Raw genomic sequence first — 111,251 nt, 5'->3', positions numbered from 1 at the left:
GCGGAGCTAGGATTCGAAGTATGTGGATTATAAATTTTAAAATAAAACACTGCTTTCAGTGAGAATCGAACCCCCATCTTTTATCAGGGAACCCACATCCCTTACCGTTGAACCAAGTCCCCTTTTATTTCTGGGTTCGGCAGTAGATATTTATATAGATTTAATAAATATTTCAATACAAATACAGGGTTTCGGAAAAAACCACTGAGTTCGCCCGAACTCGCACCCATTACTGTAGCTCCGCCCCTGACAGTATGCCTGCAATTGATCTTGTCTCTAGCGAATCACTCAGAAGATGAAACGCGCAGTAGCAGCGGGATCTCCATTCTTATATTAAGTTCTTTCTCCGAGAGTTCTTTCGTTCCTTAAGAAAAAGGAAGGAGATTTTAATTCAAAAGTGATAGAAGGTATTCTTGTCATTTGCTAATTAAATCCATAAATTATTTAATACATGTATTCTTATTCCATGTACAATTCTGCATGAAATAATACTACATAGATTTTATCATCAATTCATAAAGATATTATGTATGAAGAAAAAAAAAACTAACCAAAACTAACCATATTTATATATACTAACTATATTGGATTTTATATCAAGATTAACTCTTCTTAAGAGACCAACCAATTAAACAATGTATTATATCGTAGGAAATTACACCTAATGACTTTGAAAATGGATAATCTTGATTATTTGACCTTCATTTGTCCCATAAACAAACGGTTTAAGTTCAAAAGTTAAAAGTGTTACGCATGAGGCAAGCGAGGGGAACACTTATTAAACTTGATTGCCCATGGGACAAATGGGGTCAATAAATCAAGATCACCCACTTCTAAGACCATTCTTGCAAATCATCCTATTGCAGGAAATTGTTATGCAGAGATTAACACTCTCTTCAAATACCAACCAAACGAGCCTTTACATGATATGATGTCAAAGTCAATCATGCAATTTACCTCATGCATAACTTAGGTAAAAATAAAATATGCATAACTTAAGTTACCATCATCTAGTAGACTTCGAGATTCCAACAATGAAGGATTCTATTTTGAGTCTAGCTTATTTTAATGTCTAAAATATTTCTAAAAAAAGGCGTGAAGCTACATAGAGTATTTTTCATAAATAAGTAAATGAATAAATAAATAAAAACTACAGAGAGTCTCATCTATTTTAAGAAAGAAAGATAGGCTCTGTTCCAGAATCCAGGTCTTTCAATAATTATACTACAAATATCCAAAAGGAGTCCTGACATTCTGACTCGAGAGCTTGTCTTGTTATTTTTCATTATATAAGTATAATAATAGATCCCCAATGATTAGTCTTTGAAATAAAGATGTGAGAATGAGCAGAGGAATGGGGCGTAGAGAAGCAGGATACATCAACTTGGATGGGCTCATAAAACTGTTGTCGGAACTCAAGGATGGACCCAATAGGCTCACTCTGCAATATCTCCTGTTGTGACGCCCATTAATGGACGGTGAACTGATGAGGACGGGTAGAGAAGGAGCTACCGAGCTAGGATTTCAATTTTATGTGTTCTGAATTTTAGAACATGATTTTAAGAGGTACCATGAGTTCTAAATTAAATACTATCTTTTTTAACACAAACATATTGTTTGAGTAAAAGCTGGTGGGTTCGACCGAACCCATCCTTAGATTTCTAACTTCGCCCCATAGGGCGGGTAATAGAGAAAAAATGGCAGGCTTCTAAGTTTTTACAAAAGTAAAGTGTCAAAGTATAAAATAGAGCAGAAGTTTAGATGATATACGCATTTTTAGGCTGATAAAGGTGAAATGCAATGGACAAAACCGTGAGACCAAATAGATTAAGCGAATAATATGTGTCATGGCTTGGGTTGTGACACTTTCTCCAACTTTCTTTTCTTCTTCATCGCTCTTTCTTGTATGAGTTCTCTAAGATTTAATTTTTCTAGGAAATTTATTATTAGGTAGCAAAATGTTATATATATATATATATATATATATATATATATATATATATATATATATATATATCACTAATTTTACCTTCAAATATTAAATCAACCTCTGGAATCAACTTAAAGATCAGTGGCGAATTCAGGAAATTCAATAAGGGTTTCAAATTTTGAACACTCTTTGCCAGTGGGCTATGCAAGAATGTTCAAAGTCTATTTTTTAATCAATAATAACTAATATTTTACCTTATACGTAGTATAATTTTTCGGCGAAGGGTATTTAGTTGACCACCTTTGACCAACATAACTTCGCCCTTGTTAAAGATTGTATATAGTTTATCTTGCAGTCAGATCCATGCTGCATAAAAGCAACCAGGGGAGTCAGTTGACCACCCTTAGCCAACATAGCTTCACACTTGTTAAAGATCGTATATAGTTTATCTTGCAGTCAGATCCATGCTGCATAAAAGCAACCAGGGGAGTACTTCCTTTACATAGGAATATTAATTTTTATAGCCCCTCAAGATTTTAAAAATTATCTGTCACTTGACTCCATTGAATTTCGGTTCTGTAGTTTATTTTATAGTAATACCTTATTGAATTATCAAATAATTTTTAATTAATTTTTGTTTGAGGCGATATTAATCTAGAAGCTAAGATACAAAATGAGAAAATATCAAGAAGACGAGGGTAAGAACTCGCAACAACTTCCATATACATAGGTGAATAAATGCAAAGTAGCTAAACGTGGACAACCCGTCCAATTTCAGATTTTCTTTTGATAATTACAATACACAAAAACCATAGCTATTACAGATTATAATCTTGACATATGAAAATCAGACGAAATAGACTATACAGGCACGTCAGAAGGATAATCTTTTGGGTATCTTTTAATAGTATCTCTAATAAACTTCTCTTGCTCGTGCAGATTTGATGCCATTTTGTCATAAACGTCACCAAATGAGGTTTCTGTTAGGTGTTGTCCTGCTTTTTTTATCATATTTGATTTTTCTATCTGTTGTACGAAAGGGTAACATATTTATCATAATTGGGTTTTCCTTCTTGTAGAAGGAAATTATAAATTTTTCATATTTGGCTAGTCCCTTTTCTTGTAAGAAAATGTTTGGACTTCTATAAATTGAGGGTCCTTCCTTCTCATTCAGTAGCATCCACAATGTAGCCATATGTGGTTTGAGAATCTTGTTTACGGAGAGAACTTTACGGGACAAGTGTTAGTGTGTCACTTGTGTTTGCCTTTTCGTGAAGTTATTCTCTCGATATTTTGTATTCTTTTTTATTAAAGTGGATTGCTCATCTCCACCGTGAAAGTAGGTCAGTTGATCGAACCACGTTAAATGTTTGTGTCTCTTTTGATATATTTCTCTTTTATTGTTTGATTTATCGTTGTTCGAGGTTTGCTTGGCTAGCTTTCATATGACACCTGATTTTTCTGTCCTAACAGTTTCTCCACTTTCTCTGCAACTTGAATTGCTTCCAATACCTAATCAAAGCCAAAGATATCAGAAATTAGAAGAAAAAAGTCATACTAAACATTTGGCAGATTATATGAGGAAAAAAAAAAAGAAGAATTTTCATAAATCACTATAGCCTAATTACTATTTGTAGCTATAGTTTGCCTAATTACCATTCGTAACTACTGTAACCAAGGCGAAATACAGAAAAATAAAATACTCTCATTAAGAGTCGAACTCAAGACCTCCGCTTACTAAGCGAGTGGTCTAACCAACTGGGCTACTTGTTTCAATTCAAAACAATTGATCTCTTGTTTCAGTAGTACAAGTGGATTTGCTATAAAATTCAAATATAGCTATGAATGATAATTTTCTGAAAATATAGCTACGTATTGAAGTATGGAATGATTAGTTATTAGTTAGTATTAGGGGTCAATTTGTAATTAACACAAAGTTAGAATATCTTATTATTAAAATAGGAAGTTAGGTTGTTTAGTTGAGTATATACAGTTTGTACATCATCATTTTTTGTTAATACAATGCAACAGTGAAAATTCCCAAACTGCTTCTCTGCTTAGCTCTTCTTATGTGTTTCCATGGCTGATTCTAACATGATAACAGAGTCATGAGAGAGCAAAATTGCAGGAGCTTCGTTTGATTACTGTCACGACCCAAATCGATGGGCCGCGACGGGCACCCGGTACCTTACTCAACCGAGTACCAACATAACATATCTTTCTTATTACATCATCATGGGTAAATGGGCCAGAAGGGGTGTCATGAGATAACCAGAGTAAACATGAGGGAATACCCGACATAGAACGATTCAACCTGATATAGAAACTCATACATGTGACATACGGGCCTATAAGGCCAACGTGATCTTTTATATACTTAAAATATAGGCCGACAAGGCCATACAAGTATCTGTATACATGACATTTATCTACAAGCCTTTAAGAGCACATAAATATCATAAAGGTCGGGACAAAGCCCTGCCATACTAATCAATACATGTCCAAATCATACTGACCAAATAACCAACTACGGAGCAAATGGAGCGCAACAACACTTTCCGCTGAGCTGATAGCCTACTTGGAGGACTCTCAACCTGTCTATTAGGACCTGCGGGCATGAAACGCAGCGTCCCCGGATAGAAAGGGACGTCAGTACAAATAATGTACCGAGTATGTAAGGAGTAAAAATCAGTAAATAAAAGACATAGAGAAACATGGATTAAAATACTCAACATGTAAGTCTGAATAGCTCTGTGAATCATTTCATATTTATAATGTCATGCATATGCGTATAAATGTCATACCATGCATAGGTATATGCGTTCAAAAATCATCAAGCCTCTGAGGGCATCCCATCATATCATCTCGGCCACTGTGGGCACATCATCAACGTATACCAGTTGATTAGGTGGTGGTGCGTATATAATGTCGTAACCTTTTCCCATAACATATATATATATATATATATATATATATATATATATATATACGCGTATATAACACCATCTGGTCATGGGTCAATGTACATGTATAAATGAACGCAATGCATGAGAAGTACGTTAATAAAATCTCTCGGAACGTCATAAGACAATTATACCTCTGATTAATATCATGAAATAAATTTTATCAACTCATGTATTTTCTGAGACCCATGAACAGATGATAGAATAATATGACACATGGAGAATCAAGAACGTAGGCACTTCTAGTATTTCTATGAATAAAGTCATTTATGAAAGTGGTGCATTTGCTCGTTTTGTTTGTATCGTATGAATCATGCCAAAAGAAAAGAAGCGATAGCCTTAATATACCTGAGTCGATTCTCTTGACAATCCCTCTAACACACGTCTTTTGCGAAAACACGTAACGGCGGATCAAAGTAGGAAAAAATCCGTATGATGTCCTTGAGAAAGATTATACCGAGCTCCCTTAGAATTGCAAATCCCGTTGCTATTGCGTAGTAATAATTCGTATGAATTCCTTTGCTGAAGATTGTTACTTGTGAATTTGATATTAGGTGAATTCTTCCTTTGCAAATCCAAGAACTCCCGTTGCTCTCTTTGTGAATTAATTGTAATATTATATGACTTTTATTGAATTTGAGAAGTCTTTTATGAATTTTGCTAAAGCACTCACGTTGCTAAGATACAATCTATTATGAATTGTTGAAGATCTCATCATTTACCCATTTTGAAGCCTTTCTCCATTTGAAACTCAAGGCAATTTTCATGTAGAAATCAAGTTAATGTTGAAAGCAATTTATGTTTGCCATGGCAGATCCGTATAATCTCATTCCTAAAATGAATGAAGAAATTTGAAAGGTTCCTTATTATAGTGGTGTGGGCTCCACTTGATAAGGGATACTTGGCCAAAGACTTTTCCAAATTTTGCCACCTTTTATGTGAACTTAAGAGTTACCATTTCTGTAAGGCAAGGCTGCCAATGTTCCTTAAACTTTATCCAAAGTCTTAGAGTTTCAAATGAATTCTTTAAAATTGTTGGTTGGTAGGCCCCACTTATAACTTTAATGCTTAGCAAGCCTTCTTATCCCAAAGTGTGACACCAACGTAGCATACATATTAGTCATTTCATCACTTTAATTGTTATGGTCCCACGTGGACAAGACAATTCTTACAAGTATCTATTTAAATTAATAATTAAACCAATTATCTCAAATTACTTAAAATACTATTTACTTTTAACACACTTTATACACCCTACTATCATGGTCATGTGGTACCTTATATGATACTAGTCCATAAATATGAGGTATTGTAGCTTGGACCGTATTTTATCTCAAAATGTCAAACTTCGACGAAATTCATTTTCTTCGATTTTCTTACTCTCTCACCTTCATGAATTTGCGTATCACTTGTTTGAAATAGCATAATGCTTATAATCTCAAAATAATCTCATTTCTGAACTTACGTCGATTAACTTACGACGAAACTTTAACATACGAAAATGCGGGATATAACATCTCATTTCTAAGCTTATCTCAATTTACTTATGGCGTACTTTCACGTACGAAAATATGGGATGTAACATCATTCTCCCCTTTGGAACAATCATCCTTGAATGTTGACTAATGCACTTATCATTTCCATAACCTATGTCTTCCGAATGCTTTAGTACTCTTCTTTCTATCTAGGAAACTGTTCTGTGAATAAATCCAAAGGCTAGGATATTCCCTTATTTAGGCCTTTTTCTCACACCACGACTTGTGGTCGGAATCCTTCCAATCTCGTAACTGTTGCTACCTTCTATCATGTAGCCTGTACGACTTTGACCTTGTAAGTGCGCCTATGCGACTTTTCTCTCCTTTTTCCCTCCAGCTTTTAGCCAATCTTTAGGCCTTACTTTGTAAACATATACAAAGCTTGATAAGATGTCCCTCTGGCATCTATAGGTATACTGAAGTTCTTTGCTCGGTACTTTGTCGAACTTACGAATATTGCTATATCTTATTTCATAGACCCGGTTATCCATTCTTATGACTTTACTGCATCTAGGTAGGTCATATTATACCATAACTCTTACTTCGATTTATCGTTACTGAGGTCTGCTACCAAACTCCAGGTTACTCTTCTGCTTCTTATCATATATGTATAAGTCTAAGTCCTTTAATGCTTCCTCATTATTGTTCATCTTAGGAATGATGGCCTAATCTCATCTCATACTTTATAACTTTTATCCATCCATTGCTGATTCACCTCAATATTGATCTATAATCTACCATTAATAACTTAACTTTTTATGTAACACTGTCGCTAGGGTTCACGACGCATCAAGGAACATTAGAAGTGATTTTCATGATCCACCCGAGGGCGATACTGTACTTCCATAACCGTATTTCATAGAATCCCAATGTGATTCATATTATGTGGGTATTTTAATCTTGTACCATTCATGAAATCCCCTATTTATTTTCAAATCATTACTCAATCGAAGGCCCAAACGTCATCCTTTATCTATCACAATTACACCCTTTATTCTACTACCAGGGCATCATTCCATTTCTTCTAAATGCTATTAGTCTTAGACTCCTTTGAGTTCATTCAGGCTATACTGAGCTTTCTATAACTTAGAGAAACCATTAGATCTCTTGTTTTCATGGGCTTAATCCTGAGGACTTATCTATTCTCGTCACCTTCTCACTCGCCCTTTCTTATCGTTACTCAAGTCTTCCTAAAACTTTTTCGCTTTCCCATACTTTAACTTGCGACCTATACATATCTATTTATATTACTCGCAACATTCTTTTAACTTGCTTGCACCATAGATTTTCTTGTGTTATTCTGAAACATCAAGCGAGACATCACATCTTCTATCTCTTTCATGACCTCCCTTCCACATAGGTATAATTCACATCCATAACTTGAAGCTCTATTATAACCATTACCGAATATGGAAGCTTCATACTAACTTCTTATGAGGCTGGTATCATAGAACCATTACCGAATATGGTTGTTGTACTATGTCTCTTGTACCTTTGATATTAAGAGTGATTCTGTAATGTTCTCAATCACGATTTCTATAATTTTCTGGGTCCAATAACCAGACTCCTGATTTACTTAGTTGATATAACTCTTTAGTTTCCTCTTCCTTCTGATTAGCCTTTATGTAGACTTAATCTATCTTTCAATCTGTGGCTCATGGTATTAGTTATTACTTTAGCCTTTCATGGGCACTATGGAATATCCATGATACAATCTCCTAACAATTCAATCATTTGTCTATGACGTGGACTCAATTATTTCTTTTAACTTATACTAGAGTCTTCTACGATTGTATGATTGTCAATATATATGATGCATGGATAATACTCCGAAACCTTAAGTGCGTTCATAACGTAACTAACTCTGGATCATTAATCGAATAATTCCTTACGTTCCTTCTCAACTTTCTTTAAATGTAAGCAATTACTTTTTCTGGTCGTCCTGCCACTTGTTGCATGAATACTTAGCTTATCTTAGTGCCCACATATATTGGGATTCCATACAACCCATATGATCTTGAATATCACCTTTTGATTTTTTTTTCTTCCCGTTCATTAGCCACGATAGCTGCCACTTTCTTATGGAGTGCATACATTATTGTTGTGAGACTATTGTTACAAGACCATTTCCTCTTTAGGTCACTATGCTTACGTTGAAGCCTTCTTCCTTATTTCCTCAACTAGTCTTTCGTTGTAGTACTTACGGAGGACCTTCTGACTCTTGTAAAGTGGTGATCTTATTACATCGTATACTCGACAGAAGTTTTTGATGTCTTTCCTTGCCTATAATTATCTGTAGTTACTTATTTCCACGCCCTTTGTGCTTGTAGGGCTGCTTCTGAACTAAGATTTTGATTGTCTTCCCAGTGGCATTCTCTTTTATTTCTGTAATACTCATACGGTAACTTTAACTTCCTCAAATCCTATCTAAATATATCTCAAGTATTACAATGTCATATCTGCGAGACTGAATTCCCTATGTTAGGGTTTAATATGTTTATCTTGCACGATCTGTTGATTTGTCTGTATCCTTTTGTCTAGCCATAACTAGGCTCTTCCTGAATCAACTTCTAACTATTCGTTGGCCCATTCTCATATCAATACTCTGCGTAATCTTTCTTGGGTTATTTCCTTTGTCTTAACTTACGTCTCACACTAGCTCCTTATTTATCAACAACATCTCGGACAGGAGCCCTTACTTCCTCTCCTTGACATCGTGTTTGCATAATGTTCTGGAATCGTAGCATATATGTAGGATTTGAATAAGTGCAATCTCACCCCTTACTCATTTTTATCGCATTCTTCCTTTACCATTCCATAGTTACTAAAATCACTTCATTCTGACTTAATGCCACATCACTTCATATTCCCCCATTTAGGGGAGTACTAAGATTTAGTGCTACGACGATCTACCTATAGATGTTTTACCTCTTCATCTTTGGTGTCTTTTCACATCATCGATGATCCCTACTCGCCTTGTAGTAATCCTTCTGTAACAAGGATAACAAAATTCTTTACTCACAAGGGTGACACTTAGTGTAACTGGCACACATAGTCCTTTAAGCTTAACTTTGCTCACATTGCTTGCTTTTTAGGGAAGCGTCTTCCTGAGTGCCTTTTAAAGGTTAGTCTTCTATCGTCCATTGTATTATTGCCGGAATGCAATCTCTGAAATTCTCATGATGCCGACTATTATCAAATCACTCAATCCCTAATTCATGTTTAGTTTATCTTGTTCATCAATCCATACTGATTTCTATTACTCTGGGTTTAACTTTTCCTTTTGGTAATCACGTTAGAGTCATGAACTTATTTCTTGAAATGAGGGTATGACTTTATGGCCTATACTCTTTTGTAGCCTCAAGTCCTGTCACCTCTCGTCTTTTCCTTCACTTGACTATAGACTCTGTAATACTGTCATTTGTTTTTATCTACCATTGTCATCTGTGTATCACATCTTACTCATAATGTTTCATTAACTCTCTTCTTATTTTCTTGCTAACATTTCTGTTTATTACTTTATTCTAAAACTTCAACAAGATCTTCTTTTGCTTTTAGCTCTCCTTTCTCCATCCCCTGGCTCTTTGGGTTGCCTAACATCCTCGTTCTACTAAGGACGGGACCATACTAAGGTAATATTTACCCCTTCCAGGATTCCAGTGTCTATATTTTTACCACTCATATCTAGCTGTACCATTTTAGAGTGCACCATTTGAGTGTCTCATAAGGAGATCTATTAGCACATTTGCAATATCCTTCGGAAATGTCAACTGACGCAAACAATCCATCCATCTTTTTGGGTTACTCTAACCCCAGCCAGATCCTGATATCCTGTCCTTCTCTTAAACCATATCTGTTAGTTTCCATAGGGCATAACTGAGATGGGTGCGACCGATTGTACATAGCTCTGTTACTGTTGAAGGTAACTCAAAATGTTTATATCTCTCTTCCTGAATGGTAAATAATGATAATCTTCACTAGCTGGGTACCTCGTACCCTTTTTCATCTTGCTTCTTTTACATTGTTGAAACTTGTATCTACCTTCTGATTCTCTCATTGCTTTTCACCAAATAGGTAGATATTCTTACCTTAATTTCCTTATCAAGAATCTTACACATATGTTCTACTGAAAACTTCACATTTACTCATCATAAGCATGATGCAAAAATTGAATTCCTCTGACTTAACCATTCCATAGCTATATCTCATACCAACCGTCTTTCTGGATGTAGGTATCGTTGTATTACGAATAAGATAGAGTTTACGAAATTGAGTTCTTACAATTGCGCTCTACCACACGATCTAGAGTAAGAAGAAAGAGTGACAGTCCTAAATGCCCTGTAGCCTCCTGCTTATAAGTGTGGTGCACAACACACCCATAAACAAGACTCTACTAGACATGGCTTATAAACTCCCTAGGACAGAACTGCTCTGATTCCACTTTTGTCACGACCCAAACCGATGGGCCGCGATGGGCACCCGGTACCTTACTCAACCGAGTACCAACGTAACGTATCTTTCTTATTACATCATCATGGGTAAGTGGGCTAGAAGGCGCGTCATGAGATAACCAGAGTAAACATGAGGGAATACCCGACATAGAACGATTGAACCTGATATAGAAATGCATACCTGTGACATACGGGCCTATAAGGCCAACGTGATTCTTTATATACTTAAAACATAGGCCGACAAGGCCATACAAGTATCTGTATACATGACAGATGTCTACAATCCTCTAAGAGTACATAAATATCATAAAGGTCGGGACAGGGCCCTGCCATACTAATCAATACATATCCAAATCATACTGACCAAATAACCAACTTCGGAGCAAATGGACCGCAACGACACCTTCCGCTGAGCTGATAGCCTACTTGGAGGACTCTCAACATGTCTATCGGGACCTGCGGGTATGAAATGCAGTATCCCCGGGCAAAAAGAGACGTCAGTACAAATAATATATTGAGTATGTAAGAAGTGAAAATTAGTAAATAAAAGACATAGAGAAACATGGAGTAAAAGACTCAACACGTAAGTCTGAATAGCTCTGTGAATCATTTCATATTTATAATGTCATGTATATGCGTAAAAATGCCAGACCATACATAGGTATATGCGTTCATAAAATCATCAAGCTTCTGAGGGCATCCCATCATATCATATCCGTTACTATGGGCAAAATCATCAACGTATACTAGCTGATCAGGTGGTGGTGCATATATAACGCCATAACCTTTCCCATATCCCATATACATATATATATATATACATACATATATACGCGTATATAATGCCATCTAGTTATGGGTCAATGTACATAAATGAAATGCATGAAAAGTACGTTAATAAAATCTTTCAGAATGCATGAGAAGTACGTAAATAAAATCTCTCGGAACGTCATAAGACAATTATGCCTCTGATTAATATCATGAAATAAACTTTATCAACTCACGTATTTTCTGAGACCCATGAACAGATGATAGAATAATAGGACACATGGGGAATCAAGACCGTAGGCACTTCTAGTACTTCTATGAATAGAATCATTTATGAAAGTGGTGCATTTGCTTATTTTATTTGTATCATACGGATCATGCCAAAAGGAAAGAAGGGATAGCCTTAATATACCTGAGTCGATTCTCTTGACAATCCCTCTAACACACGTCTTTTGTGAAAATACGTAGCGGCAGATCAAAGTAGGAAAATATCCGTATGATGTCCTTGAGAAAGATTATATCGGGCTCTCTTAGAATTGCAAATCCTGTTGATATTGCATAGTAATACTTCGTATGAATTCCTTTGCCTAAGATCGTTACTTGTGAATTTGATATAAGGTGAATTCTTTCTTTGCAAATCCAAGAACTCCTGTTGCTCTCTTTGTGAATTAATCTTAATCTTATATGACTTTTATTGAATTTAAGAAGTATTTTATGGATTTTGCTAAAGCACTCACGTTGCTAAGATACAATCTCGTATGAATTGTTGAATATCTCATCATTTACCCCTTTTGAAGCCTTTCTCCATTTGAGACTCAAGGCAATTTTCATGTAGAAATCAAGTTAATATTGAAAGCAATTTATGTTTGACATGGCAGATCCATATGATATCATTCCTAACATGAATGAAGGAATTTGAAAGGTTCCTTATTATAGTGGTGTGGGGCCCACTTGATAAGGGATACTTGGCCAAAGATTTTTCCAAATTTTGCCACCTTTTATGCGAACTTAAGAGTCACCATTTCCCTAAGGCAAGGTTGCCAATGTTCCTTAAACTTTATCTAAAGACTTAGAGTTTCAGATGAATTCTTTAAAAGTGTTGGTTAGTAGGCCCCACTTATAACTTTAATGCTTAGCAAGCCTTCGTATCCCAAAGTGTGACACCAACATAGCATACATATTAGTCATACATCACTTTAGTTGTCATGGTCCCACGTGGACAAGACAATTCTTACACTTATCCACTTAAATTAATAATTAACCAATTATCTCAAATTACTTGAAATATTACTCAGTTTTAACACACTTTATATACCATACTATCATGGTCATGTGGTACCTTATATGGCACTAGTCCATAAATATGTGGTATTGTAGCTTGGACCGTATTTTATCTCAAAATGTCAGACTTCGACGAAATTCATTTTCTTCGATTTGCCTACTCTCTCACCTTCACGAATTTATTTATCACTTGTTTGAAGTAATATAATGCTTATAATCTCAAAATAATCTCATTTATGAACTTACGTCGATTAACTTATGACGAAACTTTAACATACGAAAATGCGGGATATAACATCTCATTTTCGAGCTTATCTCAATTTACTTATGGCGTACTTTCATGTACGAAAATATGGGGTGTAACAATTTTACTCGCACAGATAGGCAATTTGTAAGTATCTCTTGATCAATCACAGTATTTCCCTATTTCTTTCTTGAGCTTCTTCCATCGATCTTCAATGGCGGAAGAGAAGATCGATCACACTCATCCCTTGTATTTGTAACCTTCTGACACACCTAGTTTGGTGTTGATTCCTATTTAACTCACCGGTTCTGAAAACTATGGCATGTGGAGTAGATCGATGCGACTCGTACTGAAAGGTAAACAAACGCTAGGGTTTGTAACAAGAACTTGTACTAAGGCATCGTTTAAAGAGGCACTCCATAAGGAGTGGGAAACATGCAATGCGATTGTTCATTCCTGGATTATGAACTTAGTTTCGAAAGAATTAATCAGTGGAATTATTTAGGCATCTGATGCTCGTGCTGTGTGGGAATATCTTAAGGAGCACTTTGATAAAGTAAATCAGGTGGAATCTTTCAATTATATAGTGAAATCTCAAAATTATCACAAGGAGGTGATACTGTGGCTGTATATTTTACCAAATTGAAAGAACTATGGGCAGAGTATGATGTTTTGGTACCATTTCTAAATTGTGGTTGTCCTAAGTCAAAAGAACATGTTGTGCATCTTCAGCAACAGAGGATGATGCAATTTTTGAATGGGCTTAATGACACTTATAATCAGGCATAGAGGCAGATCCTCATGAAGACAACTGAGCCAACACTTAATCAAGCTTATGTTATGATATCACAGGATGAAAGTCAACAGACCATCAATAACAACACTGAAATGAACAAGGTAGATCCTTTGGCACTATAGGCTGGAATAGGTCAACCATATTGTTGGAAGAAACAACCTTTGCAATGTGAGCATTGTCACATGAGAGGACACACTAAGGAAAATTATTACAAGCTAATTGGTTATCCAGATGACTATAAGAACAAAAGAGGTGGATATCAGCCAAGAGATGGTCAGGCAAGAGGCACTCTCACAACAGCTAACAATGTTGTAGGACCTACTAATATGAACACACCAGGAACCTCACACACCAAGAGTGGAGACTATTTCTTTACAGAAGCACAGTACCAGCAAATTCTGAACTTTCTCAGTAAAGATGAATCTAATGAGACACAGACTCAGGCACATATGTACAACTGTCTCTCTTTCATCAACTGTGCATACATCAAATTGGATAGTAGACTTAGGGGCTACACATCATATAACTTCCATATTTGATCTGTTGAGTGATGTGAAAAGTGTTGATAATTTTGGTAACAATAAAGTTAAGCTTATGGAGATAGCACTGATATCACTCACATTGGCAGTGCTTGGTTGACAAGAGATAATAAGCTGGAAAATGTTCTCTATGTCCCTAACTTTAAGTTTAACCTAATGTTAGTTTAAAAACTAACTAGGGATTTGTGATGTGCTTCCATTTTTTCTACCTGCATTGTGTATATTTTAGGATCTTTACAATTGCAGGGTGAAAGGGATAGGTAGACAGCATGATGGCTTGTATTCGCTGAAAGGAAAAGGTGTCAAACAGCTGGTGACTCAGGCTAAAGCAGCGGGAAAAACAAGTGCATAATCTAGTAGTTTGTGTCATAAAAGACTAGGTCATCCTTCTATTCCAGTGATGCAACATATTTCCTTCTTGTACCATAGAGTAGACAATGCAGTTCATAATCAATGTATTGTTTGCCTTCTGGCAAAACAACCTAGACTAAGCTTTCCTAATAGTGAGAGTAGAAGTACTAAGCCTTTTCAGTTAGTGCATATGGATGTTTGGGGACCATACAGGACTACTACTCATGATAACAAACATTATTTTCTCACTATTGTGGATGATTTCTCTAGAGCAACTTGGATTTTTTTATACAATTAAAAAGTGAGACTATTGTTTTCTTAAAGTAATTCCTTTGCATGGTTCAAACTCAGTTTGATACCACAGTTAAAGTGATTTGAATAGACAATGGGACTGAAATTTTCACCTGTTAGTGGAATGACTATTTGCAGGCACATGATGTCATTCACCAGAGCAGTTATGTGTATACACCACAACAAAATAGCATAGTAGAGAGAAAATACAGGCATATCTTAGATATTGCAATGGCCTTGAAGTTTCAGGCTTCTATTCCTAGTAGATTTTGGGGTGAGTGATTACAAGCTGCAGTTTACATACTGAACATATTACCTTCCAGAATTCTTAATGGTCAAAGTTCTTTTGAATTGTTATATGGTAGGAAATCATCACTCACTCACTTGAGAGTGTTTGGTTGCATATGCTATGCCACAAATATGTTGAAAAAGGATAAATTTGCAACAAGATCAAGACAGGCAGTGCTTATGGCTACTCTACAACTCAGAAAGGATACAAGTTATATGATTTGGCCACTAATACCTTTTTTGTTAGCAGGGATGTTGTGTTTAGGGAAAATGAATTTCCCTTTGCCAAGTCAGATGAGATTCATGTTCCATCAGTAGTGGATCATTCTATAGAGTTTTTGTCTCCTCAACATGAGCATGAGCATCCAGCAGCAGAAAGGATGGAAGAACCAAGCACTCAAATTAGTGATGAAGCTATATGTCTCGTGAAAGACCAAGTAGTACATGGTGATCCAGTAGAAGACTCCTCTGTTGATCAAGTAGCTGATCCAACTGAGGTGGAGTCTCCATGTCCTAATACACCTAACAATCAATCCAATATACTAAAAAAGTCCAGCTCAAATACAGTAACTAGGCAGTCTACTAGAACCAAACATCCTCTTATATGGTTACAAGATTATGTGACCACTAGTTCAACATCATCAAATTGTGTCCACCCTATCTCTCACTTCCTGTCATATGACCAGGTGTCACAGAAGTACAAAGACTATGTCTTAGCTTTTTCAGCCTTAAGGGAGCCACACAACTTCGGAAAAGCTGTGAAAGATCCTAAGTGGATATAGGCCATGAAGCAAGAAATCCTGACTTTGGAAGAAAACAAAACATGGAAAGTGGTTGACTTGCCTCCTAGAAAGAATTGTATAGGCTCCAAGTGGGTCTACAAAATCAAATATAAATTCATTGGTGAGATAGAGATGTTTAAGGCTCGATTAGTAGCTAAAAGATACAACCAACAAGAAGGATTACATTATAATGAAACTTTTTCACTAGTTGCCAAAATGGTGGCAGTCAGGTCAGTCATTGCACTTGCAGCCTCTAAGGACTGAGAATTGCACCAGATGGATGTCTTTAATACCTTCTTATAAGGAGATCTCTCAAAAGAGGTATACATGGATTTGCCACAGGGGTTTCAGAGGCAGGGGAAGCAGAGGAAAGTCTACAGACTTTTGAAATCTGTGTTTGGGCTCAAGCAAGACAGTGTAACTTGAAGCTTACTCAAGCCTTGCTAAATGCAAGCTTCAAACATAGTAGATTTGACTATTCCATGTTCACTAAAAAAGTTAGTCAGCACATTGTTGTGATACTGGTTTATGTTGATGATTTGTTGATAACTGGGAGTAGCATTGAGTTAATCTGTGAAGCCAAACATTCCTTACATCAGCAATTTAAAGTCAAGGATTTAGGTCAGTTGAGATACTTCATTGGTATTGAGGTATTGAGATCTAAACATGGGATCCTACTCAATAAAAAAAAATACACTCTAGAGTTGATATCAGAACTATGGCTGAGTGGAGCTAAACCAGCAGTCACCCCTCTTGAAATCAATCAAAAACTGACCACAGTTGAATTTGATAAGGTAGCATGCTATTCTCCCACTGCAGATCCTTTAGTAGACATAACAGAAGCTCATTGGCAAGCTTCTGTATCTTACAGTTATCAGGCCAGCCATATGTTATGTTGTTCAGAGTCTCAGTCAATTCATGCACGCACCTAAGAGATCTCATATGGATGCAACCCTTCGAGCGGTGAGATATCTCAAGAATGCACCTGGACTTGGGGTTCACCTGAAGAGGTCACCTGTGCATTTTCTAGTTGCCTTTTGTGACTCTGAAAGGGGAGCTTGTCCTGTTACTAGAAGGTCTGCCAGTGGTTATTTGGTGAAGCTTGGTGATTCATTAATCTCATGGAAGTCTAAGAAGCAACACATAGTCTCCAGAAGCAGTGTAGAAGCTGAGAACAGGAGTATGGCCACTGCTGTTGCTGAAATCACTTGGTTGTTGGGCTTATTTGCATAACTAGGTGTTTTTGTCCTCCAACCTGTTACTCTATACTGTGATAACAAAGCAGCCATGCAGATTGCTGTCAATCATCACTTCATAAGCTAGCTTTTGGGATTGAGTTAAGCCCAAGGTCCATGCTCTTCTTCTGTGTTTCCATGGCTGATTCTAACACTACGAATAGTAAATAAAATGTATATGTTTTCTGTGTCGCGTAATTTTTCCACAAAAATAAAACTAATGGTATGAAATTATGCCATGGTTGTTGAATGTTGAACCTGTTTTCTGATGTTTCTGCGAATTTAAGTTTCATTTTGATCAAACCACCAGCCATTTCTCTGAATCCACTTTCTGAATCTGGTTACAGGGTTTCTTGATGTTCTCCACTGCTCTATTTCCTTTAACGCACCGATACTTTGTTGAATCATCAGATGTTGAATGGTGGCTTACTCTATTTGCCATAGCCTGAGAGTTAAACTTTTACCAGATTAAGGTTTGTGCAGTTTATGTAGACATTTTTAACTTCAATGTATTTTGTAACTTGAACTGGTTTTGGCACTTACACTGTTTAGGGCTAGTAGATATATAAGGAGTTAAATTTCACCTCAACTAATATTGATTTTTGCTCCTTTATTGCCATTTGACGAGCTGCGCGAATAGCACTGTGAATTGCTAGAGCATCATTGCCATCTACTCGAATACTTCTAATTCCATAAGCATGTCCCTTAATAGCAATTCCATCACCTATAAAAAGAAAACACTGAAAACAATAACCAACTAAAGCAATCTTGTTTATTTTAGAGGCATTCAATCATTTGTATTGTTGTAAACTACAGACACTAAAATGACAAAATTAATTTAATGTTGTGCATATTAAACTGAATGAGCTTGGAATTACTTCGAAATTGTTCAGTTACAGGAGTACTAATGGCCCATCCGTTGTTGCGGCAAATAAAAACGACAGGAGCTTCCATTACTGCTGCAAAATTCAAACCAGCATGGAAATGACCCTGCATAAAGATTTAAGAAGAAAATAAATGGCCTTGATCTTCTAAGCGAAAATTGCGCTAATATGCTCAATTATATTACCTCACTGGTGCAACCGTCCCCAAAATAAACCACTACACAAGCTTCCTTTTTATCCATTTTCAGGGAATACGCCACGCCAGCAGCCTGTGGAAGCTGCGTGCTGAAAAAATGGATTTTATTTGAAGCGGAGCATTGCTTAGATACAAAATTCTGAATCTTGTACTAGGAAAATGGCAAAAAGAAAATGGTATATGTATGAGGATTTGAAATATTACGTGAGAGGACAGGAAACAGTGAAGTAATTGAGCTTATTAGAACCATAATGTATTGGCATTTGTCTTCCTTTCCCATAATTGTCCTTATTTCCGAACAATTGATCTGCAAATTCTTGCAGAGTGAAGCCGCGCCATAACAGAACCCCTGGTCGGCCCCCCCAAGTTTGGACCATTTCTCGATTTGGACATGTCATCCTTGCAGAGGGGCCACAGTAATATTCTATATATCGTCTCAATTTTATCAAATGTCCCGAAGGGTAAATTAATTTGGTTTAAACATTAATTACACGGGCAGCAGTAGATTAGGAGGATAAAATCAATTCCCTGAGGCAACACAATATCATTAGAGGTGTTATATGGACAATATTTTGGCTAATGGAGTTCATCTCACATAAATATAAGCATATTTGCAAAGTGTAGACTTTGTTGGCAATATTTTTTGGGACCCAAAAATATTGCATTGTGTGGTAGATATTATTTGTACAAGTTGTATCTTTTCTTTTACAACTAAGATGCCAAAACGTTTTTGCAAGGAAAGGACATTAGTTCATTTTAATCACACCAACAAGACTTGAGTATTCATTTCTTATTTCTTCCTTTCCTCCTTTATTAAGAGTGTTTTGTATGAGAGTTGAGCGTTGGGAAGCACTTGTGTGAACCCTTTTTTGGAGCGATCTTGTGAGATTACTCTCTTAGGGTATTTGGGATTAATTAGAGTATTTATTTTAATTTTGTACTCTTGTTGGTATAATGAAATTGCTCCTCTCCGCTTGTGTACGTAGGTCACTTTGACCGAACCACGTTAAATTTGTGTCTTCTTTATATGCTTTAATTGCCGTTATTATCAACTTGCATTGTCTTTGTTATTGTTATTATAACGTTGTTTGGCTAAATTACGCACTACCCAGGCTTCCGATCCTAACAAGAGGTGAGAGAAGCAGCAGAAGCAATGTTACTAGCTTCTTCTCCAGTACTTGTGAGGTAGAAGGATAACCTCCCCTGCCTTGGTGCTTCATAAAATATGGTGTCCATAGTTTGAACTGCTACCATTGTAGAATGCATATTTAGTGCCAATCCTTTGCTAACTAACCATTTGATGTCCAATAAATTCTATCAAAATCTATGTCTTTTTGGAAATGAATTTCTACTTCTACTTAAAGAATTGCTCATACTATACCTGCTCAAATATACTGCCTCGAATTAGACAACCATTATCGTCAAGGACTCGATAACAAGATAATCTCTTTTCAGATGACTATGAGATAAACTTCATTTGAGTTGTAATTGGAACCTTTCCTCTTGGTAAATCCATGGTCTACTAATTCAATAATAAAAGGTAAAGAGCTGAAATCATTTTCTAATTCAAGTAGAAAGATGATGCTTTTCCACGTATAGCAACACATTTCTCTTAAACGGAAATTATAAATTTGTCCATGTCAAATCTTGCTTATATGACACCAAAGTATAAATTCCTGAAAAGTTATTGGCATTAAAAACAGAATATATACAGAGAAAGGGATTGTTTTTGGTATGGAGGAAAATATTTTTCAGTTTCTTAATTTTTCAATTTTTAGTTGGCTTAAATATTTTAGAAAATATTTATCTTATTAACTCATTTTCCTCAAATTTTAGAAAAATGACTTTCCTGTCAAAAGAAGAAAAAATATTTTCTGAAACAGTTTCAATCCTCCCCACTCAACCACCCTCCCCTCACTCTGGCCGCTAGACCAGGGGTTAATCTACTATATTATTGACGGGTTCAATTGAACCCATAACTTTTGACGCGGAGTAAAATATAATAAAAATTCATTATATGTAAAAATTCATTAAAATTACAAAAATAGTAGATATGGACCCATAACTTTAAAAATATAATGAGTTCAATGCTAAAAACTTTAAAAGTCGAACTCATAGTGTTTAAATCCTGGATCTCCTTCTGCGCTAGACCCACCACCCCCGGCACCTACTCACCAGCCCCCGCACCGGCCCTGAATTTACTTCTTAATTAATGGAATTATGGATGTGCACCTAAATTCTTCTTGTTTGTTATTTCTAATGGAGTTAATGTAATGAGAAATAAAAATTTATATTACTATTATTTAATTTGTGCAATATGGTAATATGCATTTATTCTAATCTAAGTATATAATGCAAAATCTAAGCGTTCAAAAGTTATTCTAACACGTGGCATACATCCATAACTCCATGCAATAATAAATGGAGCTAAAATCACAGATGGGATCCTTTCATGTTATTGATGCCATCTGCTTGCAAGTTGTTAAGATGGTTAATTATGTAAAGTGGCTAGACATTTATAAAGTGATTAGTTAGTTAATTTGTAAAGAGGCTATTTTAGCTATTCACTTTAGTTAGACAAGTTTTGTATATATTGTCAATACAAATATCAGAATAAGGTCGGTGGATTCATTTCAAATATTTCTTTCTCTCTCTTCGTTATGCACTCTCTCTATCTCTCTGACCTCTATTATTGCTCGTCTCGAGCTTGAGCGAGGTGAGGGCATGTGTAATCGACATGGTATCAGAGCACGGCCACTCTATTACGATCATCTCCTCTGTTCATTATCTTTCTTCTGTTTAGTATCTCCTTGATTTTGCCCTAATTCGAGTGTCTAAATAGGGGCTTCTTCTTCTAACAGCGTAATACTAGCATAACTAGTTTTGCTTACTCATGGTTGTGGACGATTTGAATGATGTAGCTAGTACATCAGTGAATGTTAGAGTTCAAGGAAATTCCGGAATCGATCCAAGCGATCCTTTGAATTTGCACCCGTCGGATAATCCTCGTGCTACGCTCGTGTTAACTCCTTTCAGTGGAGCTGGTTATTGATCATGGAGGCGGAGTATATTGCAAGGTTTATCGATTAAAAATAAACTAGGCTTTTGTCACGACTCGAAATTTCCACCGTCGGGACCGTGATGGCGCTTAACATTTCACTTGCTAGACAAACCAACGTTAGAGAATCATTAAACCAATTTTTATTCCATTCAGTAAATAACAATAATTAGCTAAGATGAAATATAGTAAGTGCGGAATAATATAAGAACTGCATTAAATTACTACCACCCGGATCTGGAGTCACAATTCATGAGCATTCTATAATTTACTACAAATAATAGTCTGAGAGAAATACAATTGTTTGAATGAGAGAAACAGTAAAACAGAAAAGATAGACGGGGACTTCAAGGTTTGTGAACGCCGACAGATCTACCTTGAATCTCCGGATGGCGGGTCCAACAACTAAAATCTCGATCAACCTTAGACAATACTAAAATCTGCACGAAAAGTACAGAGTGCAGTATTAGTACAACCGACTCGATGTACTGGTAAGTATCGAGCCTAACCTCGATGAAGTAGTGACGAGGCTAAGGCAAGGCACCTACAAATTAACCTGTATAATTTAACAGTGTATATACGAATAACAATAATGAAGAGCTAGACGGAAAATATCGGGAAGGGGAAACATGCTGGGGGAAATACGAGATAAGGAACTACAGCAGAATGATAACTGGCACGACCAATATACTATGAATCAACAGAAACAACGAATACAGTAAAGGAAAAATGCACGGCATCACCCTTCGTGCTTTTACTCTCAATCTCATCATAAAATCAATAGAAACGGTACGACATCACCTTTCGTGCATTAACTCTCATATCATGGTACGGCATCACCCTTCGTGCATTAACACTCACAGTATGGCACGGCATCACCCTTCGTGCTTTAACACTCACAATATGGCATGGCATCACCCTTCGTGCATTAACACTCACAATATGGCACGGCAACACCTTTCGTGCATTAACACTCTCCCTTATCATAATGTAATGCATAAATAACAACATGGAGGTGGAATAACAAGTACAAGCCTTACTTTAACATTTGGTTCCACAATATCAATCTCAACTTTGAAATAAATACTCAATTATCACCAGAGAATCCGTAAACATGATAAGAACGATCAATTTAACAGCACTAGCATAAACAAGTAGCACTTAGGCATAGGAAAGAGACAATATAAGAAAAAAGGAGGAACGGTGAAAAGCAGGTAAATTGGCGGCGCATAAGTACTCGTCACCACACATATACGCCGCTCACATGAATTTCACATAACAAATAGTCTGAGATTCCTAATTCCCTCAAGTCAAAGTTAGACATAACACTTACTTTGCTCCGAAGGCCACTCAATACTCAATCATAGCTTTTCCTCTAGAATCCATCTCCAAACCACTCGTATCTATTCAAAAATGACTCAATTATATCAAATATTTCTAAAGGAAGCAATTACATTGTATAAATTTAGATTTTCCAAATTTTCCTCCAAAAGTCAAAAATCGACCCCTGGCCCGCTTGGTCAAAACCCGAGGTTCAGACCAAAATCCATTTACCCATTCACCCCCAAGCCCAGATATATAATTGATTTTGGAATCCGACCTCAATTTGAGGTCTAAATCCCCAAATTTCTGAAATCCCTAGTTTCTATCCAAATCCCCAACTCTACCATGAAAACTCTAGATTTTAGGTTGAAAATTTATGAAATGAAATGGGTAATTGAAAGAAAATAGTTTAGAATCACTTACCAACACTTTGGGAAAGCAAATATCTCTTGAAAATCGTCTCTAGCCCGTTTGGTTCTTGAAAATGTGAAATAATGGCTAAATCCCATTTTTGATTTTGTTTTAAGTGCTGGGCGACAGTGTTCATCGCGATCGCGTGAACACTGTCGCGTTCGCGAAGAGCAGCCTCCTAAGGACTTACGCGATCGCGGGAGTCTTTATGCGTTCGCGAAGGTTTAGCCTGCCTTACCTTCATGTTCGCAAGACAGGGCTCGCGTTCGCATAGAGTTTCCCAGGTCCCCTGCCCAGCCTAGCTAAAGCTATGCGTTCGCGTTCGACGGGTCGTGTTCGCGTACAGCAACTCCCCCCAATGCTCCGCGTTCACGACCATGGTCTCGCGTTCACGTAGAATAAAATCCTCCCCAGCCCAGGTTCCCATTCGCGATTGCGAGAGTGACTACGCGATCGCGAAGTATAATATATCAGATACCAGATACAGCATAGACGCACCAGATTTTCTAAGTCTAAAACATCTTGTAGCCTATCCGAAACTCACCCGAGCCCTCGGGACTCCAAACCAAACATGCACACAAGTTTATAAATATCATACAAGCTTGGTCGCGCAATCAAATTGCCAAAATAACACCTAGAACTATGAATTGAACACCAAATCGAATGAAATTTTCAAGAAAGCTTTAAAATTTCTATTTTCTCAACTGGACGTCCGAATCACGTCAAACCAACTTCGTTTCTCACCAAATTTCACAAACAAGTCTTAAATATTATAATGAACCTGTGCTAGGCTCCAGAACTAAAATATGAACCCGGTACTAGCAATGCCAAACATCAATCAATTCTTAAAAATAATTAAATTTTCAGACTTTTAATTTTTATCAAAAATTCATAACTCGAGCTAGAGACCTCCAAATTCGATTCCGGGCATACGCCCAGGACCCATATTTTGATACGGACCCACCGGGGCCGTCAAAATATGAATTCGGGCCCGTTTACCAAAAATGTTGACCGAAGTCAACTCAATTGAAGTTTTTAGGCAAAAATTCTTATTTTCTTCAATTTTCAACATAAAAATCTTTCAGGAAACACGCCCGGACTGCGTATGCAAATTGAGGAGGGTGAAAATGAGATTTTTAAGGCTTAAGAGTGCAAAATCGAGTTCTAAAACATAAGATGATCTTTTGGGTCATCACATTTTCCATCTCTAAAATAACCGTTCGTCCTCGAACGGACATAGAAAAGTACCTGAGCTGGTGAAAAGGTGGGGATATCTACTCCGCATATCGGACTCGGACTCCTAAGTAGCTGCCTCAATAGGCTGACCTCTCCACTGCGCGCAAACTGAAGGGTAACTCTTTGATCTCAACTGGCGAACTTGCTAGGCTAGGATAGCCACCGGCTCCTCCTCGTAAGTCAAATCCTTGTCCAATTGGATAGAGCTGAAATCTAACACATGGGACGGATCGCCATGATACTTTCGAAGCATGGACACATAGAACACCGGATGAACTGCTGATAAACTAGGTGGCAACGCAAGCCTGTAAGCCACCCCTCCCACTCTCTCCAGAATATTAAAAGGTCCGATATACTTAGGGCTCAACTTTCCCTTCTTTCCGAACCTCATCACACCCTTCATGGGTGATACCCGAAGCAATACTCTCTCCCCGACCATGAATGCAACATCACGAACCTTGCGGTCGGCATAACTCTTCTGCCTGGACTGAGCTGTGCAAAGTCTATCCTGAATAATTTTGACCTTGTCCAAGGCATCCTGTACCAAATCTGTACCCAATAACCGAGCCTCCCTCGGCTCAAATCATCCAACTGGCGACCGGCACCCCTACCATATAGTGCCTCATAGGGAGCCATCTGAATGCTCGACTGGTAGCTGTTGTTGTAGGAGAACTCCGCAAGGGGCAAGAACTGATCCCACGATCCTTCGAAGTCTATAACACATGCGCAGAGCATATCCTCCAAGATCTGAATAGTACGCTCGGACTGTCCGTCTGTCTGTGGATGAAATATTGTACTCAACTCAACCCGCGTGCCTAACTCACATTGTACAACCCTCCAGAAGTGTGAGGTAAACTGCGTACCTCGATCAGAAATGATAGACACGGGCACACCATGAAGACGGATGATCTCGCGGATGTAAATCTCTGTCAACCGCTCTGAGGAATAGGTAACTGCCATAAGAATGATGTTTGCTGACTTGGTCAGCCTGTCCACAATGACCCAAACTGCATCGAACTTCCTCTGAGTCCGTGGGAGTCTAACAACAAAATCCATAGTGATACGCTCCCACTTCCACTCAGGAATCTCTAACCTCTGAAGTAAACCACCAGGTCTCTGATGCTCACACTTTACCTGCTGGCAATTTAGACACCGAGTTACATATGCAACTATGTCTTTCTTCGTTCGCCTCCACCAATAATGTTGCCGCAAGTCCTGATACATCTTGGCGGTGCCCGGATGAACAGAATATCGGGAATTGTGGGCCTCCTCAAGAATCAACTCACGAAGTCTATCCACATTAGGCACACAAATACGACCATGCATCCTCAAAACTCCATCATCTCCAATTGTAACCTGCTTGGCATCACCGTGCCACACCATGTCCCTAAGGACAAGCAAATGAGGGTCGTCGTACTACCGATCTCTGATGCACTCAAACAAAGAAGACCGAGCAATTGTACAAGCTAGAACATGGCTGGGCTCAGAAACATCCAACCTCACGAACTGATTGGCCAAAGTCTGAACATCTAGTACAAGCGGTCTCTCCCCAATTGGAATATATGCAAGGCTACCCATACTAACTGACTTTCTACTCAAAGCATCGGCCACCACATTGTCCTTCCCGGGATGATACAAGATGGTGATGTCATAATCTTTCAATAGCTCAACCACCTCCTCTGCCTCAAATTGAGCTCCTTCTGCTTGAACAAATACTGCAAGCTCCAATGATCCGTGAACACCTCACATGGCACACCGTAAAGATAGTGCCTCCAAACATTCAGCGCATGCACAATGACTACCAGCTTTAGATCATGAATAGGGTAATTCTTCTCGTGAACCTTCAGCTGCCGCAAAGCATATGCAATAACCTTGCCACCCTGGATCAATACCGCACCCAGACCAATACGAGATGCGTCACAATATACTATATAAGATCTTAAACCTGAGGGTAACACCAATACCGGTGTCGTAGTCAAAGTTGTCTTGAACTTCTGGAAGCTCCCCTCACACTCGTCTGACCACCTGAACGGGGCACCCTTCTGGGTCAACCTGGTCAATGAGGCTGCTATAGATGAAAACCACTCCACGAATCGACGGTAATAACCTGCCAATCTTAAGAAACTACGGATCTCTGTAGCTGATGTGGGTCTAGGCCAGTTCTGGACTGCCTCAATCTTCTTAGAATCCACCTGAATACCCCCTGCTAATACAACGTAACCCAAGAAAGCAATTGAACACAACCAAAACTCACATTTTGAGAACTTAGCATATAGTTGACTGTCTCTCAGAGTCTGAAGAACGATCTGAAGGTGCTGCTCATGCTCCTCTCGACTGTGGGAGTAGATCAAGATATCATCAATAAATACAATCACAAAGGAATCCAAGTAGGGCTTGAACACCCAGTTCATCAAATCCATGAATGTTGCTGGGGAATTTGTCAGCCCAAATGACATCACTAAAAACTCATAATGCACATACCGAGTCTGAAAAGCTGTCTTAGGAACATCGGATGCCCTAATCCTCAACTGATGGTAGCCAGATCTCAAATCAATCTTCGAAAATACCTTGGCACCCTGAAGCTGATCAAATAAATCATCAATCCTCGGCAATGGATACTTGTTCTTGATGGTAACTTTGTTCAATTGCCGATAATCTATACACATCCTCATCAATCCATCTTTCTTCTTCACAAACAACACAGGTACACCCCAGGGCGAGACACTAGGCCTAATGAAGCCCTTATCAAGCAAATCTTGTAATTATTCTTTCAATTCTTTCAACTCTGGCGGGGCCATGCGGTATGGCGGAATGGAAATGGGCTGAGTGCCCGGAGCCAAATCAATGCAGAAATCAATATCCCTGTCGAGTGGCATCCCTGGCAGATCTGCATGAAACACCTCTGGAAACTCACGAACAACCGGCACTGAATCCATGGAAGGAACCTCCACAATAGAATCATGGACATAAGCCAAATAAGCTAGACACCTCTTCTCGACCATATGTCGAGCCTTCACATAAGAGATAACCCTTCTAGTAGAATGGCCAAGAGTCCCTCTCCACTCTAATTGAGGCAATCCCGGCAAGGATAAGGTCACCGTCTTGGTGTGACAATCTAATATAGCATGATAAGGTGACAGCCAATCCATACCCAGTATGACATCAAAATTAACCATATTGAGAAGTAGAAGATCTACACGAGTCTCAAGACTCCCAATGGTGACCACACATGAACGATAAACACGATCTACAATAATAGCATCCCCCACTGGCGTGGATACATACACATGAGCACTCAAAGAATCATGGGGCACAACCAAATATGAAGCAAAATAGGATTACACATAGGAGTAAGTAGATCCCGAATCAAATAGAACTGAAACGTCTCTACTGCAAACTGAAACTGTACCTGTTATAACAACATCAGATGACTCAGCCTCAGGCCTATGCTTCCGGGGCTGGGCTCCACCACTCTGAACTACGTCCCTACGACGGCCTCTAACTGGCTGGTCTTCACCTCTAACGGCCTGACCTCCACCTTTAACAGTCTGGCCTCTACCTCTAGCTATCTGACCCCTGCATCTAGCTGGTTGAGCAGGTGGTGCAGCAACTGGTGCTGGAACCATGGCACGAGAACTCTGATACTGTGAGTTCCCCATTGCCCGAGGGTAAAATCTAGCAATGTGCCTCGGATCACCACAAGTATAACATAACCTTGGCTGATGTGACTGCTGACCCTGAAACTGACCCATTCGACCTGAGTAACCACCCTGATAACTCTAGAGTGGAGGTGCACTAATAGGAGCTAGTGGTGCATTGTAAGCTAGCTAGTCGGAATAAGGCATATGAGGACCGCGACCACTTGAGGCACCGTGGGATGCCTGGAGTGCTGAATGAAACGGCCTGGGAGGATGGCCTCTACCAAAGGTGCCTCTGCCTCTAGATGAGGCACCGCTGAACTCACCGGAATAACGAGGTCTCTTGTCAGACCCCTGACCTCCCTAAGCAAGAACCATCTTGACTCGTCTGGCGACATTAGCAGCCGCCTGAAAAGAAATCTCACTCACAGTCTCCTTAGCCATCTGCAATCTGATAGGCTGAGCAAGTCCGTCAATAAACCTCCTTACCCTCTCTCTCTCTCTCGGTGGGAAGCAGAAGAATGGCATGATAGGCCAAATCCACAAAATGGGTCTCATATTGAGTAACAGTCATACTGCCCTGCTGGAGACTCCCGAACTGACGGCGACACTTCTCTCTCAATGTGATAGGCAGAAACTTCTCTAGGAAGAGCTGAGAGAATTGGTCCCAAGTAAGAGCAGGCGACCCAGCTGGTCTGGTCAGCAAATAATCTCTCCACCATTTCTTGGCTGAACCAGTCATCTGAAATGTAGCAAAATCGACCCCATTGGTCTCCACTATACCCATGTTCCGTAGAATCCCGTGACAGCTGTCAAGATACCCCTAGAAATCCTCTGAAAAAGCACCATTTAAGTGAACTGGAAAGAGCTTGGTGAACTTGTCAAATCTCCATAAAGCCGTAGAAGACATAGCTGGCCCATCTCCGACCTGTGATGCAATAACCGGCTGAACTACTCTGACTGGCTGAGCTGCTGGAGCCTGATACCGGGGAGCCATCTACTCTGGAGCAGGGATAGTGGGAGTCTGGGCTCCTCCTCTAGCCTGAGAGACGGCTAGTGCCATGGGAAATGCGCAAGTCTAGGCCACACTCTCCATAAGTCCCACCAAACGGACCAAAGCATCCTGAAGTACTTCGGTGGCAATGAACCCCTCTGGAACCTGAGCTGGTCCGGCAGGAATAGTCTAGGCTGGAACCTTCTCATCAAGATCAATCTGAGGCTCCACTGCTGGGGCTGCTGCTAGGGCTCTGGGCTGAGCCCTGCCCCTACCTCGGCCTCTGGCATGGCCTCGGCCTCAGCCCCGCGTAGGAGCTGCCACTGGAGGCTCTGGCTGCTATTTAGCTGAGGAAGCGGTACGTGTTCTCGCCATCTGTGAGAGAATAAGAGTAGAAGAGTTCAATCAGTATTGAAAAAACAACATTGCACGATAGAGGAGAATGTCACGACCCAAACCGACGGGCCGCGACGGGCACCCGGCACCTTACTCAACCGAGTACCAACATAACATATCTTTTTGTATCATGCTATCATAGGTAACTGAGCCGTAAAGTCTGCCGTAGGATAAGTAGAATAAAACATGTAATACCAACTTATACATAACACATACGGGCCTATAAGACCAAAATGATCACTCGTATACTAAATATAGACCGACAAGGTCGTACAATCTTTCATGTATACGATATATGTCTACAAGTCTCTAAGGATACAGAAATGTTATAAAGGTTGGGACAGAGCCCCGCCATACCAATCAACACATTTCCTAATCATACTGACCAATAGCAACTTCGGAGCAAATAGAGCACACCAAAATCTTCCGCTGAGCTGATAGCCTGCTTGGAGGACTCTCGACATGTCTATCGGGACCTGCGGGTATGAAATGCAATGTCCCCATGCAAAAGAAATATCAGTACAAATAATGTACCGAGTATGTAAGGAATGAAAATCAGTAAATAACATATATGAGAGAAATATGGAGTAAAAGACTTGACATGTAAGTCTGAATAGCTCTGTGAATCATTTAATAATATAATGACATGCATATGCGTATAAATGTCATACCATGCATAGGTATATGCGTTCATAACATCATCAAGCCTTTGAGGGCATCCCATCATATCATCTCGGCCACTGTGGGCAAATCATCAACGTATACCAGCTGATCAGATGGTGGTGCGTATATAACGTCGTAACCTTTTTCCATATCCCATATATATATAATATACGCGTATATAACGCCATCTGGTCATGGGTCAATATACATGTATAAATGCATGAAATACATAAGAATTACGTTAATAAGATTTCTTGGATTGTCATAAAAATCAATATGCCTTTCGAATAAACTTTATCAAATACGTATTTTTCTGAGACCCATGAACAGAAATATATAATAATAATTCACACGGAGAATCGATAACATAGACACCCCTAATACTTCTATGAATAGAGTTTTTATGAAAATTGTGCGTTTACTCGATTTATTTGTATCGTATGAATTATGCCAAAAAGAAAGAAGGGATAGCCTTAACATACGTTAATTTCTCATAAGAACTCGATAAGGTCATAGATGAACATTCAAACTTGGATCATATTCAAAAGCATTATCTTCAAGGCATGAATTCCCAAATAATTATCCTTAACAAAGGGTGTTGAATGTTTGTTAACTCCTTCTCTATACCAAATGAAGGGTGAACGTTTATAATAGGCTTTCCAAGAATGAGATCACACCAAATTCACTCACAACAGTAACATAAACCAAATGCCTACCAAGTGCTCCATCATGTTTATTTTAATCCATGAAAGAGATGCCTAATCCTTATAACCATTTCCACGTTCTTATATTGGCACGCTAAAGAGCTAGGTGAATCAGCAAAAACATAACAACTAGGAATATAATATATGGAGTATTAGCAATGGCAAACATGTTTAGTGCACCTAAATTAAAAATGATTACCACTTGACCTATCACCAATTCACTAATAAAATTAGTGGCCATCCAAGAATTTTTGAATTTTAATCTTTCGGTGCATGCGAACACGTGTACAGATTCGTTGCCACCTTTTAATTTGGTTTATGAGTCACTTAGTTTGAAGGGTGGGCTGCGACGTTGAGAAATTTAATCTTTATCCAATAATTTCCTAATTAATTAGGTAATATTCCATTACCAAATAATTAAGAATTATCTCAATTTACTTAAAATACTACTCACTTTTAACATACCTTGTACACCTTACTATCATGGCCATGTGGCACCTTGTATGGTACTAGTCCATAAATATCGGGTATTTTAGCTTGGACCGTATTGTATCCCAAAATGTCAAACTTCGACGAAATTCATTTTCTTCGATTTGCTTACCCTCTCATCATTATGAATTTACTCATCACTTATTTGAAATAGCATATTGCTTATAATCTCAAAATAATCTCATTCCCGAACTTACAACGATTAACTTACGACGAAACTTTAACGTACGAAAATACAAGATGTAATATCTCATTTCCGAGATTTCATCAATTTACTCATGGCGTACTTTTACGTACGAAAACATGGGGTGTAACATCATTCCCCCCTTTGGAACATTCTTCCTCGAATGTTTATTGATGCACTTATCATTCTCATCACCCATAGCTCTTGCGAATACTTTAATACTCCTCTTGCTATTTAGGCAACTGTTCTTTGAATAAATCCAAAGGCCAGAGCATTCCCTCCTTTAGGCCTCTTTCTCATACCATGATATATGGTCGGAATTCTTTCAATCTCGTAACTCTTGCTACCTTCTGTCATGCAGCCTGTACGACCTTTTCTTTGTATGTGCGCCTATGCGACTCTTTTCTCCTTTTTCATCCAGTTTTCAGCCAATCTCTATGCCTCACTTTGTAACCACATACAGAGCTTGATAAGATGTCCCTCTGGGCATCTATAAATACACTGAAGTTCTGTGCTCAGTACTTTGTTAAACTTACGAATATTACTATATCTTATTTCATAGACCTGGTTATCCATTCATATGACTTTACTACATCTAGGTAGTTCACACTATACCATAATTCTTACTTCGATTTATCATTACTGAGGTCTGCTACCGAATTCTAAGTTACTTTCGTTGCTTATCCCATATGTATAAATCTAAGTCCTTTAATGCTTCCTCATTACTATTCATCTTAAGAATGATGGTTTAATCTCATCTCATACTTTGTGACTTTTGTCCATCTATTGTTGATTCACCTCAATATTGATCTACAAATATGCCACTGATAACTTGAAACTTCTTACGTAATACCTTGCCACTAGGGCTTGCGTTGCATCGAGGAATATTTGAAATGATTTTTCTGATCCACCTGGGGGCGATACCATACTTCCATAACTGTATTTCATGGCATCATTACGTGGTTCATCTTATGGGTGCATTTTAATCCTGTACAATTCATGAAATCCCTTTTTTTCAAATCATTACTCAATCGAAGGCGCAAACATCATCCTTTATTTATCACAATTACACCCTCATTCTACTACCAGGGCAGCATTCCATCTCTTCTAAATGTTGTTAGTCTTTGACTCCTTTGAGTTCATTCAGGCTATACTGAGCTTTCCATAACTTAGAGAAATCATCAGCTCTTTTTGTGTTCATGGGCTTAATCCTGAGGACTTATCCATTTTCGTCACCTCCTCACTCGTCTTTTCTTATCCTTACTCCTGTCTTCCTAAAACTTTGTCGTTTTACCATACTTTAGCTTGCGACGTACACATATCTATTAATACTACTCGTAACCTTCCTTCAACTTGCTTGCATCATAGATTTCCTTATATCATCCTGGAATATCAAGTGAGACATCACATCGTCTGTAACTCTTCTTTACTCTCTTAATTATACTTCTCGATACCTAGAAACCATAGGTCGGAAGACATGCCACTGACAACGACGCTATCATTCCTGGATACTGAATCCTAACGCTTCTAGCCCTTTATCTGAAGTATAGATTATTCATAACCTTTTATACCTGAGTATCTCGTACGTTGTTTACCTTTACCTTACTTACCTTAAAATCTCGCATCACATCTTCTATTTCTTTCATGACCTCCCTTCCACATAGGTATGATTCACATCCACAACTTAAAGCTCTATTATAATACTTGCACCTCTGGCACATACACAATCCGGTGGGAGCTTCATACTGACTTTTTATGTGGCTATTACTTTTCTAACTGGCTTTCTCGTAGAGTCGTTATAGAATATGGTTATTGTACTATCTCTCTTGTACCTTTGATGTTAAGGGTGATTCTCCAATGATCTCAATCATGATTTCTATAATTTTCTGGGTCCAATAATGAGACTCCTGATTTACTTAGTTGATGTAACTCTTTTAGTTTCCTCTTCCCTATGATCAGCCTATATGTAGGCTTAAGCTATCCTCCGATCTTCGGCTCATGGTATTAGTTATTACTCTAGCTTTTCATGGGCATATGGAATATGTATGATACAATCTTCTAACAATTCAATCCTTTGTCTATGACCTGGACTCAATTTTTATTTTAACTTGTATCGGAGTCTTCTACGGCTGTATGATTGTCAACATACATACTGCATGGATAATACTCTGAAATCTTAAGTGCATTCATAAGGCACCTCACTCTTGATCATCGATCGAATAATTCCTTTCGTTCCTTCTCAGCTTTCTTTAAACGTAAGTAATTACTTTTCCTGGTCTTTCTGCCCCTTGTTGCGTGCATACTTGGCTTATCTTGGCACTCAAGAATACTATAATCCTATGTAACCCATATGATCTCGAATACCACTTACTTCATGTTCATTAGTCACGATAGGTGCCACTTTCTTATGGAGTGCATACAATGTTGTAGTGAGACTGTTATTACAAGATCATTTCTTCTTCAAGTTACTATGCTTAGGTTGAAGCCTTCTTCCTTATTTCCTCAACTAATCTTTTGTTGTAGTAATTAGGAAAGACCTTCTGACTCTTGTAAAGTTGCGAGCTTATTACATCGTATACTCGACGGAATTTTTGATGTCCTTCCTCGCCTATAATTATTTGTAATTACTTACCTCCATGCCCTTGTGCTTGTAGGGTTGCTCTTGAACTGATATTTTGACTGTCTTCCCAGTGGCACTCTCTTTTATTTCCGTAACACTCATACGGTACCTTTAACTACACCAACTCCTATCTGAATATTTCTCAAGGGTCACGATGTCATATCTGCGATACTGAATTCCCCATGTTAGGGTTTACTATGTTTATCTTGCACGATCTGTTGATTTGTCTGTATCCTCTTGTCTAGCCATAACTAGGCTCTTCCTGAATCAACTGCTAACTATTCGTTGGCCCATTCTCATATCAATATTACGCGTAATCTTTCTTGGGTTATTTCCTTTGTCTTAACTTACCTCTCGCACTAGCTCCTTATTTATCAATAACATCTCGAGCAGGAACCCTTACCTCCTCTCCTTGATGTTGTATTTCATAATGTTCTGGAATCGTAGCATATCTGTAAGATTTGAATAAGTGCAATCTTATCCCTTTCTCATTCTTATCGCATTCTTCCTTCACTATTCTATAGTTACTAGAACCACTTAATTCTGACTTAATGCCACATCACTCTATATTCCCCCTTTAGGGAAGTACTAAGATTTAGAGCTACGACGATCTACCTATAGATGTTTTACCTCTTCATCCATGGCGTCTTTCACATCATCGATGACCCTTACCCGCCTTGCGGTAATCCTTCTGTACTAAGGATAACAAAATTCCTTACCCACGAGGGTGACACTTAATGTAACTGGCACACATAGCCCCTTAAGCTTAACTTTGCTCACATTGCTTGCTTTACGGAAACGTCTTCTTGAATGACCTTTAAAGGTTATTCTCCTGTCGTCCATTTTATTATCGCTGGAACGCAATATGAAATTCTCATGATACCTTATTCATGTTTAGTTTACCTTGTTCACTAGCCCATACTGATTTGTATTACTCTAGGGATATAACTTTTCCTTCTGATAATCACGTTAGAGTCACGAAATTATTTCTCGAAATGAGGATATGACTTTATGGCCTATACTCTTTTGTCGTCTTAAGGCCTGTCACCTCTCATCTTTTCCTTCACTTGACTATAGACTCTGTAATACTGTCATTAACCATGTGTCACATCTTACTCATAATGCTTCATTAACCCTCTGCTTATTTTCCTGCCAACATTTCTGTCTATCACTTTATTCTGAAAACTTCAACAAGACATTCTTTTACTTTTAGCTCCCCTTGCTCCATCCACTGGCTCTTCAGGTTGCCTAACATTCTCTCTTTACTAGGGACGGGAGCCACATTAATGTAATATTTATCCCTTCAAGGCTTCCAGTGCCTATCTTTGTAGTACCCATATCTAGTTGTACTATTTTAGAGTGCACCATCTGGGTGTCTCACAAGGAGATCTATTAGCACATTTGCAATATCCTTTATAAATGTCAGCTAACGCTAACAATCTATCCACCATTTTGGGTTACCCTAACCCTAACTAGATCCTGATATCATGCCTTCTCTTATACTACTTTTATTAGCCCTCATAGTGTATAACTAAGATGGGTGTGGCCAATTATACATACCTTTATTACTATTGAAGGTAACTCAAAATTCTTATATCTCCCTTCCTAAATGGTAAATAATGATAATCTTCACTAGCTGGGTACATCGTACCCTTTTTCATCTTGCTTCTTTTACTTGTTGTAGCTTGTACCTCCTGATTCTCTCGTCGCTTTTCACTATATAGGCAGATAGATATTCATGCCTTAGGGCTCCGTAACAAGAAGCTCACACGTCTTAGTACACACATGATCTGCTGGAGACCTTATATTTACTCATCATAAGCATGATGTAAAATCGAGTTCTTCTGACTCAACCCTTTTACAGTCGTATTCAATCCCTTACCAACTGTCTTTCTAGAGGTAGTCATCGTCCTATTATGAATAAGATAGAGTTGAGGAGAGTGAGTTCTTACAACTGAACTCTACCACACGATATAGAGTACGAAGAAAGAGTGACAGACCTAAATGCCTTGTAGCCTCATGCTTATAAGTATGGTGCACAACATACCCATAAACAAGACTTTACTAGACACGGCTTGTAGACTCCCTAGGACAGAACTGCTCTAATACCACTTTTGTCACGAGCGAAACCGATAGGCCACGATGGAAACCCGGTACCTTACTCAACCGAGTACCAACATAACATATCTTTTCGTATCATGCTATCATAGGTAACTGAGCCGGAAAGGCTGCCTTAGGATAAGTTGAATAAAACATGTAATACCAACTTATACACAACACATACGGGCCTATAAGACCAAAATGATCACTCATATAGTAAACATAGGCCGGCAAGTTCGTATAATCTTTCACGTACATGATATATGTCTACAAGCCTCTAAGGATACATAAATGTTATAAAGGTCGGGATAGAGCCCCGCCATACCAATCAACACATTTCCTAATCATACTGACCAATAGCAACTCCGAAGCAAATGGAGTGCACCAACATCTTCCGCTGAGCTGATACCGTACTTGGAGGACTCTCGATCTGTCTATCGGGACCTGCGGGCATGAAACGACAGCGTCCCCAGGCAAAAGGGATGTCCGTACAAATAATGTACCGAGTATGTAAGGAATGAAAATCAGTAAATAATAGACATGAGAGAAACATGGAGTAAAAGACTCGACATGTAAGTCTGAATAGCTCCGGGAATCATTTAATATTATAATGACATGCATATGCGTATAAATGTCATACCATGCATAGGTATATGCGTTCATAACATCATCAAGCCTTTGAGGGCATCCCATCATATCATCTCGGCCACTGTGGGCAAATCATCAACGTATACCAGCTGATCAGATGGTGGTGCATATATAACGTCGTAACCTTTTTCCATATCCCATATACATATAATATACGCATATATAACGACATCTGGTCATGGGTCAATGTACATGTATAAATGTATGAAATACATAAGAATTACGTTAATAAGATTTCTTGGATTGTCATAAAAATCAATATGCCTTTAGAATAAACTTTATCAAATACGTATTTTTCTGAGACCCATGAACAGAAGATATAATAATAATTCACACGGAGAATCAATAACATAGACACCCCTAATACTTCTATGAATAGAGTCATTTATGAAAATTATGCATTTACTCATTTCGTTTGTATCGTATGGATCATGCCAAAAAGAAAGAAGGGATAACCTTAACATATCTTAATTGCTCATAAGAACTCGAGAAGGTCATAAATGAACATTTAAACTTGGATCATATTCAAAAGAATTATCCTCAAGGCATGAATTCCCAAAGAATAATCCTTAACTAAAGGTGCTAAACGTTTGTTAACTCCTTCTCTATACCAAATGAAGGGTGAACGTTTATAATAGGCTTTCCAAGAATGAGAGCACACCAAATTCACTCACAACAGTAACATAAACCAAATGCCTTCCAAGTGCTCCATCATGTTCATTTTAATCCATGAAAGAGATGTCTAAACCTTCTAACCATTTCCACGTTCTTGTATTGGCACGCTAAAGAGCTAGGTGAATCAGCAAAAACATAACAACTAGGAATATAATATATGGAGTATCAGCAATGGCAAACATGTTTAGTGCACCTAAATTAAAAATGATTACCACTTGACCTATTACCAATTCACTAATAAAATTAGTGGCCAGCCAAGAATTTCTGAATTTTAATATTTCGGTGCATGCGAACATGTGTACAGATTCGTTGCCACTTTTCAATTTGGTTTATGAGTCACTTAGTTTGAAGGGTGGGCTGCCACGTTGAGAAATTTAATCTTTATTCAATAATTCCCTAATTAATTAGGTAATATCTCATTACCCAGTAATTAAGAATTATCTCAACTTACTTAAAATACTACTCACTTTTAACATACCTTGTACACCTAACTATCATGGTCATGTGGTACCTTGTATGGTACTAGTCTATAAATATCGGGTATTTTAGCTCGGGCCGTATTTTATCACAAAATATCAAACTTCAACGAAATTCATTTTCTTCGATTTGCTTACCCTCTCATCTTCACGAATTTACTCATCACTTGTTTGAAATAACATATTGCTTATAATCTCAAAATAATCTCATTCCCGAACTTACAACGATTAACTTACGACAAAACTTTAACGTATAAAAATACAGGATGTAATATCTCATTTCCAAGCTTTCATCAATTTACTCATGGCATAATTTTACGTACGAAAATATGGGGTGTAATATCATTCCCCCCTTTGGAACATTCGTCCTCGAATATTGACTGATGCATTTATCATTCTCATAACCCATAGCTCTTGTGAATACTTTAATACTCCTCTTGCCATTTAGGCAACTTTTCTTTGAATAAATCCAAAGGCCAGGGCATTCCCCCCTTTATGCCTCTTTCTCATACCACTGTATGTGGTCGGAATTCTTCCAATCTCGTAACTCTTGCTACCTTCTGTCATGCAGCCTATACGACTTTTTACTTGTATGTGCGCTTATGCGACTTTTTTCTCATTTTTCATCCAGTTTTTAGCCAATCTCTAGGCCTCACTTTGTAAGCACATACAGAGCTTGATAAGATGTCCCTCTGGGCATCTATAAATACACTGAAGTTCTGTGCTCGGTACTTTGTTAAACTTACGAATATTGCTATATCTTATTTCATAGACCCGGTTACCTATTCATATGACTTTACTGCATCTAGGTAGTTCACACTATACCATAATTCTTACTTTGATTTATCATTACTGAGGTCTGCTACCGAATTCTATATTACTTTCGTTGCTTATCCCATATGTATAAATCTAAGTCCTTTAATGCTTCTTCATTACTGTTCATCTTAAGAATGACGGCTTAATCTCATCTTATACTTTGTGACTTTTGTCCATTCATTGTTGATTCACCTAAATATTGATCTACAATATACCACTGATAACTTAAAACTTCTTACGTAATACCTTGCCATTAGGGCTTGCGTTGCATCGAGGAATATTTGAAGTGATTTTTCTGATCCACCTGGGAGTGATACCATACTTCCATAACCGTATTTCATGGCATCCTTACGTGGTTCATGTTATGGGTGCATTTTAATCCTGTACAATTTATGAAATTCCTTTTTTTCAAATTATTACTCAATCGAAGGCCCAAACGTCATCCTTTATCTATCATAATTACACCCCCATTCTACTACCAGGGCAGCATTCCATCTATTCTAAATGTTGTTAGTCTTAGACTCCTTTGAGTTCATTCAGGCTATACTAAGCTTTCTATAACTTAGAGAAATCATCAGCTCCTCTTGTATTCATGGGCTTAATCCTGAGGACTTATCCATTTTCGTCACCTCCTCACTCGCCTTTTCTTATCCTTACTCTTGTCTTTCTAAAACTTCATCGTTTTACCATACTTTAGCTTGCGACCTAAACATATCTATTAATACTACTCGCAACCTTCCTTCAACTTTCTTGCATCATAGATTTTCTTATATCACCAGCTACTACACTAAATTGAAAAAGCTTTAGGAAGAATTGAACACTTTGAGTAAAAGGTCCCAGTACAGCTGTAATTGTACTTGTGGTTCCAAGGAAAACTTCTACAAAACTGAATAGGATAGGCGGTTAATACAATTCCTCATGGGTTTGAACGAGACATACACTGTAATTTGAGGAAGTATTCTCATGATGAACCCATTACCAACATTGGCTCAAGCCTTTTCTTTGCTGATACAAGACGAGAAACAGAGGGAAATCAAACCAAACACTCAACTGTTTATTGAGTCCACATCATTGAATGCCACTATCTCGAGGTCCAACACCTACAGGACCAATTATTCACCGAACAATGGCAACCACAGTGGTTATGGAAGGGGAAGGCCCATGTGTGACTACTGTAAGAAACCAGGGCACACTAAGGACAGGTGCTATAAACTACACAGCTACCCTGATAATCCTGGATATTCACGCAATCAAAATCAAAATCCCAATCAAAGCTTCAATCAAAAATCAAGGTTTCAACTGAAATCAAAGTTTTAACAAAGGAAAAAAGGTGGTGGCTAATGCTCATCCTGACACATCCTGCAACAAGGTAGAGGACGCTAACGACCTGAATGAAGATCAAAATATCAGTTTATCAAAGGAGCAATATGGATAGATCATGAATTTGCTGGAACATTTTCAAGCTGGGAATGGAAGAGAACATGCAAATGCTGCCAATTCTATCAATTGAGCTGTGAACTTTGCAGGTATAGTAGTATGCACTTGCTAAATAGATTTTGGTAAATTGTCATGTAAGTGTTTCAAAAATAAGACTAATTCCTGGATACTAGACTCAAGGGCTTCAAATCACATGACCTTTAATAAATCCCTACTCACTAACATTATGACATTACCTTATCCACTCCTTGTTGTCCTCCCAAATGGCTATAAAGTAAAAGTAACAGAAATTGGTAGTGAAACACTTGTGCCTGACATCACCCTACATAAAGTAATGTTTATACCCGCTTTCAAATACAATCTAATTTCCATTCACTGTCTAGCTAGTTCCAACTCCAAGAGCATAGTAGCTTTCACTGATCATCTTTGCATTCTGCAGGCCCCTTCAATGAAGAGGCCTCTGGAGATTGGTAAGGCTTGTGATGGTCTGTACTTTCTTTGTCCAAAGTGTTTAAGGAACAGGTACTCAAGTTTTGTAGTCAACAATTCAGTTTCTTGTCTTGATAATGGAACTCACTGCACACACACAACTCACCCTGTCATGGTCATTCATCCGTATATAGTTTAATTTCCACAAATAAGTGTGTATCTTTCCCCTTTGTAAATAGTTCAATCTCAAGCAATAAAAATCAGAGTCCTAATCTGAATTCTTGTGCATCCACTGGTTATGATATGAATATTGTGTGCCATAATAGGCTAGGGCATGCACCCTTTGTCAAGATGAGAGGGATCTCCTCTATCCCTATCCTTTTTCCATCCAAACAACATTTTTCTGTTCCATCTGTCTAATGGCTAGACAAGGGAGACTATCATTTCCCCAGAAAACCAATTTCACCACTGAAACTTTCCAATTACTCCATATAGACATATGGGGACCTTATCATGTGGCAACACATGATAATTACAAATACTTTCTTATAATGGTAGATGATTATAGTAGGTGCACTTGGACCAATCTTCTAACCTATAAAAGCAATGCACTACAGGTTATAAAAACCTTTGTTTCCATGGTTGAAACCCAATTCAACACCAAAATCAAGACTATTAGATCTGACAATGGCTCAGAATTTACCAGTACAGAAGCAAACATGTATTTCCAATCCAAAGGCATTATTCATCAAAGGAGCTGCCCTATACATCACAACAAAATGGCATAGTAGAAAGAAAACATAAATATCTCCTAGAAACTGCCAAGGCACTCTTGTTTCAATCTAAATTACCTGTGAAGTACTGGGATGAATGTATTTTGTGTGCAACTTACATCATAAATAGACTACTTTCTTCCCACAGTCACCCTAAATCCCCATTTGAATTACTTTACAAAAGACCAACATATTCTCATATGAAGAGCTTTGGATGCCTATGTTACCCTTCTGTGCCAAAGATGCATAGGGACAAATTTGAACCTAGAACATTACCACACATATTCATTGGTTATCCCTATGGAGTCAAGGGGTACAAGGTCCTTAGTCTTGCCACTAAGAACATACATGTCTCCAGGGATGTTGTCTTCATTGAAAGTGTGTTTCCCTTCACTATATCATCTGAAAATACATCTTTTCCTTTTATTTTTAACTCTGTCCCTTTCATTGATCACACTTCTAAGGATGATAAATATCTTTATGATAGTAATGATGGTACAAGTGTTACACATAGTCAGCCTTTAGAGCATGATACTCCTTCATTACCTATGAGATCCTCCAGGTTAACTGAATCTTCCACCACCTCACCACAATCTAATACACCACAGTCTTTAAGTCACAGCATATCACCAATTGGTTATCAACTAGACCCTACATCCATTACCTTAAGGAAATCATAAAGACCTCACAGAACACCACTATACTTATAAGACTATCTACACTTACTTCAAAAATTAAAATCATCATCACTTGTTGCTCACAGCTACTCAACTATACCATTTTCTCTCAATGCTTTATTTTTAAAAAATCATCATGTCTCCCCTGATGCTCTAAATCATGAGAGCCAAAGTCTTGTAAGAGACATTTGTAGTGACAGTGAGCCCTTATCATATGAGGAGGCAGCTATGAATCATGCCTGGCAAACAGCTATGAACCAAGAGTTTGAAGCATTACATGTTAACCACACCTGGGACTTAGTGCCCTTACCTGTTGGAAATAAAACCATAGGGTGCAAATAGGTGTATAAGATCAAACATAAAGCAAATAGGAGTGTAGAAAGACTCAAAGCTAGGTTGCTTGTGAAGGGATATACCCAACAAGCAGGCATTGACTATACAGAGACATTCTCTCCTGTAGTCAAGATGACAACAGTGAGGTCTCTGATAGTTGTTGTTGTAAAGAAGGGGTGGCATATATCCCAATTGGATGTAAAAAATGCATTCCTACATGGGGACCTGAATGAGGAAGTCTACATGGAGATTCCACATGGCCTGGCTGTAGATAGTTCAGAGTTGGTTTGCAAGCTTAACAAATCCCTTTATGAGCTGAAACAAGCCAGTAGGCAGTGGTATGCTATGCTCACTGAAGGCTTATGTTCAGGGGTTATGCACACTCTATGTATGACTAATCTTTGTTTTACAAGAAAACTGAAAATTCAACTGTCTATATACCAGTGTATGTAGATGACATTGTGCTGACAGGAACTGACACAATGGAAATTGAAGACTTGAAGATGTTTCTAAATGACAGCTTCAAGATAAAAGATCTGGGCAGGCTACACTACTTCCTGGGTTTAGAGATTCTTTATAAGGATGATGGTGTGATAATATCTCAGAGGAAGTTCACCCTTAACTTGCTCAAAGAGTATCAGTGCATGGACTATAGCAGCTTTACTTAACCACTAGACCTAACATTCAAGCTCAAGGCAAAAGAGGGAGAGGCTTTGACAGACCCTACTTATTATAGGAAACTAGTAGAGAAGCTCAATTTCCTCACCAATACTAGACTAGACATAGCCTACAGTATACAAAATCTGAGTCAATTCATGGATGACCCCAGACAACCTTACTTGAAAGCAGCTTTTCATCTACTCGGATATTTGAAAGGAGATCCAACCCTGGGGATATTCATGTCCAGAGATACAGATTAAACTATCAAGGCTTATTATGATTCTAACTGGGTAGCATGCCCAGATTCCTAAAAATCTGTAAGTGGCTATCTTGTATTATTGGGCAGCAGTCCTGTTAGTTGGAAGTCCAAGAAGCAGGACACCATTTCATTATCTTCTGCAGAAGCAGAGTATAGAGCTCTGAGAAAGGTAGTGGGAAAATTGGTGTGGCTTAGCAGACTGTTTGAAGAACTTACAGTTCCTTTCCCCAAGCCCATTGCAGTGTTCTGTGATAGCCAGTCTGCCATGCACATAGCAAGGAACCCAATGTTCCATGAAAGAACCAAACATATAGAGGTGGATTGTCACTTTGTGAGAAGTAAGCTATAAGAGGGGTTGATTTCACTGCATCATGTAGGAACTGCAGACCAACTTGCCTATGTTCTAACTAAACCAAGCACTAATAGGAGTCAAACATTTAGCAGTTCTGCACAAGTTGGCAGTGTTTTCCACACCACCAACTTGAGGGGAGTGTTGAGATGGTTAATTATGTAAAGTGACTAGACATGATTTGTAAAGTGGTTAGTTAGTTAATTTGTAAAGAGGCTATTTTAACTATTTATTTAGTTAGACAAGTTTTGTATATATTGTCAATACAGATATCAGAATAAGGTCGGTGGATTCATTTCATATATTTCTTTCTCTCTCTTCATTATGTATTCTCTATATCTCTCTTACCTCCATTGTTGCTCGTCTCGAGCTTGAGCGAGGTGAGGGCGTGTGTAATCGACACAAGTGTCCTCTAAAGATTTGGTTAATCGCCTGCAATAGTACTCATTAATAATGTTAGTAAAAGAAAATGATCAAACCAATAAAAGAAACAAACTGCAACACGATGTAAATCAAGAAATAATTCATGAAACAACAAAAATAGACCTACGATATTAAGTGATATGCGAATTATATATTTAGACATCAAAATGACAAAACAATTCGCTTTATAATTGAAAGAAAAAACAATATTTCCCTTGTGGAATTAAATAAACAAGTAAATTTGTGTCATGTAGCACCACATCACTGAATAAAAGATTGCTTTTGATATTGATATTCTATTAATTATATTCAGACAGATGCTGCTTCCAGACGTCAATAATTGATTTATTGTTACCTTATAATTTTTTAGTAATATAATAACAACATTATTTTAAATATTAGCATGGAGTATTATTTAGTGTTAGCGTACACATTAAAAAAAGTAGCGTACACTCTTGAATAATAATAAAATTCTAGTTTATCATCAATTATTTAATATTTTAATTTGTCTTAAGAATTGTGTGAAGTGAAATTTATGTTCTTTAAGTTTATTAACATTTTATGGAGCCATTTCTATAATCAAGTGATCAATGATCGCTCTGCTTTCTTTTATATGATGTTGTTTAAATGGACGGGAAGATATAGAAGGAAGAAAAAAAACTTTTCACATGTTAGTTAAATATATAGGAGATACCAAAAGTACCTTTATTATCTAGTATTGCCATATCAATATAATATCTTATAAGAACATGTCGCTAAGCATAATCTTTAAGAGTATCCAAATATAAAAATGTCCAATTTTCTTGGAATTGAGGGGGGGGGGGGGAATGGTCATATAAAATGAAATAGAAATAGTAATTAATAAAAGAAAAAGGAGAGTTCAAATATTACCTGATCTTTGTCATTAAGGCCATCATTATAATCCTCCCTGCAGTTGTAGAGATTCAGTTTCTCTCCAGCTTTCATGGATTCAAAACGTCTCGATATGAAAATGGCGGCGGCAGACTCGCCGTAAATAGTCACCGGCAGCTTCTTAACACCACCGCAACCGCCCCTACAACCAGCTATAGTGGCAAGTGATGATGCCCTGATCAATTGGTGCCGTGCCATCTCTTGTCAAGAAGAGACAAGAGAGCAATTCTTGAACTCAGTAAAAGCTGGTTTAAGCTTCTTGATCTCGAAAACCAAATCGCCATTGGAATTCTCTTGAAGGAAAATGAAGAAGTTTGAAGATGGTGTCAGACAAGATGATGATGATGCTAAGGGGCCAAGCCTCAAGTGTATATATATATCTATACAAGTTTATGCTGTATTTGAATATTATAAACCATCTCCATCATAATTGATTCTATGTCGATCTATTAATTAATTTTATTATAATGATAAAATTGAATGTTTTGGTAAAGATTAGGTGGAGTAAAGTAGTTTAACCTTTACATTTATAAATAATAAATAAATATGTATATATGTACGTGCATGTGTACATATAAACATATGATATAGGAGTATAATGATTTGTTCATTATTGGTTAACGTCATTAATTTGTTTTTCATTAGACATTGATGTGATAAAAACATCACTTTCTTTAAATTTAAAGCAGCAAAGACGTGTAGATCTCTGAAAATATTTGGATTAGTAAGGTCTATTTTGAAGGGAGGGCCATCATGTATAATATTTGGACTATTCTCGTACTGTATAGCTCACTGGAAACGTGTTTTGGTTGGGTTTTGATTGAATTCTGGTTGGGCTTGAAACTTGGTTTGTAGTTAGGCTTTATCTGATTTATAACTTCATGGTTAGTTCCCTTGTCCTTGTTTGACCCAAAATTTAGATCTAGATTTAAACAATTAAATTTTCTTAACAAGATGGGTTAATCTTAGCCAACAATAATATCCACTAGATTATTTAACTAGTGTCGTGATAAAATATTACATGATATGTGGTAATATTGATAAATATACAATAATAAACAACACTTAATGGCGCAAATATGAAGTGAATGGCATTCAATAGCAATAAATGATGTAAAATGGTATTTACGTAAATATATGTAACAGAGATGACCAAAAGAGAAGATGAAACCGTGTAATATTCCTTCTGACAATGATAAATGATTGATAAGCCTTGAATATTCGGATTCTCCTTGAATCGTGGGAGAAAAGTTAGACAGTCATCTCAAGCAAAAGGTGTCTTTTATATGTATATAATAAACCAAGAATGTCAAAGTGTTGTTCTTTTACAAATGAGTGTTCAATGTCCCCTGTAACTATGTCTCTTTCTATTTATAAGGGGACATGTGCCACAAAACTCTAATAGCACAGATCCGGAGATATTCCCTTTAAAGTCTTATCCTAAAACTAGTCGTTATTACTCTGTTTAAGGAGAGTGCTCGTCCTCGACCTTGATCTCTGTTGACTCCTTGACCTAGCCCTTTTATATTTTATCAGATCAATTCGACCTTGAATCTGTCTTTTATTGGAGTCATACTGATGACACGTGGCAGCCCTCGAAAGCCTTCTTAATGCTGACGTGGTCTACTAAGATCATTTTTGGCTCATACAGTTAGTCCCTCCGCTTGTTGAGGTTGTCTTCGCGAGCGAGTTCAATGAGCGGATAATGTCGTTTATGGTCGAGCTTGTCGAACATATATGTTGGGTCGTTGTCGTTGTAGCGAGCAGATAACGTGGCTCTCCGTGGGCCGTGTATTTCAAATTCCTTAAATTTTTCGGGTGATTTGTTGGAGCGTTCTTGTCCAAGAGAGGGAGTGACGTCATGACATCATGCATCATGATGATTCTTGTTCCCAGCGCATCTCGTCGAATTGCGCGTGACCTTTGATTGGATCTGTCGTTCCGATTCTGGTGCCAATTATGATGAGCCGTTTCGGGTTTGGTGCCCATTATGACAAACAGTTTCGGATTTGGTGCCTCAATCTCTATAAATAGGGATGGCCAAACCCAAATTTAAAACTTTATTCTCCCAAACTTTTGAGACTTCAAACTTCCTCTCCGAACCTCACTTCTCTGCATCGTTGCTCTCTTCTGTATTCTAAACTCTCTTTCATGTATCCTTCTTCACTTCCTCATAATCATGTCGAATGTATCATCTAATGTAGGTGAAGGGAGTTAAGTCGTTCTGTTAGTGGTTGTGTTCCCCGATCAATGGGAGAATGCAGTTGCCACCGTAGAGGATGAATCTTTTCCCTCAGTGGAGGAGATCGTCCCCCACAACCCCGAAGCCAGGTCCGATTTCCAATGATCACCGGACACAACACTTGGAAAATTCTTGTCGACAATGGCGCCCAATCAGTTGGCTGAATTTAAAGCCAAGTTCGGCCTCCCTGGCCATATCCAACTGATCCCCCTGAGGGGGTCAAAGTACATGTTCACCGCCTCGGGTACTGTGCTCTATACGCTTACCCGTTTGTTATCGGTTTCTCATTTCCCTTCTCCCGCTGGTGGAGGAATTTTACCGCCACTATGGCATTTTTCTTGCTCAGCTCACCCCTACGTTTATAAAGTCATCAAGACATTGACCAAGTTTGTTGAGCTCGCCGGTGTCGAAGTGACAGTACGGCATTTAGTGCACATGTTCTCCCCTAGATTCTATAGGGAACGATGTTGAACCTCTGTCACCGTAGAGGCAAGTGCCTGGTGGTAAAAATGGATGACAAGGTCATCTGTCAATTCTGGCTCGATTTCTTTTATGTTAGAACCGAGGACATCGGGTCAATGCCGAAGGCTTCCTCGAGGCTTGGAATCATACATGTAAGTGTCTATGTTTCTTTCGTTTTTACCTTTTGCATCTCTTCGCCTATTTTGGGCAAGTCATGTAATTATTCCTTTCTTGTAACCAACAATTGTCCTCCCCCTCTAAACGTATGCATCACCGACTGGGTCGGGAAGATTCTCCCTCATGCCGTACGGATTCGTGATTGGGTGAGTTTTTTAAGAAGTTCAAACCGGCTCTCCCTTCTACAAGTAACTTCCCTTTTAGCCGTGATCATTGCCTCTTTTTGTTTGTTGGACGGCTTTGTTAACTTTTATACTTCTCCCTTTCTCAGGTCCAGTTAATGGGGTCTTCTCGAAGGAGCAGGGCGTGCGTGCCCTCGTTTAGGAGAAGGGCTACTACGCCTTTGATTTCTTCCCCCGGTGGGGCTACTCTGCCTTCTGCACCTGCACCCGTCCTTGTTGTTGCGGCCTAAGATTTTGTCCCCATCCTAACTGTTGCCTCTTCTCCTTAGCTAATTTCGCTGATTGACAAAGATGGCAAAGTCTCCCCCGGCGATAGGGATCTAAGGCCTCACAAGAGGAGAGTCATGGACACCGGAGGGGAAATCCCAGTTATCGTTAATTCGAGGGAGGATGACTTAATTTATAGAGAGACGGCGACGATTCATATAGGAGAAGATGTTGGGGCAAGCAATGAGACCCCATAACTGGAAGAGGTGGTCGTGGATGTGCTGGTGCATCCCGAGGGGGAGACGGTCGTGGTGGGGGCACTTGACGGAGGCCCCGTACTTCTATGGCAAGAGGAGGATTCGTCCTCTAGTGTAGTGGTGGATGTTTCTTCGCCCGTCGGTGATAGAGGGAAAACTATCGCCGAGGAGGGCGACGAGTCGGGTTCTCATATTGACCTGGTCGATATGAGGATGATCGATGAGGGGCTCACCTAACTCGAGGTGAGAGTAGAGGGAGGTTCTAAGACCATCACGATCCCAATGGATCATGATTTTATTATTAATATCGAGGAGGTTGTCCCTGCCCTCGGTCCTCTCTGTTCTGATGTCGAAGGTGAGACCCTCAATAAGATAACAGACAGTACTTTGTTGAAGAGTATCGCCGGCCTCGCTCTCAAGGTAAGTACGATTGTGATCTGCCCTTTTCCTAATGCCATAGATTATTTTTGAGTTCTAACCTCTTTTCTTTGATTTGTAAACGGTCATTCTGGAAATTGAGAGTGCTCGGAGGGAGAAAAGGCGTAAAGAGATTTTCGTGAAGATGAAAGGAAAGTATAATGAGTACCGTGTGAAGTACCGGGATCTCCGAAGTCGGCTTCATGAGGGAGGCAATGTGCTGGCTTTGAGACAAGATTTGAAGAAATGGTATGAGGAGCTGATGGCAGCCGTAGAAAAGTGCAATGTCCTCGAGGGAACGTTGAGGAGCATGGAAGAGGAGCTTGAGCATAGTAAGGACATGGAGGCCCAATGTAGCGACCTTCAAGCTCAAGTGGTCCAACTGCAAGGCCAGATAGAAGAGTGCTAGTTCCAGGTGGAGGCTCTCAGGGGTGAGATTGTCGAGAAGCAGGAGGAGCTTGAACAGGCAGAATCTTCTCGGTTGGATGCTCGGAGGAAGGTGGACATCCTTGAGCTGGCGAACAAAACTCTTCGTTCTACGTGGGAGAATGATCGGTCAACAGCGAGGGCAAAGAAAGATCGACTCGAGGAAAGGATAGGGGAGTTGGACAAGGAACACCCTGGGCTATATGATTGAGTTTTTGCTCTGGAGGCCGAGAAAACTGCTTGCGCAGCCTTCTTCATCTAATGATTCTGATTTCCCCAACATCCCCCGGGAGCTGTATGAAGAGTGGACTCATGCTGAAGCCCGACTGGATGTGTTCCGTGACCTGCATGTAACGTGCTTCATTTTTGAGGTGGCCCGCGAGGATGCTCTGGTCAAGGCTCGTGAGTCTCAGCTTGCTTGTTGCTATGATCCTGCTATGCCCCGACCTGGTTCCCGAGGAGGATAAGGATGAGGATTTGGATCGACTCGCGGACGGTGTTTGGTATGACTCTACATATGGTCAAGATAGGGATGGCAAGGGCGTTGAAGGTCGAGACGATGATGGTGCTGAAGGTTGAGGTGGTGATGATGTTGAAGGCCGAGACGGCAAGGGTGTTGAGGCCCTTGATGGCGATGGACAATAGTTTTGTTTTAACTTTTTGTGTATTTTTTTTGGCGTCTTTGAGCGCCTTTGTAAAAACTCTTTTAAGTATGAATATCTAAGTAGAACTTTGTTTTACATGTACCTTTTTCATTTGCTGCGATTTGTTTCTATACTTGTATGTTTTGCTTCTGTGTTTTCATGTTTTGCTTATTTATCCTTTTTATTGTTATCGTCTTCTAGCTGACCGTAGCCTTTGAGTCGAATATCCATGGGCTATATCGGCCCTTTGTTTATATAGGTCGAGTATGTCTCTTAGTTGAGATTTGGCTGAGAGCCAATAGGTGTTGTTCGACCTTTAGTTAAGTCGTGGCCGAGGGTCGGTAGGTGTTGTTCGAACTTTGTCGAACTTAACGTTTCATTAAGTTGTGACCGAGGGTGATAGGCTTTGTTCGATCTTGATCAAACTTAACCTTTCGTTAAGTTATGGCCGAGGGATGGTAGGTATTGTCCTAACTTGGTCGAACTTAACCTTTCGTTAAGTCGTGGCCGATAGGTGTTGTTCGAGCTTGGTCGAACTTAACCTTTCGTTAAGTTGTGGCCGAGGGCCGATAAGTGTTGTTCAAGCTTGGTCAAACTTAACCTTTTGTTAAGTTATGGTTAAGGGCTGATAGATGTTGTTCGAGCTTGGTCGAACTTAACCTTCTGTTAAGTCATGGCCGAGGGCCGGTAAGTATTGTTCGAGCTTGGTCGAACTTAACATTTCGTTAGAGTAGTTTCGATAAACGTGAATTTCTATTACTTTGACGTCATTGCTCTAATTACATTATTTTGCCCTTGGACAATTGTTTTGAGAAAGTTACAAATTTTGGGTGTTGGTTGGCGTTCCAGTCCCAGTATATCTAATCCCGTCATTGGTCGACTTGGAAAATCATGAGGAATCCGACAATGAAAAAATTAGTCTATTATCGTATACTCCAACTCGAAGTGTCCTTCTTATCGCCTCGTTAAAAACCTCCTTGAGAAAACCCCAATGGGACAAAACTCAAATGAGGGAAAAAAGAGTACGACTTGGGGGCACTTCTTATTTTCTAGAAGTTGAAGTATTTGAGGTGGCTGATATTCCAATTATTTGGTAATTGTTTTCCTTCCATTGTCTCTAGTTGGAATGAACCCTTGTTCGCTTTGCCTACAATTTTGTATGGTCCGTCCCAATTGGTTCCCAATTTGCCTTCTCGTGGATCTCTGTTTGCTTGGGTTTTGGCTTTGAGTACGTAGTCTCCGATCTTGAGCGGTCGGACCTTTGCCTTTTTGTTGTAGTAACGTTCTGCCTGTTGTTTTTGGGCGACCATCCTTATGTATGCCATATCTCTTCGTTCGTCGACCTCATCGAGCTCTTGTCTCCTACTCTCGTCGTTGTTGGTGCCGCTTTCATGGGAGTAGGCTGGGTTCTCCGACCTTGAATGTTATAACTGCTTCTATTCCGTAGACCAGGGAATAGGGCATCTCTCACATGCTCGTCTTTGGGGTGGTTCTGTGCGCCCATAATACTTCGGGGATTATTTCCGGCCACAGTCACTTGGCTTCTTCAAGTTTCTTCTTCATGATATTTAATATGGACTTGTTGAAGGATTCTGTCTGCCCGTTGCCCGCTGGGTGATAAGGAGTTGAAAGCATCCTCTTAATGTGCCATTTCTCGAAGAATTCGGTGATTTTCTTTCCCGTGAACTGGGGCTCGTTGTCGCAGCTTATCTCCTTGGGTAGGCCGAATCGGCAGATGATGTTTTTTCATATGAATGTGATTACCTCTTGTTCGAGCACTTGGGCGAATGCTCCTGCTTCCACCCATTTAGAGAAATAGTCAGTTAAAACTAAAAAAAATCGTACATTACCTCATCCTGGTGGGAGTGGACCCACGATGTCCATTCCCCACTTGATAAATGGACATGGAGAGGTGACCAAATGAAGGTGTTCGCCCGCTTGGTGAATTATTGGGGCCTATTTCTAACATTGTTTGCATTTCTTCACAAATTTTGAGGCGTATTTCTTCATGGTGGGGCAGTAGTAACAGCCCCGTAAGAGACACCTGACGAGTGCTCGATCACCAGAATGAGCGTCGCAGTGACCTTCATGGACTTCCTCGAGAACACGCTGGGTTTGATTCGGACCTAAACACTTCGTCATAGGGCCACTATATGTTCTCTTGTACAATTCGTTAAGAAGGAGGTTGTATCTGGCCGCATGCATTCTTAGTTTTTAGCTTCTTTTTTATCGTTTAGGAGGGTGCCATCCTGCTCTAGATTTACAGATCAAACTTACAGATTTTACCTCGATTTGGTCTAGTGACGAGTTGAGGAGATGGACTACGTTTTCATCCTCGGTCGTGATGTTTCTGGTGGTAGCGGCCAATTTGGCGAGGCCATCATCTTCGTTGTTCTGAGCTCATGGGATGTGGTCGAGCTGGCATTCGTCGAAATTGGGCAGCAACTTACATATCCCGGCTTGATATTTTTGCAAACTTTGTTATTTCATTTGGAAAGTCCATGTAACTTGGTTGACCAAGAGCTGAGAATCACAGCGGAATTTCAGCCGCTTCACCCTATATTTGAGTGCTAGTCTCATCCCTGCAATTATGCCTCATACTCGGCCTCGTTGTTAGTCATATCTACAGATTTTACCTCAATTTGGTCTAGTTAGGAGTTGAGGAGATGGAATACGCTTTCATCCTCGATCGTAATGTTTATTGTGGCGGCGGCCAATTTGGCGAGGCCATCTGCTTCGATGTTCTGAGCTCGTGGGATGTGGTCGAGCTGGCATTCATCGAAATTGGGCAGCAACTTATAGATCCCGACTTGATATTTTTGCAACCTTTATTATTTGATTTGGAAAGTCCATGTAACTTGGTTGACCATGAGCTGAGAATCACACCAGAGTTTCAGCTGCTTCGCCCCCTATTTGAGTGTTAGTCTCAGCCCTGCGATTACGGCCTCATACTCAGCCTCGTTGTTAGTCATATATAGGCATCTTATGACTGGTGAATTACTTCGCTGGTAGGGACCTCGAGTACGAGACCTAATCCAGATCCACAAGCATTGGATGTGTCATCGTTGTACAGGACCCAGAGGTCTTATGTTTGAAGCAAAGCTTTAGCGGCTTCCTTCTCAGCCTCGGGCATTACTTTTGCGCTAAAGTCTGCGACAAAGTCGGCGAGCACTTGCGACTTTATCGTTGTTCGAGGCTAGTATATGATGTCATGCTCACTTAGCTCGATGGCCCATTTGTCCAGCCTCCCCGATAGCTCGGGTTTATGCAAAATGCTTCTTAAAGGGAAAGTAGTAACGACCGAGATAGGGTGGCACTGGAAATACGGTCTAAGCTTTTGTGAATCTACGACCAATGTCAGGGCTAATTTCTCGAGGTATGGGTACCTCTCCTCGGCATTGACAAGTGTTTTACTCATGTAATAATTAGGAGATTGTGTACTTTTACTTTCTCGAACCAGGACCGCACTCACTGCTACTTTGAAGACGGCGAGGTAGACGAGGAGGTGTTCCCGGGGTTCAGACTTGGAGAGTAAATATGGTGATGACAAATATGACTTCAGTTCTCACAGTGCCTTCACACACTCAGGCATCCACTCGAGGCCATTATCCTTTTTCAGTACGCCAAAAATCTAAGACATCAATCGGACGACCGCGAGATAAATCTCAATAGGGCGGCAATTCGACCAGCCAATCTTTGGACTTGCTTCTTAGTTTCCAGTTGTTCAGGTATCCCATTGATAGCCTTATTTGATCTGGGTTGACTTCAATTCCTCGTTGGGATACTAAGAAACCTAAAACATTTCTCGAGGCTACGCCAAATGCGTATTTCTCGGGGTTTAGTTTCATCTCGTATTGTCTTAGTATGTCGAAAGCTTCCTTTAAGGTCGATACGGTCTTCTTCCCTCACGGATTTGACCAGCAAGTCGTTGATATATACCTCCATGGTCTTGCTGAGTTGATCTTTGAACATTTTTGTGACCAACCTCAGATAGGTGGCCCATGCGTTCTTCAACCCAAACGGCATGACTCTATAACAATATGTTCCCTTGTGGGTGATGAACGTGGTTTTTTCTTGGTCATCTTCTTCCATGAGTATTTGGTTATAACCCGAGTATTCATCTAGGAAACTTAGCAGCTCATGCCCAGTCGTTGCGTCAATGAGTTGGTCGATATGTGGCAATGGGAATAAATTTTTCGGGCATGCTTTGTTAAGGTCTATGAAGTCCACATCCTCAATTTCCTATTTTTATTTTTGACCATCACCACATTGGCTATCCATTTAAGGTACTTCGACTACCTGATGGAGCCATTTGCTAATAGTTTCTCTACCTCCTCGTGGACATCATCGTTGATGGTGGGGTTGAAATTTCGTCGGACCTGCCTTACCGGGGGATAGAAAGGGTTGATGTTTAATTTGTGTGTAGCGACCTCTTTTGGGATGCCTGACATATCTTCATAGCTGAAAGCAGTCAAATCTGCGTTAGTTATTAAGAATTGACTAAATGTACCTGGTTCTCGGAGTTTGCAGCCGATGTAGGCCTTTTTACTAGGGTCACAGTGGTCTAATTGAAAGGGGTCGAGGTCCTCTATAGTTGGTTTTGCTACTTCGACCATTTTGGGTTCCATAATAATGTCCCTAGCTCATTCTTGCAGCGACCTCGACCGTTTCGGTAGCATTCCCGGGACGTGCGTTATTCCCCTCGTATGCTGAATATTCCCCAAGATGCTGGGAACTTGATCACTTGGTATAAGCTGGAGGAGACGGCTCTCATAGGATGTATCCATGGTCATCCTACTATGGCATTGTATGTGGTGGCCTGGTCTATGATGTGGAAAGTTATCTCTAGAGTTATGCCACCGGCAAGGAAGGGTAGTGCAATTCTTCCCAAGGTCTGTTCAACTGCATTGTTAAAGCTGGTTAGTGTGATGCAACGTGGCACTATTTTGTCCTCGAGTCTCATCTGGGCGAGGACTCGGGGATGGATGATGCACGCTCCACTCCCATCATCTACCATGATACGTTTAACATCATTATCTAGAATTCGTACAGTAATGACTAGAGCATCATTATGAGGGAAAGTCAAATTGTTGGCATCTGACTCGTCGAAGATGGTACTTTCTTCGAGTCCGTCATTCCGTTCATAGGTGATCGAGTTTTTGAGCTTATGGGTGGAAATGAACTTGACGCCATTAATGGAGGAGTCATCCCTGCCACCAATAATCATATTGATGGTACGCGCTAGTGAGTACGACTTCGGCGGGCCTTGACGTTCTCTACCCCTGGCAAAAGTACTTCTTCCTTTGCCACTCAGCATCTCTTTGAGTTGCCCTTGCTGCAACATGTTTGCTACCTCCTGTCTTAGGGCGATACAATCTTCTGTTTTGTGTCTGCGTTCCTGGTGGGAACTTGTAGAGGGCATTGGATATCCTGGTGCTCGAATCAGACCTCATCTTTGGCGGCCACTTTACCTTTGTTCCGAGCTTCTCAAGGGCATAGACTACCTCTGTAAGCGAAACACAAAAATTATGAGAAGATAACAAACGGGGAATACCCCTCTCGTTCCTGTGAGCCACCGTCCTCGGAGTAGACGGGCCATCATCATAGCGAAAGGAAGGAGGGGCGGGTGCCCTGACATAAGGCTGATGTCGTTCCCTGTTTGGCCTTGGTAATGGGTGATCCCTTCTCATGTTATCTCTTCATTCTTTCCTAGGCTTGGTTTGTACCAAACTGAGTCGTCGAGTTGGTCCGTTGAGGTCTTCATCATCTGCTCAGACCTCGGCACAATAGGCATTATGGATTTCATCCCAAGTGGTTGGAGGATACTTCATCAACTTGCTCAGCAGCTTTCTGGTTACTGTTGAACCCTCTCTACTCAACCCGTTCTGAAAGGCTAAGGCTGTCATTCCTTCGGATACATTTGGTAAGGTCATACTTACCCTATTGAATCGGGCGAGGAAGCCTCTCAGTCCCTCTCCTAGGGATTGCTTGATGGCGAAGATGTCATTTACTCTCATTTTGGATTTCTTGGCCCCAATATGCGCCGTCACAAACTTGTCGGCCATTTCATCGAAAGCTTCTATGGAGCGAGCCGGTAGCTATGAATACCATGTTAATGCCTTTCCGAATTTCTTCAGCAAAATGGATGACCCATATTCCTTGGTGAGGTCGTGGCCCTTCACGACGGTGACATAATGAGTCACATGGTTTTCGGGGTCTGTTGTTCCATCGCATATTCTGAGATACGGTGGCATTTTGAAGGTCTTTGGTATGGCATGTGGGTACACCTCCTCGCTATACGGCTGTTCTACGAACCTGTCGCGTCCCTTTTCGGCAGTAGCTTAGGGGCACCCAGTATCTTGTCTACTCATTCCTGGTGTTCTTTCATTTCGTTTCTGAGCGCCTTGTTCTCATTCCCTATTTCTTCCATTCTTTTCAAACCAGTGGCGAGGATGTTGTCACCTATACTGTGAGTAACATTGTGAGTTATACCTGTAGTTGGAGGGTCCGGTTGATCGCCATGTTCGTCCCCTCGCTGCACCGTGTGGGATCTTGTGGTTTCTATGGTCGTGCATGGAGCTTGTTTGTTGAGCATGCTTACTAGGGTATTGGTTAGCCATGCTTCGAGGAGCTTCTTCATGGCAGGTGTCGTCCCTTCTCCTGTAGACATGGAAGCTCCTTTTCTCGTTTGGCTTCGTTGTACTGCAATAAGGGGGAGGCGATCTCTCACGCCTGGGGGAGGCAGTGGGCGTCACATCCTCACCCAGTATTTCATAGCTCTCGTTGATGGCGTTCATGAGGTTACTGGAGACATCACATATCGCCCTTGTCATGTTTTCTTGGTTAGCTGCCATCGAAACTTCTGTACGTGCAGAGAGGAGAACAATATTGTGACCCGTTAGGTTAGCAAGTCACATGAGTTGTAGATCTAATGGAAACTAAGAGATTAGCTAAGAAATCCCCACAGACGGCGCCAAACTGTTTGACCCAAAATTTAGATCTAGGTTTAAAAAATTATATTTTCTTTAAAAAATAATTGGGTTAATCTTAGCCAACAATAATATCTACTAGATTATTTAACTAGTGTCGTGACAAAATGTTACAAGATCTATGGTAATAGTAAAAAAATATATAATAAAGAACAACACTTAATGGCGCAAATATGAAGTAAATGGCATTCAATAGCAATAAATAATGTATAATGGTATTTATGTAAATATATGTAACAGAGATGACCGAAAGAGAAGATGAAGTCGTGTAATATTCCTTCTGACAATGATAAATGATTGATAAACCTTGAATATTCAGATTCTCCTTGTATCATGGGAGAAAAGTTAGACATGGATCTCAAGAAAAAGGTGTCTTTTGTATGTATGTAATAAAGCAAGAATTTCAAAGAATGTCAAAGTTTTATTCTTTTACAAATGAGTGTTCAATGTCCCCTATAACTATGTCTCTTTCTATTTATAAGGGGACATGTGCTACAAAACCCTAATAGTATATATCTAGAGAATATTCACTCGAATATTTCCTTTAAAGTCTTATCCTAAAACTAGTCGTTATTACTTTGTTTAAGGAGAGTGCTCCTCCTCGACTTTGATCTCTGTTGACTCCTCGACCTAGCCCTTCATCTCTTACCAGATCACTTCGACCTTGAATCTGTCTTTTGTTGGAGTCATACTAATGACATGTGGCAGCCCTCGAAGGCCTTCTTAATGTTGACATGGTCTACTAAGATAATTTTTTGCCCATACAATCCTAAATAGAGTTTTTTCTGTTTTTGTAGATGACAATGGTCTATTTATTGTCTTAGATATATCCCTTGTTATGAACAATGTGGGGTTTGGGGTTATTGTATTTTAGTTTGATTGTAAGGACGGAATATGGTTTTGTGATTTAATCTACCACAGGATAAATAAACGTTATTGAAGCCATCATATGCTATATGTTGTTTTCCTATATATATTTCAGCTAATAGAGGATTTATTTTGATTACCAGGACAGAAAGTCTTGCATATTTTCCTCGACTAGCTGATATTGTACAATTGACGATCCTAAGTAATTTTCCAATTTGATTTCCTATTCCGGTGAGAATTTCATAGTCATATTGGGAATTAGGTAATTTAACCCATAATGCAGTGTGTGCAAGTGAAGTTTGATATAGGGAAATAGTGGTTCCCATTTCCTAGTGGTGAGAAATTAGTTACCTATGAACCAAGGTCCGCTAATGAAGCAGTATTTTATATTCAGGCTTTTGAAAATGTATGAGAAAGGTGTTAAAGTTTAAGTCGATTAGGGTTAATGCTTCACTATGTTTCCACAGTCGTGTGACTCTTTCTCCCAGGTTGTTATAGCATACTTTCCTCCCAAATGCTTTGATGATTAATGCATTTACCCATGGTATATGTATATCCTTTGTTTGTCTAGGGTGGTAAGAGGAACGAGGGTACGAATATTAATTGTGTTCTTGGTTTCATCCTCAAGGTAAAAGGTTACTAAAGTTCTTGCCTATTTGTGTTAAGTAATCTTCCTGCTAAATGTTTCCGGCTAGCAGAGTTCGTAGAAAGCTAACTTTTTCTTTCGTTTCTCAATCTGCATCCCATTTTTGGCGCTTGCTTCTTGTTGCACTGTTTGATGATCAAACTTTCATCTTAAACAGTTTTGACACAAATAGTTTTGTCAGAGTTGAAGTCATTTCGTCTGGACAGCTTCCCTCCGTTGATATAGTTTTTACACCGTCACTTGCTTCTGGAAAGATGGAGGGATTTCCGTGGTGTAATTGTTGTTTTTTCATCAAGGGGATTTTGATAGTAGAAGTTGAGAATGAGATTTTCTAATTGGCAGATAGTCAGTTGAGAAGTGGCTAGGTTTCCTCTAGCAAACTATTCTCCGGAAAATGGGTCCACATACTATTATATCACACCATAAGAGGTACACAGAGAGCATATCTCTAGCAAGGCAACATGAAAGAAAAAGAAGTGTTAACGTAGTGTCAAAACATGTTGATCTTCGACGACTCCAGCCAATTAACCATAGTTTGTCAAAACATGTAACGACCTCAATGAGACAAATCAATAAAAGAGCACCTTCCTTTGTACCTAAAAATTTCAAACTTTAACGGATCAATCTAGATAAACTTTTTGCCTAACGCAAAGTACTCATATGGTAGCATATCAAAGAGTTTGTGGCAAGTTCATTGGGTGGATCACCAACAAAATCAACCAGGCAGAATATATTGAGGCAAAGATTAAAATTATCCGAGGACAAATGTACCAAAAACACCCTTTCAAATGTAAACCAAAATTGGAAACAACAACATTGTTTAATCAAATCCTAAAAAGAACAACTTTAGAACAAAACAAACTCATACTCAAGCCTGAACCGTCTCAGGTGCTGCCTCCTCAGTTGAGTGGACAATAACCTTACTGGCAGGCTTTGACAAGACATCAGCGTATTCTTGGAAAGGAGATTTAGTGAAGCGAGTCTCCTTCCAGAAGTCTGGAGTAAGGAAACCGTATGTCTTCATTAAACAATCAAAGGTTGCCTGCATAGAAGAAAAACATTGAGCACCAAAAGTTCAAACAAAATCAAAACCAAGTGACATGGGAATGTGCTTGACTGAGTATGGAAAGACGGGAAAACTTGTGATTTTAAACATGGCATAACATATGCGTGGCTATAAAATCACATAATTAAGGATAAAATGGAAAACTTTGAGTTAAATTGTTTTAAATATAGAAAGGCGAAGAATGACTAGAAAGGAAAAGGAAAGATTCACATAAAATTGGACAGAAAGAGTATAACTGAAGCTCTCCCTAGAGCAGAGTAGTTCACAACCTCGCATAAGTTTCATTGTGTACAGACAATTACAAGTACCAAAAGTAGGACAGAAACTACAGATGGGAAACTCACTAGTTCCAAAGTTAAAGCATTCTTTTACTGTCCCACATCCTACCCCAAAGACAATTCTCAATTTCAACCAAGACATAAAGTGACATGTTAGGCATGTTTTGATTTTTATCAAACATGTTTCTTAAGCAATGCCATGTACTCCAACTCTCATAACAAAAAAAACTAACTACTATCACACTCAACATTAGCTACAGAAATCCTAGTGAATAATGACTTCAACTTGGGCTAACGATCGAATGCAAAAAATATTGAACCAGTTTCTTGTATGTGACAGCATGCTCAACATTAGCTTCAGAAATGGCATTTCCATTGGTTTATAACATAATTAATCGCATTTCCATTGGTTTATAACATAATTAATTGCATTTCCATTGGTTTTATAACATGCATTTCTACCTATGATAACCTCACATTAGAATTAAACAGGAATAGGAGAGGTGAATCAAGGATCCAGATTCAGAGTCGACAGGAAGAATTATATAGATATTCTAATTTATTCGCAAACATACTCCGAGCCAAAATCAATTGGTTGAATTGAACACACAACAAAAAGCCATATCACAATTAAAGTAAGACTAAAATTAAAAACGAACCTTGACAAAGTTGCCGAGGGTTTTGGTGGATCCACGAGAGGAGGTGAAGACATCCTCAATACCAGCAAACTGCAGCACCTTTTTAGGAACCCTAGCAGCCACAATACCAGCACCACGTGGAGCAGGCACCATACGGACAGTCACAGACCCACATTTCCCTGTAACCTTACACGGCACGGTATGCGGCTTTCCAATCTTGTTACCCCAATAACCTCTCCTCACAGGAATCACAGAAAGCTTAGCCAATATAATCGCGCCACGAATGGCAGTCGCCACTTCTTTCGAACACTTGACGCCTAATCCCACGTGTCCATTTCCGTCACCTACAACAACGAAGGCCTTGAACCGGGTTCTCTGTCCGGCCCGGGTTTGTTTCTGAACCGGCATGATTTTCATCACTTCGTCCTTTAGAGATGGACCGATGAGTGTGTCTATGATTTGGTACTCCTTGATTGGTAGTGAATGAAGGTAGATTTGTTCCAATGAACGGATTTTGCTGTCTTTTACGAGTCTCCCAAGTTTGGTGACTGGGACCCATTTTTCCTCTTCGGTTTCACGGCGGGGACGGCGGCCCCCACGGCCACGACCACCACGGTCTCCGCCTCTTCCACCACGACCACCGAATCCACGGCCGAATCCTCCTCTCTCAGCCATGCTGCTTGCTGTTTAGTTCAGGGTTTTCTAAATGCTGGAGTGTAAAAGTGGGCGTGAGGTGAAAAGAGAGAGGTTTATAGGCACTAGGGTTTCGGAATTGGGCTTTGAGATATTGGATTTTCATTGGTGATGACAAGGCAAGCGGAACTTTCAGCCCGACTTCAATTAAGTGTGCAATATAGAGTTTTATGTAGGTTGGCCCAATACATTATCATAATTAGTAAAGCCCAATTTCATTTGGATCTTTTCTATCAAAGGATCCAAATTTCACGGACTAGCCAGTTTTTGAACTAATAACTGAAAAATAGCCAGCATTTGCAAAATTATTGAAAAATAATCACTATTTTGCTTAAACACGAAAAGTTCCAACATAATATGCGGGATTATGGAGTTCATGCGTATAAACTTCCAGCATATGATGTTGGAACTCCAGCACACGGAAAGTTCCAGCATAATATGCTGGATTATGGAACTCCTACATATAAACTTCTCACATATTATCTTGCAACTCCAACATATTATGATGGAAGCTCATATGTAAAAAATTCAAATTCCGGCATAATATTTTCAGATTTTTAAGGGTGTTTTTGTTCAGATTTTATTTTTATATAAAAAAAATGGATAAATTTCAATTACTTTTGAAACTATGGCTATTTTTCAATTACCAAATGTAAATCCAGTCAGACAATGTAGTGCAAGCGACGGGTAGCACTTGCCATATGAAGAAGGCGACTACAATGGGAGACTGCCTTGCAGGGTCGCTTGCCTAGTTCACCGAGGAAGCTTGACTGAGAAAAGAAGTCAAGGTTTCCCCAAATTTCATTCTCCTTTGATGCGTCTTTTTAACATCTTGATATATTGTTGATCTATACCTAAAATAAAAGTTTAAGTACAAAAAAGGAATTTATATTTTTCAATTACATCTGTTTGTTTTTTTTGTGGGATGGACTTTGATTAAATAGTTTATTTTCTTCGTTTTATGTTGTATGATAATATTTTATAGAAGAGTATAAAGGTCAAAGATTAGAATAGAGTCGAGTGATTCCTCTATTTTATGTGGGAGGACGTGGTTCTAGTTTAGACTTTAGATTACCTTATAGTTCTCTCTTCTCCTTATTTAATTTTCCCTATATATTTTTAATATGCAAAATACCTTCAAAATAGAATATATATATATATATATATATATATATATATATATATATATATATATATATATATATAAATTATAAATTTAAATGTACCAAAAGCTAGCATTCTCGTATAATCTTAAGATCTTTTATAAATAAATTAAAGTCAAACAAACATACTCTTCGACCAACTCTATTTTTGTTCTTCTAGCTATTTTTGATAATTTCATATCCTTCATCCATACTAATATCAATTGGCTTGGCATAATTATCTTCTCTATGTTGATTTCTCTTCTTTTTTTGCAATATTTTAAGCCTCACTATTCATGTTTTAATGTATATATCATGCAAAAAATTTCAATTTCACCATATACACCTATAAGTAATACTTATTTATATCAATAATTGTTAGAATCCAAATAATATCATTGGCGGATATGAAAAATGAATTGCACAATGAGTCATCTTTTATCTACCTATTACAAATTAGGTAATCAAGTAAGATAAAATTAAGGGTAAAGTTCTACATATTCTATGTATTATTCAAAAGTATTCAATTTCTTCTTCTTCAATAAACTCTTAGAGCTTTATATCTTCCTCTGCTTACCATGGTCCTTTCTTCGCGTTAGTTTAACAGAGTAAGGTGATTTCCTTTTTCATTCCATTTAACTAAATGAGATTTATTTAAATAAAAAAAACTAAAATTCAAGAGCTTTGAATGACCAATGTGTATCACAAATTTTAAATTGTTCATATTTTTTGTTGCCGAGCATAATACATAAAATATTAATGTGTTATGCTTCTCTCAAGAGACATCAGATTTATGATAACATGTCACTAATTGGTAAATAATATTTATGTAAACTTTAATTTTCTCATGATCTCAAGAATATTTTTAAATATTAGTTTAAGCTTAATTTACATCTTTCAACCTTGAATATAATCATCCATAATATTTTATGCATACTTACAAATTACATATTAATTAATCAATTTTATTTGGCAGAAGAAAAAATAAATTTAATTTATAACCATATGTTATTTCCTGTCATCACATGCTTGCAAATTAATATATTTCAAAATCATAACATAATAAATATCTACCATAACACTTGTACAAAATAAATTTCATAAATGACAAATGGTAAATATTAATACAAAAATAAATTATAAGTTCCGCGAGAAACATGTATTTATTTTCGTTAAACTGTTCCAATCTCTCCGAGGAACGGCTAGAAAGAACATTATTTAAGTCCGAAAAACCATGCCATTTGACACGTTTAAAGACATCTCTGTCACATTATTCATGTCTTTACTCTATCACATCATTCAATAAACATATGAATATATGTAATTTTGCAAAATTAATATTTAAGATAACCACATTAGAGATAAGAGAAACTAAGCGAGGAGATTGACTTGAAGAAAAAGTTGAAATAGATTGTTAACAAACAACGTTAAAATTAGCATGGATACCTTGCAAGAATTCATGAAACTCTATTGGTGGCACTCCTATTATCTTTTTATACTCCTACAGTCACAATTCTTTGTAGGACTTTAGATTCAAGTTTTTACTTTTGTGTTGTCTCTCTCTCCTCTTCTTGCACTTCTTTCTCGTCGTGAGAATTTGGAGAAAATCCAAGAGCATCACAGCCGCTGCTTCTTGATACACATATTAAAATAGAAGGTAATTATTTAGTGCATTAACAAACCGTTGCCTTTTTTTCTTATAGGGCTTCGTAATGGTTTGAAACGTTGCCTTATATGTTAGGCGTTAGTTTCTTTCCTTTTTTAAAAAAAAAAAAAAAATTTAGGATAATTAATTTTTTAAAAGGGCAAATGGGTAATTTAACTTTTAACTTAAGGGCTTCCTACTTTTAATATAGTATAGATTATTATTATTCTATTATCTTATTCTTTCATTTTATTACTAGTGTTGTTTCCTTTGCTTTGGTTATCTTACTATTTTTGCTACCAATACTTTTTTTCTCTTTCATATTTCCATCATAGCGTTTTTACTCTTGTATTTTTCAAACGTGTTTTGAAAATACTTTTCTTGAGTCGAGGGTCTATCACAAACTCTCTCTACCTCACACAAGATAGAGGTAAGATATGTATACACTATACTATCCCCATACTCTATTTGTGGAATCACACTGAGTGTATTGTTGTTGTTGATAATATTTGATTGGATATTAAATTTAATAAGAACGAAGAGCTTTTGGCACATATCTATAAAATTTGTGATCTTCAAATTTTTATGCCTCTAAGGGCATGTCATTAGGGATGAAATAATTAGTTCAAAATTAAAGAATTTTCAATTGTAAAATTGTATTATGCTATTTAAAATAAACTTAATAAACAATGTTCCATATTTAATACGTAGCACATTTTTGGTAATCCATGAATGAAAGTCAAAAATGATTCGAACATAGATTTTTTAGCAAAGTTCATTTGTAGCCACTAGAGGCAAACTTATATCACCCGATAGCCACAAAATAACCTCATACAAGTCATAGCCTAAAAAAAAAAAAATAATAATAATAATAAAGGCTAGCAACTGAAAAACCTGAAACCATACGCTCAACACAAACAAAAAGGAAATCACTCCTAATTGATTTTGTATCCTAAATTCACGCGCTCAGTATGGAATCTTCAACCCGCAAACAGTATAAAAGTCGCCTAATTATTCACATTGTCAAAATAATTCTAGGTTTTCTGATGAGTAAACCTATAGCAGAGCTCCAAAAAATTCACGCTAAAATTCAAAGTTTTTGCACAATTGCGGCCTACAATCAGTTTAATAGAGTTGAGATTTCGTTCTTAAATTGTCAAATCGATACAAAATTGATAAATTCAACTAATGTCTATGGAGATTGTGAATGTTGGAACTACTATTCCAATTTTGATTCCGATTTTACTTCAACACAGTGGTTAATGGGTAAGTGAGAGTAAATTTGTTAATTTCCTTGTTAATGGCATGTTGATCAATTCGGACTGTAGTTATGAGTATTTTGTTGATGAGATATACAAGTAATTGGGTAGAGATTTAATTACAAGTGCGATGGAGATAAAATATACAGTGAAGGATGGCTATATAGCAATTCCAATATACAATGATATGAGTGTGGGCTTGTATATGGAGATGAAAAAGAAAAACATGGACATCACTGAATATCCATTATGCATAATGTTAAAAACTGTGTATTCAAGTGCTGAATGCTCATATTCAAGTTCATACTTGGGTGGTAACATTTGCAACAACTTCATATGGTTTACAATGTCAGAACGTAGAAGAAGTACACGGAACTAATATTGTTGAGATGTTGGATAATCATGGAAAAGAAGACAAAATTTGAGATAATGAAGGGAAATTATATAATAGACAATCCACAACATGAAAAAATTGAAGAAGGTCGGTTGTATTGAGACAAAGATATACTCATTAGTGTAATAAAGCACTACGCAATACGAGAAAAATGTCAATTTATAGTGGATAGATCATCTACAATAAGGTATGATTTTTACGTATGAGATTGCACTTCTCTGTAATTTTGTGTATACTGCTTGTATAAAAAATATATAATTATTGTATAATGAGAATGCATATGTATACTGGTTGTTTATTTGAGACACAAGTGTAAAAATCTGAAAAAGTGCATTATCATAATATTATATTTTAAATAGGTATTGTCTTACATGCGTGGATGAAAGCCGCAAATAGAGTCTTGGATCTTCAAGTCTACACAAATCAAATGTCTTCAAGGTTAGACGGTTCAATGATGTTCACACTTTTCCAGAGACGAGTAGACTATTTTTACAACATCGTGCTACTTCGCCGGCCATTGCAAAAATGATTTGCAATAAATATGCCAATTCATAAATAATATACACTCCGGCAAACATCATGAGCGACATGAAACAACAATATGGGATTAATATGAGTTACGTAAAAGATTATAGAACAAAAGAAAAGACGCTTGAACTGATAAGCGGGATACCACGCGAATCTTATAGTAAACTGTCAGGTTACTTGTATTGTAATGACCCAACCGGTCGTTTTGAGCAATTGCATTTTTGTCACGACCCAAAATCTAACCATGGTCATGATGGCGCCTATCGTGTTACAAGGCAAGTCTATTTCCCAAAATATTACTACTAAATCGATTATAAGAATTTAATGAAATATTTCCAATATTTGAACTTTTCATAAACTAAATCAACCCTAAATATAATTATAGAAAAATACAGAAACGAGCCCCAAACATCGGGGTGTCACTAAGTCATGAGCGTCTAAAACTATAAACTAAGATATATAAACTGTCTAACTGTCCAAAATAAGAAATGACAAAAGGAGTAACAAGGTCCTGCGGACGCTAGCAGCTACCTTCCAATCTGCACAGATAGCCGGCCTGAACTCAACGATCGCCGTGCTCTAACTCACCTGGATCTGCACATAAAGTGCACGGTGTAGTATGAGTACAACCGACTCAATAGTAACAGAAATAATTAAGGAACTGAGCAGTAGTGATGAGCTAAGTAAAACAGTCCAATTATTCATTTTCATAATTTAAAAATAAACAGAAATAAACAAGTAAATTCCATAACTCAGTAAATGCCACAAGGAAGTTTAACAGATAAATGCAGCAACATCACAAATAAATACAATCTCACAGCAGTGTCACACCATCACTCATTACTCGCACTCAACACTCATAACACTCAATACTCTGCGCTCACTGGGGGTGTGTACAGACTCCGGAGGGGCTCCCAAAGCCCAAGCGCTAAGCACGGACAGCTCACGTATCATAATATCAATACCTCGATCCGCATGGTCATCTCACGTGCTACGCCGACAACTCACGCGCTATGGTATCAATACCTGGACCCGCACGGTCAGCTAACATGCTATGCGGACAGCTCATGCCGAAGCCAATCCCAAAGAAGTTTCGCATGCCCGAAATTCCTAAGTACAACTGTCACGACCCGAAATACCCACATTCGGACCGTGATGGCGCCTAACATTTCACTTGCTAGGCAAGCCAACGTTAGAATAATATTAATCAATTTTTAAATAATTTTTAAATTATTAATAATCAAAGAAACAAATGCGGAAGCAAAGTTTGAAATATAGTGAATAATCCATAAAAAAAATAACGGTGTCTAAATACCATCCCATAATTGGTGTCACAAGTGCACGAGCTTCTAGAATAATACAAATAAAGGTCTGAATAAAATGAAGCTATCTGGAAATAAACACACAACTAAAGTAAAATAGACGGGGACTTCAGAACTGCGGACGCCATGCAGTTATACCTCAAGTCTCCTCCGAGTAGCTGAAATCCGAGCAAGTCTATGGCACGCCGCTGGGACCAACTCTGAAATCTGTACAAGAAGTGCAGAGTGTAGTGTCAGTACAACCGATCTCATGTACCGGTAAGTGCTGAGCCTAACCTCGACGAAATAGTAACGAGGCTAAGGCAGTTCACTTACATTAACATGTACGCAATATTAGTAACAACAGCAATAATAGAAATAAATCAAGTAACTCATTTATAATGATTGAAGCCAACTCAGTAGTCATAACCAGTTATCATTTCCATCAATTCTGTTGCAGCGTGCAACCCGCTCTCACAATATATTCACATTCAATTCTGTTGCAGCGTGCAACCCGCTCTCACAATTTATTCACATTCGGTTCTGTTGCAGCGTGCATCCCGCTCTCACAATATATTCACATTCGGTTCTGTTGCGGCGTGCAACCCGATCCACACACACACACACACACACACAATATATATATATATATATATATATATATATATATATATATATATATATATATATATATATATATATATATATATATGCCGACTTTTAAATAAGTTTGTTGCGGCGTGCAACCCGATCCTCCAATATAGACTTTTAATAAGTCTGTTGCGGCGTGCAACCCGATCCTCCAATAAATTCATTGTAATCAATCTTGTTGCGGCATGCAACCCGCTCCTCCAACATATTCATTTACCAGTTCTTATATAAGAATTTCCTCAATAAATGCAACAATTAATATAAAATTTTAAGACAACAAGTATACAATAATTATGATTTAATTACGAAACAAACAAAGGCAAATAGCAAATTATTATAGAAATCAGAGAGAAAATATACAGTTTAATATTTAATATGCTAAATGTCAAATAACAATTAATGGACATAATTCAAATAGCATGTAACAATTAATACAGGAATTCAAGAATTAATATTTGACAAAGAATAGGAGAGAAACAATTATTATAATAATTAATTCATGATTTAAAATAATTTATGATTTTTCAAGTAATTATACAAACAATTAATTTGACGAAGTATAGACACTCGTCACCTCGCCTATACGTCGTTCACATGCATTTCACATAACAAATAATTTAAGGGTTCTATTCCCTCAAGTCAAGGTTAACCACGACACTTACCTCGCTTTGCAAATTCCAATCAATTACTCAACCACAACTTTTTCTTTTAAATTTGTCTCCAAAAGCTTCAAATCTCTTCACAAACAATTCAATATACTCAATACGAATCATAGGAATTAATTCTATATGAATTTACTAATTCTTTTGGATAAAATCTGAAATTCATTAAAATATTCGACAGTAGGACCCACGTCTCAAATCTCGGATAAACACAAAATCCAAATACCCATTCCGAGACGAGTCCGGATATACAATTGGTTTTGGAATCCGACCTCAATTCGAGGTCAAAATCCCCACATTTCGAAATAGCTAAGTTCTACCCAAAAATCCTAATTTCACCATAAAAATTCAAGATTCTAGGTTGAAATCTTGTTATAAGATGTAAAAGATTGAAAGAGACTAGTTTAGAATCACTTACCTATGATTTGGGGAAGAAATGGTCTTTGAAAAATCGCCTCTTGTGTTTTAGGTCTTGAAATTTTGGGAAATGAATGAAAATTCCCGTCCAAAAGTCATTTTTATCAGCTGCAGATGTCGCATTTGCAACCTGAGCTTCGCAAATGCGAAGGAGTCATCGCAAATGCGAAGCCCTTCACACTTATGGTGCCTTCGCAAATGCGAAGATAAGTTCGCAAATGCGACCTTGAATCTTCGCAAATGCGACTAAATGATCGCATTTGCGACCACTGTCCTTCCCCGACTACCTTCGCAAATGCGAAAACTATTGGCCCAGCTTCTCTTCGCATTTGCGATGAGAAGCTTGCAAATGCGAACCTCTCAGAGGTCGCAATTGCGATGCCTGATCTCGCAAATGCGAGATCAGAGGCCTGCAATAATATCAGATGCACCAACAGTGTTTTCCAAGCCAAATCTCACTCCGTAGCCTTTCTGAAACTCACCCGAGCTCTCGGGGCTCCAAACCGAACATGCCCACAAGTCTAAAAATATCATACGGACTTGCTCGCATGATCAAATCGCCAAACTAACACCTAGAACTACGAATTTAGCACCAAATCAAATGAAATTCTCAAGAACACTTTAAAATTCATAGCTTCTCAACTGGGCGTCGGAATCACGTCAAATCAACTCCGTTTCTCACCAAATTTCACAGACAAGTCTTAAATATTATAATGAACCTGTACAGGGCATCGGAACCAGAATGCGGACCCGACACTAACAATGCCAAACATCAATCAATTCTCAAAAATAATTAATTTTCAGACTTTTAATTTTCATCAAAAATTTATAACTTGAGCTAGGGACCTCTGAATTCGATTCCGGGCATATGCCCAGGTCCCATAATTTGATACAGACCCACCGGAATCATCAAATATGGATTCGGGATCGTTTACCAAAAATATTGACCGAAATCAACTAAAATCAACTTTTAAAGCATAAATTCTTATTTTCATCAATTTTCAACATAAAAGCTTTCCGGAAACCTGCCCGGACTGCACACGCAAATCGAGGAGGGTAAATGAGATTTTTAAGGCTTAAGAGCGCAGATTCGAGTTCTAAAACATAAGATGACCTTTTGGATCATCACACATGTACCTCTCTAGCCTCACAATGCACCACAAATAAGGGGACACAACCCACATCAAGTATCACAACATATCAACAAAATAATAGAGACTGAGGTAAACATGTACAATAATTTCTATAACTGAGTACAAATAACGTGAGCATGAATGAAGCCTAAACATGGGCAGACAAGTTCACCAACAAGTAAATGCCTAAACACATATAGTGGTTATTAGGCCTCACGGGACGGACGGAGTCTCAATCTCTCAAGGTATACTCCCACACGCTCGTCACCTAGTGTGGGTATCACCTCCAAACAATCACATGATGTCAAATCTCCGGGTTTATACCCTCAAAGCCAGAGTTAAAATTGTTACTTACCTCAACAGTGTAAAATCCTACTCCGGGATGCGCTCGTCTCTGGACTCGGTCTCCAAAAGCTCTGAATCTAACCAAAATCAGAATACTACTATCAACATGTGCTAAAAAATCGAATTCCACAATAAAAACTACAAAATATGCCAAAAATCTGAAATCGGCCAAAACCCGCCCCCATGGACCACGTCTCCGAACTAGTCAAAAATGGTAGAATTAGAACCCTCGTTCTCTCCCGAGTCTAACCATATAAAATTTATCAAAATCGGACTCCGTTTGGTCCCTCAAATCCCTACCTAAAACTCTCCAAAACCCAAGCCCTAACTCCCTCAATTCCAGTTTGAAATCATCAATTAAATCCCAAAAACGAAGATGGATTCATGAAATATAACCAAAACCGAGTAGAGAACACTTACCCCAATCCCTATGGTGAAAATCGCCCAAATTCGAGCTCCCCAACTCAAAATATGACCGAATGAACAACCCCTTATTATATATATTTTTCTGCCAGTTATTTTGCCTCGTTTCTCTTGCCAAATGATCCTGAAACTCGCTTTTTATGCCTCTAATAGATTCCTTGTGAAATGCTAGTTAAGTTAGGCTTTTGAATCACTCAATTTGACCTTATAATGAAGGAGATACGTAGGTTTTAATATTTGCAAATAGTGCAGATTTTTAAATACACCGTCAATGGCACTTTCGTAATTAATCTGAACAAATCTGGCAATCTAATTCTTAGTAAAATGACTATAAAATCCTCATACGATGTCCAAATTCGACAATTCTTTTTGCTACGGGTCCGTAATTATTATACGGATCTAATGCTTCAATCAAAAAAGAAGTCGGAGCTCAAGTTTTTCAATATGATATCATTTATGCTTGAAGAAACGGCGTCGAAACATAAGAAAAACGAGCGCAACACAACCCAAACATATCTGAAACTCACCCAAAGCCCTCGTGACCTCAACCAATAATTCCAACAAGTCATATATCACTACCTGAACTTAGTCGAACCTCCGGAACATCCAAAACACCAAATCAACCTCGAATTCAAGCCTAAGAACTTCTAAACTTTCAAAATTCGCCAACGACGCCGAAACCTACCAAACCACGTCCAAATAACCTCAAATGTTGCACACACGTCACAAATGACACTACGAATCTACTCCAACTTCCGGAATTCCATTCTGACCCCGATACTTAATTTTCCATCGCCGACCAAAATCGCCAAATTTCTAACTTTCGCCAATTCAAGCCTAATTCTACCACGGACCTCCAAATTACATTCCGGACACACTCCTAAGTCTAAAATCACCCCAATGAGTTCGTTTATTCATAAGTCAACTTCCGGCTGACTTTTCTAACTTAGCTTTCTAACTAAGGGACTAAGTGTCTCATTTCACTCCAAAACTACTCCAGACCCAAACCTACCAACTCAATACAACTCAACACCGCTGAACAACACATAAAGAAGCAGGAATGGGGAAAATAGGGCTATAACTCTTGGAATGACTGGCCGGGTCGTTACAACTTTGCTCGGTAGTTTACGGATATGAGTAGCTCCGTATGATATATTATGACTTATGTGAATCGTCGGTTTTGATTTTTCAGGTTATTCGGAATCGAATTGGAAAAATGGATTTCATTATTGAAGCTTTAAAGTGAGAGAGTTGACCAAGTTTGACCTTTTGTAAATTTGAACCCGGAACAGAGTTTTGATGATTTCGGTAGGTCCGTTCGGTGATTTTGGACTTAGGAGCGCATCCAGATTGTGATTTGGAGGTCCGTGGTTGAATTTGGCTCGAAATGGCGAAAGTTAAAATTTTAGAGAGTTTGACCGGGAGTGGACTTTTTGATATCGGGGTCATATTTCGATTCCAGAAGTTGGAGTAGGGTCCGCAATGTCGAATGTGACTTGTGTGCAAAATTTGACGTCAATCGGACGTGATTTGATAGGTTTCGGCATTGGTTTTGGTTATATTTCATTAATATATTTTTATTTTTGGTAATTGGATTGTGAATTTTAAAGAGGAAATTGAGGGTTTTGGCCTAAAGTTTTATGATGTGAATTTTTGAGTTTTGAACATCGAATTAGAGTCGGATTTGAGTGAAACTAGTATGGTTGGACTCGTAATTGAATGGGTTGTTGGATTTTGTAAATTTTGTCGGGTTCCGAGGTGTGGACCCGAGTTGGGCTTTTGGCTGATTTTGGGATTTTGATTCAAGATTTGATCTTTTTCAATCGGGATTGGTTCCTTTAGCATTGTTTGATGTATTTGAGTTGTTTTTGGTTAGTTTCGAGCCGTTCGGAGGTCGGAATGCACGGGATGGCATTTTGGAGCATCGCTTGGCTGCTCGGTGTTGGAATTGGCTTGTTCGAGGTAAGTAACTCTTCTAAACTTAGTGCTCAGGGTATGAAACCCCAAAATATGTGTTATGTAATTGGTATTGAGGTGACACACATGCTAGGTGACGGGCGTGTGGGTGTGCACCAAGTGAATTGGGACTCTATTTTTTTCATGGCACTGTATAGTAGTCCTATTTTGTTAATATCCGTGTTTTCACCATGCGATAAAGTCAGTGAGCTGTCAATCATGCTAGATATCATGTTTATGCATTATGCCGATACTGTTGGGACCCATAGTGGTAGTTTATTGTTGTCATTTCACTGATTTCATTGATATTTTATAACGACCTGATCGGTTGTTTTGAGTATCACAACCTCGTTCCCCCATTTACTGCTCAATTTATGTCTTACAGTTGATTTATGACTTATCGGGTTAGTTGGTACGGGTCCGAAAAGATTTCAGAGTGAAATGAGACACTTAGTCTCATAATTGAAAACTTGAGTTAGAAAAGTTGATCGGATATTCACTTATGTGTAAACGACCTCGGAATTTAATTCTGATGATTCCAATAGCTCCGTATGAGAGTTTCTGCTTCAGGTGCGCGGCCAATGCGCGGCCATGCACGTAGGAGCTCATTTAATACCCAAAGGTCGGGTAGGGAGAAGGCTTAAGTCATTTTGAGCTAAAATCTGACATTTTAGAGAGAGGTGAGAGCATTTTAGAGAGAGAAAGTGAAGACTTAGTCATTTATCCATCAATTCTTGTTCAAGGTTTGAAGATTTCACAAGGATCTTGCTAGGGCTTCAAAGAGGTAAGAATTTCTTTCCCCAATTCTTCAATTTCGGATTTGGAGTAAAAATGAATAATTAAAAGTATGATTCTTGAGTGTTAATGCATTATTTATACATACATACCAATAAGGTTTATGGAAGGACTATTGAGTTCAAATGGGTAAAGATTGGGTTGAAAATGGTAGAAATCTTCATAGACTTTAATTGAAGATTTGAGGGTCGAGTTGATGTCGGAATTTGGTGAAATATGTATGGTTCGACTCGTGGTTGGATGGGCGTTCATATTTTGTAACTTTTGTCAGGTTTCGAGACATGGGCCCCACTATTGATTTTTGAGTTAATTTCGGATTTTATTGTGAAATTTAGCATTTTCATATGGAATTGATTCCTATACCTCGTGTTGATTGTATCGAATTATTTTGACTAAGATTCGAGGCGTTCGAAGGCCGAATCGCGAGCAAAAGGCTTATTGGAATAAAGAATTGCTCGGATTGAGGTAAGTAACAATTTTAAACTTGGTTTTGAGGGTATGAATCCCTGAAATTTGATATGATATAAATTGTTTTGAGGTGACATATACGATAGGTGACGAGCATGTAGACGTGCACCACATATATTGTGTCTTGAATAAATCCTGTGTAGTTGTAAAATTAATGAATCATGTTATTATCCGAATATTCTCCCTCGTGTTAGGAAATTGAGCTGAGACTCTTATTAAATATCGTGTTTAAGCTATGTGTCAATATTTTGGGACTCATGGGGTCATGTTGCTGTTGAATTAATTGTTTCAAATATATACTTTTCACACTCAGTAATATTTGTCCATTGTGAGGATATTTTTGGGATTGAGTTGCGCAACGCAGCAAGCCATATTGGCTTTATACATTAGTATTTATGGGATCGAGTTGCGTGCCTGCCGCAGGCCATATTGGCTTTATATACTTTATTATTATATGGATCGGGACTGCCCGCCTGCAGTAGGCCATATAGGCTTTATATAGCGCTTGGGCTGAAGGAGACTCTCCGAGAGTCTACACATACCCCTAGTGAGCGCGGCTGATATATAGCGCTTGGATGAAGGAGCCCCCCCAGAGTCTGCACACACCCCCAGTGAGCGCGGATGATTATATATATTGAGGGATGGATCTTCCCTGGGCATGGATCTTGCCCGAAACATTTATATTGAGGGATGGATTTTCCCTGGACATGGATCTTGTCCGAATCATTGATATTTGGGGATGGATCTTCCCCTAGTTGGATTGGCCTTATACAATACTGAGTGACTGACTGTCAGTTGATGAATATACATATATATATTTGGGATGGATCTTCCCTGGGCTGGATTGGCCTTATACAGTACTGAGTGACTGACTGTCAGTTGATGGATATACATATATATTTGGGATGGATATTTCCTGGGCTGGATTGACCTTATACATATGTTTCATACGGTTATCATCAAGGTCAGTCATCTCTTAGTGCACTTTCAGCCCAGAGTACGCCCTGTGTTCTTTCCGTTCAGGGATTACTTGTACCAGGTTCTTATGGTAGTTATTCTGGTTCTCGAGGTCTTCCTTAGAACTTACCAGCCTTTTCAGAGAGGGGTTGCTTTGAGTGTGGAGACTTGGGCCACATAAAAAGATATTATCCCCGCCTTACGCGAGGTCAAGTTCACCAGAGGAGTCATGTTACAACTTTTGCACTAGCTGCTCCACCACCTGCCCAACCAGCTCGGGATGAGGCTCAGTCATCTAGGGGTCGCCTAAGAGGGGGAGGCCGATTAGGTAGCGGTCAGGTCCTATTTTATGCTTTTCCTGCCAGGCCAGATGTTGTTGCTTCAGATTCAGTGATCACATGTATTGTTTCAGTGTGCCACAAAGAGGCTTCTATATTATTTGACCCCGGTTCCACATATTCGTATGTTTCATCATATTTTGTTCATTATCCGGATATGCCCCATGAGTCCTTAGTTTCACATGTTTATGTATCTACGCCGGTAGGCGATACTATAATTGTGGACCGTGTGTATCGGTCATGTGCGGTAATTATTGGGGGACTAGAGACCAAAGTTGATCTTTTATTGCCTAGTATGGTCAATTTATATATTATCTGGGTATGATGAGATATCAGATATTTTATTATATGGCCTTGGCCAATTGAGGGAGTCTGCTATCTACGATTTGATTGGGTGATTAAATTGTTATTTTGAAAGATGTAGTGTGCACGAAGTAGAATTTGATAGGCTTTATATAGCGCTTGGGCTGAAGGAGCCCCTCCGAGAGTCTGCACACCCCACAAGTGAGCGCGGCCGATATATAGCGCTTGGGCTAAAGGAGCCCCTCCGGAGTCTGCACACACCCCCAGTGAGCGCGGATGATTATATATATTGAGGGATGGATCTTCCCTGGGCATGGATCTTGCCCGAAGCATTTATATTGAGGGATAGATTTTCCCTGGACATGGATCTTGTCTAAATCATTGATATTTGGGGATGAATCTTCCTCTGGGCTGGATTGGCCTTATATAGTACTGAGTGACTGATTGTCTGTTAATGGATATACATATATATTTGGGATGGATCTTCCGTGGGCTGGATTGGCCATATACAGTACTGGGTGATTAAGTATTTTAGATTGTGAGTACATGGAGTTTTCACTAAGGTGCATCACATACAGTTATGTACATTGGCATGTAGATACAGAGATGTCATATTCTTCATATCATACAATATTGATCTATTTCACTTGTACTGAGTTTAACTGTTAAATTTGAAAGCATGTCTACGTTTTGTACCATTATTTATACTGGATTGTATCTGTGGAGCTCGTCATTGCTTTCAGCCCAGAGGTTAGTCTTATTACTTATTGAGTTAGTTGTACTCATATTACACCCTGCACCTCGTGTGCAGATCTAGGTGCTCCCAGATACGGCGACTATTAGAATTCAAAGTTCTTTCCGTTGTAGACTATCAAGGTAGCTGCTTGAAGACCGCAGACTTGATTCCCTTCCTGTTTAGTTATTGTATTGTTCTATATTTCAGACAATAATTTTTACCAGTTAGACTTTTATTTTTTAGATGCTCATGTACTCAATGACATCGGGTTTTGTGAGTGTTTATAATTGTATTTGTGAGATTTCTTCTGCTGAATTTAATTATTATGTTTTCAAATTTAAAAGATATGGTGGTTCATTGGGATTGTCGGCTTGCCTAGTATTGAGTTAGGCATCATCACGACAGGTGAGATTTTGGGTCATGACATATTTCGTACTCAGTCATATTCATACATTCATATCATATCGCAGTCTTAGTTGTTATTTATTGATACATCATATCAGTGTTGTCGGGCTAGTTTCATGACATTGTGAGCCCGTGAGTGAGATTGGAGAGATTGATGACTGAGTGAGGACGGGGGCTTATTTGTGAGGATATTGATACTATAGCACGTGAGTTGTCCGTGCAGCATGTGAGTTATCTGTGCGGATCCAGATATTGATATTATAACACGTGAGTTGTCCGTGCAACACGTGAGTTGTCCGTGCAACACGTGAGTTGGATCCAAATATTGATATTATGGCATGTGAGTTGTCCGTGCAGCACGTGAGTTGTCCGTGCAGCACATGAGTTGTCCGTGCGGATTATAGCGCTTGGGCTGTAGGAGCTCCTCCGGAGTCTGCACACCCCCAGTGAGTGCAGTCGTGTACAACGCGGAGTGATTAAGTGTGCTGAGCATTGAGCATAGTGAGAGAGGATGCGATACAGTGAGATTGAGTACTATGAGAGTGTGAGTATACGAGCTCATCATCGAGATGCATTGCATTTGATATGCGTACTTGAGATACATGCATAAAGATGTATTTCCTTCTGCTACCTAGTTTTGGGATATTTATGATTTTACTTGTATCTTGACATGTAGGCATAAAGACGTACTTTCCTCATGCTATCTGAAAATGAAACATCTTACTTATTGTTGAAAGGATTTTGGGAAAAATCACGGTCTTCAAACTTACTCGTATTTTGGCATATTCAGTAAAGATTTGAGTTTTCACTGAGATACCTATTTTATTACCTGTATTATGCTGTTATGAACTGTTGTGGAATATTTGTATTATACCCGACCTTGTGTTAGCTCGTCACTACTTTCAACCTAAGGTTAGGTTTGTTACTTACTGAGTACATGGGGTCGGTTGTACTCATACTACACTTCTGCACTTTGTGTGCAGATGTTGGCTGTTGATATTACTATGTTCGATAGGAGCTGGATTGAAGATGTACCTGCATCCCGATTGTAGCTGTCTCTTGTTCGTGGTAGCCTTAGATCTATAAAACCCTGTTTATGTACTTTTCAAACAGACTATGTATTTATTTTATTTCAGCTTTGTAAACTCTATTTTTAGAAGCTCACGATTTGTACTTCCAGTCCTTAGGAAATGTATAAAATTTAGTAAATTACTATCGTTTCTTTGTCTTATTAATATCATTGAAATTGGATAGTTACTAGTTGGATTATCTAGCGGGTTGGGTTAGGTACCATCATGACTAGTGGATTTAGGGTCGTGACATGCATATGATAAATATGACAAATCCTGGTTATGTCACGATGTTAAATAAATCAGAGGACATGCGCTTCATGTATGTTCTTGTCGCACTAAATGCATCAATCATAGGATGAAAATACTGCCACCCTATTGTAGTGGTTGACGGAACATTCCTTAAATCATCACACGGGGGGGCAATGTTAACAACTAGCGCACAAGATGGGACAGGTGAATATGTCGCAGTCTCGTATAATAATTATATATGGTATATATAGTTCTTATCTGTGTATAACAAAAATAACATGTGGATGCTTTTTTAAAGCAAATATACGGTTATTCACCTAGTAGTTATTATATATAATAAATCCCTAAAAGGGGCCGAATATTACAAATTATCCAACAAGAATGAAAATAAAAAGTAAAGTAATGGGTAGTGCTAGTTCCTACTAAGTACCAATAACCTATCAGGCAAAGGAATGTTACACATCATGTACTCAAGGATTTCCCGGTTGTAATGTAGCTTTTGAATTGACACATCAGTTGCAAACGTCTCTTTGTAGCACCTATAAATCTCTCACTGGGCGCCATCGTTTGCATTTCTGTGTAGAACGCATGCATAAATCCACAAAGGATACACCACAGTCACTCGAAAACCTTGTAATACACCTGTGATAACCCCCAAGGCTGTAGCAATCTGTACAAGCTCAGAAGCTGCCTTAATCGTTGACAGAAAAATAGTATTGTTGTATGTTTACGGGCATATACTTTCTGCTTATGAAATTGGTGTCATTTATTATCTTTTCACCTCCAGGCTGAGTGTGGATTCACACTAATACCACTGGAAAATGATCTGATAATACATGCCACGCAAGTTCTAGCAGCAGGTGTGCTTTGTCGTAGGTAAACACTGTCCAATTGAATACTAATTTTTTTGTTTTGCCAGGGTGGTAAAAGTTTGTATCATAATGATTACATGATGTTGTAAAACTTTGTGTTTCATACTGAGATAACTTACATTCTTTCTTTGTCGAGACAGTTGGACAAAGCATCTATGATGAGCATGCTGTCTTGGTAAAATCTACATGTTGTTGGCTCAATGTAACTCCAATTGATAAGGCATATAGTTTGTCAGGTTGTAACAATATTCAATCTGTTGGCCTTTTTCTTGAAATCCTAACCCTAAGGTTAGGCAATTGGGCCTTGTCTTGGTTGATTAGTGTCTTTCCTGCATTTGGTAAATCACTAAAAGATTGGAAAGATATTGAACCTGCAAAATCGAAAATTGCATTAGCTACAAAATCAGCAACAATGTTGCCCTCTCTAAAGACATGTTGAAAGATCACATTGAAATTAGCCTTTATTTCAACAATCTTCTTCACTTCTGCCATAATAGACCAAGGTATATCCCATTCCCCGTCAATGCACTTCTTTAAAACCATCGAATCAATTTCTAGTATTATTGAATGCAATGCTTGTTCTAGACAATATTGTAACCCTTGTAGTATTACTTTTGCTTCTGCTACAACATTGGTGGTAACTCCTAGCTCAATTGATCTTTCATACACCAGATCTCCTTTGTCATCTCTCACATAAAAGCCTGCTGAACTAGGTCCAGGGTTCCCTCTTGATGCCCCATCAGTGTTACAATTATACCAACCTTTAGTTGGAAGCTGCCAGGTAACTCTTGTTGTGATCATAACTGGTATGTATTTTTCAAAGAGGTGTATCATTTCAGGCCATATATTAGGTATGTTAGATATCCAAGGATACCTCAATCTTTCCAAGTAATGCAATGTTTTATTGACTTCATGGATCACTCTGTTTGTTGACATTGTTCCACCATTCCTTCCATTGTTTCTTTTCTTCCATAGCTCCCAGGTAATAATCGCAGGAGCAGCCTGATACAGTGGTTTCAACTTTGGATAACATTTTGCATTCCACCAAGTTCTTATGACTTGCTTCACTTGAATTAGTGGAACAGTGATCCCTGCAGCTCCCATAAATAATTTCCATACCTTTGAAGCAGTAGGGTTAAGCAGAAAGATGTGTTCATATTGTCACGACGCAAACATCCCTCCGAAATATGTCATGATGGCACCTAGTCTCTACGAGTAGGTAAGCCTAATAGATTGTGGAAATATCAATAATGGAAGCAAAACTTAACAGCTAACTGAAATAGATACTGAATAACCAATAACAATGTCTCTCGGCATGTACAATAACCAAAATGCTAGACGTACACAGCTTTCCCAAAACCCGGAATATCATGAGTCACAGACTACAGAAAAAAATAATATCCCTATACTCCATAGTCTAATAAAAGGAAATACAGGAAGTGTTTGACATGTGGAATAGTAGAAGGGGACCCCGAGGTCTGCGGACGCGGCAGATATACCTTGAAGTCTCCAAAGCTGTCTCGACTCACTGATAATGCGGCTGATAACGAGCACCTGAATCTGCACACAAATTATGTGCAGAAGAGTAGTATGAGTACACCACAATTGGTACCCAGTAAGTGCGAAGCCTAACCTCGGTCGAGTAGTGACGAGGTCAGGTCAGGCCCACCGGTATATAATAAATAAAGCACGGGAATATAATAGTATAATAAGAGACTAGAGTTCAACAAAGGAAAACACAATGAAATAACAGTACAATATGCGGAAATAAACAACAGGGGATCTCTCGAGATACCGTCTCGTAGTCCCAAAGGTAAATATGCATGGAGAACTCCCGAGGTACCACCTTGTAGTCTCAAAAGTAAATGTGCAGGGAGAGCTCCCGAGATACTTCCTCGTAGTCTCAAAAGTAAATGTGCAGGGGGATCTCCCGGAAAACCGTCCCGTAGTCCCAAAAGTAAATATGCAAGAGGATCTCCCGAGATACTGTCCCATATTCCCAAGAGTAAATATGCAGGGGGATCTCCCGAGATACCGTCCCGTAGTCCCAAAGTAAATACATAGCGCAGACAATTACAGATGATAGGTACAACAAGAGAATTTACAGTTTAGACTAAGTACAAGTCGAGAAAAGAAGCAGGAATTCACTAAGCATGCTGCAAAGAGTTCAGTTAAGCAATAAGACACATAGACATGTTATTCTAGGCTAACAGGGTAAATACACATGCTAGAATATTCAATTAAGGGGAAAACATGTAATTACTCAGTAAAAATCAGGTTTTGCAATAAATAGCCCGTGTACGCACTCGTCACCTTGCGTACACGACGCTCAAATATCAATATCAGTACCAAATCCTAAAGGGATTTCCCCCACACAAGGTTAGGCAAGCCTCTTACCTCGAACCAAGCTCAATCAATCGGTTCCAATGCTTTTCCCATGAATATCCGACTCTGAATGGCCTAAATCTAGCCAAAATCAATTACATACCATAAATATATCTATAAGAAACTAATCTAATCAATGAAATCTAAGCTAAAACAAGAAACTAGGAAATCGTCTTAAAAAGTCTCCCCAGGCCCATATCTCGGAATCGGGTAAAAGTCACAAAGTATGAACAACCATTCACTCACGAGTCCAACCATATAAGAATTGCTCGAATTCGACCTCAGATCGCCTTTCAAAACTCAAAATTTTTGTTGAAGAACTACTTCCCATTTTTTCTATTTTTTCAACCCCAATCCGAAATTAAAGAATTAATTAATGATAGATTAGTGGGATATAACCTAAATGGAGTGTAGAATCATTACCCAATCGATGTCTCTGAAAATCCCTCAAAATCTCGTAGAAATCCGAGTCCCAAACTCAAGTTTTGATAAAAATGGCCAAACCCTCGTTTTGAAATGATATATGTCTTCCCAGTGATTCCTTAATCGCGATCGGGGAAATAGCCCTGCGTTCGCGAAGAACAACTTCGCTGCCCCAGGATTTAACCCTACGCGAATGCGTAAAACACCAGTGAACGCGATGTACTGGCTCTCAGACTTACGCAATCGCGAACGTCCTCACGCGTTCGCGATGAGCAAAGCGCGTGGCCGAGCTTTAGCCTCCTTAACTCTATGTGAACACGACACTGGCCACGCGTTTGCGAAGCACCACTTCACACCACTACGCGTTTGCATCCTTCTGCCCGCGAATGCGAAGAACAAAACTTCCTCTGCCCAGCTAAGCCTACGCGATCGCGGCCCCTCTCTCGCGATCGCTTATAAGAAAACCAGATGCACCAGATCACAGAACTTAAGCCATTTCTCTAAGTCCAAAATGTATCCGATAATGATCTGAAACACACTCAAGGCCCCTGGGACCTCAACAAAAGATACCAACAAGTCCTAAAATACCATACAAACTTAGTCGAGCCCTCAAATCACATCAAACAACGCTAAAAATATAAATCACCCTCCGATTCAAACTTAATGAACTTGAAACTTCTAATTTCTACAACCGATCCCGAAACCTATCAAACCACGTCTGATTGACCCAAAATTTTGCACACAAGTCATGTTCAACCTATGAAATTGCTCCAACTTCCGGAATCAGAATCCGACCCCAATATCACAAAGTCCACTACCGGTCAAAATCTCCAAAAATTTGACTTTCATTATTTCAATCCTAAATAAGCTACAGACCTCCAAAATACAATCCGGACACGCCCCTAAGCCCAAAATCACCCAACGGAGATAACGGAACCGACGAAACTCTATTCCGAAGTCGTCTTCATATAAATCTGACTATGATAAAAAATACTAAGACTTAAGCTTAAGTTTAGGGACTAAGTGTCCCAATTCACTTCGAAACTATAATAGCAACCTTCCGGCAAGTCACATAAGCAGAAAGAGATACGGGAAAAGCAGTAAATAGGGGATCAGGGCTATAACTCTCCAAACAACCGACCGGGTCGTTACACATATGTTTCCTCCTTTTGTTGTTAACAACACCATCATCTGAACATAACTATATATCCTTGCCTCCTCCATAAATCATCTGTGGCCAACTTATGCCTCCACATTCTCCATAAGAAAAATGACATCTTGAATGGCAAACCTTTTGTCCACATCTGTTTATGTTCCAACTTATACTCAGCTCTATGTCGCATAATAGACCAAGCACTACCAACAATAAATTTGCTTGAGGTTGTAGGCATCCAGTATGGTCTGTCCCATTGTTCCTCATGTACATTGTAATGGATATTTGTTTTAATGTGGTCTGCAATATTTTCAGGAAAAGTTTCATCCATCAGTTGTTCATTCCATGCCCCTCCTTCTCTTAATTCTGAAACCTCTTGCAACTCTTCATCCACTTGAAAGTCTTCAGGTAGGACATGATATAGTGGACCCAATTCATTCCAATTTTCATGCCATGTGTTGGTTGTGCCATTGTTTATCTCCCACAAGATCTCATGTTCTGTTTCTTCTCTAACATTCAATATTTGCCTCCACACATGTGATCCACCTCTAAAAGCAACTACAATTGGTATTTTTTTTAACAATATTTGTTCCATATGAAATTCGACCATAATGATTTGGTAGTCCTAGACCTCCACCAAAACTTAGCAAACAGAGCTTTTGATACATCCTGCAATGATCTGAAACCTAGTCCTCCTTCTTCTTTAGGGAGGGAAAGGTTTTGCCAAGAAGACCAATATCTACTCCTACATTCTTCTTTAGTGTTCTAGAAAAATCTTGCAAATACTTTTTGCAAGTGTTGTAGAATATTTTTAGGAGGGTCTAGTACAGAAAGAAGATGAACTGGAATGCTTTGTAGTACACTAATGATTAGAGAGGCCTTTCCACCAAATGATAAGAGTTTGCCTTTCCAAGCATGTAGCTTAGCCTTCACTTTTTTTTTTTAATTATATCTTCATAAAACTCCTTCCTTATTCTAGTGTAGAAAACATGGTAGCCTAGATATGTGAAAGGGAGTTGACCTCTTGCAAAACCTGTAATGTTTCCAATTTCTTGAAATAGAGATTGTGCAACATTGGCATGCACGTAGTAGGATCTCTTTGTTTTGTTGATTAGCTGTCCTGAAACTTGTTCATAATCTCTTAATACAACCATTATCTTGGTCCTTGAATGTTGGTTAGCTGAAGCAAAAATGATGATATCATCAGCGTAAGCCAAATGGTTCAAGGGATCAGACCATTTAGCCATGCCAAATCCCACAAAGGTCTCATCTTCAAACAATTTTTTCAAGGACCTTGATAATACTTTAGCTGACAGGATGAATAAGGCTGGAGACAATGGATATCCCTGCTTAACACCTCTTGATGATTTGAAAAAACCTGCATAGTGCCCATTGACCAAGACAGAATACCAATTGTTTGAAATGATATTCCAAATCAAATTGATGAAGTGTTCTACAAAGCCCATCTTTCTCAATACATTCATCAAGTATTTCCATGAAATCCTATCATATGCCTTTGTCATGTCAAGTTTTATTACCAAATTGGCAGGTTTTCCTCTCATTCTAATGTCAGTGACAACCTCTTGTGTAAGTATGATGTTTTCAAAAATACTCATTCCTTTTAGAAATCCAGATTGGTTAGGGGAAATGTATGAAGGCAGAAACGTTTCCAGCCTATCATGGATAACACTAGAGATTACCTTGTTAATGTAATTACTCAAACTTATGGGCCTTAAGTCTGAGTATGTTTCAACTCTTGGCTTCTTTGGAAGTAGCACCAAGTTGGTGTGAGTGATTGACTTTGGCAGCCTGATAAGTGGAGATTTTGATTATTTATTAGCACCTTTTTGCTTTTATTTTTGTATAAAAGCGTTTAATTGTGTTACCAAAAATTGATGAAATATGCATAATTACAAGAATAGTGGAGATGAGTCCCAAAGATGAAATCCAACTCAAGAAGGAGTGATCTGAACTCAAGGACGAAAATAGGCACAAAAGCTAAAAAGTGCGGACCGCAGATTGTGAAGCAAATCCCATCAGAGATAAGTGCAGAGTACGGTCCGCACATGAAATATGAGACCGCACAACCTGGGCAAGAGCAAAAGTTCAGAAAACCTGCATTCAAGTTCAACAAAGTGCGGACCACACAATTATTGTGTGGCCGCAAAAGATCAGCTATGCGGCCGCAGTCATATTTGTGTGGTCCGCAAAAGAGCAATGTGCGGTTGCACTATGAAATGTGTGGACCACAGAAAGAGTGAAGTGCGGCCGCAGTTCAGAATTATGCGGTCGCAGGTTTCCATTCCTACCAGGCTGAAGCAAAGTGCGACCGCACATGGAATTGTGCAGCCGCAGAACCTCCGAAAGGGCATTTTTGTTTGAAAATTCCAGCACTGTATAAATAGAAGAGATTCACTTTTTTATGTCAACTTTTGACATCAGCAGCCATTCTAGACGTTTTACTTTGCTCCTTTTAGTAGTTTTTGATATTTTGAACTTTTTGAATATTACTTTTATCATCTTAATTATTATTATGGGTTTAATTATCACTTCTTCTTCTTTCTCTTCTAATTTAAGCATGAGTAGCTAGATTTTTACTAGGGTTGTGACCCAACCTTAGTGTGTAAACTTAATGGGTGTTTGATTTATTGCTTGTTTATGGTTGGGTGTTGATTATCTAGCCTTGTTCTTGCATTTATTTGAAGAATTAATAGTTGCAAATATTATTTCATGCCTATTTGACTTGGTCTCTACTTGAGAAAGAAAGACTTAGTCTAGAAAAACTTAGCTAGCAAGAAATTGGGTCAATCGAGAGATTGATAAGCCCAATTAAAGGGTTGAACCTAGAGATAGTATAACCCGACTTGAGCTTATTATCAACTGCTTTGTTCAATACCCATTTGGAGTTGAGAAAGCCAAATTGGGCAAAATCACTCTCTGACCGAGAGGTATTAAGTGGGTACATGAGTGTTGCTAGCTATAATACACCCCGATCAATAAAACAAGCTTTAAGGCTTACAACCCATTAAGCGAACACCTAGGTGAAGGTCATAGCCCTAAGCCTTTTTATCATTTGAAAAACAACCTAAAACAATTTCCTAGTTTCGTTCTTAAACTCGCAATAGTAGTTTAAGTTAGATTTTCAAACAAAACCCAATATTCCGAAAGTGCAAATCAAGATATACAATTTCACGCACTAAGATATATACTACGAGAACCCATTCGCATAGCTCCAAAGGAATTCAACCCCGACTCTGTTGGGTATTATTATTGCATCGACCGTTTTCATATACCCAAATAAAGGAGTGAAATTGGATGAGATCAATTTTTGGTGCCGTTGCCGAGGAGCTAAAAGTCGGTGTTAGCTATATATTTAGGTGTGTTTTTGGAATATCTTCTTTTCCTTCCTTGTTACTAATGTGTGAGTATTGTAGGTGTGATCATGGCAAATAATGAGCTCGGAAACATAGCCGTGGGGGATGTGGACGTTGATGATGATGCAATGGATGAGGTCCCTCTTGAACCTCAAGCCAATAGACAAGGCCGACTACCTCACGACAATATTCCCGTATCACGCCCACCTCCACCACGAGCGGCTCCACACCGGGTGTTGCCTAATGAAGGGTATGCAAGTGTTATTGTCCCACCCCGTATTAGGGCAGACAACTTTCAAATAACCAACGTGATGCTCACTTTTCTCGAGCAACGAGGGTTCTTCACCGGTGCACCGGGTTAAAATGCATAAAAAAATTTAAAGGGGTTCGTTGATACGTGTTGGGGAAGCAAACAAACAAATGTCTCTGAGGATGCTTTGAGGCTAAGGCTTTTTCCCTTCTCTCTATGGGAAAAAGCTTTAGATTGGTTGGAACGTTTGGCAAATCATTCCATTCATACTTGGGATGAACTTGCGGAGAAATTTATTTCAAAGTACTTCTCTCCCGAGCATATGGCTATTCTTCGGGATGAAATTCTAGCATTCAAGAAAGAGCCTAATGAACCACTACACGAGATATGGGAAAGATATAGGACAATGGTGAAATAGTGCCCCAACAATGATATGACGAAGAACATGATTCAACAAACTTTCTATCCGGGGATCAATACCACCAACCAATGTGTAGTGAATCAACTTGCCGGTGGAAACTTCATGACTACGCCTTATGCGGAGGCGTGTGATATTTTGGATGAGATGACAGATACTTCATCGGCGTGGCAATCTAGAGCCAATATTCCACAAGGTGATCCAAATGTGATTCTTCTTCATAAAGAGTTACATGACTATGGGCAAGCCATAGTCGAGTTGACAACCACCATGAACCAATTGGAAAAGGTAACTTCAACAAGTGCAAAACCCGAGGCAAGTCAATGCTATGGAGGGAGTCAATATGATGGTAAACAAGATAAGTACATGAAGTCCACAAGTGCAATAAAGAGTGGACAATTTCATGCAAGATGATAGTGAGTTTGATCGAGGAGATTCTTACAATGATCAAGATGAAGAGGTCCAATATGTGAACAACTTTTAAGGGCAAAGAAACAAATACCAAGGCCCTAGTCAACAACTATGGAGACCTTCGAATAATCAAGGCAATTGGAATTCTAGTAACCAAGGTAATTGGAATGGTGGAAACAATCAAGGCAATTTGAGTGGAAGCAATAAACAATGGAATTGGCAAAATAATATTAATCAAGGCAATTGGGGAGGCAACAACCAAGGTGGGTGGAACAACAAATAAGGAAATCGGGGTCGGGTTTTCAAAGGCCCCCGATGTACTAACAATCGAGCAACCCACCTCCTTATCCTTCTCATGGTCCTAGTTCCTCCAACAATGAAATGTGTCGTATTGAGAACATGCGTATGGAGAAGAATGTCGATTACGATGCCCAACCTGCTTCACACAACACATCAATCTTTAACTTAGAAGTGCAAATGGGTCAAATCTCTCAAGCTTTAAATTCTCATCCTAAGGGGGTACTACCAAGTGATACGGTGGTGAACCTGAAGGGTGGGAACACTACGGGGCATGCCATGACCGTTACTACAAGAAGTGGAAAAGGTGGAAATGTACCTACCTCAAGTCAAAGGCAACTTGTGGATGATGAGCAAGTGGTAGAAGAAGAGGAGATCCCGAACAATGTTGTGCAAGCAAATGATGAAGTGCAGTTTGATATTGATGACACGGTGGAAGAGACTCAAGAGAATGTGAACCCGTCTATGGATCATGTGATTGACATACCGAAATCGGTAGTTCAAAAAGATAAGGCACCATTGTCTAAGCCGCCTCCTCCCTATCCTCAAAGGCTTGCCAAGAAAAATGGTGAGAATCAATTCAATAAGTTCATTGATATGATGAAAAGTCTCTCTATAAATGTGCCATTATTTGAAGCTTTGGAGAAAATGCCTGGATATTCTAAGTTTATGAAGGACTTGGTGACAAAGAAGAGATCGATGAATTTTGAAACTATCAAAGTCACTCACCAAGTGAGTGCAATTGTGCATTCGATGGCTCTAAAGTTGGAAGATCCCGATACTTTTACAATTTCTTGTACCATTGGAAGTGCCAAACTTGCAAAAGCTCTCTGTGACCTTGGGGCGAGTATCAACTTGATGCCCTATTCGGTTTTCAAAACATTGGGAATTAGGAAACCAAGACTCACATCTATGAGATTATAAATGACCGATCGTACAATGAAGAGACCGTTAGGGCTGATTGAGGATGTATTGGTTAGAGTTGACAAGTTCATTCTACCGGCAGATTTTGTGATTCTTGATTATGAACTGGACTATGAGGTGCTGATTATTCATTGTAGACCTTTCCTTGCTATGGGGAAGGCTCTTGTTGATGTAGAAGCCAATGAACTCATTTTCTGGGTGGGTGATAAAAAGGTTGTGTTCCATGTGTGCAAATCTATGAGGCAACCGAATAGCAATGAAGTGTGTTCGTTCGTGAACTTGGTGACCGATGTGATTATTGATGATACTAGTGCCACGATTAATATGGGTGACATGTTGGAGGCCGTTTTGCTCAATTTTGATGATGATGAAATGAATGGCTTCATGGAATGTGTCAATTCTTTGCAAGGGATGGGGTCATACAATTATGCACCTCGGAAACTTTTCTTGGATCTCAAGAATAGGAAAACTCTTCTACAAAGCATTCAATTGAAGAGCCTCCTATCTTGGAGTTGAAGCCATTGCCTCCACATATCATGTATGAATTCCTTGGCCCTTGCTCTACTTTACCTGTTATTCTTTCCTCTTGTTTGACTAGCGTGCAGATTGACTCTATATTGGCGGTGCTCCATAAGAAGAAGAAAACTATTGGGTGGACTTTGGCGGATATTCGGGGAATAATCCCCGCATTTTGCATGCACAAGATTAATTTGGAGGAAGATGCCAAACCCTCCATTAAACATAAAATGAGACTAAATGAAGCAATGTAAGAGGTGATCAAAAAGGAGATCATAAAGTGGTTGGATGTCGGGGTTGTCTACCCCATTTTTGACAGTTCGTGGACTTCTCCTATGCAATGTGTTCCAAAGAAGGGGGCATAACTGTGGTCACCAATGATAAGAACGAGTTGATTCCAATAAGAACGATGACCCAATGGATAATGTGCATGGACTATCGAAAGCTAAACAACGTCACAGGGAAAGACCATTTCCCACTACCCTTTCTTGACCAAATGCTTGATCGGTTGGCCGGTCGGGCGTTCTATTGCTTTCTGGATGTATATTCGGGCTACAATAAAATCCTTATTGCCCAAGAAGATCAAGAGAAAACAACTTTCACTTGTCCCTATGGCACTTTCGCTTTCAAGCGGATGCCATTTGGCTTATGCAATGCACCATCAACTTTTCAAAGGTGTATGATGACGATCTTTACGGATATGGTAAAGGACTACCTTGAAGTCTTCATGGATGACTTTTTAGTAGTCGGGGATTCCTTTGATGGTTGCTTGGAAAATTTGGTTAAGGTATTGGCAAGGTGTGAAGAAATGAACTTGGTGTTGAATTGGGAAAAATGCTATTTCATGGTCGAGGAGGGTATTGTCCTCGGCCACAAGATTTCAAAGAAGGGGCTAGAGGTCGACAAGGCGAAAATAGAGGTGATTTCTAAACTTCCACCTCCAACATCAGTGAAGGGTGTGAGAAGTTTCTTGGGTCATACGGGGTTGTACCAGCATTTCATAAAAGATTTTACCAAAGTGGTGAAACCCTTGTGCAAGCTTTTGGAGAAAGATGCTAAATTTCACTTCAGTGATAATTGCATGAGAGCATTTGAATTGCTCAAGTTAAAGTTAACAACTACTCCCATTATCACCGCCCCTAATTGGAGCATTCCTTTTGAGCTCATGTGTGATGCAAGTGATGTGGCGGTTGGAGCAGTTTTGGGGAAACGTATCAACAAGATCTTTCATACGGTCTACTATGCTAGTAAGACCATGAATGATGCCCAAATCAATTACACTGTAACCGAAAAAGAGCTCATTATCATTGTGTTTGCCATTGAGAAGTTCCGTCCGTACTTGATGAGTACAAAAGTGATTGTCCACACAAATCATGCGTCACTTCATTACCTTACGAGCAAGAAAGATTCCAAAGCTCGATTGATGAGATGGGTGCTTTTGTTTCAAGAGTTCAATGTAGACATCCAAGACCAAAAAAGAAGTGAAAACCAAGTGGAAGACCACTTGTCTCGTTTGGAGGAGGAGGGGAGGCCGTGTGATGGCCTTGAAATCAATGACTCCTTCCGCGATGAGCAAATCTTAGACATTTCAATAAAAGAGGTGCCATGGTTCACGGATCTATCAAATTTTCTTGTGAGTGGTATCATCCCGGATGAGTTCTCTTCAAACCAAAGAAAGAAACTCAAACGAGATTGTCAAAACTATTATTGGGATGAACCGTAACTTTTTCGAAGTTGTACGGATGGAGTGATTAGAAGATGTGTACCGGAGGAGGTACAATTTGAAATTCTTGGGGCTTGTCATTCTTCACTGTATGGTGGTCACCATGGTGGAGCAAGAACGGCGGCCAAAGTGCTAAGTTGCATTTTCTATTGGCCCAATCTCTACAAGGATGCGAGTGATCTAGTCAAGCGTTGTGATAAATGTCAAAGGACTGGTGGAATCTCAAATAAAAATGAAATATCCCTCACCACCATTTTGGAGATTGATATTTTTGATGTGTGGGGTATTGACTTTATGGGACCTTTTTTGAGTTCTTGTGGAAACACCTACATCTTGGTTGCGGTTGATTATGTGTCAAAATGGGTTGAGGCCGTTGCTCTACCCAACAATTAAGCAAGAAGTGTGGTGGTTTTTGAAGAAAAACATCTTCACAAAGTTTGATACTCCGCGGGCTATCATAAGCGATGAGGGGTCGTATTTTTACAACAAAGCTTTTGACACCTTGCTTAGCATGTATGGTGTCACTCATAAAGTTACGACTCCCTATCACCCTCAAGCAAACAGTCAAGTGGAAGTCTCAAACCGGGAGATAAAGAGTATTTTGTCCAAAACAGTGAATGCTAACCGGGCGGATTGGTCAAAGAAGCTTGATGATGCACTATCGGCTTATTGGACTGCTTTCAAAACTCCTATCGGGATGTCTCCATACCGGTTGGTGTTTGGCAAAGCTTGTCATCTTCCGGTGGAACTTGAGCATAAGGCCATGTGGGCTTTGAAAAAATTAAATCTTGATTGGGATGTAGCTGCTACCTTACGGGTTGCACATTTGAATGAATTAGATGAATTCTGGTACTATGCATATGCAAGTGTTTCCTTGTACAAAGAAAGAATGAAGTACCTTCATGACAAATACAACCAAAACAGGTAATTCAAGGTGGGCGATCTTATTTTGTTGTTCAAATCACGATTGAAGATGTTTCTCGGAAAGATGAAATCCAAATGGAGTGGTCCCTTTGAAATTGTGGGTGTGACACCTTTTGGTGCATTGGACTTGAAGAACAAAAAAAATGAGGTATTCTGAGTCAATGGTCACCGGGTGAAGCATTATTTGGGACAAGCTGATGATGGCCATGTGGTGGCAGTGATTCATTTGAAATGATGGTAATCTGCGTCGTGCCGCGGCGTTAAATCAGGCGCTTCTTGGGAGGCAACCCATGTTTCTTTTTTTCTCTCTTTTTTTAGATAGGTCTTATTTTGTGCTAACTGGATTTGAAGTGTGTTGCAGGAATGTGTGTGCTTTACAGGAACTAGGTTCAAAAAAATTGGCTAAGAATGAAAAACAAGCGGATCGCATAATTCTTGATGCTGCAGCAGAAGGAAAATGCGGCCGCACAATTCCTGTGCAGACCGCATAACTTGAGATGGGAAATTGCAAACTCTCTGAAGTTTATTTGTCAGAGAAACAGCCAAAGTGCGGTGCATTCTACGGTCTGCACCAAAATCTGCGGTCGCATACCTAAATCTGGGGACCATAGATCATCATGAGGAAATGGAACATCACTAACATAGTGCGGACCGTAGAAGGAATTCTGCGGCCGCACTCGTTTCTTGAACCCTTAGCCAAACCCGCTTAGTATAAATAGTAGCCCTAATACTACTCTTGAAACTTTCCAATCTCTGAGCAATCAAAACAAAGGGCTAAAATCTTGGACACAACTTATTCAATCATCTACCATCTAATTAAGCATCTGAGATCATTCCTTAGCATCACTACATCACTGGTATGTTCAAATCATTTCTAGGATATTTCAATTTTCTAAGCTAGTTTAGAAATTGTTAGTTATTTTAGACTAATTGTCAGTTTCATATCCATGTGGGGTGTAATTTGTGTTAGGTAAACTCCTACTTGTTAATTGGGGAATGGGTATCTTGTTTATCATGTTTAATTGCTACTATCATGTCCAATTTATGCATAAAATCTAAACCCTATAGGACTCTGGCCGATTGAATTTTGAAATGTGCGGTCCACAGAAATGTAGCTTAGGGCATTTGGTTAGGCAAGATTGTGCAAACCACAGTTAAAATTGTGCGGTCCGTGGAAATTCAATCGCGGCCGCAGAAAAGTGTATGCGGCCGCAGATCAGGGCATTCTCTGTCTTCAGAGAGTTTCTATTTTCAGGTGCCCAAGTTGCGGCCGCACTCAGAAAAGTGCAGACCACACTTCAACTATGCGATCGCATTCAAAAGTTGTGCGGACCACAGTTTCTTTGTTGCGGCCTCACTTTAAAATTGTGTGGTCTGCACAACCAGACCTACGGCCGCACTTGCAATTAACCTATTTTGTTCTGTGAACTTCTGATTATATGTACTTCAATTAGAACTGACTCCTGCTGTTGTTTGTTGCAAAAAATGGTTAGATCCCGTGGTCGTGGTGATACATCAAAGGGGAGGGGTGAACCATCCATAGGCAGAGGCAAAAACACTTTACCGCTCTCCCTCCAAAGAGTAATCAGTAAGAAAGACACAACATGCCGAAGTAGACAGCCAAAACCCTCCGAATCAAATTCATATGTCCCGTCTAGGGAAGCATCAGAGGGCGACTCAGTGCAAAAGCAACCTGCTATGCAAGAGCAGCCACAACTACCTCAGGATAGATACCAACTTAGAAATGATCCTACCTCTTCTGAGAGCCCTTCTGAGGGTTCGGAAGGTAACAGTCAGGCTTCATAGCCTTCATCCACACATGTCCCCAATTCACCTACTACCACAGTGGATGTGGATGATCTCCCAGATGATGGACGAGGGGGTGATACCAGAGTAGCCGGCTTTGAGAGATAGAAAAAGAAAGATATTTGGGAAGATAGATTTGTGAGTCTAGCTGCCCTCACGAGCTTCCGAGAGTGGTGACCGGCAAGATCGCTCACTCTTGAGTGTCAGTTCAATTTGAAAGACTTGGATAAGTACAACCCAACAGTGCTCAGAGAGTTCATAGAGAGAAAAGGGTGGATGTGGTTCACCCAGAGTGTGATATATGCCAAGGAATACTCGGTCCAGTAATTTTACACCAATGTGGCACATATAAAAAAAGGGACCAAGGTAACAAAAGTGAGAAACCTGAAGGTAAGATTCGACCAAAGAGCCCTAAATTCTTACTTGGTGTCTGAGGATGTGGAGCCTGTGCAATACCTGGAAAAGTTTGCAATGGGAGATGCAGCTCGCCCGTGGCTAGCTGAGATTCTTGGAACTCCGGGGCCGCCTCTAGTTTGGATCACAGCAGGGGTTCCTATTCAGCGAAACACCCTAAATTTTGAGGCAAGGGGATGTCAGGCATTTGTATATAGCAGACTAGATCCATATCAAAATGAAACAAATCTTCAGATTCCGAGGGCAGTGCTAGTCGCATCTATCATGGCCGGGTATCCAATCAATGTGGGTGTCGTGATGTCGGCAAACATGTCTGTGGTCACCAAGCAAGGTGACACCTCATACCCGTATCCCAACACCATCACTGAGTACCTCACAGATGCGGGGGTGGAACCAAGGGATTTTGACACTAAGGTGCAGGCGAAGAAGCCTTTCTCATGGTATTCTTTGATGGATGGTGGAAACCCAAAGAAAAAGGGTCAGCCCTCTACTATTGCAGGCCAGTCTGATAAGCCTACCGGGGTAGCTGCTGAGACATTCGACATGCCATCTAATTTAGTAGATCCTTGTGATAGTGCATCAGCTATACCTCCACCTTCTTCTTCAGGTCCTTCAGCATCAGTGCCATCCACATCGGTTTTGAAGCTGGTGCCCATGCCCATTCATCCACTATCTGCGATGTGAGCCTCCCAAATACTAGCGAGCCTCAACAACTAGATGCAGACAACTACAACAAAGCTGACTGACATATCCAGTGTTGTTGCAGCATAGTCATCCACCCCGGCACCACAAATTCCTCAGACAGTCGAGGACACATTGAAGAAGATCTTAGAAAACCAAACCACCATCATGAACACCTTGGTAGCACATGGAGTAATGATTGAGGAGCTGGGGAAGTATGTAAAGAAAATGAGAAAATCCCAAGCGTCCAAGAAATCAGTTGACAGGTTGAGGAGAGAGGTGACCAAGATAGTAGCAGCTGGTGATCTTCCATTCGATTTGCTCATAGGGTCAGACCCACCAGCACCAGCAGCTCCAGTAGCACCATCTATTCCAGTGGCACCAACTGGCCAGTTTGAGGAGCCAGACCTGGCTGTCGACACTGCTAAGGCAGTGTGCTAGATGTTCACCAACCCAGTTACTCCCTGAGACGATGATGATGAGATCCAGTTAGAGGAGATTGAAGGCGGTGACGCTGCTATGGACACAGAGATGTCCAAGGCCACATAGGGAGTCTTGTTTTTCACTCTTACCCTTCTTTATTCTTATTTTGTTAAGCATTGGGACAATGTTTATTATTATTCGAGGGGGTAAAGTTTATTTGATATTTGGATGACTTTTAGACATTTGGTTTGTAATAACTGATAATATTTTCTTCTTTCTCTTTATGTTGTATGTATATATTCTCTCTTTTCTTCTCTCATTATGTATATTTGTTATGCTTTCGGTAGTTTGATTTTTAGCTTCTTTATTTTGTTTTCTTATTTGTCTATGCTTAATATAGTAGCTTCTTTTTATTTTGTAACTTCTTTTTTTTATGTTTTTAGTGACCAATAAGCCTTTGATTTTTTTTAATGCCACAGTTCTTTCCAAAGGTACTTTTTATGTGAACCGGGTGATTCTTCCCAACGATGGATGGCGTGACAACCTTCTTAAGGGATTGAGTCCATTTTTGGTGTTTAGGTAAGAATAGTAGTAGTAATGAATAAAATGACCTAATTGAGTCAAACTCGAAGAGTCAAACATGCTTCACTTGGTACCAACACACTTAACTACGTGTTTATGGTTAAAAATAAGTTTTTTTGGGAAAGAAATAGCTCTAGTTAATGACCTTGTGACTCTTGTATTAACTTAGACAATCATCGAGTGGTTTAACCGAGCCATAGTAATTTTTAATCTTGAATATGGTCGTTGTGGGCCCTCGACTCTATGCTTTTTAACAATCCAACTGCGTGAGAGGTGAGATATTTTTGTTGCAAGTCCAAGTACCCGTGCAAATGGTCTAGAACTTGCCCTGAATGTGTTTCTAGGCAAAATTTTAAGTTTTGCTTGGCTTGAGAAGTGATTGTAGGCTCTCCTTTACCCACTTGAAATTTTCCATGGCCCACCAATGTTTTTATCCCTAGTCAACCCATTTGAGCCTAAAACCTTTCTCATTTTATCACCATGTTACAAGTCTTTACCCGTTCTGTCGTGATACTCTCTTGGCACCCAAACTTTTCTTAACACTCTTGTGAAATAATTGGCTAAAAACGTAAGTTTGGGGAAGAGACGAGGAGTTTGAAAAAGGTATCAAGGCACAAAAAGAGAAAAGAAATGAAGAGAAGTAAAGGCAAGAAAAAGAAAGAAGAACAAAAAGAAAAATGCAAAAAGAAAGTGAATAAGTTGAAGAGTTGAAGGGATTTCAAAGAATAGTAATGATGCAAAGCAACAAAAAGGAGAAAATGAATATCATGACAACGAAAAAGTGATGCTAAGTCTCTATAATCCCCCTATGGAAAAGAAAATGCCTCAAGGAATTGGCAAAGCATGAGCCGATAAGAAAAAAAAATGGAGTGCTTAAGGAAAGATGAACTCGTTCTATCATAGCACATCCAACCATAGTACAAAAGCCTTCATTGCATTTCGAAAAATCCCTACATGATTTTAAGTCGAGTGAGCTTAAATTAGTGGTGATTTACATGAGGGGCAAGCCTATGGTACTTAAATCCGTACTTGTGACATTCTTTTAAGAGAGATGAGCGAACCTTTCACAAATCTTTAAATTGAGTGCTACATTCATAAGTGAGGTATGCAAACGGAGAGTAGAGGAGGAGGAGTTTGGGATCCACGATGACCTACATAAAAGAGAGAGCTTCCTTGATGAATTAATTCAACTCTTGATGCTCAAGTGTCATATTAGAACTATTTATGCTTAAAAGTTCAACCCATTGACTTGTTAATAATTCATAAGTGTTGTGAGTAATTGTTGGTCCCAATAGGTGTGTGATTGATGCATTTTTGATTAGCTGGAATAGATCTCAACTTGTGGAGGTGGGAATTATCTTATTTGCTTGAGGACAAGTAAAAGCTTAAGATTGGGAGAGTTGATAAGTGGATATTTTGACTACTTATTAGCACCTTTTTGCTTTCGTTTTAGTTCAAAAGCGTTTAATTGTGTTCCCGAAAATTTATGAAATATGCTTAATTACAGGAATAGTGGAAATGAGCCCCAAAGATGAAATCCAACTCAAGAAGGAGTGATCTGAACTCAAGGATGAAAACAGGCACATAAGCTCAAAAGTGCGGACCGCAGATTATCATCTGCGACTGCACAGATTATTATCTGTGGCCGCAGATTGTGAAGCAAATCCCATCAAAGACAAGTACAAAGTGCGGTCCGCACATGAAATGTGCAGCCGCAGAACCTAGGCAAGAGCAAAAGTTCAGAAAGCCTGCATTCAAGTTCAACAGAAGTGCAGACCACACAATTATTGTGCGGCCGTAGAAGATCAGCTATGCGACAACAATCATATTTGTGCGGTCCGCAGAAGAGCAATGTGCGGCCGCACTATGGAATGTGCGGACGACAGAAAGAGTGAAGTGCGACCGCAATTCAGAATTATGCGGTCGCAGGTTTCCATTCCTGCCAGGCTGAAGCAAAGTGCGGACCGCACATGGAATTGTGCGGCCACAGAACCTCCGGAAGGGCATTTTTGTCTGAAAATTCTAGCACTGTATAAATAGAAGAGATTCACTTTTTAGTTCAACTTTTGACATCAACAGCCATTCTAGACATTTTACTTTGCTCCTTTTAGTAGTTTTTGCTATTTTGAGCTTTTTGAATATTACTTTTATCATCTTTATTATTATTATGGGTTTAATTATCACTTCTTCTTCTTTTTCTTCTAATTTAAGCATGAGTACCTAGATTTTTACTAGGCTTGTGACCCAACCCTAGTGTGTAAACTTAATGTGTGTTTGATTTATTGCTTGTTTATGGTTGAGTGTTGATTATCTAGCCTTGTTCTTGCATTTATTTGAAGAATTAATGGTCGCAAACATTATTTCATGTCTATTTGACTTGGTATCTACTTGAGAAAGAGAGACATAGTCTAGAAAAACTTGGCTAGCAAGAAATTGGGTCAATTGAGAGATTGATAAGCCCAATTAAAGGGTTGAACCTAGAGATAATAAAACCCGACTTGAGCTTATTATCAACAGCTTTATTCAATACCCATTTGGACTTGAGAAAGCCAAATTAGGCAAAATCACTCTCTGACTGAGAGGTATTGAGTGGGCACTTGAGTGTTGATATCTATAATACACCCCAATCAATAAAATAAGCTTTAAAGCTTACAACCCATTAAGCAAACACCTAGGTCAAGGTCATAGCCCTAAGCCTTTTTATCATTTGAAAAATAACCTAAAACAATTTTCTAATTTCGTTCTTAAAATCGCAATAGTAGTTTAAGTTAGATTTGCAAACAAAACCCAATATTCCAAAAGTGCAAATCAAGATATACAATATCACGCACTAAGATATATACTACTAGCACGCATTCGCATAGCTCCCAGTGGAATTTGACCCCGACTCTGTTGGGTATTATTATTGCATGGACCGTTTATATCCTCAAATAGAGGAGTGAAATTGGATGAGATCACATCCTAGCACCAGAGTATAAATGAAGTATCATATTGTGAATGTCATAACAGATCACCTCCCAACATCGTTGATAAAATAAACCAGTAAAACCATCTGGTCCACTTACATTGTCTCCATTGAACCCAAAAATTGCAGCTTTGACCTCTTCCAATGTAGGGAATCTACATAATTCCAAGTTCTGTTCCAATGAAACAATATCTTATACATTTTCCAGCATTGAGAAATTAGTAGTATCCCCTTTTGTTGTGAATTAATTTTGGTAGAATTCTACTGCTGCAGAAGCCATATGTTCTTGATCTTCTAGCCAGACTCCAGTATCACTCTGAATTATTTTTAAGCTAAGTTTATTCCTCTTTCCATTACAATGTTGTGAGAAAATGTGGTGTTCTTATCTCCCCTCGGCAAACCATGTCGTTCGAGATTTTTATTTCCAGTATTGTTCCTCTATGCTTAGGTACCTTTTTAATTCTGACTGAGCTTTCTGAAGGATAATCCTATTCTCAATTGTAGGCTCCTCTTCAAACAACATATTCTTTACTTTAACAATAACCTCCAATATTGCCAACTGCTTAAAAATATCACCATAAGTATCCCTACTCCATTTAGATAATGCTGCCTTTACCTTCTTTAATTTGTGCTTGAACATTAAAAAAGGATCTCCAATAAAATCAGAACTCCAGTTCTGTCTCACTACATCCATGAATGTAGCATGTTTTGTCCAGAAGTTTAAAAATCTGAATGGCTTGACATATTTGCTGCCCTGTTCTCCACAAGTCATTAGCAATGGTGCATGATCTGATCCAGTTCTAATCAAGTGCTCCACTTCAGTTGTTGAAAATAAATTCTGAAATTGCAAATTGACAAAAATTCTGTCCAATCTCTTAAAAATACATTCTGTATTAGGTCTTCCATTTCACCATGTGAATGGGATCCCTTTGTAATCTTGATCAAAAAAGCCACATGAGTTTACACAAAAAGCAAAGTCCTCATATTCAGGTGAATATACAGGATGACCCCCTATCTTTTCATCTTCATGTAATATCATATTAAAGTCACCTCTCACTAACCAAGGTAATTCCATGTCACTTGCCAAGTAATACAAGCTATCCCATAATTCCAATCTCTCCACTAATGAGCATTTTGTATACATAAATATCATCAAAATATGTTGACCAAGATCATGGTGGAGCACCCTTACAGTTACTTGTTGAGCAGTGCCTGAAACCAACTCCCATTCAACCACAGCGTCGAAGAACAACCATATCTTCCCATTCAAATTTGAAAATGTAGTTTACATATTCAATATGCTCTTATATCTTTGTATATGTCCTAAATTCTGGAAAGGCTCCATTAGTGATATCACATAGAAATTGTGCTCCCTTTGCATATTGATTACCCTAGGAAAGGCATGCTGAGTATTGACAGGCCTAATATTCCAGATTAATGTCTTGATCATCATTTGATCCGTGACGTAGCCCTTTTGGGCAGGATCTTTTTTGCTTGCGGAATTTCTTTGATTTGGCCTTGTTTCCTTCCTTTTTACCACTCTTCTCACCAGCTCTGGGTGATAAATATTCTTCCCTTGCTACTTTCTTAAATATTCCAACTGTTGATTCATCATCCCCTCCCTCTCCACAATTAACATGAGCAGTTGTTGCCTGCTGAATCTCCAGTGGTGTAGCATGGTGTGTTACCAGTTCATGGAGGACTTTTAAAGGTGACATAAGAGGCATGTTTAGGTGACTATGTAGTGGCAGTCCAGTTCCAGAATCACAAGCTAATGGCATTATCTCAAATGCTTTATGAGGAACCAAAGCATGTTTTGGTTCAACTGCAGTCTCTCCAGCATAAGTTTAGACCTCCAGTTCCCACCATTCTCTGTAACATTATGAATTGTAGATCGTAACTATTACACTGATTCGGCTTCATTGTTGATTTAGTTGGTGATATAACTATTTCATTGATGGTAAGTTGCTTCCCACCATCAATTTGAATGTCTGCCACTCAATCCACCTGATCATTACCTTCAAAGAATTTTCCTTCATCTGGATCCTCCTCAACTTGTTCACTCCATAGTTTACCTCCAGAGAAAGTTAAACTATCATTTTATCTTTCCTTGTTCATGTGTGACATTTGTTTCCAAAGATTAAGCTGCAATTTCCTGGAAAGATTGAGTGGCAACAACATTGCGAACTTCAAAAGCTCTGTGGACCCATTGGGTTGTAGATTCCTTGACACCAGTCCCTGTATGAGTAGTATTTAATCCTTCTTTAGGTGCTTCAAACCCTATAGAGGTAGGATTAAAGGTATTTGCCGCTGGGTTTAATTTCTTAGTATTTTTGGGACTAGGTCTAGGGCTCCTCATGACAGTAGCATCATCCACAAAAGTCAGCTGGTTATTTTATTCCAATTCCCCTTCTTCAAGTTTTAGGACAACATATTTATTCGACACTTACACTTGTTTTTTTGTATCATCAAATGTTATAATTTCTTTCCCAATATTGTATTGTTCCTAGTGAGCAGTCTTCTTGACTCGATTATCTCGTACTTCTTTCCATTGTTCACCTATATTTCCTATAATTTTTTCACTTGTAAGAATCATCACATGTCTTTTGTTCTTGCTTGTCTCTTGCTCCTTGTTATTAACAACCTTCTTGCCACTGCCCTTATTTTCCATTAACTCTGGATGAAGACGCCAACACTTAAACTTATCATGCCCTTATAACTTGCATGTCTTATAATACTTGGGGTAAGAAATCATAATTAATCTTCACCTATTCAGTTCGAATTTCAACAGTGACTTCATTCTCAATGTCCATACACACTTTCTTTGGTAAGTCTGATAACAGATCGATAAGAACCTTTACCCTTACACAACTTGGTCGAGTCTTATTAATAGTAGACATATCAAGATGTAATGGCTTCCCACAGCTGAAGCTAAAGAGAATAAACATTCTTTAACAAAGAAAGTAGGTAGCAAATTTGGGAAAGAAATCCATGCCATGACCTTTGGTGTTTCTTCCCCAACCTTAAATATTGCTTCATAAATTAATGTTCTCAACTGATATTCATATGCATCTCTAGATTTCACGTAGTACACACTTTTTGATGTAAAATTTATGAAATCTTCCCCTAAAGTAAATCGCATCAGTATATGCCTATCCCTAAGAAGACCAACATTATATTCACCTTTAATTCCACATTGTGCCGGGATAATTCTACGTAGTTCCTGAATCTCAGGCCAACCATAAGAGAACTTACATACCACTGCATAATGTAAGCCTTCAATTACATTCATACATTCCACTTTAGCTTCTGAGAATTTCACCATCGGCTGACCATTCACAAAAGTAGCACGTCGAAGAGGTACTGGGTCAACATTATTGCTCGAACTGGTGTTTGCACATATTGGAGAGTTTGTCGCGACTGGTTTCAAGATATTTGAATAATCTAAAGGCTTGGGTTAGTTTGTATTGGTGTTAGGAATAGGGAGGGGTTTTTAGAAGGCAGACCAGCCATTGAAGAAGGCTAGCCGCTAGCCGGAATAGCCATGGCAATGCTCATGATAGAGAATCGCCTCAGTTGTTTAAGGCGGCTAGGGTTTTACGGTATTCTTCGGTTCTGAATGAGTTTTTGGATGCTTTATTATTTGCTTAACCAGGTAAAGTTTTTCCACTAGCATATGCTGTTGTCGATTCTGAAAATGATGCTTCGTGGGAATGATTTTTTGAAATGTTTAGACATGCTTTTGGGGAAAGGGAAAGGATGTGCATCATATCTGATCATCATGCAAGCATATTGAGGGATGCTTCGATTGTGTATCCAGAGGTATCTCACTGTGTATGCATCTTCCATCTTTGGAATAACATAAAGAAGCAGTTTAAGAAGAACCATGACTGACTGAGGGAAGTATTTTTTGCAATGGCCAGAGCATACAAAATTGAAGATTTTAATCACCTCATGCAAGATATGGACAACATTGATAAGAGGGTAAGGGGTTACTTGTTCCAAGTTGGTTATGAAAAGTGGTCCATAACATATTCCACTGTTAATAGATCCATGGTGATGACTTCAAATATTGCCGATTCACTCAATACAAGAAACAGAGAGGCAAGAGAGCTACCAATCATGAGTTTGCTAGATTACATGATGAATTTGGTTATGGAATGGAATAACACAAATAGAATGACTGCAATGAGTACATTTACTGGCCTAGGAAAAAATTATAACGAAATACTGAAGGAAAGTAGCAGTTTGTCGGAGAAGATGACGGTAAATATTCTTTTATCATGTCTTACTTCATACGCCTGAATAACATACTTTGACAAAAATGTATTAATACTTGTCATATCCCTGTTTTACTAATGATATCTATTTAAATTTAGGTGAGTCCTTCAACCGATTATGTATATGTAGTAATGGATGCTGAACAAAGGCTGAACATAGTCTGCATGCAAAAAAGAGAATGCTCGTGCAAACGATTTCAAGTGGATGAGATTCCTTGTCCACATGCTATGGCAGTATTGGACTACACACACGTAGAAGCACCCAAATATTGTTTTGCCTATTACACCAAAGAATACTTCAAGAAGACATGTGAAGTGCCAGTTAATCCACTTCCAGATGAAACTACATGGAACCTTCCAACAGAAGTGTTAGATAATGTGGTCCTACCACCGATAGTGAAGGGCAAATCAGGAAGACCGACGAAGTCGCGATGCAAGGGACTTTATGAATATTTGTATACATAAACAGTTACATATGGACTGTGTGGAAACAAAGACACTATAAAAGAACATACAGGAATGCTTGAGACAACTAGTAGATGTTACTACACTAATTTAGTATTTTGTAATTATTTTCCTTGTGAATGTTACAATTAGAATATTGGAAAAATAATGAGATTTGCAATCAGATTCTCTCTGATGTATGAATAAAGATACTACTTTTTGTCGTAATGAAAGTATTGGTAGAAGTTTTATTCCAAATAGTATTATGGATGTCACTATACAAAACAATATACAAAATAGATGTCAATATACAAAAAGGACTGTCACCATACAGTTTATATACAATAGACTGTCACTATACAAAAAATATACAAAATAAACTGTCGCTATACAAAACAATATACAAAATGGATGTCACTATACAAAATATATACAAAAAATGACTGTCACTATAAAAAAAAATACAAAATATAATTTGTATATTTATACAAAAAAAGAATCGACCGTCACTATTGTATAAATAATTTACATACAATAATCTGTTACTATACAAAAATTATACAAAATAGATGCCATTATACAAAATATATACAAAAAATACTGTTACTATACAAAATTATACAAAATAGATGTTGCTATACAAAATATATACAAAATAGATGTTACTATACAAAAATTATACAAAATAGACTGTCGCTATACAATTTATATACAGTTTAGCTGCCCCAAAAACTTCATTCACAAAACTTCCTATAACAAGTTAGCAACACCAGCTAAATTTGCAAAACCTGTCGAAACAGATTAAAACTGTATAAATTACAAAACTAAAACTGTAGAAAAGTCAAAACTACGCAAAATCTGAAACTTACAAAATTTCACTATTAACTGAAAACAAACAAGTCACAATTAAAAGTAATATTCAACATTAGAATTTCAAACATATTGTTCAAAAATATCCCAAACAAAAAGCATAAAACGTGATATAAGTATGCAACTGTATCCAATCATAAGACAATATCAGAACCAAACTACCTTATCTTAAAACTACGTGTGAATTTTCAGCTAAACTATCACAAACTACTTCATCTTACCCTTCAACTTGCCCTTTTTCTTGATATCCTTCAAAGTGTCGTCATCACCAACGACATACGACTTGCCCTTTTTCTTGATATCCTTAAAAGTCTCGTCATCACCAACGACATGCGTCTTGCCCTTTTTCTTGTTATCCTTCAAAGCCTTGTCATCACCAACGGCATGCGACTTGCCCTTTTTCTTGTTATCCTTTTTTGTCAGATCCTTCAATCTACCAGTAGACTCATCATCAGTAACTACATGTGCTCTTTATTTCTTCACTCCATAATCTCATAGTAATATACCATTTCGGTTCCGTATCCCATCAATATCAATAGCTTTAGGAATACTGCTCCCTGGAATAATGTACTCATCAAATGCAACAACATAAACACCACAGTCACTACATACAAGGTCGCACATAAACGTTGAATAAATTAGTATAATATCCAAATAGGAATTCATATATAAAAATGAATAAGAATCAGAAATATTCAATAATAATTTACGTGTTATCTTGCGTTGGCAACCCATCAACGACATGAATCTCAAAAGGATCAATAGAGGGAATTCCCATAGGATTCTCCTTTGTGTCCCAAAACCCAATACGATGAAGAAAATATGGGAGCAACACTGAGTATGGCTCAATTGATCTTCGAACTGCATTATTATGCCGTGCGCCACTCATGGAATCGTATACATAAATGCGCAGATCTTTGAATGAGAGTCTCGCCAATATCCAGTGCCACTTATCAGACATATCTATAGGGAAAATGACTTCATCAACAGTACATCAAGGAACATTACAACTTAAAAAATACCCAAGTATATACTCAGCAATTGGATATGTTTCAGTAATCAAATTCATGTCTCTGTTTTTCTCCAAAAACTCATTGTACAAATTCAAAATCAAGCAGTTAAACCAACAGTCGGTAGTTGTGAATCTTACTGGAACATCAACACCGTACTTTCCTTTCTTTCTCAAATAGTAAAAAATAACATCGATATGATGAAATATGAAGAATAAACACACACAGTCAGAAATTATATTATGAGAAAACTAAAATGTATATTTTATGTATAAACCGATTATACATTTTACAGAAGATACTGTAAATATACATAAAAGATACTCTTCCAAGTTGATACTATGTTTTCTATTGCTATTATTGTTCTAGTCCTTTTTTCTGCTTACTATCCAAGGGTTACCGAGTCTCATTTCTCATTTTATTACAGATAGAATCTATATGTAATTACAACATAGATAAAAGAAAAGAAATGCCATTTATGCTAACATAATTAACATCAATATGCTGAAAATATGAAGAACCATTATAATGTTGACTTACTTAATCACACAGGGGTAGGCCGGGATATGCAAATGTGAAGAACCATTTTTTTCTCCAATATCATCAACTCCAAATTCAAAGATTTTATTTATTAGCTTATTGTTAATCTCTATATAAACACCGTCACTGATGAATCACGATAAAAAGATATGGTTCATAATACGAAACACGAAAATAAACAAGGAAAAAAAAGAAAAAGTAAAAACTGAAACATAAAATTTACGATGCATTAGTCCTTAAGCCTCTATTGATAAAAGTGTTCCACTTATACAATATTCTGAAATCAACAGGATTGTTAGCATTTTTCTGAAAAGGATACTTTATAGTGAAGATGAACTTATTTGGCATATTTGTCAAGATGAGCTTCTTTGACTTAGTTGGCTTATTTTGAGCAACTTGGATGGTGCCACCAGAGTCAAATGTGTTCCTGAATGGTGACTTCATGACCCATGTTGGTTTCCTTTCTTTAGGGATCATTTCAGGTGTGTCATGATCAACAACAACTATACGATATTTCTGCATAGTAGCAAATTGTTTCTCCACTCCTAAATAATCATCATGTACAATATTTTGATCGAAATACTTTTGGGTGATTGCAGTTATTTGAGCCTCAACATCACTAGTCCAACCATTATCCTCACCAACTTCCTCACAACTATTTTTACCAACAACTTGTACAGAATCCTCTACCAAACCCCCCATATTAGTAGTATTTTTCTTAACTTCTGCAATATTAACTACACTATCACCGTCTACATTATTTTTGTCACAAAACTTCTGGGTGATTGCAGTGATTTCAGGCTCGACATCCTCAATCCAGGCTTCGTCATCACCAACTCCTTCACTACTTTTACCAGCTTCTATAGAATCCTTCACCACACCCTCCATAATATCAACAATTTGATCTAGACTTACTTCAGTGCCATCATTTTTCTTTACAACTTCCTCACTACCAATATTTTCCTCCATAACTTCCTCACTACCAAAATTATTCTCTATCACTTCCTTATCGCCAAAATAATCATTATGAATATCACCAGTATCATGATGGTCATGACTATCATGATGGTCGTCATCTTTTCTATCACCCTGTTTAGGAAAAATATACAAAAAGTTATAAAAATTATAATAATAGGTAAAAATAACAAATAAGCATAGTCATGAGAATACATTTGAAGCACCGCGTTCACCTAAAGCTTTAAAAACCTTTTCAAATGATGAAATCACTAACTGCTCCAAAGACGAAACCTTGTCGTTTACCTATAAAAGAAAAAGTGAAACCGAATATCAATTAAGTTGTCAGAACTGCTCAAAGCTAAAATAGAATTGTACCTTGTTGATTTCACTTCTCAGAAGTTTCAGTTCATTCTCGCTTGAACTCAAGTTACTGGGTTGTGGATCCGGATTCTCATTGTTTATAGGTTATGATTCCAGTTTATTTTTGGGGTGCTTCTTAGCATTTGTTTTAGGTCGAGTGTTGAAATCATCAACATCATCTCTTGGATTAACTTCAGCCATGACTCCAGATTCGATATACATCTCATTTTTATCTTAATACACCAGGATAAAATCATGCAATTCAAGCCTTGTTTGTTCAACATTTGTTGGGGCAATGTTACCAAACACCAACTACAAATAAAAAAAAAATTTAGCAATCATAAAATTTTAAAATAACAAAAGGCAACCAATATATTACTTGTAGAATCTACACATCATACATTTAATTGATATTATATATATTAAAGGTATAAAATATGTATCAGAAATGTTAATTTATGTATCAGAAATATAGAATTTATGTATCAGAAGTAAATTCATATGTATTGCTACACAATGTTGTAAACTAAACAAAAATATTTTTTACCTGCTCCCGACTTAAAAGAAAAAATTCTTTTCTCAACCTCTTGAAGGTCACCTTCTTCTTTACAGTCTAGTTTAGTATGCGTGGCACAAAATCTCCAATCCGGTAAGCGAGGTTTTTGTGAGTATAGGGGCAGCATTCATAAAACCAACACTGGAATGCCAAAGGCAAACCACCATATCGGTACATCTCTCTCCTACTATGAATCTTATCTTTCATTGACTCCAACGTAGCATTGCAAAGCACTTATTCCCAAGGGAAAGTCTCAAAATCACCAGATTTAACCAACCGAAAATCATTCTTTGTTATGAAATCATCATTCGTAATAGAAAATAGGAAACTGCGAAAGAAATACAATACTGCAATCTTTAATACGCCCTCATCAGATTTTCACATCTTTTTTAAGAAACAGTCAGTTAATAATTTCTTAGACACTTTCGACATGCTTGGAAAGTATAATCCCATCAACCAACTCGACTATACATATTCATAATCCTTATTGGGATCACCATTACACTTTTAACCTGTGATAATACAAAACTCTGCAAGTCCAAAGCGCAACTTTGTGCTATTCACTTTAATCCATAATTCATCTTTAGGTGACACCACTTCCCTAAGCAATAGTGAATGGATAAGTTGGTTCTGTATAAAAAAATTCGGGCAAGTTCACAAAATAACCAAAACATGTTCTTCTAAACATCTCAATCTGTTGATCATCCAAAGTATCTTTCAAATGTTTCACTATACTGCAATTTGTATGCACATTGATACGAGTACTATAATGATCACCCAAAGGAACATAGTAATCCCAAAGCTGCAGACAATACAAAAATATAAATATATATAAGCTTCATAACAACCACAAATATACACTTTAAACATTACTTATATACCATGTGGATAGATGATACATTTTATATACAAATTGCACATTACTTATTGACTTGATACAAATTATATACAAAATGAAAAATGATACAAATTATATACAAAATGAAAAAAGAATGATACATTTTATATACAAATCTGGAACATAACTGCTATATTGGATAAATTTTCTGCATACTAAAATAAATTAAGCGCACACAAGTCAGAGTTATATCATTAGAAAATACCTTCAAATCAGATGAGATAAAACATTTTTTATCAACGTGAACTTTTCTCTTTTTTGATGGAATATCGTCCCCATCCCTTTTAGCCTTTCTTTTAGAACCTTTACCCTTATCCCTCCCAACATCCTTTCCCATCATTTTAATCTTTCTTTTTGAACTTGTGCCTTTTTTAACAATTACACGCTAAGCAGTTTGTGACCTCGTTACTTTATCGCTGGGAGTCCCGCTATGTGAACGAGTCCTTCTATCAACAAGGGTGCTTTGCATTCCTTCAATAGGGGTATTTTGCATTCCTACTGAAACTAAGATTATATTTCACTAATTTATCAACTAATTTCATAGAATTTGGAGATGCCCTCAACTTTATATTTTTCTTCAAAGACTTCTTTTCCTCTATTATAGACTTGAATATGAATAAAAATCCGAAAACCTCCTAAAATTTTGACTTACATGGAGAGCAAGAGTAAAAATGGAAAAGCTGTATTTAAGAAGAAACCAATGTTTCGAGAGAATCGAGTGCAATAGGAAAAAACGTGAGTTAAAAGGCGTGGGTGGATCAGTATATTATGAATTATTTATGGGCTATTACATGCATTATGTTTGGGCCGAAGAGACATTTCGAATTCATGGAGAAAAATATGGGCTATTAAAATTTTAAGGAACGAGGTTAGCTTTCTCAATATTTTTTTTTTAGAGATAGCTTAATCCATTAAGCAAAGAAGAGGCGTATTACTTTAAACTAATTATATTTTGACATATTAAGCAATGATTTCTCCATTAGAAAGATACGTTGTGAGACCACTACGACAAGAGACAAGAGATTCTTTAAATGCCATAGAAAAAAAGGAGACTAAAGCCATAATTAATTCCACAATGCAAGACAAAAACGAGGAAATTCAGGAGGTAAGGAGGCCCTACACCCAACCATCTTGAAAGCCATTACATTCTCATCCCCTCTCAATCAAATGCAGCAGTACATTTACTCCTGCACAATGTACAACACTAACAAAGCTTAATTTTTCTAGCATGATATTTTCGCTGTAAGAGAATATCATATATTTCGAGCAATATGTGGTTCATATTATTGTTGATTTGCTTTCGAGCTCATACTTTACTTTATTTGGACAACTTTACATTGAGGGTACTAATTTTCAACCTCTTTCTCTCTCCTCAATTTTTTAAATCCATTTTTTCTTTGTTAAAGTAAGGACCTAACATTACAAACAAAAGATTGAGACACACACCAAGCTTTGTTGTTATTAAAAGGAAAGTGACAAATGGACCAAACACACATCAATGACACATACCTTCCTCTCCTTCATACATACACTTTCATGATTTTTCCACTTCTTCCTATCTTCATTCTTTCTCTCCACTTCATTTCCTCCTTCTAATAGTCATGTTTGATCCAAGAAAACAAACACTCAATGACAGTTGGGAGCCTCTAAATTTTGGTTTCCAAGTATCAAAAAAGCATGGGAATTGGACTAAAAATGATGGCGGAGAAGGGATTCAATTCAAAGTTCAAGAAATGGAAGAACATGAAGATGGTGGTGTTGAATCTGGTGCTTCTTCACCACCCTTATGGCAAAATAGTCCTCCAATAAGTCCAGTTAAACATAGTATAAATTATCGGTCACTTTCGCCGAGTTCTAGAGCTCAAGCCATAGCTAGAGGCCAATGGGAACTAATGGAAATGGTTAAGAACATGCCTGAATCTTGTTATGAGCTTTCTTTAAAGGATCTTGTTGAGCAGCCCACTACAGCCACTCAAGTAAATTGCTTAATCAATAAGGAGAAAAACCAAGTTGTGCAGCATAGGGTCAAGATAAGGAAGAATGATCAAATTAAGAAAGCCAAGATGATGAGAAGTAATAGTATTGACAATGGAGGGCTATTTCTCAAGATGGTTTCTCCTGTTCCTTTGAGATCAAAGAGGAAAAAGAAGAATTCAGCAAATACAACTAATAAAGTTTCTCCTAAACCTGAAGAGTCTGAAAACTCT

At 38.5% G+C, this 111,251-nt stretch overlaps 5 protein-coding genes, 1 non-coding gene and 1 pseudogene across 6 annotated transcripts in view; 2 read left to right on the top strand and 5 right to left on the bottom strand.

Moving 5' to 3' along the window:
- Nucleotides 1–2,791: 2,791 nt before the first annotated feature.
- On the bottom strand, nucleotides 2,792–45,605 carry LOC107819510 (2-oxoisovalerate dehydrogenase subunit alpha 2, mitochondrial-like; annotated as a pseudogene).
- Nucleotides 18,897–18,999, bottom strand: LOC142176937 (U6 spliceosomal RNA). Its single transcript, XR_012705732.1, has one exon. It is a non-coding gene; the product is annotated as a U6 spliceosomal RNA (small nuclear RNA).
- Nucleotides 45,606–55,020: 9,415 nt separating the features above from the next.
- Nucleotides 55,021–55,575, bottom strand: LOC107809239 (uncharacterized). Its single transcript, XM_075242820.1, has one exon. It carries the CDS (start codon nucleotides 55,573–55,575, stop codon nucleotides 55,021–55,023), a length of 555 nt encoding a protein of 184 aa, XP_075098921.1.
- Nucleotides 55,576–59,445: 3,870 nt separating this feature from the next.
- On the bottom strand, nucleotides 59,446–61,447 carry LOC107809240 (uncharacterized). The gene is made up of 2 exons (XM_016633839.2): nucleotides 60,737–61,447; nucleotides 59,446–59,775 (listed from the first exon to the last, which is right to left on the bottom strand). The coding sequence occupies exons 1-2, from the start codon at nucleotides 61,388–61,390 to the stop codon at nucleotides 59,602–59,604; spliced, it is 828 nt and encodes a 275-aa protein (XP_016489325.1). The 5' UTR covers nucleotides 61,391–61,447; the 3' UTR covers nucleotides 59,446–59,601.
- Nucleotides 61,448–99,118: 37,671 nt separating this feature from the next.
- On the bottom strand, nucleotides 99,119–100,910 carry LOC142175819 (uncharacterized). Its single transcript, XM_075242819.1, has 4 exons — nucleotides 100,667–100,910; nucleotides 100,094–100,341; nucleotides 99,582–99,967; nucleotides 99,119–99,284 (listed from the first exon to the last, which is right to left on the bottom strand). The coding sequence occupies exons 1-4, from the start codon at nucleotides 100,908–100,910 to the stop codon at nucleotides 99,119–99,121; spliced, it is 1,044 nt and encodes a 347-aa protein (XP_075098920.1).
- A 2,134-nt stretch (nucleotides 100,911–103,044) lies between these two features.
- LOC107801672 (uncharacterized) lies at nucleotides 103,045–103,874 on the top strand. The gene is made up of 2 exons (XM_016625035.1): nucleotides 103,045–103,395; nucleotides 103,509–103,874. Exons 1-2 carry the CDS (start codon nucleotides 103,045–103,047, stop codon nucleotides 103,872–103,874), a joined length of 717 nt encoding a protein of 238 aa, XP_016480521.1.
- Nucleotides 103,875–110,521: 6,647 nt separating this feature from the next.
- The window catches only part of LOC107801673 (uncharacterized), a 3,042-nt gene continuing 2,312 nt past the window's right edge, over nucleotides 110,522–111,251 (top strand). Inside the window, exon 1 of the mRNA XM_016625036.2 lies at nucleotides 110,522–111,251. This exon is cut by the window's right edge and continues 146 nt beyond it. Within this exon, the coding sequence (XP_016480522.1) occupies nucleotides 110,646–111,251 (606 nt within the window). The 5' untranslated portion in view covers nucleotides 110,522–110,645.

The sequence above is a fragment of the Nicotiana tabacum genome, chromosome 22 (assembly GCF_000715075.1).
Source record: "Nicotiana tabacum cultivar K326 chromosome 22, ASM71507v2, whole genome shotgun sequence".
Classification (NCBI taxonomy): Eukaryota; Viridiplantae; Streptophyta; class Magnoliopsida; order Solanales; family Solanaceae; genus Nicotiana; species Nicotiana tabacum.
This window is presented reverse-complemented; position numbering and strand designations above follow the sequence as displayed.

Excerpts from the sequence above, each read along its gene's own strand:
- LOC107809240 (XM_016633839.2), bottom strand. The coding sequence starts at position 61,390 with ATGGCTGAGAGAGGAGGATTCGGCCGTGGATTCGGTGGTCGTGGTGGA. Across the intron at positions 59,776-60,736 it reads CCCTCGGCAACTTTGTCAAG|GCAACCTTTGATTGTTTAAT; the intron begins GTTCGTTTTTAA and ends TCTTCTATGCAG.
- LOC142175819 (XM_075242819.1), bottom strand. The coding sequence starts at position 100,910 with ATGCCATTAGCTTGTGATTCTGGAACTGGACTGCCACTACATAGTCAC. Across the intron at positions 99,968-100,093 it reads ATGAGGACTTTGCTTTTTGT|AATTTATTTTCAACAACTGA; the intron begins GTAAACTCATGT and ends TTGCAATTTCAG. Across the intron at positions 99,285-99,581 it reads GCTCAGTCAGAATTAAAAAG|ATTCCCTACATTGGAAGAGG; the intron begins GTACCTAAGCAT and ends GGAATTATGTAG.
- LOC107809239 (XM_075242820.1), bottom strand. The coding sequence starts at position 55,575 with ATGTTGCAGCAAGGGCAACTCAAAGAGATGCTGAGTGGCAAAGGAAGA.
- LOC107801672 (XM_016625035.1), top strand. The coding sequence starts at position 103,045 with ATGGCCAGAGCATACAAAATTGAAGATTTTAATCACCTCATGCAAGAT. Across the intron at positions 103,396-103,508 it reads GTTTGTCGGAGAAGATGACG|GTGAGTCCTTCAACCGATTA; the intron begins GTAAATATTCTT and ends ATTTAAATTTAG.